Below are 144,179 nucleotides of genomic sequence, written 5' to 3'. Positions count from 1 at the left end.
ATCACATGAATTCACCTTCTTGGCGGCTAGAGTGGATCAATAGCAGTCTCTCCCCACAGACAATTCGTATTTGGATATGTCATCCCTTACACGGCCATGCAAGATAGGACCATAGCCCATTGAGGCTGCTTACTTCAGCTGGTTAAAGGTTAATGTTGAGGCCAGATTGGAGATTTCAGGACCCAGGTGGGTCTGCAAGCCTATCACTTGTTTGATAAGAACAGCAGGGTTCAGGGTAAAGGAATGTGAATGGATCCCAACAACAATTGATTTTTTTGTCATGAAAGACAACATAGCAGAGCAGCACAGAATGTTCCAAAGTTCTGGAATAAGATAATTGTGGGTTCAAGCTGGGTTCAGCTACCTCTTTGTTTAGCAATCTTTAGTAAATTAATCTTTCTGACCCCACTATTCTAATCAATGACAAATGAATAACAATATTCTCTTCTAGCATGGTAGTGGAGAGTAAGTTAACTTACACGTATAAAGCTTATAATAGAGTATCTCACCCATAGGAGAAAACTAATCATATCTATATTTATTTATCTATAATCCATCCATCCATCCATCCATCCATCCATCCATCCATCCATCCACCAATGCATCTATCTATCTCACAGCTATATGTGGTTGGTCAAGTTACAGTCTGCTGCATTTTCCAGATATCCTCAAAGCAGTAAATGAGGCAGTCTCTAATTGACACATTAATGCTATAATTTTTGGTTTTAATTAATTAATTGTTTTAATTTACCTCCAAGTTAGTTAGCATATAGTACAACTATGATCTCAGGAATAGATTCCTTAATGCCCCTTACTCACTTAGCCCATCTCCTCACCCACAACCCCTCCAGCAACCCTCTGTTTCTTCTCTATATTTAAGAGTCTCTTATATTTTGTCCCCCTCTCTGTTTTTATATTATTTTTGCTTCCCTTCCCTTATGTTCATCTGTTTTGTATCTTAAATTTTTCATATGAATGAAGTCATATGATATTTGTCTTTCTTTGACTAATTTTGCTTAGCATAATACCCTCTAGTTCCATCCAAGTAGTTGCAAATGGCAAGATTTCATTCTTTTTCATTTGTATATTTTACATATATATAAAATATATATATATTTTATATATATATATAAAAGTTTCTTCTGTGTTGCTTCATTGTTGCTTCATTATTGGTGTATAGGAATGCAACAATTTTTGTGCATTGATTTTATACCTGCGAATTTGTTGAATTCATGAATCTGTTCCAGCAGTTTTTTGGTGGAATCTTTTGGGTTTTCCATATAGAGTATCATGTGATCTGTGAAGATTGGAAGTTTGAATTCCTCCAAGCCGATTTGGATGCCTTTTATTTCTTTGTGTTTTCTGATTGCTGAGGCTGAGCCTTCCAATACTATGTTGAATAACAGTGGTGAGAATGGACTTCACCATTGTGTTCCTGACCTTAGGGGAAAAGCTCTCAGTTCTTCCCCATCATGGATGATACTAGTGGTAGGTCTTTAATATATGGCTTTTATGATCTTGAAGTATTATCCTTCTATCCCTACTTGCTTGAGGGTTTTTTATCAAGAAAGGATGCTATATTTTGTCAAATGCTTTCTCTCCATCTATTGAGAGGATCATGTGGTACTTGTCCTTTATTTTATTAATGTGATGTATCACATTGATTGTTTTGTGAATATTGAACCAGCCCTGCATTCCAGGTATAAATCCCACTTGGTTGTGGTGAATAATTCTTTTAATGTATTTTTGGATCCAGTTGTCTACTATCTTCCTGAGGATGAACATACATCCGTGTTCATCAGGGAAATTGATGAAAGACTTAGTAGGGTCTTTGTCGGGTTTTGGAATCAAGGTAATGCTGGCATCATAGAATGAGTTTGGAAAATTTCCTTCCATTTCTATTTTTTTGGAAGAGCTTCAAAAGAATAGTATTAACTTTTCTTTAAATGTTTGATAAAATTCCCCTGGAAAGCCATCCAGGCCTGGACTCTTGTTTTCGGGAGATTTTTGATTACTAATTCGATTTCTTTACTGGTTATAGATCTGCTCAAATTTTCTATTTCTTCCTGATTCAGTTTTGGTAGTTTATATGTTTCTAGAAATTTGTCTATTTCTTCCAGATTGCCCATGTTATTGGCAAATAATTGCTCATAATATTCTCTTATTATTGTTTGTATTTCTGCTGTGTTGGTTGTGATCTCTCCTCTTTATTCTTGATTTTATTTATTTGAATCCTTTCCTTTTCTTTTTCATCAGACTGGCTAGGGGTTTATCAATTTTGTTAATTATTTTAAAGAACCAGCTCCTGGTTTTATTGAACTGTTCTACTGTGGGGTTTTGTTTGTTTGTTTCTTTGTTTTTGTTTCCATACCATTGATCTCTGTTCTAATCTTTATTATTTCCTGTATTATGCCGATTTTGGGTTTTATTTGCTATCTTTTTCCACCACTTTCAGGTGTAAGTTTAGGTTGTGTATCTGAGATCTTTCTTCCTTCTTTAGGAAGGCCTGGATTGCTATATGCTTCCCTCTTATGATCGCCTTTGCTGCATTCCAGAGGTTTGGGGCTATGGTGTTACCATTTTCATTGGCTTCCATGTACTTTTTAATTTCCTCTTTAACTTCTTGGTTAGCCCATTCATTCTTTAGTAGGATGTTCTTTAGTCTCCAAGTATTTTTTGTTCCATTTTTTTCTTACAGTTGACTTTGAGTTTCATAGTGTTGTGGTCTGAAAATATGCATGGTATGATCTCAGTCTTTTTGTCCTTGTTGAGGGCCGATTTGTTTCCCAGTATGTGATCTATTCTGGAGTATGTTCCATGAGCACTGGAGAAGCATTTGTATTCCACTGCTTTAGTATGAAATGTTCTGAATATACTTGTTAAGTCTATCTGGTTCAGTGTGTCATTCAAATCCATTGTTTCCTTTAAGATTTTCTGTTTAGATGACCTGTCCATTGCTGTAAGTGGGGTGTTGAAGTCCCCTACTATTATAGTATTATTAACAATGAGTTTCTTTATGTTTGTGATTAATTGATTTATATATTTGTGTGACTTCACGTTTGGAGCATATATGTTTACAATTTTAGGTCTTCCTGGTGGATAGACCTCTTAATTATGATATAATGCCCTTTTTAATCTCTTGTTACAATCTTTGTTTTAAAATCTAGATTGTCTGATATAGGTATGGTTACTCCAGCTTTCTTTTGGCAACCATTAGCATGATAGATGGTTCTCCATCCCCTTACTTTCAATCTGAAAGGGACTTTAGGTCTAAAATGAGTCTCTTGTAAACAACATACAGATGGATCTTGTTTTCTTATCCATTCTGTTACCTTATGTCTTTTTTAAAAAATTTTTAAATGTTCGTTATTTATTTCTGAGAGAGAGATAACGTGAGCAGGGAGGGTCAGAGAGAGAGGGAGACACAGAATCTGAAACAGGCTCCAGGCTCTGAGCTAGCTGTCAGCACAGAGCCCGATGTGAGGCTCGAACCCACGAACTGTGAGATCATGACCTGAGCTGAAGTTGGACACTTAACCGACTGAGCTACCTAGGCGACCCCCCTATGTCTTTTGATTGGAGTGTTTAGTCCATTGATGCTCAGAGTGAGTAGTGAAACATATGAATCTATTGCTATTATGTTGCCTGTAAAGTTGGAGCTTCTGGTGATGTTCTCTGGTCCTTTATGTCTTTGTTGCTTTTGGTCATTTTCTGTTTTTTTGTTTTTTTGTTTTGTTTTGTTTTCATCTTTTCTTCCCTCAGAGTCCCCCTTAAAGTTTCTTACAGGGCTGGTTTAGTGATCATGAACTCCTTTAGTTTTTGTTTTTCTGGGAAACTTTATCTTTCCTTCTATTTTGAATGACAGTCTTGCTGGATAAAACATTCTTGGCTGCATATTTTTTCCAATTCAGCACGTTGAATAATATATCCTGCCACTTCTTTCTGGCGTGCCAAGTTTCTGTGGGTAGGTCTGCTGTGAAGCTGATTTGTTTCCCCTTGTAGTTTACAGACCTTTTTTCCCTTGCTGTCTTCATGACTCTTTCCTTGCCTGAGTATTTTGTGAATTTGACTATGATATTCCTTGTTGATGGTCAGTTTTTGTTGAATCTAATGGGAGTCCTCTGTGCTTCCTGGATTTTGATGTCTGTGTCTTTCCCCAGATTAGGATAGTTTTCCACTATGATTTGCTTATATAAACCTTCTACCCCTTTTTTCTCTTTCTTCATCTTCTAGGGGCTTCTATGATTCTGATGTTATCCTTTTTAACAAGTCACTGAGTTCTCTAATTCTTTTTTTTTTTTTAATTTATTTCTGAGACAGAGAGAGATAGCATGAGCAGGGGAGGGCCAGAGAGAGAGGGAGACACAGAATCTGAACAGCCTCCAGGGTCTGAGCTAGCTGTGAGCACAGAGCCCAATGTGGGGCTCAAACCCATGAACCGTGAGATCATGACTTGAGCCAAAGTAGGAAGTTCAACCCACTGACCCACCCAGATGCCCCATGAGTTCTCTAATTCTTATACTGTGCTCTTTTGCTTTAGTCTCCCTCTTTTCTTCCTGCTTCATTACTCTCCATAAGTTTGTCCTCTGTATTGCTGATTTGCTGCTCTGCTTCATCCATCCTTGCCATCGTGGCATCCATTCAAGATTGCATCTCAGTTATAGCATATTTGATTTCATTCTGACTTACTTTTATTTCTTTTATCTCCACAGAAGGGGATTCTAATCTATTTTTAACCCCAACTAGTATTATTATTATCGTGATTCTAAACTCTGGTTCAGACATTTTGCTGTATCTATGTTGATTAAGTCTCTGCCTGTCATTTCTTCTTGTTCTTTCTTTTTGTGAATTCCTTCATTTTGTCTTTTTGAAGGACAAAATTCCTTTATTAAAAGGAATTAATAAAGTAAAAAAATTAAAATGAAAAATTTGGAAACAACACAAAAAATAAAATAAAGGATGCTAGATTCTAGGTGTGTTTTGGTCTGGTTGTTGAAAAAGCTTGACAGATTAGAGACAGAAGGGAAAGATAAGAAAAGAAAGGAAAGGAAAGGAAAGGAAAGGAAAAGAAAAGAAAAGAAAAAGGAAAGAAAAAGGAAAACATTTGAAAATTTGAAAAAAATTGAAAAAATGAATACAATATATAGAATAAAATGAAATGATGGAAGTAAAATAGAATTTTTAAAATTTACAAAAAATTAAAAAATATGGTGGAATAAAATTAAAGAAAAATCTTTTTAATAAAAATAGAAAATAAAAATGATAATTTTCTCTATCTGTATTCAAGAATAAGAAAAGAAAAAGAAAAAAATTTGAATAGATGGATCAGTGAATAAAGTGAAATATGATTGAACTTACATCTGGTTTCCCCTAAAAGTCACACTATGAAGCACTTTATACTGCATCAACTAAGCAGGCAGAGAGACTTGCGGTGTTTCTCAAGAGCGCGGTCGGCCCATTTGGGCAGGGCGTATTGTAACAGCTCCGTTCTCCACTAGATGGAACTGCTTGGCCTACTGGGGTGGATTGTTGTAGCGCAGGTAGGCATGTATGTACAAGCACCGGAAGGGTGAAAATGGCGTCACCCAGCTGCCCAGTCTCTAGTGTCAGAATTCTTTGCTCTTCCTGACTGGAAATCATGCATCCATCTGGCTTCCGTTCACTATCCACCTCTACACTGTCCATGACCAAGCTCTCAGGATGCCAGGTGGCACCTTCTTCCTGAATTTTATCTCAGATGGGGTTGTGTTTCCTAACCCCTCACTTCTGAGGGACTGTGGCTTTGACCCGTTTGACCCTCTAGAGGAGGTTCTCAATGAGCAATGGCCAGGTGCTGGCCGACCCCCAGAAAGGTCCCTTAACATCCTTGTTTCAACACTTATAAATCTGGTTCTTCTCTGGGCTCTGCTGGGACCTTTGCCTGTGGGGTGGCTGGACAGGCTCTACCAAATGTCCTTCCCGCAGGGGAACTGCCACTACTCACATGATCCATGGACCCCTCGGACTTCACTCCCTGCTCCTGGGGATTCACCCTTCCCACCAGAGAACCCCAGATATCAAGCTGCAGCGTTTCAGACTCTGTGCTCATCCTGTTTATAGAGTCTTAATGGAATTTAAACCCTCTCCTTTCTCTTTTCTCTCTTTTTTGTTCAGTCCCTTGGGGATGTTTCCACTCTTTCTCTTTCTCTTTCTCTGTCTCTTTCTCTCCAGCTGCTTTTGGGGGGGTGCATTCCCGTACTCTCCCCCCATCTCCATTCTCTCTCCACAAGCAAAAACAGCTTCCTGATCTCCGCAGCTTCTCTCTCCCAGTTCACCTCTGTGTCATGTAACTGCCAAGTTCTGTGGTTCAGGTCATGCATATTGTTGTGTTAATCCTCAAATCAGTTTTCTAAGTGTGCAAGATGGTTTCATGTTGACCTAGCTGCATTTCAGGGACAAGAGACACAAAAAATCTTCCATGCTCTTCTGCTATCTTGCTCAACCATGATGCTATATTATTGATCATAAAATTTGACAATGATAGGTGCAAGCAGATAGTGACTTGACAGAACTGTATTTATTTTTGAGGATTTATTTATCTAACATTTTAAAATTAAACATAGAATTTCTATAAAATGTATTATTAAACACATCGCATATTTTAAACTTATCATATATTTTAAACTTCTTACAAAAGAATTTATAAGAATGTATGCACCCTCTAGATTCATTATATTTTTTAAAATCTACTTATAATTTCAAAAATCTTATTAACTTATAAATGGCTATTTATTAGTCTCTCAAGAGTTTGATCATTAATCTCATTAAATGTTGCCTCAGGAAAGAATAATACTATTAATTGATATAAAAATAAAATATATCAAGAGTATTGAGGGGCGTCTGGGTGGCTCAGTCAGTTGAGCATCCAACTTTGGCTCAGGTCATGATCTCACAGTTTGTGGTTTCAAGTCCTGCTGACAGCTCAGAGCCTGGAGCCTGCTCCTGATTCTGTGTGTCCCTCTCTCTCTGCCCCTCCCCTGCTCATGATCTATCTCTCTCTGTCTCTCAAAAATAAATAAATGTTAAAAAATTTTTAAAAAGAGTATTGAAGATAGATTATATTATTGTTAACAATTATTGAGGTTATTTGGAATGCAGTGTGCAAGTGGTTGTTATTGCTTTTCATTGACCAGGCCTTCTTCTGGACTCCTGCTATACTCGTGATCTGTGTTCCATGGTATAATCATCACTCACATTCACACACTTGTTCTTCTCTAGCTGTATCTTTTACTTTTCACCTATCTGTATATTCAGCTTATTCAGCAACATATTGAATACCTATTTTGTTTGTTGGTTCATTCATTCATTCAACCTTTGTTGGGATTTTAATATATTACAGGCATTAAATCAGGTTTTGGGGAATGCAGTGTAAACTAAAACATAATCTTCATCTTTTTAAAAAATTTTAAACTATTTATTTTTGAGAAAGAGAGAGAGACAGAGCACAAGTGGGAGAGAGCAGAGCAAGAGGGAGAGTAGAGAGAGAGAGAGGGAGACATAGACTCTAAATCAGGCTCCAGGCTCCAAGTTGTCCACACAGAGCCCAAAGTGGGGCTCAAGCCCACAAGTCATGAGATCATGACTTGAGCTGAAGTTGGGCGCTCAATTGACTGAGCCACCCAGGTGCCCCAAGACACAATCCACATCTTAAATAAGCTTATGATACAATGTGAACAGATGAGGATTGTATAAACATTCAGGCAATTGTAATATGTTTGGTGCATGCAAGAAATGTGATCCATGGATCATTTTGGAGCGTTGGTTAATCAAGAGTTAACCTAGAGTCTGGGAAGTCTTCCTGGAGGAAATGGCACTTAAGCTGAAATTTTAAGAGAGAATAGACCATCACCAGAGGAAACTGGAGGTTGACATTTTAGGCAGAGGGAATAGCATACGCGACTGTTCAGAAGCAAAAAGCAGCAGAATTTTGAGAAACAAAGGTAGTCCAGAGTGAGGATATTAGAATTAAGGTATAAAGATAAATAAGACAATAATTTTTCTTGAGGATTGTTCTATCTTCTGTAAAGGAGAGAAATGTATCACAGGATCAGAGGAGAATATGTTAAGCTACTATATTAATATGCACAAAGTCTTTAAGAATAAGAAAGTAAGGGAGAGAGTACCTTAGTGTGCCTATCAGGGAAGGCTTCACAGAAGATAGGACTTCTCTCCTCTGCTTGATATTAAGTTCCTTGAAGGCAAGGACTATGTCTTTTAAAAATATTGCATTATCTGTTTTGCCCAGCACAGTAACAGATGCCCAATAAGTTCTGGGTAAATCCCTGGTTTATTGATATTTGTTCCAATGACTCCTGGGAGGTTGAAGCAAAGGCTGGTAGCATAGAATGTGTGTGTAGTGATGACAGCTGAGGTTGACATGAGGGCACTGCTAAGATCCACGACTGTGGCTTCTGCCCTGGGGCTACATAGTTTCCATTAATTCACTTTTACATTCATTCATTGACCAGCTAGGTGTTGGACTTTGGTTCAATGCTGGTAAATGTAAAGATTAATTGATCATGGGCTTGCCCTTGACTAAGTTGAACACAGAACTCAGAGATAGAGATATATATGTATTATTAGATCAATGTGATGTGAGAAATGCTCTGACATAGCAGACAGCATTAAGAACCACAGAAAGAAAAGTGATAATCTTTGGGGGTTGGAATGATGAAGAGTGAGTAGGACTTGTCCTTGGTTTCCTTCTTTTCTCTTTCTAGGCCCTTGCCCTTAGTAGTCCATCTGGTGTCATATCTTCCACTAACCTCGATGCGGCTCACTCCCAAATCTATTTCCCCACCGTGGCCTCTTTCCAAACCTTCATCCATTTATATCTAATTCTTTTGTGACACCTCTACCTAATATCCAGCTGACACCCCTAACTCAATTTGCTCAATGCTGAGCTCATCATTTCCCTATAAAACCTGTTCATTGCCCTGCTCTCTGTTTTGTTAATAGCTCCTCACTAGACCCAGAGATGTGGGCTCAGGGCTAACCCTTTCTTTTCTCTACCTGTGAATCCACCTCTTTGTGGTTGATTCTTCCTCCATATCACTCACACCATCTTCTCTCATTCCTAACATGGTTACCATACTTTTGGCCTCATTTCTTCTCTCATGCAAGTAACAGACTTTCAGCCATGGGAAAACGACATGGATATCTATAAAGCAAAAGCAGACCTCTAAGGTTTATTTCTTGATGGACACTTTCAGGGTGAGAAGGGAGATTCTAGACTTGTGATTCTCAACCTGATTACTATTAGAATTATCAGGAGAACTCTAGGAAACACTGATGCCTAGGTTCTACTCTCAGAGGCTGTAATTTAATTGATCTGGGGTATAGCCTGAGGCTTTAAAGATCCCTCCCTGTGAGATTCTGATGTGGAATCAAGGTTGAAAACTACTAGTCCAAGAGAACTCAGTTTTCTGCTTTTTGATTGGCATTCCACCGCCATAACTAACTGGCAGAGTGGACAAAAGTTGTGCACACAACGCAAGATGGAAATTTCCAAAGACTTTGAAAAAGATTAAACAGAAGGGAAATAAACACAAGCTATATCAAGTACAAAAACATCATTCTGATGCAATGATAGTCAACTTTCTTCAGTCTGACAGATGAACGTGTCAATGCAGCACAATAACCGTAGCAGCTGTATAAAAAGGAATACATAAACATAAAGGCATGAGAGCATCCTTCTATCATACTTGTTTTCTCTGCTTCTAATTTTCCTCACTTCACTCATTCTCAAGCATTACTGCCAAGTTAATTTTCCTGTAAAATAGCTTTGAACATATCAATCCCTTTCCCAAAATATAATACCTCCTTATTACTTATAGGAAAAAAAAAATCAAAAGTTCTTTCCCAATTTGTCCTACAATTCACTGTTCCAATTTTGTTTACTATAATTCTCTTTCATGCATTCTTGCCTTCAGGGCTTTGCTTATGCTGTTCTGTATCATTGGTTCCTTCCAATTCCACATATTAGAGTCTCCTCATCCTTAAAGATTCTATTCTCATACTACCTCCTCCACAAAGCTTTTCATGATCATTTTGGCAGAAAGCAATTTTTCCATCCTTTGAAATAGCATAGTCCTTTTGTAGTCTATAAAACTAATTTATTAATAATGAAAAACTTTACACATTAAAATTTGTTAGTTCATGAGATTAATTATTTAAAACCATTCAGCGTTCATTGAGTATCTGCTGTATGGGCTTTGTGTTAGGGATATACATAGACCATGGCAGACATGGTCCCTGCCTGCAATGAGAGTCTGAGCAGGGTGCAAGGATTTTAATTAGGCAAGTGTCATTATTATTTGTGATTATGTCTGGGTATTTGAGAGGAAAAAGCAAATGGGTGTCGGACTATAAACTTTAACACTCTGATAAGAAAGTGAATCATCCTTCTAACTAATACAAATAGGTGAGCCAATGTTGACTAGACTATTAATTCTAAAAAGTTGGTCTTAGAAGTATGTGAGTGAATGAAAAACAAGCCCTGATTTTCATGAAACAGTCTTAGAGGAGGTGGGTCAGTGAGTATCAGCCTATTGCTTCTGGTAGCCGGAGGTTTGGGGAAACAAGTGAATCTGAGAAGGCTTAGCCTGATCATAGCCAGAAGTTCTGCAGTGCTCATCCAACTAATTTGATGATGTGAGGGGTCTTGCTAAGAATAAGCAGTTGGTGGGGACCCACCAGCAGTCAGGTTTTGGACTTAGTGGGATCAGTAGCATTGCCTCTGTTACCAGCTGTATCCACCATGTAGGAAAATGTCAGGACAATGAGGGGGCCCCTGGCAGTGACCAGAGGTGGGAGGTTGGGGTGTGTGTGTGTGTGGGGGGGGGAAGAAGTACTACTGCTTTCTGCTTTGTCTAATAATGAAATTATAAATTATCCCCTTTTAGTTTTAAGAGCTTTGTATTGAGCCCTCATTGTAATGGCCCCTTGTAGGGGGGTTTGGGAGAATTGATATCCTCTTAATTTCTCTAGCTAATTGCAAGGCACAATAAAACCTTTCACAAGGTATTTATCACTTGCACTTTAGTTAGTCATGTAAATAGTGTTTTTATCACCCCTACCAGGCCCTAAGTCTTTTAGAGGAAAGATCAAATTATCTTTTTTTTTTTTTTTTACAAATAGTTTATTGTCAAATNCGCCATCTTGCCCCCTTCCTCAAGATCAAATTATCTTGCTATTCCTTGAAATGCCTACTGCCATTTTTAGTACAAAGTGTTTAAAAGCCATTGTCAACAAATATATGAACAATGAGGGTAGTAGTTTTCTTTTTTCTAAGTTTTTCTGTTTGTTTGTTTGTTTGCTTGCTTGCTTGCTTGCTTATTGAGAGAGATAGGCAGAGAGAGAGAAGAGAGAGAATCTGTCAGAGCAGAGCCCCATGCAGGTCTCCATCTCATGAAGTGTGGAGTCATGACCTGAGCCAAAACCAAGAGTCAATGCTTAACCGACTGAGCCACCCAGGTGCCCCAGGGGTATTAGTTTTCCAAGTCTGTTGCAACTAAGCACCACAAAACGAAGAAACTTAAACAAAAGAACTTTATTGTCTTGTAGTTCTTGAGGCTAGAAGTCTGACATCAAGATGTCACCAGTGTTGTTTTCCTGAGTATCTTTTCAGACCTCTGTTTGGCTTGTAGACGGTCATCTCCTCTCTGTGGTCCTTCATCTTATCATTCTTTTATGCATGTCTTTGTGTCCAAATTTCCCCTTTTGATAAGGACACCAATCATATTGGGTTAGATGCCATCTAATGCCTTTAACTTAATTATCTCTGTTAAGAACCATCACCTAAAAAGATCACATTCTGAGGTACTGGGGGATTATAAATTCAACATATGAATATTTGAGAGCACACTCTTCAACCCATAACAATGAATAAATTCTCTAAAACTCCATATACTCTTCTTTTTTTCTACTTTCTCCTTTTATCAGAAATACTCTAGAGCAGCAGTGGCCAATAAAACTTTCTATGATGAAGAAAATGTTTTCTTTGTGACCTCTTCAATATGGCAGCTGCTAGCCACATGTGACTATGGAGCACTTGAAATGTGGTTACTGTGGCCGAGGAGTTAAGTTTTAAATTGCATTTGATATAAATTTATTTAAATTAAAAATAAAGTTAAATAGCCACTTTTCACTGGTGGCTACTACATTGAAGAGCATGGTTCTGAGATTGGGAGGTTGGATTAATTACTCATCAAAAGTAAAACTATATATTTCCGTGATTTGAAATACATAGATGCTATGTGAATTTATATTTGCATTTTTTTAAATATCAGAGATAAATTAGGAAGATGTACTCCTCATAGGGATAAGAATGAAGCAAGATGGAAAAAGACTCAAAAGCAAAGCTAGAAGCCTCTAAGCTCCAGGTATTAACAAGCAGGTGTAATGGCTTCAGTGGAACCAGACTGCAGGCTCTGTCAAATGGCAGCTACTAGACTTTAGTCAGCCAAATGCTGGCATGAGGGAAAGTAGTTCCAGTATTCTTGAATCTTCTGGTTTTCCACAAAAAGCTAGGAATCTAGGTTTTTGTGTGGAATCTTCTGGTTTTTTAATGTTGCTAACTGAGTTTTCACATTCTCTAGGCAATCTCAATCTGGTTAGAGTAAACACCAACAAAACATCTGTTGGCTGGATATAACTTTGAGTCTCCCAGTTTGTGACCTCTGTTTCGAAATAGAAAGTTCAGAGATTTTCTTAGAAGGATTTTCTTTGATTTTATTAGCTGAAAATAATGGGACTCTTAGGAAACATCAAGTGTTAGAGAATACTCCTGTACAATGAGTTCTTTTTACACATTCCAATTTAGAAAGAATCAAAATGATGGACATTTAAAATAAATGCATTGTGAATTTGAGGATTGGCTAGCTTCCAGAAGCTTCCAAAACTTGTACTGCGTTAGGATATTCCCAGGACTAACAGATGTGTTCCTGTCTCTGATGTGTTCCCATCAATTCAATTCAGAGAACAAAAAGGAGGAACCAACAGAGGAAGATTGGCAATTCACAGCTTTGCAGATGCTTAGATATCTCTGTGACATATAGGAACCCTTTAAAAAGTCATAGGGTAATAAGGGTAGTAAATTTTTTGTCTCCTATAAAAACACTTGTTTTTACCAGAGAGAGAGAGAGAGAGGGAGAGAGAGAAAGAGAGAGAAACCGAAAAACATATAAAGAACAAACTGATGGTTACCAGAGGGGAAGCGGGAGGAGGTATGGGTGAAACAGTCAATGGGGATTAGGGAGGGCAGTTGTGATGAGCACTGAGTCATGTATGGAATTGTTGAATCACTATACTGGTACACCTGAAATTAATATAACACTATGTGTTAACTATACCAGGCTTAGAATAAACAAAACAAGATAGAATAAAATAAAATAAGATTAAGATAAAAAAAATAAAATAAAAAAGGAAAAAACATACTTGTTTTTATTTAAAAACTTCTTTTTTTTATAAAATTAGTTTTTCAACAATTTAGCATTCACTGAGCACCTGCTTCCTGCCAGGTCATGAGCCACATGCTGGGGATGGGTCACAGGCCAGGCCAGACACGGCCCCTGCCCATAGCAAGATTCTGAGTTGAGCAAGGTGGTTGGACTTTAGCATATATTCTTCAAAGCATTGATTCCAATGATAAGAAGTACTATGAAATCGATGTGTGAGTGCTAGGAGGTCCTGCAACAGGGAGTCCTAATGATCTCTGGGGGGGTGAGTGGAAGAGTGAGCTTAGCTCAGAAAAGGAAGGAGGGAGGAGCAGGGCTGGGATATGAAGTCCGAGGGATGGAGATGAAGTTGGCCGTGTCCAGGAGCTGAAAACATGCCCTGTGGCTGGCAGGTAGGCGAAAGTAAGCAGGAGGGGGTCAAGATGAGGCTGGTCATGTTGCATGGAGACTTGTAGCTCATGATCAAAGACAATGGTCTAAGATGCACTCTATGGCAAAAGCAATAGGTCCAAGGAAGGCATCCTACAGAGGCTGTGAGAGAAGAACTGGGCTCATTGAGCTAAGTAAGATATGCATACTGGCTAGATCTCTGTGAAGTTTAACCTCAGTGCAAAATGCTGTGCACAACCTCAGTGCAAAACTCTCCTTTTTGAGCAGTTTAGATCTTATTGTGCTGCTCTTGCCTGGAGGCAATTTTGCCCCACCCCAGGAAGATTTGGCAATGCCTGTAGGCATATTTTATTGTCATGATTTAGAGGGGAGGTGCTATTAGCCTTCTAGTGGGAAGAGGTCAGGGATGCCGCTAAACATCCTATAATGTAAAGGGCAGCCCTCACGGCAAAGAATTATCAGGTTCAAGACATCATTAACACCAAGGCTGTGAAAACCCAGGTTAAAGTGAACATCAAATAATTAATGGGGTTGGGAGCAGGTAGGGGTGTCATGAAGTGGGGGTAGGGACAATACCTGCAGTTATATGGCTAAGTTTGCAAACTTGAAATTGTATTAGGATACAAAAATTATGTGTTCGCTATTTGCTTCTTTCTTCTCAATCTACCAACTACCAATGGCATCTTTCAACATATCCCAGCTAGGACAATCAGCCTTACTTACAATAATAATCCTGCCTACAATTCTGTCTGCTTTACATCAAAATGAGTGTTTAAAATATTGACTGAATAAATAAATGAACATTGACTTATTCCCAGAAAATAAAATTTTGCATAATTACAGGAACTATTGAGCTACTAATTTGTGCAAGGCACATTCTAAACTTCGATCGGATCCTTACAAAAGCCTGACAAGGGAATTATTAACTATAATTTACAGAGGAAGAAAGAGAGGCTCAGGGATGTTAAGACCCTGGCTGAAGGTCAAACAACAATTGAGTCTATTTGATACCACTGCCTGTCCTCTTTCATTGCTCTGAAAGAGATTTTGTATTGAAAGTGGGATGTAAGCCAAATTATATTTGCCTCATCCATCAGTAGGAATCAGGTATGGCTGCATATGTGAAAAACCCCAAAGAGTAACCTACTTTATAAGGATTTCATTTCAATGCACATAAGTCAAGTCCAAGGTAGATAGAGTGACTCCAAAGGTATCAGAGGTACAGACTCCTTCCACCCTTTCTATCCTTCTGTAGCACCTGGTCTCCATTCTCAAGACTGTGTCATGGTCTGTCATTATCAGCTGGAGCTCCAGACATCCTGCTGGTCAGAATAAAGGAAGAAGGGGTAAAAGAAGAATAGGTTCTACTCCTACTTGATTCAGTTCATTTTTAAGTAGCGCCACTGGAATTTCCACTTAATTGCTTTACCTTACATGTCATTGGCCACTCCTCTGCAAAGGAACCTAAGAAATGCAATTGACTTGTTTTTGGCTGAGAGTGTTGCTGTTATCAGGGAAGAAGGAGAGATACTTCCTTAGGAGGTAAGCAGCCCTCTTTGCCAGACCACAGCAGTGGCGAGCACATTTGAAATAAGCTTAGAGGTCTCTCATGAGGTTGAAAAAAATCCCAGGAGAAAAAGCAGTATGACAATTTAGTTACTGTGAGTTTGGGCCCATGAAGCCGTGTAAGACTCCACTGTGGTGGATGTGAATGAGATAAAGAATGTCTTCAGAGAGGGTCTTCGTAAAGTCAATTCCCTTTTATTTCTCCAACATCTTTCAGGATGAGCTTGGACCCTGGCCCAGCTCCCCATCTTTAGTCCCTGGCTCCAGGTCCTATTATTTTGTCTTGGTTAGAATTCTCATTCTAGCCTACATGTCTCCTACCTTGAACACACCCAAGTAACCCAGAGTGATTGGCATGAAAGAAGCAAATCAGACTGCATGAAAGCTGTATATTCCCACTCAGCTTATTCTGTATATGAGGGACTCAATCGATTCTAGGGGGTCAAAACCGGTTATAACAACTGCTGGGATCTTGCTTCCATAAAGACCATTCTGAATGATAATAATAAAGGACAGGCGATTAGAAGAAGATTCTGGTAACATAAAACGCATTGCCAAGGCAATTTTTTCTCAATTGGAATGAGACTATGTTTGAGTTTTTGGATTCCTTTTACTGCTGGACAACCAAAGGACATTCCATAACCTGATGTTCCTGCATGAAATTATATTCTGTCCATGGAGCAGAAAGAAGGTAAAAAGTTGCAAGGAAGAGAGAAAGGTGTTTCAATTCATAAAAAATGGAGCTCAACTGGACTGCTAGAAAGACCAACTCCTGTGATGGACTGTGCATAGCCAAACTGGGACACATGGAAGTTCACAGAATAGAGTGACTTCTCTGATCTAAAGCATTGCCCAGGGAACTGGGTGAGGCTGGCATAAATGGATGGGTCTGCCCTCTGCATAGGAAAGTAGAAGTTGTTTACCACACAAAGCCTGGATCATATGATGAATAAATGAGATAATTCAAGAATCAAACTTAGATTAAGCTGTGATTGATGATAATTGAAGTTTAGTATAAGGAAAAATTACCAGCCTGTATCTAAGTGTTCATATTTCTATAAATCTTGCTCTAAATTGTGATGTATGATCTATACATGCTAGTAATGAACAGACATATAATTTATATTATTCCTTTCATACAGAGATAGATCTTGTAGGGAATAGTCAGAGATTTGTTTCTGTGCTCATTTAGGCTTGTTTCTCCTGCTCAGTCTTACCTTTGAGCTTGGGAAGTCAGACTAAAAACACCACAATTCATCTGCTGGCAGTTTGCCAACCTGTGTCTTGGGAAAACATAATATGTTTCTTCCAGATAGATCATGTAAACCTAAAACTTATTAACCATCACAGCCAGCCTGAGCAATAGAAAACAGTATGTTAGAGTGGTACTGCTCAAAGTCCAGTCTGTGGACTAGAGCTGATGAGAGGGACTTATACAGTAATTCAATGTTGCCATGATACTGTAAGGACACAAGTCTAAACCAGACTGACTCCATAATAGGCTTTAAGTTTCCCCTGTAAACTAGAAGGCCTAAGTTTCAGTTTCCCTGAAACTATCAGGCAGCTACACACTGCCCAAGGCCGAAGAAACTGCCCACCACTTCACTCCACCACACTACCTTGGCAACGCCCAATCAATAAAGGCCAGCAACTATAGATAAATCTTAGCTACCTAATGTTAAAGTTAACCCATTAGGTGCCGAACAAGACCCTAGGCTTGCTCTGTAATTGGTTGAATTTAAAAGTACTCTAAATGTTGTAATTGGGTCTCGCCAAAAGTAACAAATACTCTAGACAATGTGTATGGTTAAACCCGCTTGTCAATGATATTGTATAATTATGATTGGATCACTGTTTCCATGCCACAACTTCTGTAACTTCCCTGTCACAAACCCCATAAAAACCCTACTCTGCCTTTGTTCGAGGCTCTCAGCATGGATCCACTGCACTGGTGAGGTCCGGGAGCCCGAGCTCGAGCCTGTAATAAAGCCCTTTGCATGCGTGACTCGGTCTCCCCGGTGGTCTCTGGTGGTTGAGGATACTGTGATCTGGGTATAAAAATACTTAATCTCATCACACGAAATGAGACCAAGAATCACCTGCAATGATTTGAAAACTAAAACAAACAAAAACATAAAATAAGTAAGCAAACAAAACAAGCAGTCCTTCATCACAGGGGTATAAGAAGTACCCAGTTAAAGAAACCACCACGAGTCAATATGGTCCAATTTGTACTTTGCTTCTAACACGTAGACTCACCTGACGAGAGCAGTCGCCTACTTGCCTGAGTTGGAGTCATTTGACCTCCACCTGGAAACCTGCTATAGACTCTCGGAACAGTCCTTTTCTCAAGAATGGGGAAAGGAGTAGAAATTTAAGAAGGTCAAGCTCAACACTTACCATTCACACTTACCATTCATATATATATATACACACATATGTTTATTTACTTATTTATTTTGAGAGAGAGAGAGAGAGAGAGAGCCTGAGTGAGGGAGCTGTCAGCGCAGAGCCTGATGTGAGACTTGAACCCATGAACTGTGAGATCATGACCTGAGCCGAAATCATGAGTTGGGCACTTAACTGATGGAGCCACCCAGGCACCCCACCATTCTAATTGTGTTTAATTACTATGCAGCAACTACTGTGGATTCCAAGGCTATAAATATAAAAAAGAAGCTCTCCCTGAATCAAAGAATTTAAAGTCTAGTTGGAAAGACCAACAAACAAATGATTACAATAGAATTTGATTAAGTCAACAAAACTTTTTTCTCTTTTCCTCCCTCCTGCCCTGTCTTCCAGAAATACTTACTGTTCATTATCTTAAACACCATGTGTTTTGCTGAAGATACAGTGTTGAGTAAGGACATTACCTTCTCTCCTACAAAGAGATTACATCTTTGTCAGAAAAAACCATAAACTAGGGAACCACGGAGTTTAACTAATTACTTGTATTAATTGATTAATTTATTAAATGAGCAGCAATTACTGCAAGGTAAAGAGAGCCATGAAACATGTGCTAGAGAGATCTAAACTTGACTCACCTTATGGTGAGGATGATTGGGCCAAGTGGGGAAAGTGTCCATGAGGGTGGAATTTTGGAGCTGAATTCTACAGGGTGAGTGGGAATTATCCCAGCAAAGATAAGAACAAATGGTGTCCTAGGCAGAGAGAGCAGTGTGTTCAAATGTCCTGTGACATGAAAGAAACCAATGTGGCTCAGGTACTATGAGAGAGAGGCTTATCTTGCAAACCTAAGACAGTTGCAATCTACATCTTACTTAGACCTGTTAGTCTGGCTCTCACATTATGTGGTTTTTTTTCTTCCCCATAAATCAAGAAGCCCAAGTAATTGGATTCATGCCTATTCCCTTAATCAGAAGAATGTCTTGCTTTAACAAATAGGAGCCCTTTCTTTCTTCTGGGAACTCCCCTTCTCCAAGTCCATGGCTGGGACCTTCGTGATAAATTTTATTATTCCATTCTTGATCATTGGATTAAATTCACCCATTTAGAAAGACACTCCTCCTCTGCCCTAAACTTGCTTTGCTCTGGCCAAACAACACTCCTGGTCAGTTGTCTCTAATAATAATTAAAGTGGAGCCTCCCATCTCCTATCTTAGCAAATACTGTAAATAGAACACTCAGCTGGCTGAAAGAAGTCTTCCTCTCATTGTTGGAAGTGCAGCCCACTTCCTCAACATTTTCCCCAACTTAGGAATTGTGGCCTTTTCTATCACCTTCAACTATCACTTCTCTATTCAAGTTTTGTTTCAATTTATAGGATGTTCTCATAAAATATGGTACAGAAAAAAGAGAGTATACTTTGGATCCAGATCAATAAGAAATTGAATCCAACTCTGACACTTCCTACCTGTGTGAGCCTAGAAAGCAAATCACCCTCTCTGAAGTTTAAACTTAGGTAGAGGTTTATGAAATGCTTAGCCTCTAGGCTTATTGTAATCTTTAATTGAGGCATTGTATTTAAAGCACCTAATTCTCAGTGAATGATTCTCTTTTCAGCCACCTAGTTTGTGTTTTAAAGCCTATTTGACCACAGTAAAAACTAACTCAGAAAAGACTGCAGCCCTGCATCACACAAATGAATAGAAACTCACAATGTTAATTACAGTCTGAGCCCTCCTGGCTGAGGAGTTGGACGGAGACACATGTTGTGTTTTTATTAATATTTCATTTAGTCAACATACTATCACAGAAGCCAGTCTATCTCCATGAACTTCACTTTAACATTTTTATTAGCTTATTAATGGGATTGGGGAGATGGATATCATTTAATGGGGCATTTCTCCCTCCCTATAAAAAGCATGACATTCATAAATTAAAGAGGTCATACATTTGCATCTGGCTGAGGGGGTCATCTGGCTGGCTCTGATTTGCAATTCTAAATTCTGCACTGCTGTGAAGTCTGGGAAGTGAGAGAGGAAAGAAAAATGAGGGTGGGGCAAGGAGACAGAGGGTTGAAGGTCTGTCGATGAGAAAGCAGAAGCAAAGCTCTTTCTGAAATAAGGAGATTAACTCAATGCAATGTGATAATATGAGCCTGGGTCATGGGGAAGGAGGGCTAGGAGATCAGACAGAGCAACTACCAAGACCCTTTGAATCAAGCACTTCTAGTCTGGCAGGCAGGACAGAAGGTTTAAAGTGAGTTGGAAAGGATGGAGTGCCTTCAGTGTACTTGTCACTGTGTGAGGGTACAGACCTTCAAAAGGCACAGTCCTTGACCCAGAATTGCTGATCTAACTGGAGGAGAGGGACTGTCAGTACATTATCAGAACAATGCACTAAGTGCCTTAATGGAAATATGTTCTACGAGCATTGATGAAGATGTAAAGTCCTTCTGGGGAAGCCAGGATGGCATTACAGAGGAAGTGCCCACCTTAGGTCAGTTCACTAGAAACAGAGCCTGAGATGGGGACTTATTTAGGGTGTACTCTTAGAGGAGTCAGTAGTAAGGGAAGTACGATAAGAAAAGGGAAATGCTCAGGAAAAGATTGCTTTCAAGTTACACCATAGAGGTTGTCCTACCTAAGGTAAGAAGCATAGCTTTTTTTTTTTTTTTAAGTTTATTGGGGAGGGGCAGAGAAAGAGAGAGGGAGAGAGAATCCCAAGCAGGCTCTGCACCATCAGTGCAGAGCCTGATGCAGGGCTCAAAACTCATGAACCATGAGATGATGACCTGAGCCCAAGTCAAGAGTCAGATGCTCGATCAACTGTGCCACCCAAGTGCTCCAGGACCAGACTTTTATTCACTCATCAGTCAATCATTTGCCCTGGGTGGGTTGTTGGTGTGTGTATTCACATTCTGGAAATCTCTAGGGGAGGCAGCCCCTAAAAGCCAAGGGCAGGCTTGGGAAGGGAGCTATGAATGGTTAGCATTAGCAGCCACTATCTGCAGTTGCTAATAGTTGAGTGCACCAGTGCTCTACATGGAAACTTGGTGAGGCACTCAAGCATCTGCTGGAGTAATGGTTCAGGAGGCTCCTTTGCTGAGATGAGTTGGAAGATGCTCCAGCACCCCATGGAGAAGCAAAAGCATGCACAGAGCCCAAAAGGAGTTGGCAGGATCAGTTTTCCTTAGAAGGCATCAGTGGTCAGGTGTGGACAAGATGGGGGTATGGAATATATGAAGGGGATGAGGTGGTTAACCATGTGGGCTGGTGAGTAAGTGAATATGGTTTTGAGTTCTGATTGTTGTTTATTGACTGTGTGACCTTCACAAGACACACTACTTTCCCTAGCCTCAGGGTCCTCATCTGTTGAATGGGTGTGATAAGACTATCTTTCAAGATTGTTGTGAGCATGAAATGAAATAATGAAGGGAAACCGCTGAGCACAATACCTGTGGCATATTAACTTTTAATAAATGGTAGTCATTCCAGTTATTATAAAGTGGGAAATATTGACTGAGTTTTGAAAATCTTGAATTCTGTCCCAAGGACTTTGGATTTTATCCAGAAATAATGATGATGGTGATAACAATAACAACAGCGACAATAAACATTAAGAAGTGAAGTAGTAAACCAATGCAGTTTTGTTAAAAGTTAGGAAATCTGTAGGTCTATGCTTGAGAAAGACACTTTGGTCAACTCTGTGGCAAATGGATGGGTGAAAGGGAGAGAGGATGGGCAGGAGAACCAGTTATGGGACTCTCTCAGTAGTCAGGCAAGAGACAATGAGGGCTTAAACTTGGTCTAAAGCATGGACCAGGAAGGGACTGAGCCATGACCAGAGCAAATGAAATCCCATAGCAACAGGGCTCAAACTGCATCTTGGGGCTCTGTCACTGCTCAGATGAGCCTTTCCTACTACATGCAGTATAAAGGCAGTAGAAAGTGGCATCCTGCTCTGGGTAAGACCTTTTATTAATGGGAAATTGGCTTTGTGGTTGCATGTGACCCTTGGTAAGGACGATTTCAGTGATGCTCTCAAGCCTTCTCTGTCACTTATATTGAATTTCTGTGCACTCTCACTCATTAATAAGGGGACAAAGTAGGAACATGGACATATTTTACTCTTACCATTATCTGGCAGAGTTTTGTGATGAAACTCATTGAGCATAATGAAATCGCTGTTTCTGCCGAAAGCCCATCTCTATATAGATTGACCTTGGTTACAATCCTTGATGAAAATGGGGAAACGTGCTGTATTAAGTTGGTTTTAAAAAGGCCGTCTAGTGTGACCCTGCTGTGGAGAAAAATCAATAGACATATCTCAAAAGATAAATACAAATAAAAAAGTCCTGCTCAACTTTGCTGAATTTCCACCTGTCCTCAGAAGTAAGATGATTGGAAGAAAACTCATTACCTCTAGATGGTACTGAGTTAAATTTAGTGATGTGCCACATCTCTTCTAGCTCTAACATTCTGACTCTATGACTTACCAAATTTTATCTATCATAAGGGAAGTTAATGGTCCTAACATTTATTGAGCCATCACTCTGAGGCAGGCATTGTGCTAACCACTTTATATGTGGTATCTTATTTAAATTTCATGGTATATACAGTGTCTACTATTACAATTACCATTTTACAGATGGGGGATACTAGAGACTGATGAAGTCAGAGAGGAAGAAAGGATGACTGAGGTCAGGAGTCCAATACATCTGGTTCCAAACTCTGTGAACTCTGAGTTCTGTCCCTTGCCCGCCCCTTCCTTTCATTCATTACTAATGATGCTAATCTTTTGACATTCAGAACATATCCCCCACCTGGTCACTTAGATGTTCATTAAAAGCCCTGGATGTCATCTCTCTGGTTGTCAATGAACTATCACAGTTCTTAGTCTTGTCATGAACTTCAGAGACATGATCCCTATCATCTTGTGCTAATTCTGTTCTTGTTCAATGGATGAAATTCATTACCTCAATCATAATAACAGCCTAAATGGTGGGAACTGCTTCCTGCTTCTGTGTTTCCCTCACACCGTCCATCAACAACTTGATGTGACAAAGACTCAAAAATAGATATTTTTCTGTCTAATAAAGTTTTTTTGGAATAATTTGACAATTGCTTGCCAAATCTTATTACTTGTACTTTCTTCACTGTTGAATGTAATAACTCCAAGGATTTATCCTAGAGGAATGCCTAGCCCATTGAGAAATGGCTGCAAACATTGTGAAGGATTGCTCCATTTATCACAGGATATGTGTATATGTAGACTTGTATGTAAGTAAGAAATTTAGATAAGATTCCTTGGTAACTATAGATGGCCACTTATGTTGTAATTCCACCACAGTGTAATGAGTGCCTACATTGAGCTGAGCACTTTACTAAGAGCTGTCATGCAGCAGTAGCTAAATACAGTATTAGACTTACATATCTTATCACTTAGAAGAGAGAATAAACAGATAATTACCTTTATGTATCTTTCTTAGAATTTACATATGGCATATTCGTATATTGGTGTCTGCAGCTTGAAAGATAAATATGAACCTATCTGGATATATGAAATGTATAATGCATATTGATTTATCTATTCATTCAACAAACATTTATTGAGCATCTGCTATAATATAAGACAATCCTTAGAGGTGACATACTCTCCTGTTTCTGGGGCAAGAAGCTCATTTTTATGGACACTATGTCAGGGTAAATTCAGAAAGATGTAGACTGTTTCCCAAGACTTAACTTCGACATACCTTTGCTTGTATGTGAGCTCTCAGCAGTTACTAGGTAAGTGACTTTGCATACATTATTTAATCTCTACTTACTCTCACCTGTAAAATAGAAATGATAAGAGTACACACCTGAGAGGGTGTCTGTAAGGATTGAAAAATATATTGCATGTTAAAAGGCTTATTTCAGGCACAATGGAAACCCTTAGTCCCTGACAGTTATTATTATTTACCACTGGAGAAGCTGAGTCAGGAGGAGAGGAGTAGATGCCTAGCAGTAATTATTATCTGATGGTTCTCTGTTGGAGACCTTCTGAAGACAGCCCCCAGGTTCTTCAAGTCATCCTCTCTCTCCAGGAGACACGCAGAGCCCCAGTGAATGGGATTAGAAGAGATGCTATTTGTTCTGTGCTGCTGTGAAGCTACTATTTGCCTATGAGCATAAAGCTCCAAGTGGGTGAAAAAAAATTCTGTTTTCAAAGAGCTGGAAATGTCCTTTCCCTGAGCACCTTCCATATTAGACTTTCAGACCTGAACAGGTGGCAAGATGCTAAGGGGAGTCTTGAAGGACAGGTAAGGAGAGCCGGAACAACTCCCAGAACATCAGGTAAATGCCTTTACCTGGGTGATTACCTTGCTAGGTTTCTGAGATGTGACCTGAAGAAAAAAGAGCCAGAGATTACTAGTTGAGCCTAGAAACTACCAACTACTTGCTACAACCAGAGAAGTGAATTAAGTTCACTGTAGTGAAAGTTTTAATAGTTGACACTCAGGTGTATGTTTCCTTTCCTGCTGTCCAAAGCTATCTAGCCTCTAAATGGCCATTTGGACTTCTCTTCATGCAATTTAAACTTTATAGATAGTAGTGTATCTGTGTGTGTGTGTGTGTGTGTGTGTGTGTGTGTGTGTGTGTGTGTGTCCCAGTGGGTCCTTAGAAATAAATTTCTTCAGCCTGTCCATCTTTGCAGGCTGTTGTTTGTAGTACAGGGCTAGCATACAATAGGCATTCAATAAAATACCATTATTACTATTTGTTGAATTAATGAAAAAGTGACTTTAACCCACAGTGGCTCCATAGTGCTTATAAGACCAAGTTTAATGATTTCAGTTTGGCAGTTGTGTTTTCTTGCTGATTGAGGAATGGAGAGTCACATCTTGAATATCCAGCTCTTTCTGCCTTTCTGTTCATTCCCACCCCAAATGAGCCTTCTCTTAGGAGACTTCTCCTTTTCCAGATGCAGTTAACTCACATCCTCCTCTGTGTTGTTTTCTTCTTAAACTTATCAGTTTGAGAATGCAGCCTCTAACCTCCCCTGCTCCCAGCCAGCTATCTCTCACATTTGGGGGGAAATGCCACACACTGTATTATGTTCATCATGATTTTTTAGCTCACACTGATCATCTCTCTTCTAAACTTAATTACTAAACATCTGTCTCTATCTCGTGTTGCAGAATTTGTTAATACAGACCACTTTATTCCTTTCTTAATACTTGAAATTATATTTAACCCACCTAGATCATAGGCTTCCTGAGGGCAAAAACCAATACTTCTTTTTCCCTAGAATCTTCCTGGATCTTCCCTGCAGCACCTACCATAATATCAGGCATTAAGAAGTACAGTAATTATAGATTTATCAGAGATTCTTTCCTTGTATAAAAATCTCATGGTGGAGATAGAGATAGAAAGAGAGAGAGAGAGAAACGTTTTCCTGGAAAAGAAGATATCCTATTTCCTGTGCCAAGGAGTTTTCTTGTTAATAGTATTCCACTCTTGAAGCTCTCTGTTCAAGGATGGAGTACCTATTACGATCATCTGCATAAATAATATATGCTAAAATGCTTCTCTGTGCCACAAATATTGACCTTGTTTAATAATTGATGATGGACTCCAGTACTGCCCTGGAACCATGCTGACACAGGTTTGTGCCCTTGCCACAGGCTTATATTTATAGCTTTTGTTTTCTTAAGCCTGAAATTTACCTAAATTTATTCATGGAAGAATATTTTTCCCCTGAGGCTCTAATATGATCCTGGAAACTGAATTTGGTAAGGCAAGTATGATGCAGTTGAAAGGGAAGAATCTCAATCCATCATTATAAAGAAAGCTAAGGTTCCTTCCCTTAAATGATGTTCCTGACATGTTCCTATTTGTATCATAATTTTTTAAAACCTCCAGATTGCCAAAAAATAACACACACATTTAGTGAACACTTACTAAATGCCAGGTTTGCTCCATAGCACTTCACTTGTATCATCTCATTTAATCCTTAAAACAATTCAGTGAGGGAAGAACTATGATTATTTCTATCCTATGGATGAGGAAAACTGAGATATGGGAGGTTCAGTAATGTGTGAAACACACCTATGAAGAGTCAGTGTTATGATTCCAACAGCAACAGGCTGAATCAAAACTTTATGCTCCAAGGGCACCTGGGTGGCTCCGTCAGTTGAGCGTCTGACTCTTGATTTTGGCTCCGTTCATGATCCTAGAGTGGTAGGACTTTGCCCTGTGTCAGGTTCTGTGCTGAGCATGGAGCCTGCTTGAGATTTTCTCTCTCTCTCTTTCCCCTGCCTCCACTTGTGCTCACTTTCTCTCTCTTTCAAACTAAAAAAATAAAAATAAATAAAACAAAACCTAAAACCTAAATCACTATGATAAACTGACTTTCTGTCTGTACATGCATGTAGTGGAAAATGACTGGCTTTTCTTTCTAAGCATCTATTATTATGGAAACAGCACTTCACTTTTCCCTTAGAAGCCATCACTCCTAAGCTTTCTGTTCACACTTTGTTCACAGTGAATAATTTACTGAAGGGCCTTTGACCCAAGTCAAGTATGAGATTGATTGCAAAAATGATCTAAATTTTCCCGCTCCCCTGTATCCACGTCCTTTGCAGTGTGACCAAGCTCTTACCAGTAAGTTCCTCCTGCAATATGCAATGGCTTTGTGACTTAATGTGGATAATAGAATGAAGCAGAAGTGATGTGCTAATCCTAAATCTAGACCTCAAAGTGTCTTGTGAATTTCCACCCTCTCTTAGAACCATGAAAAAAGTATGGGCAAAGTTGCTGGAGAATGAGAGACATGTGTAGGAGAACATGGTTCTAGCTAAGTTACTCTAGCATAGTCAGTCTGCCATGTAGAGCCCATGCAAGATCAGCAAAACCAGTTGTCTCACAGCTGATGTCAGATGCACCAATTAACCCGTTTGAGATTAATAGATTGTGATTAATAGAATCACCAAACTCATCTGCAGTCTCATTCACAAGAATTATCATTGTCATTTAAATAACGTTTTAGGCCGATTTGTTATGAAGCAATAGCTAACTAACATATCTGCCTAGAAGAGACCTTCTGAAATTTTTCCTATAGTTATTGAGAAAGAATGATATCTATTCACTAATATCGCTAAGCTATTAGGATTCAACCTGAACCTTGGTGGTCATTTCTGTCTGAGAAGAGATTGCTTGAAAAAAAATACGAATGCAGAAGAAACAGATTTGAAAGATTAATTAAACACTTTTGTGTTAACATGCTTTGATCCACCAATGCCTGAAGCCAGTGTGTTCCTTTTTTAATTTCTCTTATTTGTTTTTTGAAGTTTTTAATTCTAGTTAGTTAATACCCAGTGTTATATTAGTTTCAGATATACAATATAGTGATTTCACATGAAGCCAGTATATCTTTGAATTTTCTTGTAACATCGCTAACGAATTTCCTTTATTCTCTTATTTTTACTTTTTCCTTAAAGTCATTTGATTTGTCTGTCTGTCTGTCTTTTATTAAACAAGAGTACTGATTAATATGATCACTATAGACTTCATAGTAGCTTTAAAGAACATCATCAAATCCTTTACCTTTCTCTGTCCTTTTGCTCATACACCCTCATCTGAGAATGTCCTCTACTCATATCTTTACCTATACCTTTATCATTTGATCCCCAAGCCTTGCTTCAAAATCTTATGAAAGTAAAGTCAAAGAGTAAAACTGGGGTGAATTAGCAAAAGCTAGCAGGGAAGATAACAAAGAATGGAGTAGGAGGAATACCACAGCTTTGGAGCAGAGAAATGAGCCAAGGTCAAAGTCATTAATTCATACACAGAGCAAGCAGTTGTTGAGTAAACCCTATATAAGGACTGTGCTAGGTCTTGGGGATCTTGAGGAGAAGACAGACAATTTTCCTAGTCCAAGGAAGCTTATTTTTTAGGGAGGAGATAGATGTACACAACAAATGAATGAACAAATGGACAAGATAGTTGCAGACAAGGATATGTGGTTTATTCTCAATACAGCAAGGGACAGAAGGAAAGTGACTCATGTGGAATTCGATTGGATGGGAGCCCCAGAGGCCTCCCTAAAAAGTGATATTGGTCAGAGACAGGAGAATGAGAAGGAGCCCAGCTTAAAATAGTCTGAGGGAGGGACATTTCAGGTGGTGGTAAATCCAGTATAAAGGTTTGACATTAACACAAGTTTTTGTATTTTGAGGATCACGGAAAAAGTGTAGTAAAGTGAAGTGAGTGAGGGCTTGGCAAGAGTTGAGGTTGAGGAAGTGGCCAGAGTCAGCCGTAGTTAATAGGAGTTTGGATTTTATTCTTCATGTGAAGGAAGGCTTTTGCGGGTTTTTAATAGAAGAATGGCAGGATCGATTTTACAGTTTTAAATTATAAAAGTTATATGAAGAGTGGATTGTAGGGTCAAGAGTGATCACAAAGAGATATCTATTAAAAAGCTTTGTTGAAGTTCAAGTGAAAGGTAGTGGTGAAAATTCAGACTACAGATGAAGTGAAACCTACAGATGAAATGAGGAGGATTAGGATCAGTGCAGCCACACAATAGAAGGAAGGGATCAGGAGTGATAAGCACAGCTTTACTACACACATACAAACATACACAAAGACACACATACAGATATAGATACATGGGCACACACACAGACACACACAGACACACACACACACACACACAAGTAAATCTCAATAATACTCATATTGAATTTGAAGTCAAATAAAATCACTTAAGTTTAAAAAACTGAGCAGCTATTTTAAACTTCTATTATGCTTTTGCATTTCTAGATGAAGCAAATTTATGATAAATATCCAAGACATATTCAGAGTCATATACACACATTTAGCATTATAAAATTAGAATTGTCATGCTATGTATTTAATTTTATCTGCTTTTTCACTTGACATTAAATTTATCCATTCAACAAATATTTATTGAATGCCTATTGTATGCCAAGTACTTTTCTAGAGATCGAGGATGAAAGCAGGAGACAAAATAAACAAAACTTGGGGCACCTGGGTGGCTCAGTTGGTTAATGTCTGATCCTTGGTTTTGACTCAGGTTATGATCTCATAGTTTGTGGGATTGAGCCCTATGTTAGGCTCCATGCTGACAGCATGGAGACTGCTTGGGATTCTTTGTCACTCTGTCTGCCCCTCCCCTGCTCACACACACACACTCTCTCTCTCTCTCTCTCTCTCTCTCTTTGTCTCTCTGAAAATAAATAAACTTAAAAAAAGAAACAAAACTTCTTATGGGCTTCCTGGCATATACATACCAGTTTGGAGAAGTAATAAACAGAATATGTAGATTTCAGGTGGTGATAGGAGCTAAGGGAAAATGAAAGTGTTGGGAGGGGTTGACATTCTTAGAGATGAAAGCCATGGCATAGTTCCATTATTTTACATGATTAACCAAACATTTTAATGGTTCCTCAATATCCATTATTCTAACTAAACTTTAAAACTCTAACTTTAATGACAGCATATATTCATTGTATTTAATATTCCTATTGAACTTATACATTTTGATTGCTTTTCATTTCCTCCACTAAATATAATGATATATACTCCTTTATGGACACCTAGGTTTCCCATATTTCCTTAAGCATGAATTTACTTAAGATTCTTGAAACCTTCACCAAACTGCTTTCCACAGAGAAGTTATAATCTGTATTCCAAACATCAGTTTTTGAGAATGACTTACTGCCACACATTCACCTGAGCTCTTGCATCATGACACTAGACACAAGAAAACATGGTCAACTATAATAAGTCTTAGTACATATTTAGTTTTTAGCTAGAAAAACTGATAAGACCCACTGAACTAATTATCAGCATTTTAAAAGAAGGAAAGTTGAGAACCAGGGGAAAGAAATGACTTGACTAGATCATCAGAGAATGATCAAATCATTAGACTATATTCCAGATAATCTACCTCTCAGTTCAAGTCTTCTTGATTTAGTCATTCTTGTAAAGCAAGCAAATCGTAAAGTATTGAAAAGAATTTCCTGTGTGAGCAGCAAAATTGCTTTCTATATAGCACCTCAAGGTCTACGTACAATGGTGCTTCTTACTCTTTTCTATAGGAATCTTACTTATATTGGAATGATCCAGGCAGCTATCCAGTGCTCAGCACCAAGGAGAGCTCCAGCAACCCTGTGGCCCTTGATGTTCTTCAGACTTTGAAACTTCTTTCCTGAATAGCTTAATATTGTCTGTCTTTGTTTCTATCTTTGGAGAAGAACTTTCTAAGCTTTAAGAGAGGTGATGTGTTAGTATTAAGCCTGGTCCCTTAGACTAGTCATAGATTTCATAGAGACTGCTACCTGTTCATTCACATCAGGGTAGGCCATGGAACTGGATTCCTGCTAATGGAAAATGAGCAGAAATGATGTGTACTACCTACAGGCCTGGGGCATAAAAACTCCTTGCACACTTCTAAGCTCTTTTCCTCTGGGGTAGCGGCACTCAGAAGAAACTTGGAAGTCATATGTTGAATGTGAGAGAGACATCACAGACATAGGCCCTGAGTGATTGAGGTGAGAAGAGCCACTGCTAACCTGGATTCCATTCCCTGGAAATGAAAAAGAAATAGACATCTTGTTCTTTAAGACATTGAATTTCTTGGGTCCTTTTTATTAGAGTAGTTTATGATCATTTATGCTACCCTTCCTTAACATGGTTTTGTTTTCATCAATACATTACCTTTCTGCATTTGTTTGAAATTTCCCCCAAACAGCTGCTATTCACACCTGACTCTCTATTCCTCAAAATTTCTCTCCTTCCTTATGCCTTCTTTTCTTCCCACAAATTTATGCCAGCTACTAGTGCCTGGAAAAGAGTAAGGCCACCTAACTTGGCCTCTTTCATCTCTTTTCCTCACACATTCATCATCCTACCTATCTTAAAATGTTCTGTTTTTTTCCTTCCTTCTTCTTCAGAAGAGATACTCTTATACCTGTTGTGTCCAAACCTGTCTACCTGTCTACCACAATGTTTTGTTTCATTTGTTTCATTGTTTTGTTTTTGTTTCCTCCTCATTTTCCTTCTTTCTTTTTTCACTGCTATCTTTATCTGTGTCCTATCTCCATTCACCACCAAACTATGAGAAAGGCCAATCTACACCTTCTGCACTAACTTTCACCAGGGTCTCCTCCTTGCCATTGAGATCTGATGTGCTCCAGGCTTTCTTAGGCTGGAATGGCTTTGCAATATTATCAGTAGCATTTTCTAAGTTCTATTCTTCTTGACTTCTCTCTACCTTTTGACCTCATTTATCACCTTTTCATGTTAATGGTACATTCCAGTTTTCCTACATGCTTTTGTTTCTTCTTAGCTATTCTTCATCCTCTGGCTTTATGCTACATGAATATTTTTTCTAAGGGCCTGACATCAGCACCCATGAGCTGTCTTCTCTTTTCAAAACTATGAATCCTGATGCTCTGGTCACATTGAAGTAATTGCTGGGCTTCAAATTTGGACAACTTCTGTGACATTGTTCTTGTTATTTCTTCTTGCCTTCATTTCCCAAATATTTACTACAATCATACCCCATCTCCCAGTTACCAATTAATTGATATGTCCTCTATGAATCTTTCTCTGGATATCCTAAATTAAAATCCTATCTCTGTCTGAAATTTAAAAAAAAATTTTTAAGTTTACTTATTTTATTTTGAGAGAGACAGAAACAGCATAAGCAGAGGAGGGAAAGAGAGAAAGGGAGAGAGACAGGCGGGGGGGGGGGGAAGAGAGAGAGAGAGAGAGAGAGAGAGAATCCCAAGCAGTCTGTGCTGCCAGCACAGAGCCAGACATGGGGCTTGAACTCACAAAATTGTGAGATCATGACCTGAGCCGAAACCAAGAGTTTGGATGCCCAACCGACTGAGCCACCCAGGTGCCCCTCCGTCCAAAATCCTTTTGTAGCTTATGTATACCTCTACTATGAAATATTTTATAATGTGGCTACTTGAATAGAGCCAGACATATAGTCAGTACTCATGGATTATCTTCTTCTTGAAAGTGATAATGAAAGAATGAAAGAAAGTTCCAAAGGTACTTTTTTCCTGGATAATTTTGTGAAATTGCAACCACATAGCACATGCACAGCCTGTGACCATCAGGATTCTGAGTATAAATTACAGTTTACTTTCACAAGGCCTCATGCATCAAGCTCTGGATGTGTTCTGTGCTATTTTCCCTCTCTCTTTCCTTTTTTTTTTTGAGAATGATGAATCAGACTCATCATGGTATTCAATTAATTCCACACAGCTGACTCCTGAGGGAGTTTGTACCCAATGTCCTCTAACTGATGATCAATCATGCTCTTGTGGTTGGTACTCAAGGCGGCAGGCAACAGGCCTATGACATGCTCCAGGTTGTTGAACAGAATGTGTCCCCATCTAAGCAGGAAAGGTTCCTGTGACCTTTGATGGCATTTGAGAGAAGTCATTTGCTCTGGCTTTTCTGAGGCCATATTGATCTCTGTCCGGGATTCAATTTTAGACAAACAGGCGACATAATTTATGTAAACTGGGCAGGTAATTAAACTCTCCTCCCAGGCAAAAAGGTCAGAACAGAATATTTAAAGTTTCATTTCTAAGTGGAAGCAGTTAGCTAAAAAAAGAGAGAGAAATCTCACTGGGATTGTCATGTTGCCAACTGAGACCCTATAAATTATATGACCCAGATTATCTTCCTAAGAATAGGTCTGAATTCTCTTTGCTGTAAAAGGCAAGAATACTCACTAAGCACCACCTTTGCATATTCAAAATGACTGAGGGGCAGGACACTTAGCGCTCAATTGTGATGAAACAATCAATAACTTTTTCAGAGTGATTTCTAAGTAATCAGATTTAAATAAAAGTTGCAAGTACAGCATGAAGAATTTCCTTGTTCTCCCCCTGAACCATTTGAAAGTAATTTGCTTCCATGATGTCCATCACCCTCAAATAATTTGGCATTCATTTTCTATAACCAAGAGCACACTCCTGTATAATCACAAAACAATTATCAAAATCAGAAGAAGGTCACACTGATACATTACCACCTAACTGTCAGACCCCCTTTAAGTTTCTCCAAGTATCCTACTTATAACAAAAGGAGTTGGGTGCTGTATTTAGATATCGTGTCTCTCTTGTTTCTTTTAGTCTAGAATGGGAACAATTCCCCAGTCTTCCTTTGACTATCATAACCTTGATATTTTTGCAAGACTACAGACTAGTTGTTTTGTAGAGCATCGCTTGATTTGGGTTGTCTGCTATCTCTTCATTGTTAGGTTTATGATATGCACCTTTGGTGGGAATACCACTGATATCATGCTGTGTCCTTCTCATCTTTTTTCTCATCTGTCAGGTCACACATGATTTGCACTTGTTCCGTTACTGGTGATGTTGACTTTGACCACTATGTTAAATGTACTCTGCTAGAATTCCCCACTGTAAAATTATTCCCTTTTCCTGTGTGGTTAATACATTTTTTGAAGGGAGGTACTATGTATGAAACTATGTAAATATCCCACTACTCATCAACCTTTCAATTTATTCATTGATATATTTATATTAGTATAGACACTTGGATTCTTCTTTTACTCAATAGGTCCTAATCCATTACTCTTATTAATTTTTGATGCTCTGATTGTCTGTGATTTGACCAGTGGGAGTCCGTTTAAACTGTCTTAGCAGTCCTCATGATATGTCCCCATCCATCTTTGAGCACTTTTTTACATTCTGGCCAATAAAGATGCTCCAGGCTCATTTTGTACTTTTCTTGTCCCAGCCCCGGGATAGGCCATTTCTCCAAGGATCTCTGACTCCCTTCAGCGGAAAAAGTATTTAGAAAGCAAGGTGTGAGTCCTATGTGTGATTATGGCTATTGGAAGGATGATCCTCTTTGGTCTTTTCTGTGGACAGAACTGGTGAGTATACATATATATCTTATATATGCATATGCACAAATTTACGTCTTGCTCACTGCTGTATGTATCCGTTTATATGAAAGACCATGGGATTACATCCATACCTGCAATTCCAATTCAACACTGCTGGGTTCATTGTGGTTTTCTCCCATTTTCTATATTGAACTCTCTTTTTTAATAGTGAGAATCCTGGCTCCATTTTCCTTAATGCATTTAGTTATTGATCATTCCTGGTGCCTGTAACCTATCTCCTGTGAGATTGCCCCCCCTCACTTTGCAAAGACATCTGTTCACCCTACTTGGGCTCTCATCCCCCACTAGGCCATGCCACTGCCAACCCACGATCCCTCATGGATATCCTCCTCAGCCGGCCCAGACTCTGATACACCTGTCTGCCACCATTGCTCCTCTCTCTGCTTAGATGTCCTCCTCACATTGCTTGGGTTTCAGTACCTGAGACGGGGCTGCTCTTATTGTCCTTCCGATGCATAGATACCTTCTCCCCACAGATTAGGCTATGATACCTGGACCACCCTGGGTCCCCCATGTAAAAAATGTCCCCACCCCTTTCAGGCTCTGACGCTGTGTGGGATAATCCTCTACAGGAATGCTTCCTCGCCCTACTTGAGCTCTGACACCATAAACCCAGTTGCCAACACAGTCATCCCTCCTATGTAAATACTCCTCTTGCCCTGCTCAGGCTCAAAACTCCTGAAGATAATACTCACATGCAAATGCCTTCAAGAACTCACTCATGTTCTGACATCCCATGGCAGGCTGCCCCGCTTACTGGAGCGCCCTCTAACACTTGAGTGGACTCCCGCCCTCTGTGCTGGGCAGCCCTACAAAGCAGGCATCCTCTTTACTCTGCTCAGTTCCCAAATCCAGTGCCAAACCACCTCCCTCCGCCCCTTCCACTCACAGACACCTGCCTTACTCAGCCCCACGTTTGCACTAAATTTTTAGGAAGGGAACAGGAAGAGAAACTGTTTGATATTTTTAGAGCAATTACCTTTTTTTTTAACTTTTAATTTGAAAATGAATTTGACTTTTATTTTTCAGTTAAAAAATTCTGGCATATTTGTCAGAACTTGGTCCTCAAGAAACTAGGATATTCTGGCATGAACTTCTATTTTCCAGAATAATTCTAAGCTCTTTTTTATCTCATGGTCCAATAAAAGCAGCTGGTTTCTATAATCTTCCTAGGTAAGTATGATCTTCCGACATTATGATATTAACATTTATAAAATCAGTGTTCCCAGCAGAAAACAGATGGCACATGGAAATTAGGATAATTTAAGTGGAGTCTAATAATGAGACTACTTGTGAAGCTTTGGGCTAGGCAAAAAAGTCCACAAGGGATCACGTGCACCTCACAGGTAGTAACCACAGAAAGACACCACCATCCCTGGTCCTGGTATCTTTGGATACCTGCTTACAGCCCTGTCACTGGATCCAAGTCTCAGCATGGGTGGGCTGTGCTAGCTCCCTTCTTAGTGAGCCAGGGAGCATCTGGTCTCTTCCATGCTAAATCCTTCCAAGTTACTCCCTGTGATTAAAAGTCTTCTTTTCCTTAGAGAGTGTGGACTCCCTCAATTCTATTCCTTTATTCTCCCCTGCTCAGTGATTTCCTCTGTAGTTAGTCCTCCAAGTTCCAGTTCCTTATATATTAAGAATAAATAAATAAATAGAAAAAAACACAGCAGTGCGACTTCTGAGAAATCCTTTCCTCTTTATTGAATCAATCTGGTCTTCAAGGTGATCATCCCCCTGTAGATGTAAGTAAACAACACTTTATCTTGAAACTCACAGCTTGATAGGGATGTTTTCCTTCTGAGCATCATCATGTAGAGAATGGCTACAAGGCAATCAGGAGCAATCAAGGGTCATTAGGCATCAACAGATGTTTGCTTAAAATTTCCTATAAATTCTCCATTATATGCACAAGCTTTCAAGTTGGTATTATTATCTCTGTCTTACAGGTGAGGAAACTGGGGCTCAAATAAGCTAAGTAATTTGCCTGAAGACACACAGCTTGTCAGTGGCATGTTTGAGATTCAAGCTTAGTTTTGTCTGATTCTAAATACATTCTTTTTCCTCTCTAGCATCTTGTTGCCCCATCTTCTTCAAAATATATGACATAATATAAGAAACTGTAATTTACTCGCACAATAAATGCTTTCATAATTGCTAATACAGATCTCAGAATAATAGCTTACGGTGAAAACCGGAATCATTTTATGTCTGTGCATACAAACTAATGACATTTTATTGTCATAGCCATTTTTTGGCATCCTAACTAATTTCAGTTGTTTAAAATGTGGAGGAGTTCAGGTTGCTTAAACTGCCTTACAAGTTGCTGATAGATCTGGAGTCAAGCTTCCAATTATTGTGAAGCATATCTGTCCATCTGCTAGCTCAGTGGTCACCAGGCAGAAGGCATAGCAGGTGTTTGAGAATTAGCAGCCACTATTGAAGATAGCTCTTCAAGCAAGAGCTTGGTTTTCAGTTGAAAGAAGTGAAGCCAAGGGATGTTCTCCAGCTGCTACACCCAGGAGATTGGCCACAACATTTGAGCGAAATCACACTCTTCTGGGGCATTAGGACAGGCCGCTTTGCTCAGTGGCAGCTGGTGTGTATAGTAAAAGGGCACAACTCTGATAGGCAGTCTTTGCTTTGGGGCTCCCTGCAGAATTGCATGATTCCACAGATTTGCGTTGCAGTCTGGGGTGCTCTCTGCCCACTCCTCCTTCCTCTTTATATCTTTCACAGGCTTGTTCCTTACCACCCACCCTATAAGCTTCTTTCATGTGTAACCCTGCCTGACAGTCATTCCTGGAAGGCACATTTGGTGCAGAGCTACTAAAGAGAATTTTTTAAAGAAAATTCCAGGCTTTAGATAACAATGTATATTGCTTCATTTATTGAGCATATGTTGTGTTTCAGGAACTAAGTCCTAGGAGCATGAAGATGGATGAGACATGGTTCCTGCCCTCAAGGATCCCACATTCTAACAAAGATGATAGGTAATGTACACATGAAACAATTATAATGTGAGAAGCATAGAAATTCAGTAGGGCTCGAGTCATAATGACATAAAGAATGGAGACTTAACTCTCTTTGGGAGGAATGATGAGAAAATTTCACCAAGAACTCACAGATAAAACTTTGAAATTCCATCATTTTGCTACATGTTGCTCCTTTTTACCTATATAATGAAGAATTTCTTGTGCATCTTAAGCTTTTTATTTATTAGAAGTTTGGAAACTAAAGTAAAAACTTGACACAAATTCGCAAATGTATAAAAAAAAAACTCATTCCCTGGAAATGTCCATCTTCAATGCAGTCAGCAAAATCCTTAAATGCAGATAACATAGTTATGGGCTATGGCAGGAATTGGGATTGGGACCCAAATTTTTGAGAAAAATTTACTGATTTTGTCACCTGAGTTCAGTACAAGTGACTCACATCTGTACCCTTATTTTCTCGTAGAAGCAAACATAGCAATGCTAGCTGATCACACTACCTAGTTGTTGAATTATCTGTAAAGTGCTCTGTTCATGAAGAAATAACACCCACATGAAGAACATTAAACCATTGTCAGATGGTGCTTTGACTCTATTTCCCCAATGACACACTGGTTAGGAGAAGTTTAAAAATCACTAATTATATTTATCCTGAAGAAAGTATATATTGATTGATGGGAACACTTGTTTCCCCAAAGGAGAAAAAAATATGAGGCTCTTAAAAATAAGTTTATTTATGACTGTATTTCAATGAAGTAGAAAAGTGGCAAAAACATCTGTGTCTTGAGTGGGTGGTCCACAGGAACACAGGACTTTATTAGTGAAGTCCTAATAAAGAGAGATTTTGCAAAGTGTTTTCACCTAAAAAGAAAAAATAACATTTTACTTGGGATAACTTAAATTTACAGAACAGTTGCAAAAATGATACAGAGAGTTCCATGTACTCCCTTACCTGGTCCCCCTCACGCTAACATTTTACATTATCATGGCGTATGTGTCAAATTGGTAAAAGACTCTTCACTAACCTCAAGGCTCTTCTGGTATCCATCTAATCCAGGTTACCATCCTGTATGTAGTTGCTGTGTCTTCTTAGTCTCCTCTGAGTTGTGACAGCTTTTCAATTTTTCCATGTTTTTCATGACCATGACAATTTTAAGGAGTACTGACGAAGCATTTTGTAGAAAGTACCTCAATTTTTGTTAGACTGGCCTTTTTCTCATTATTAGATTGAGATTATGGGTTTGGGTAAGAATAGTACGGATGTGAAGCGCCCTTCTCATCGCATCATATCAGGACACATGGTACCACTGAGATGTAACCTTGATCATTTGGTTAAAGTGGTGTTTCCCAGATTTTTCCCCCTAAAGTTATTACTTTCTCACTTCCTAGTCTCTGCTCTTCAGATCTGAGTCACTAAGTCCAGTCCACAGTGGGGGGTAGGAATTAAGCTTCATTTCCTGGAGGCGGTAGTATCTTACTTAGTCTTTCACTTTTAAAAATTTCCCATATTTATTATAGAGCCATGAACGGACAAGTCAGGAATATAAAACTAGGGCCCTGGGGCAGCACTGTGTGTCCCCCAAAGGTCCGCCTGTGGCTCAACCTGACCCTGCGTGGACTTGACTATGGGGGTCCATCCAGTGAGCCTGTCTGCAGGGTGGGAATGACAGGCACAGTCACAAAGAGGTCCTTGTCATCTCCTGGCCTCAAGGATCTTGGCCTTCTAGGCCTGCATGAATGGGTCACCTAGGTCCATTGGACTATTCTTCTGGGGCAAGGGGTTCCCTGCACTGCACACCTGATGTGGAGTGGGGAAGATCATTGGAGTCAGACCCCTATGGAGCTGTGCCGGGAGAATACAGGGGCCTCCATGGGAGGCAGGTGTCTTAGGTGTGTCTCATCTGTGGAATTCCCGGCCCTGCCTGCAATGGCCAGGCTAAGGAATTCCTTGGGATCTGGCTTCAGGAGAAAAGGCAAATGTGTTTTGGCGCGGGGTGGACCTTGGCATAGGAGCGCTCCTCAGGCTCACAGTGGGTGGGGGGCGTCCGCCCCAATAAGTCCTGTGGAACTGTCCCAGGAGGCCTGGGTACTGAGGCCCTGCCACTGGCGCATGCGCAGTTTGCTCCTGAGCTTCCCTCCAACCCCAGACCCTCTTGGTCTTTACACACCAGGCCATCTTCCTGGGGCAGCCTGTCCCCTCGCTATGCCACCGAGCAGGGTGTTTGAATGGTGGTTAGCATCACACTCTGTATGGTCCTGTTGTCCTTACGGGCCTAGGAGCCTGTCTGGTCATCACAACAACAAGAACAGAGTACCAAAGTAGAACAAAAGCATGAAGCTAGAAATGCTGCAACACTTGAAGGATTTTAAAATAATAATAACAGTAAGAATAAAGACTTCCACTCATGGGGGAGGGGGCCTATCACATTTCCTGGGTCTGTACCATGTTCTTATATATATTTTTCTTTTTCTTTCTTTCTTTCTTTCTTTCTTCTTCCTTCCTTCCTTCCTTCCTACCTTTTTTCTTTCCTTCCTTCCTTCCTTCCCTTCCTTCCTTCCCTTCCTTCCTTCCTTCTTTCCTTCCTTCCTTCCTTCCTTCCTTCCTTCCTTCCTTCCTTCTTTCTTTCTTTCTTTCTTTCTTTCTTTCTTTCTTTCTTTCTTTCTTTCTTTCTTTCTTTCTCTCTTTCTCTCTTTCTCTCTTTCTCTCTTTCTCTTTCTTTCTTTCTTTCTAGAAAACACAAGCAGGGGAGGGGCAGAGAGAGAGAGAGAAAGAGAGAGAGAGAGAGAGAGAGAGAATCCCAGGCAGGCTCCACACTGTCATCACAGAGCTCAATGTGGGGGATTTCATGGTCCTAAGATCATGACCTGAACCGAAATCAGGTCACTTAACCAACTGAGCCATCCAGGTGCCCCTATTTTCTCTAGTTTTAACCATACCCTAAATGTTTCTAGTTATCTGAGGACATGAAGATTCAGGGAGATTTAACCTTTTGAGCCAAGGCCTGATAAATAGTGACCTAAGCAAGGGTCAAAGCTGTGACTATAAGGTTCAATCCACCATGCCACCTTATGGTATCAGAGGAGGTAGGAAGAGTAAGTATGATAGTAGTGTGTCAGGAATTTAGAGAACCCATTCAGCAAGACCCAGTTGGAAGCAGAGGACTGTATTGAAAGATAGAGTAAGAAAAGGGTTGAGTCTAAGTAGTCCATTTAGGCTAGAAGCAATATTATATCTAGAAGGAAAGTTAAGCAGGCCAAACCTGCTTATTTCCCAGGCAACCAAATCATTCCCATCTTCCTGTCTCTATCCTTCTCTGTTTATCTCTCATGGCACATATCAAATATTTTTATTTCAAACACCATGTCTGTTTCTCTACCATAAGCCCATGGGTACTGGAGCAGCCATAGCTCACCGTGGCATAGCATAGTGCCAGTGCTTTCTAGCTGCTCAAGCAATATTTACTGAACAAATGTATGAACAATTATATATGAAAGTCCCTGATATATCAATTTCCAATTATGTGTCTATCACATCAAATTATTTCTTTAGATTTCACATCAGGTATTATTCTCAATGAATTGACATTACAGTCATGCAAGAGAGGGGCACCTGGGTGGCTCAGTTGGTTGAGTGTCTGACTTTAACTCAGGTCATGATTTCCTGGTCCATGGGTTCAAACCCCGTATCAGGCTCTGTGCTGAAAGCTCAGAACCTGGAGCCTGCTTCAGATTCTGTGTCTCCTTCTGCCTCTGCCCCTTCCCCACTCATGCTCTATCTGTCTCTCTCTCTCTCAAAAATAAATAAACATTAATTTTTTTAAAAAAGTCATGCAAGAGAGAACAATCAACCTTCTCTGTATTAGTTGTAGATAGAGTTTGTCTGCCATCCACAATGCAATGCAATGCAAAGTGACCAGTAGAAGTGAGGTCTCAGCTGGTCTGGAAAAGAGGAAATTTGTCAGAATGAATTCAGCCCTTGGAGAGTTAGCAGTAGCTATGCCATGTTGGTGTTAATTAAAAGAGTATCACCTCAATCCTTGTTTCTAAAAACCAGTTCCTCTTCACTAATGATCCAAATGACCCCTTTTCATGTTCACTTAGCCTTTTTACCAGAAAATATTCTTCAGATATATGGTTATGACATAACTTTGGATGTTCAGATTTAAATCTACATAGATTCACAATCTGTAAAGTTTTGGTAGCATTGGTGTAATTATTGGACATTGTTCCATTCCCAGCACTAGTATTATTATGTGATTTGGATGCATTTAATTAATTTATTTTTTACTTTATCTTAAGCATATTTGTGGAATTTTTTTTTGGTCTGCAGCTGAAAGCATAGAAACAGTAATGATAATCAAATGTATGTATAGAAGAGACTATATTTTATGAGGAACTATCACATACGTTAGCTCCTGGGGGTAGAGACAGTTGTAGTACAATGTCATGCGCAGTAAGAGATTTGAATGAGGTCATTACCAAGGTCCCTGGATCTGTTTAAGTATGGGTAATTATATACTTTTTATATAAATATACTTTGATGATAGTGATTATGAGGCCTTTTAAAACATTCTCAATATGCTAAGTGATGTGAAAAATGTATCCCTAATGAAACCATTCCTGAAAATAATTTCTTTGTACGGTGGTATAGTGTGTGCCCCATCTGTCTGATCATCCCTGGAGGGTGGAAGGTGCAGGGAACTGCTGGCCTGGCAGGCTGTGGACTGGGAGTTCATGGCAGGTACCTTGGGAGCATGCTTCTTATCCTTGGAGATGAAGACTGAAACCAAAGGGCCACTATTAAGTACAATCAGGGGAAATGCCAGAAAACTATAAGACGAGCCCTTCATGCTTTGATGGCCAAGTTAACTGGAGTTATTAGAAGAATGTTGCTATGAGAATGAGTTGATGGAAGTAGAGTGAAGGTGAGAGGCATGTGTAGGTGGGTAAAGAGTCTGGGAATGATTTCAGGATGAGGATACCGGCATTTTGTCCAGTACCTCTGCTTTGGACTTTCCAGAAATATTTAATGCCATCACCCTCAGCCTGACTTCACATTAGAAATGCCTAGGTTGGTTTTGTCAACACACAGATGCCTGAGCTCCACCTCCTGCACTCTGGTCCAAATGGTTTAGGATAGACCCAGGCATGGGTATTCTTGAAAGTTCCACATGAGACTTGATTAGTTGGGAACTAGTGATCAAACAGAAATAATGTTTAACATACAGCACTTAACAATTCTGTCTGTTGTTTCATAAGCACACAGATAGTTTTGGCGGCTTCTTGGTGAAAGTGGGTAATAATAAAGTCCATATACTCTGCTGAATTGTTGATGCACCATGAGGTAGGTAAAATGGCAGTGAAGAACTCTTGCTTTGGTCCATTTAGTACTAATGACTTCTGGTGTGATGAGTTCTTAGTATGTGAGCTTCTCAGGGACAGGGACTGTTTCAGGCAGAATCAGGGTAGGGAACAGATGGTACTCTCAAATTGGGTACTTTGAGGAAAGTTTAAATACATATTTACACACGTGTTAGCAGGCTGTGCAGAAACCCCAAGAATAATAATCACCTTGGGAGGTTTTAGCACTTCTGAGCTGAAGGGGGAAAGGAAAGGAGCAGTTACTGGAAACCAGTCAAGAAAGGGCTATGGCCCTCCATAGAAGGAAACACTTAGCCCTTATCCATCCTGAGGAGATAGACCCAGGGAAACATATCCCCAGACCACATTCTCCTCCCTCTCTCTAGTCTCCTGCTGATGCTCCCCATTGGCCAAGCCCAACCAGAATCCAGGAGGCAAGAAAAGCCATTAATAAAATCCTTGTAGGTCAGGACTCCTGGGTGGTTCAGTTGGTTGAGTGTCCGACTTTGGATCAGATCATGATTTCATGGCTCATTAGTTCGAGCCCCGCATCAGGCTCTGTGCTGACAGCTCAGAGCCTGGAAGCTTACTTCAGATTCTGTGTCTCCCTCTCTCTCTACCCTTCCCCTCCTCACACTATGTCTCTCTCTCAAAAATAAATAAACATTAAAAAAATAGTCCATATAGGTCTACCTCACAGGACAGAGATCAGGGAGCATATGAGGCTGGTGGGGAGAATGAATCTGGAAGAGCAAGTGGAAGATAGCCATAGACAGGGACCAAGAGCTTTTCATCTATGTGATCCCTCTCCCCCCGATACCTACAGCAGCCTGTATATATAATATTCTCAGCAAGAACTGTGAATTATTGCAGTCAATGACAAATGAAGTTATAAGAAAAGGAGAAGTAACATTTATTGGTTACTCTCCATGTGTCAGGTGTCCTGTTTAGTTTTATTGACTCTCACAAAAACTCGGTGAAATGAGTTATTATTATTGGAATTTTACAGTTGAGAAAACAGCAAGTCAGAGACATTGAGTAAGTTAATGTAAGAGCTCGTGACCAGTCAGTGGAGGAGCAGGAATTCCAGCCCAAGCCTGGCTGACTTTGGATCCACGCTCCTTCCCACACTGTGCAGCCCATTTACTCTGAACAGACGTACAGATCACAATCACAGGAAATCTTGAGTGATCTCTCTGTGATGAGGCAGATATAATGACCTATTTATTGAATTCACTTTCTTAGGTTTCAGGGCTCCAGAAGTTTAGGGCTTGTTCCTGTCCTGACAGAGCCAGCAATCTTATATGTATGACAATCGTCTGTGGCAAGGTTACTGCACAGGTGGCTCAACCTTTAAAATAGAAGCCATAATTCATCATTAATTCATCATATTTTGTCCATTTATTCAGTAGTGGTTGGCATTGGTCTAGGCCTGGGCAGTGCAGCTGTACATAATCTAAAATCACTGATTACATAGAACTCACATCTTTGTGACAAAACAACTAAATAAACAAGCAAAGTCAAGGGTAGTGTTATGCAGAGAATTGAAACAGATGATGTAATGAAGAGTGATGATGAGTCTCTAAGTCAGTTTGGGTGGTTAGGAAAAGCTCTCTTGAAGGGCTCATATTTAAGCTGCAAATTTCATGATCTGAAGGAATCAGTTCTGAAGAAAATCAAGGGCCATAGGATTTCCCACAAAGGGAACAGCCAGAGGAGAGTGTTCTAAGGCAAGAAAAGAGTTATGAGATATGAAATTGGAGAAGTGTGCAGGGACTAGATCACACAGGAGTGAGCAACCCATCCAGGGGTGACCGGAAGCCACAGTGAGGCATAGAGCAGAGGAGTGGGGTGACCTGATGCGCAGCTGAAAGCTTTATTAAGCTAGCGGCTCTCTGGGCAGTAGAACACAGAGGAAGGGCGTGGGATGAGAGAGATCCCTTAGAGACCGATTGCAGGAGGTAGTGGAGGAGTGCTCTAGAGTAATAGCAGTGAGGATGGAAAGAAGACGATAGACTCACGCTCTCATCTGCAGGTACATGAGGTCAAGAGGATTGCTGATTGATCAGATGTGAGAGATGAAGGAAACAGTCAAGGCTGAGCTCATTACAATGAGAAGGATGATGCAGGGATGGACTGGGAGGCATGAATGAGGATGGAAATCTGGAATTTTCGTTTTGCCATTTAATTTTGAAATGCCAGTTAGAAGCCTAAGGGGAGGTGACATAGGGTAGTCGGATGCAGATATCTGGAGGGTCAGGGCTGGACGCACTTTGGGGCTTGCTGGCATAGAGACCATATGAGAGCCAGAGGGCTGGAGGAGATCGCCTCAGAAGAGAGCACAAAGAGACAAGAGGCAGAGTTGTGGACAGAACCCTGAGAGGTTCCAACATTTTGAAGGCAAGCGGCTGATAAACCAGCAGAGAATGACAAGAAGTCACTTTTATAATGTGTTTTAAGATCCTGACATTTCAGGACAGAGAAGATATTTTAATTGTAAAAAAGAATGATTGAAATCAAAGTCACAAACATGGAGACACCCTTCTCTGTCCAGCACTGGGTTGGGATCTGTACGGGGTGGGGGTGGGGTATAACCTCAGTCCTTTTTGCATTTTCATAACTTTTCGTTTTCATAACCTCAGCTGATGCTCGTAAGTATGTGATAGTTTACACGGCATTCTAGAATGTATCAGTTTCTTTTAACAGCCTCCAGTGTGTGGGAGTTAGGTGTCATTATCCTTTATTTCACATGTGAGAGTGGTTACATGACTCTCCTCACTTCTCACTGGATCTGGGAAGGGCAGCAGGAATTTGGATAAAGCATCGGATGCCAGTTTCCTTCCACCTCACTGTCTTTTCCACCAACACAAATTCTTTGGTTCTCCCTTTGAGTTAGCTTTACGAATGGCATACAGTGTAGGTTAACTGCATGCCAAGAGGCATTGCTTTCTAGCTCTCTCTGTCCCAAAGAAAGTGGACATCTGGGATCTGCCTTTCTAAGGCTCAATTAGATATGCTGCTTCCTGTGCAGGCTACCATTTTGCTGTGTCACAGAAGACAGTGAACATTAGCTTTGAGACACAGGTACTTTGTCTTGAATTCTGGTCCTGCCATTCATTAGATGTATGATATCACAGAAGTCATGTAACTGCTCTAAGCCTCTGTTTCCTCATGGATAAAATAAAGATAATGCCAATTGGTAATGGATATTTGTTGATATTGCCTCCCTGCATCCATTCCCTGCCCCCCATCCAATCCCCATTCCACTCTTTTTTTTTTTTTACAAATAGTTTATTGTCAAGTTGGTTTCCATATAACACCCAGTGCTCATCCCCACAAGTGCCTTCCTCCATGCCCATCTCCCCCCTCGCCTCCCTACACCCATCAGTCCTCAGTTTGTTCTCAGTATTCAAGAGTCTTTCAAAGTTTGCCTCCCTCCCTCTCCCCCACTATTTCCCCTCTTTTTCCCATTCCGCTCTTACAACCACAAATCACAGTTTTGTTTTGATGGTCCCAGCCCACTCTATCCTCAGTTCTGGTGCTTTGGATACAGTGTCTCTAACCCTCTCCTCCAGGGTGCAACAGATGGCCTGGGTGAAGGCTAAGTGTTACAGTACAGACCAATGCATTCCATCCCTCAGGCTTTCATAATTTGCTTGAAGTTGGTCAAGTGATTGAAGTCAAGCCAATTAGAACCAAAGAACTTTAATGCTGGTGTGTTTTTTCTGAGCTAACGGAAAAATAAAAGAAATCTTCTCTGCTGGAATGGGTGCTATATTTGTGAGTTTGAGCTACTGAGAGTTACCGTAGAAAATCTGAATCTATCTAAAAGATGCAGGTTGAGAAAAAGATTTGAGGGTTGTCATCTGAGCCCTTGGTTGGGCCATGTTTGAAGACCCTGTACTCTGCCTTGGACTTTCATGCAAGTTAACAAATCCTCTTGTTTGAGTGAATCTGAGTTGGGTTTTCTGGCCTTTGCAAGTATAAGAGTTTAAATTGATAAAATTATCTCAAAGAGTTGTATGAAGGGTAAAATTAATAATTATGAGAAGCACTAATCCAGAGGACACTCTTGATAAATAGAAGCAATTACGGTGATTTCATCTTCAGTTTCCTTTAAATGCTTCCCTCTTTCCATGATTTCATGGAAAGAGTGGTCTCAAAACTTGAAAGCTATAAAGGTATCTAAGAAGAACCAGGTGCTGCAGGTTTGCGTATATTTTTAAAAGTTCAAAGCATTGAGCCAAAATGCCAGTTTCTCTGATGTAGACTGAATATCCATCATCAGAAGTACACACACAGAGAACATATGCACACAGAAATGTACAAGACTCTATAAACATTTATCCTCATATCCAATGATATGTAAGTCTCACTGAGGAGAGAAAGAAAAGAATAAAATGTGGCATATCCTATCAGATTAATTCACTGAAGTGTCCAAAGTAGATTATGTTAATTCCAGGGGTAATTTTTAATATTTGTAATGTAATATATTGCTTGATAAGATTGTGAAGCCTTCTGACAGCTTATTAGCTGGTGCCATTAAAACCAAATGTCAACTTTATCAACTGCTGTCAGTGAAATTAGCAATGAAACAGTCTCCAAGGAATGGAGGTTCAATTTGTGTTGGCTAATGGGATGAATAATCACTTGGATTTATATAGCACCTTTTCTCCAAAGGGTTTAAAGAGTTTACATACATCTATCCTCACAATACCCCTGAATAGAAAGAAGGGACCGAATTTATTGCCCCTATGTGGTTTGTGGTCACTTTACAGCTTTGAGTTCGTGAAGCTAGTGCTTACAATAAGGTTTACTTCCTCCCAGTTACTGTGGTTGCAGTTAGGATATAATTCCATTAGGTGTGGAGAGAAGCCCACATAGAAGAGAATGATAATGGAAAAAAGAGAACAAAATGGTTTTCCACTTTTTTATACCCAAAGATTCAACTGTAACTACTGTTTTTTTTAAAATAGTTTATTGTCAAGTTGGTTTTCATATAACACTGTTAAGAGTAGTTGGCCACAAAGAAGAGTAACTGAATACCATGTTTGTAGAAATAAATGCACAATTAGACCACATTTTGGAGAAATGGAAAGCAGAGCCAGAGACTATTAGGTCTGGATGAAGCCTTAGAAAAAGTGGAATTCAGTGCTCTAATAAAAGCATTTTGAGTTTGGTGACCCCCCCCTTTTATTTTTTTCATTTTCTCCTAAGTGTTCACTCATCTTCCTGGTTATGACATTTCAGTTTTCCTTTGGGAGTCATGTTTTCCCACCCACTGTCTGTCTCTGTGGGGGATAAAACTAATCCTGATCCTGAAAGTGGGACATGACCCAGGCGTGGCTGACGGAAGAGCTGCACCCCCTACCTGTCCCTGCTTTAGAGATAAGCATGTGAACCCAACAGGGCAGTGAGAGCAATATATGCAACTTTTCACAAACTGTCAGGGAAGAGACTTTCTTTTTAAATGGAGGTTGCTAATCTCTTAACTATAAGCCTTAAGCCATCATGCCTCCACACTTGCAGATTTGCCTGGGAAAGAAGCCAGTATAGGTAAAAGAAAAGCTATAAAGGGAAAAAGAAAGAGTATGATTCTTAGGGACCCCATTTTAGCTCCTGGGTCCAGCTCTGTGTGGACCATTATCCCTTTTATAGGAGTCAGATTGAATGAGCTTTCAATATTTGCTAATCAAAGATAACTTCTGCATGTGGAGCTTACCCAAGCTCCCATGGCAACCTAAAGCTGTCCTTCTTTGGGAGAGCTGAGTAGTCAGGATAGGTTAGGGTTGGCTGTAGTAACAACACATCTTGAACTCTCAGTGCTTCAAAACTACAAGTTTCTTTTTCTTTTTCTCTAGCTTACATACATGTCTATAGTGGATGGGCTAGAGGCTCTGTTGTGTATATTCCCATTCAAGAGTTTCAGGCTGATGGAGTAGTCATCATCCAAAGTATATGTGATTCCTATGGAAAATGGAAAGAGAGACAGAGAGACAGAAACAGAGATAGACAGGCAGGTACATGCACATGCACACACACACACACATACACACACACACACACATACACACAGATAGCACAAACAATTAGAGCTACCAGTGGAAAGGAGAATAAATTACTTGTAATAAATAGCTTCCTGAATCTGTGGGTACTCATGCTTAAAACCCTAGAATTTCAGGAATCTATACAATTTTGCGTACAGCCATGGAACAGTCCCTGGACACAAACTGTACGTAAGGAGTGTTGTTGACCTGTGATTTTTAGCTGTTAACATCACTAATAAGAGATTTTGCTCTGGCTACTGAGCCAATCATTTTCCCAGCTGTCCTTTGCATCTTTCTTATCTAACTAACAATTTTTTCTTAGGGGCTAAGGAAGCAAAGAGATGTCTTTGTACTCCCACATCTCAGTAAAAATAAGAACTGAAGAAGTTCGATAGCAGCATTTCATAGTGTACTCAGCATGGAATCCTCAATTACCTTTTCCCAAATCAGAAAGTCATAATTTTCCTTTTTGCAACAAAAGAATGTCTCTACTTCCCTCAGGTATTTGCTGAAAGCATGATGCAGTGCTGATATATGCTCACACACCAAGAGGCAATTTCCTTCCAATTCCATATCCTGGATCCTATGTTGGATGGGAAATTTTTCTTTTGTAGTTACAAATCCCAAGCTAATTGCAGCATACGTTTAAAAGGCATTTAAACACTGGATCAGATGGGAAATAAGTATCATATGTAGAATTTATAAATTCTGTAGGCAACATTTGGCTCTTTCCTAAAGAGAGGGGACAGAGACAAAGAATTAGCAGGACACAGTTTTTCATCAAATTGACTGTGCTTTGTGGAATTTGCATTTGGAAACTAGCCAGAAATTATCATGATCTACAAATAAAAACTTAGTTGAAGGTGGAAACTAAAGGAAAGGAATATGGACCCCTTTTTATTCCAAGTCAATTTTGGCAGAAACTGGCTAGATGCTCACTTTTCCTGCTTTCATCTAAAAACAAAACACAGGAAGATTATATTCCCATCTTCACTTGCAATTCAATTGCAGCCACATGACTGCTTTTCAAACAATAGAATGTGAACAAAAGTGATGTATACTATTCTGGGGCCTGACCATAAAACTTCCCTACTAACCATTCCTTATGTCCTCCAATTCACATTTTCAAAAATGGTGGCATCATGAGTTGCAAGGAGCTGGGATCATCAAATCATTATTCAGAGGAAAGATACCCAGGAAAGCTATCCAGAAAGAAGTAAGCCTATGTGCTAAGCCACTGAGTTTTTATTTTTATTTTTTTATAGCTAGTTTGGCCTTTTCCTCTAAATACATCAGAATGTATAAAACAATATCAACCATTTTATAGCAATTATAACCTTGGATTGTAAGGACGGAGGAGTACCAAAGAGGGCACTTAAATCTGAGTAAGTAGTCAGAAAAGTCTTCCTAGATAAGGTGACATTGAGCATTTATGTAGAAAGAGAAGACACATAGAAAAGGCCTGCCGTGCAGAGGAAATGGCTTGTGGGACATGCGGGCAAGGGTTAGCTGAAGGGAATTTGGGAGTTGTTAGATGACCCATGTGAAGAGAGAATATATTGTCTCTTTTCCCAAATAGAGATGTAATGATGCTGGTGAGGAAACGAATCTCCTTGCAGATGAGGAAACAGAGATAACCAGTCATAAAAATAAAAACCCAGCAGGCTGGGACCTGAACTCATACCTGGAAAATCTGAGATGAAGTTGGTGTTCATGACATCACAAACAGGAAGGCTCCTGGAGATTTTTCCACTGATACACAGTATTTTCTGTTAATCCCTATTTCAAGGATAGGCAGTTTCTTCTTTTCAAACTGTTCTCTTGATATTACAGTCTAGGAATAATAAACTTCTCTCTTACATCCAGAGTAGAGTACAGATTAGTTTCTTGTTGCTGCTATAACAAATTACCACAAGTCAGTGGCGTAAAACAACACAAATTTATTATTGTTTAGTTACAGAGGTTATGAGTTCTACCCAAAGTCTTTCTAGGCTAAAATCAAGGTATTAGTAGGCAATTTTGGTTCTTTCTTTGAGGCTCTAGTTAATTTGTTTCCCTGCCTTTAAAGTCATTCATATCCTTTGATTTATTTTCCCCTTCATTCAGGTTCAAAACCAGCAATGTTGTATCTCCCTGACCCATCCTCTGTAATCACATCTCTCTTTGACCACAGCTGGGGAAGATTCTCTATTTTTAGGGTTCCATGTGACTAGATTGGGTTTACCCAGATAATTCAAGATAAACTATCTCAAGGTTCTGGGGCATCTTTTGGGGCAGTGGACATTATTCTGTCTCTCACAGAGTTTAAAGTCAGTGTTTTCAATGAATTTGTGTATAATCAAAATATCTAAGGGGACCCTCCAGCCTCCCACACTGACTCAGATTGTGACACTGTTCTCATAATTCACCTTCCACAGCTACTGTACTCATCTCCTAGAAAACAGTTCTTTCCTGAGCACTCAAATGCTTTGTATAAGTTCCAAGGACTTACTTAGGGACCAGTTTTACAAATTGCACCCTTGAACCAGAATGAGTTCACCTACAATTTTCCCTATTTTCTAAAGACAAATCCTCCACATTTCTTCATTCTAATCTTCATGATTCATATTCAATTTAAAAATATTCTTTTTTCATCAACACTAAATATCAGAAGACCAATTCACAGGAAGGGGTTGAGATTGCCTGAAGAATTTTATATTTATGTTAAATGCAATTTTTGGAGGTGTCTGTATGAATATGTGCCACTGTTTCAAAACACAGTAATTAATCCATTTAGGTGTAAGTGCAGTGTCTTTGGCTATCTTGGGGCATCAGAAACAACTGAAGGATGAATGTAAAGTTGCAAGGCACAAGTTAGAAACTATAATAGTGGGAATAGGACAGACTTAAATTTGGGATATCTTTAATTAGACTTAATCTCATTCAATGGTAGTCTTTGAGTATAGGACCTTTTTTTGAGCTGGAGACTTTATTCCAAGAAAAATGCACCTGTTCACATAATCATGACACATTGCCCTATGATCCTAAGGAAATTACAATTTTTTAATCCACACATGGGTTCCTATGAGTTAAGAACTTTTTATCATATCTACCTTAACACCTGGGCTGAAATTCACTTGAAAAATTCTATGTTGCAAACCATAAAAATATTCTCCCAATACTCTAAGATTTATGAATATTAAATTCGGAGAACATATGATCAGTTACATGATAATTCAACCAAAAATGCAGCCCATATACCTTTTCACTGAGATAATGCTTGGAAAAAATTCTAATAAATTTTCTTCTGATATCCCCAGGGATGAAGTTTTGACAAGTGCCACCTAGGATGACATTATTGGCAGATGAATTGTGGAATCAGTTGAGTGGCCATACTTAAAGAATATTAACAATGGCTCAGTGTCACAGAGAAAAAGTGTCTGGAATGGAGACTGAGGACTAAGGACTATTTAATAGTTTTGTCTGTTACTTAGGAGATGCCATAAAGGGATGCACATGGAATATAAATATTATATAATTCAAAATGACTTTAACAAATTAAAATGCTGGAAGAAACCAATGAAGTGAATTAGAAAATTGAAGTCTAACAGTTAGGATGATGATATGAATTACATTAATGGAAACACACTGAATAGATGCCCATCTTCCTGCATTGGCCAGACCATTTCTGAAGATATTGTCTGTTCATCAATTTCTGCCCAAAAGACATTGATGAATTGGAGCATGTGCTAATGTGAGCATCTAGGATGGTGGGTGGTGTGGGCTTAGAGTGGAGTTGGTGTGAAATCACGATGATTGGATTTAGGAAACAGAGGACTTTTTCCAAGAGTAAAGAAAACTAAGGAGAGTTACAAATTTGCTCTTAATATTTGCAGTGAATCTATATTTTGAGTGACTTATAATGGTGAACCTCCAGCTTGTACAAAAGTAATAAGGAGATACTTTTCATCTGTTCTGAGGAAATAAAAGTCTACATAAGATTCCTTATTATGCGGTAACATGTCTGGGTGTCTGGTGGGCTCTCATTGTGGTTTGCATGTAATTACAGGATAGACATTGACCAGGCTTGCTAGAGAATAATGTTAGCGTTCTGTGGGTGGCCACATGAAGGGCTTTTAATGTCCTTAGGTTCTGGACTCTAACACTCTGTATCTGTGATTTATTATAAGCCCTTATCACCTTATTTGAATAATGGAAACATGTATTAATAGTTAGCAATGGCAACGAAATGATAAGTAAATGATTCACACATTTTAGTATTTATTGTTCTGTGGTCTTCGTGTAGGATATATTAGCTTTATTTAGAGACAGATATTTGATAAATACTTCTAATAAAATAACTATTACTTGTTGAATGCTTGTATATGCCGCATGTTTACATAACACCTATGAGGTAGACAAGCAACTATTTCAAATGTAAAATTTACGTAAAAGAGCCAACAATGTATAAGTACCTGGCAAGGCTATGATTCAAAACCCAGATGTTTAACCAATCTGCCATATTAATATCTCTTAGTTTTTCTGGGACCCAAATTTCCTGGGGCTATAACACTTGGGCATGACATCTATAGTCTTTAGGAGTCTCTATTTCTGTCCACTTATTGTGGGTTATTTTCACTGTTTGAGTCTTTTAAATTTTAATAGGGCCAATACAAATGCCTGAACTTGACAAACATTTGAAAAGCAAACATCAATGAGAAACATATAAAATCCTTTAGTGGGCTCTCAGGAGTGTTCCTAAGTGAATCACAGGAAGCTGAGAGAGGGACATCTAGCTGACCATTAGCACACACTTTGAAAAGAGTCACAGATGTGATGCTTTATAAAGTAGATTTGCATTCGTTAAAGGTCACTCTCCACTGAGTATTTGCCCTTATGTCTAAGACAGAAGAAGGCCACTCTACCTCATTCCTCCAATTTGTCTGTTCTATGATCAATATCAGAGTCTAGACTAGGCTGGCTACAGAATCTTACTGCTGCTTAATTTCCCATAAGATTAACTGGACTTCCTGAAACATCTGGGGTAGACAGTAGAGGGAAGTGCATCGGAGTGACAAATGTCCTTATGCCACATTAAGATGCACAATTAACAGAGCTGAGTGCTTCCTGTTATTTTTACACTCGATTCTACTGGGATCTCTCAGCAAAATGTTTATGTCTTATTTACCAAATAAAGGAAATGTTACAAGAGTGAGTCACAAAGCCCTGCATTTGAAGAAAAATCAAAGATACTCTGTCTAGCAATGGCCTAAAAGTGTCCCACTCCTTACCAGCCTTCCTACTTCCAGTGAGGCCTCTTGTCTTCCATCTGAAGGCTCTGTTCAGTGTTATCCTGGAGCACCAAAGTCATCTTAATTCAAGGGGATTTAAAAAGCCCCAGGTTAGTCCTGCAGGGACACAGCACTAAGTTCGTCTTGATGCTGGTCCTATCCTACCTTTTGTCTTCAGTCCCAATGACTTGCTTGAGATCATGCTCTAATTTATACCTAAGTTTTAGGTACTTAGATTTCTTTCTCCTTTGCATCTGAATCCCTGTGTCTTTGAAGACCAGATCCTTGGGGCTCCTGGTCCAGGTATATGTGGGTATTTCTTGCATTTTACAAAAACACATCTCTAACGAGCTGGAAATACAGTGATGGAAAAGATAGACACATATTCTGGTTGCGTGAAGTTTACAATGTAGTGGATGGAGACAAAGATATACATATAAATACAATAAACAAGATTAAGAAGATGGTTAAGAGAAATCTCTTTGAAGAGGTGGCAATTGAACAGACACTCAATGAGCTAAGGGAACAAGTGTGCAAAGAAATGAAAGAAAGTATTCAAGGTGAAAGACAGTGAAAACAAAGTGAATGAGGAAGCCTATGATTGGTGTGTTTGAGAAAAACTCAAAAGGCAATATGATTTAAAAGGGGCAGTGTAGGAGTGGGTGAAGCAGGATGTGTATCCCAGGGGTCTGAACTGCATCAGTAAGTCTTGGGTGGAACCCAAGGATTCTTTCTTCAAAGGCTCCCAAGTGGATTTGAGGACAACTGATGGAGAACCTCCAGTCAGCTCCTGTAAAGTCCAGAGAGATCGCTGGAGCCTTGCAAGGACCAGTTGGTCTATCTGCATTTAGATCTTTTGCTTGACTTTCACTACCTTTAGAATGAACAAATGTTTAGCTCCATTTGCAAGGCCTGATACAATTTATCTCCTCAGCTTCATTTCTTTCCACTTTCCCTCTTGAGGGTCCCACTTTATTCTTCTGGAATTTCTGAAAATTACAAATACGCTTTTATGTATGTTCTTTCCACCTCTCTCCCATTTTTTCTCTCCCATTTCACCTGGTAACTCCTACTCTTGCTGCAGATCTTAGATTAAATGTCACTTCCTCCAGATGTCTTTCCTGACTTTGTTCAGACCAAGTCCGTCCCCCCATCTTTTCTCTCCCATAACCCTCAGCATGACTTCTTTCTGACGATCATCATATTTGTAATCACAAATAACCTTGATTATAAGATTAGCCTGTTCTGTGTCTGGCATCTACTGGATTCCTCCAGCCCTCCCATTTGCAGTAAGGCATCTATATAATTTTTTAAAAACTGAGTTGATCAAACTCTCTGGGTCTTGTCCACACTGGGAAACAGGAAAGGCCACTTTCAAATGCAACTTAATTTGTGTTTCAATTCCAGCTCCATCATGTTCCAACAGTGCTACCTAGATAACTGCTTTGCCTTTGTGAGTATGAATGGAAGTCCATCACTGGTAGCTGTGAAGAGTAAGTAAGTCAACATAGGCTGAATAACTGTAACAGGTCCCTGCACATAGATGGTACTTGAATGCTTACAGTAATTATTAACAAAATCCCAGACTTACTTATTGGTTCAACTGCTTATCTGACATCTCCACTTGACATTTTAAATTCAATTTACTACCTTCTTTCTCCTCTTATATCTGCTCTTTATTCAGTGTCTTATATCTCAATAAATAGCACCATCATCCAATCAATTATCCAGCGTGAGTCAATCCTCTTCCTCAATTCCCATTCCTGGTCAGTCACTAAGCTCATACATGTCTATTTAGGGTAACCAGTTCACCCTGTTTTGCCCAGAACTGTCCTAGCTTTAATACTGAAAATTCCCTGCTCTGGGTAAACTGGGAAGGTCCATTGTTGTATGTGTAACTTCTAAACATTTTTTAAGTAACTTTGCTTCTCTCTATTCCTAGTCTAACCTACCATTTTCTCTCACCTACTGTGTCTGAAAGACACTTCTACTTTTAGCCTCTCTGGTTGATAATCTACTACGGTAAGCTTATTCCTTTAAATGACAAAAATTTGATCATATCATTCACTTCACTTAAAATGCTTCAATGGTTTCCCATAAGTCCTATAACAAAACCCTAGATCTTTAGCTGATTTGTAGTTCTGTGCATGAAGTGGCTTATGTCTCCCTTTCAAAACGAATTCCTCACTGCCATTATGTCTTTTTGCCTTCATCCTACTTACTACACTCTAGACATCCTAGGGTCCTTTCCTTCCTTTGAGTGTGCTGAAAGTTACTTTTCTCTTTCCATGTTACTTTTCTCTTTCTGATGGATCCCTTATCTTTTCTGGTTCAGGTCTTCTGTTCACCTACTGAGTTTTAAGTCCCAACGTAAACATCTTTTTTCTTGGATGGAAGATTTCCAGAATCTTTGGGCTAGATTCATTAAGTTATTTCATTCCATCATCTTAAAGCAGTCTATATCTTTCAACAACACTTTTTCAGTTACATTTTTTAATATCTTTTTCCCTAGCTAGATTTTAGAACTCATGAGATCACAGATTACTACTGCCTTGTCCTCAAATGTATCTTCAGCTCCTGGCTGTGCCTGATGAATGATAAACACTCAATTAATAGTTCCTGAGTGAATAAGATGTGTGCCTGAAGATGTTACTCAGTAAAAGTGCTGACAGGGCTATTGGTTATGGTTTGCCAGTTGTGTATTACTCAATTTCAGGAGCTACCCTACATCTTGACATTGTCGAATTTTATGGGTTTTATGATGATTATTCACTAGATAACAAGTAAAGCACCATGAGGAAGGAATCCCGACCTATAAGAATAAGGTAAATTAGGCTGTAATAACAAACCTACATTTTAGTGGCCTAACCAAAAGTTTGTTTCTTGCTCAAATGTAATATATTGTAGGTCCAGGGTGACTCTCCTGAGCATCAATCCTCCATTTTTTTGTGATTCCAGGGTGCTTTGATTTTTGCTGCTGCCATTTGGTACCTCCATAATTGCTGAGTCAGAGGAAGAATATACTGGAAGGTTGTGTATTAAACTTTCATTAGGGTGATCTGAAAAAGCAAAGAATATTTGTCTCCAGGACCATGGAACAGAGTAGTCACACTGCCCTGTCCAACCGTAAGTGGCATAGGAAAGTATAATTCTTCCATGTTCATAGAAAGAGGGGAAAGCTGGAAATGAGTGAGCATTAAATATCTCAACCATAAAGGGGCGCCTGAGTGGCTTAGTCGGTTAAGTGTCCGACTTTCGCCTAGGTCATGATCTCGCGGTTCGTGGGTTCGGGCCCCGCATCGGGGTCTGTGCTGACTGCCAGCTCAGAGCCTGGAGCCAATTTCAGAGTCTGTATCTCCCTCTCTCTCTGACCCTCCCCTGCTCACACTGTCTCTCTCTCTCTCCTAGAAATAAATAAAAAATATTTTTAAAAAATATCTCAACCATAAGGGCTTTAACCTAGTTTGACAAATTTACCTTTTGCACTAATGGGATAGAGTGTTAAAGACCTAAACCATTTCTGTGTCTACACCATAGTTTTTTGGGGATTGGGAAAGGCACCTGGTACACTGAACCTAGAATGGGCATGTTGGAACATGGCTTTCTAGGCAATTGGTATTCAGGATGATACCAAAGTTGAAGGAAGGCCCTAAAAGGAATAAACAACATTTCACCAGCAACTTTCTGAGAGCATTTTTCAGGAGGCTGGTCTGGGGTTTTTCTATATTAAGGCATGCTATATTTGGTCAAATATCATTGAACTTGCTATCACTTGAATTGGGATCAAGTGTTCAACTCCACTGACTTGACTGTGGGGACCTCATCGCTTAATATTCCTGAGCCTGATTCTACATCTGAATAAAGGGGAAGATTATACCTGCCTTCTCTCACAGGCTTATTTGGAGAATCAAATGAGACAAAATATTTTTTGTAAAGAGTGGCTTTTTGAAAAATATATATTAGCTTGACTAGGTAGGGAAGCACTGTGTAAACTCTAAAGACAATACAAATATGTAGCATGGCATTATTATTACAATAATTATTAGGGAAAGTGAAAGTGAATCCAGAGTAGAAAGAAGGATCATGGTGATTTCTTTTTGAGTATTCAACTGAGGGTATCTCCCTTGATTTGTATTCCTAGAGGGAAGAATGTGAAGGCCTATGTGTTTAAGACATATTGACTCCATACCACATTTGCATATTATGGATTGCTACTAGCATGCATTGAGTGAAAATCTTTATGAAAAAAAAAATAGTGCTGTTGCAGCAGGCTGTACATGGTAGCTTTTATTCACCCTTTTCTGAGTATTTCAGCCTTTTAGCCTTGAGATAGGGGAAAAAAGTAAATATTTCAAATAAAGAGCTTTAGGCTGCCATAGTAAGGTGACAACCAAAAAATGCAATGTGCAGATCTTGCTCAGTCCTGAAGTTCATAAACCAACTGAAAAAGACATCTTCTGGATTATCAGAGAAAGTTGAATATGAGCTGTAGATAAGATGGAATTAAGTGATCACTGTTACTTCTATTAGGTACATTACTGTCCCAGTGTTAGGGAAACCGTATAAACAAAACATGACCTTATCATTCAAAAATTCATACCAAAGCATTTACACATGAAATGACATGGCATCTGGGATTTGCTTAGACTAATCTGGCAAGCAAAGAAACAAACAAACAAAATTAGGGGAGGTGCTAATAAATGACAGGTGATATTGGCAAAATAATGATTACTGTTGAAGCTTAGTGACTGATACAAGGGGATTCATTGGAGTTTTCTTTTTCATGTTAGAAAATTTCTATTATAAAAGAACTTCAAAAATTTGTATGTGAGAGGATGAAGTCATTCTGGGGATGTGGAAGAGCTTCTAGAAAGCCTTTGTGAACAATCAGTACTTTTGGAAATGTATCATAAGCAACTCATGCCAAAAGAGGGATTGTTGTCCTTCACCCTGGAACCCATTTCTTTTGTGAGTGTAACTGAAAGATAAAATCCAAATGTGCGATTGCAGCAGAAGTGGTGTATTAGAAAAATACAGTCTGTTCTAATTCATAGAAGGGGAAGACGAAAAAAGTGATGAGAAACAGACAGCTGGCCCTCAATCACGAAAAATAATTTGAAAGTTAAGCTTTTCTCTGGTCAACCCTCTTTCTTTCTTTTGCTGGCCCCCCCCCCAAAGGTTCTTGAATGGCCTGACATCCTGTGGACCTATTTACTCAAATATCTATAAATATAATCATATGGCTACTCGACCCACAAATATTCCTTTGTTAGAGGAATGCAGACAAATTGTTCATCCAAAGCTGTGGGAAAATCTGAAGTTTCTAGAAATAGCAAACAGAGCTGAAAAAGATATTCGTGATAATGAATTGATTCATTCATGTATGCATTCATTCATTCAACCAAATTTGAGTGCCTACATGTGCCAGGCATTGTTATAAATGAAGAAGTGGAGGACCAAAGAAGTAAAATGATGACTCTGTGTGTGTGTGTGTGTGTGTGTGTAGGTAGTTGGGTATCTGTGTTAAATCACATACCAGGGAAAAACAGCTTTTCATATCACAACACAACCACAAAAACAAAACAAAACAAATCATGATCCACACATGCAACAACTGGACTAAGCTAATTTTCTATTCCCTAAATGTGTCACCCACTTGATATCTTTGCATCTATTTCCCTGCCTGATTTGAACTCCCTCCTTCCTATTCAAGAAGGCGAACTCTTCTTCATTCTTCAAAACCTGGAGTGCATGTCACAGTCTCTCAATCTTGCTGTGATGCTCTGTTTCCTGTTACCCAGATGGAGTATATCTTCCCTCATCTGTATTCCCATAACACCCTATTCAGGCATGTGTTGTAGTACTTACGACCTTTGCTGTCATTTTTTTGTTTGTTTGTTTCTATGTCTGGCTTTCTTGCTGAACTCTGAATCTCTCAAAGGCAGAGTCTATATCTCATGCATCTCTGTAAAGTCAATGCCTAAGACAGTGACTAACTCATAGTAGGTGATCAATAGGTGTGCATTAAATAAATGAATGGGTGAATTAATAAATTATATCAAATGAGTCTTTCTGATATAAAAGTTTACTCTCCCAAGAGCAATATTCAACTTTCCTTCAGCCAAAGGTGTAAGATTTCAAAGTTGGAGGAGATCTTACAGATCATCTATCCCAAACCCATAATTTAACTTTGCAGCACATATTACGATGGACTGGGCTTTCCTGGTTGGCACAGAATGAATCGCTTTGTTATGCTTTGATTATCATAATGATTCCGTGTTAACAGATTCAGAGAAAAAAATAGGAACCTGGACATGTGAGAAGGAGGGGCAGGGAGAAGCCAAGGCAAAGTTAAACATTTACCAAGGGGTTTATCTGCCTCAGGAAAATCATCACATACTGTCCTAATGACCTCCCAGTTTAATACTGCGGGCCCCTCCTCCAACTCCTGATTCCCTTAACCTGCTTAACTCATAAGTTTTCCATGCACTTATTAACTTTTAACAGACAATAGCACTTACTTATTGATCATGCCCACTTTTTAAATATCTTCTGGCTCCTGATTTGGTGTTCCTTTCTCTGCATGCATTTATACCTCACAGGCTTATTATATTCATAGCAAGAAGTGAGTGTTTGGAAGTCATATAGCTTCATGCTTTAGAGCAGTGCTTACCAAACCATCTTTGGTAAAGGACTTGTCTTTAAATTTCCAACTGCTAAGAGATTCATGTGTGGTCCTATTGTGCATGACTAGCTTGTAGCCCACTCCACATGTACCTTTCCATGTGGGCTCAACAATATCAGAAATGCTCTATACCCTGTTCACTGAGTGGGGTCTGCTGATCACACTCTTGAAGACCAGGCTGATAGCAAATCATTGTAAAATTTCCTAGTGCTTACACTCAATTTCTCTACTTATCTCATCACACAACTTTTAACAGGCATGGAGAGGCACCGGATTCCAGATCACACTTTGAAGAGCAATGGACTCCACAGTACCTTGGCCTAGGTTTGAATTCTAGCTCTACCCTTTCCCAGTGGCATGGCTTTAGACAAGTTTTCTTAGTCTTTCTGGATCTCAGCATCCTCCTCTGCAAAATGGAGATAATTATAGGGGTCCCTATAGAAGACTGTTGTAAAAATGCTGTGAGTGTATGCATGAAAACAGTGCCTGGCAGAGTCAGCCTTCAATAAATATCAGCTCTATTATAACCACTTGACCTTTTCTTAATCAGGAACACTCCCTTCATCTCATGGTTACTGAATTTTATAGCCAAGAGTCGTCCTGGGAGTGTAAGAGAAGGCGGCAGTCAGGGGGAGTTGGGGGAGGGAAACAGGACACATGTCAGGTGCTTCAGAGGGAGATGATCCCTTTCTTCCTCTTTCCCTTTAAGCATAGTAGAGGGCATTTTGTGCTTCAAGCGGGGGAAGGAAAGAGGACATATGTCCTAGATTTGAATGGCTGAAGATGAAAGGAAATATTTCTCTTGACCTGGAGATTCCTAGAGATTCTCTCCATTTTCAATTTTTTAAGTGTTTATTTATCTTTGAGAGAGAGAGCGAGAGAGAGAATGTGTGGGGGAGGGGCAGAGACAGAGAGAGAGACACAGAATCCAAAGCAGGTTCCAAGCTCTGAGCTGTCAGCACAGAGCCCAACATGGGGCTTGAACTCACAAGCCACGAGATCATAACCTGAGCTGAAGTCAGATGCTTAACCAACTGAGACATCCAGGCGCCCCTCTCCATTTTCAATGAAGTTTTTACTTCTAGGTGAAGTTTAGCTTTTGTCCCAGGGGCACCTGGGTGGTTCAGTCAGTTAAGCATCTGACTTCAGTTCAGGTCATGATCTCACAGTTCGTGAGTTTGAGCCCTGCATCGGGCTCTGTGCTGACAACTCAGAGCCTGGAGCCTGTTTCAGATTCTGTGTCTCCCTCTATCTCTCTTCTCCTTCTCCCATCTCTCTCTCTCTCTCAAAAATAAATAAACATTAACATTTTTTGAAACAAAAAAAAAAAAAAAAAAAAAGAAAGAGAAATTCAGCTTGTCCCAGCAGAGGTGAAAATGAGTTAGGTGAAAGCCAGAGAGTTTTTCCAGAGTGTTCAGAACCCCAGCTTTTATCTCAACCTCATGGGCATTGCTTTGAGTTAGCACCTCTTTGGGGAGACACTATTTAGAGTTGTTAGTAATCTCCTGAGAGGTGATAATGCAGAAGTGTCCCTGGGTATGGGGGGAGGGTGGCAGTTCTCCAACTCTGATAAACATCTATTTGTTGAATGGATTTGTGTATGTAAGCCCAGCCCACTTCCTAAAGAATATTTAATAAACACACCACTTTGACATAGTGAACATTTAGAACAGATCAAAAAGAACAGTCAAGTAATAAATGAGGAAGAAATAAAATCTGTTTACTAAGCTGCTTTGTGTTTGAAGGATGACTCAACCAAAATTATACACACATACATATTCATATCATAAACTTCAGCATTACACTTACTATATTCTAAGGCACTATCCTAGGATTTTATAGAACTTAACTAATTTAACTCTCTTAAAAGCCACAGATATCAATATCATCTCTATTTAAAGATGGAGAAACTGAGATACAAATAGGTTAAGGGATTTTCCAAGTTCACATAGGTAGTAACTGGTAGAATGGGGATTTGAACTCAGACAGTCTGACAGTAACACCCTTGCTCTTAACCACCAGGCACACAGGATGGTTAGAGTTCCATTTAAAGCAAATCACATGGAAAGAAGTAGAACTATGTCATTGTCAGGCCAAAAGAATTTGATGAACATGTTGCATATCATAACTTTGAGTGAGTTACTTCCTGACTCTGAACCTTAGTTTACCAATCTTATAAATGGATGATGGGTTAAGACAATTCTTAGAGGCCCTTATAGTCCCTGGAAACTAGGCTTTTCTATCTCTAACCATCACCACCATTTTCTTCTCAGCACCTCTGCTTTGTTTTGCCATCTCACTTTTTCCTAGCACTTCTTACCATTCCTATTTGCTCCTGTTTATTACCCTACTTCTGCTGCCACAGGCTGAACTTTCCAAGTAGTTTCTGCACAAAAGGCAATAAATGTACTGGGCACCATCCTGGCAGATGAGCAAGTGTAAGGATTCACTAATGGGGCAAAATTAAAGACCTCCCACCTCTTCATTATGCCAATCCCCCAGGGATGGTATAGATGCTCCACTCCCACCTCTCCCCAACCCCTGTACAGATATCATAGAAAAGTCCAGGATCAGAGAATAATGGAAATACGACTTAAAGAAGACCCTAAATTATAGTATCCTCCAAAAAGCCAAGACAGTGTTTATTTTATTCACTGTTACATCCCCAACACTCAGCATAGTACTTGCTACATCCTCAACACTCAATAAGTATTTGTGCTATAAAGAAGGTCACTTAGCTCCACTCCTACCCATGCATAATCCCACCTTTACAATCACTGTAAATATCTATATAGCTCTGTAGAGTTTAAAAGCTCTTTCATACCCATTATCTCATATAGTTGCAACTATCTTACTCAATTCCTCCTTGGCGCTAGTACATCAAGGTAAACTCACTCACCTTGCTTCTCATTTTAAGAGGACTTCCCTCTGCAACAGTGAAAACCTCCCCCCGCCACTCCATTCCTCCTTTTCTCTCTCCTGACGCAGGTCAGGGATTCAATTCAAGAACATTTTTTTCTAAGATCCTAGAGGGTCTTAGGCATTCTACCTATGTGCTAAAAGGGCAAGGAGACCAGAACGGCCAATAATTTCAGAAGGTAGCAGGACTCAAAGAGCAGGGCAAAGGAGATGACATAGATTTCCTTCTTTTCTTTCATCCACACAATCTGCAGAGTGTTTGCAGAAATAGATATGATTCCCATGGGGATTGACCACACAACTGAGTGGAATCCACTAGATAGTCTGTCTCATTACTGATGGTAGGAAAGAAGGACCTTTGGATACTTCCTGTGGGACGAATCAGAAACTAACAGTTCAGTTTATTTAGGAATATATTAGTTGCGTCCTCCATTCCATGGCTGACAGTGGATACTGATGGATGCTGAAGGTGAGTACAGAGATGTTTATTTAATTATTTCATGTAATTAGTAATGAGGACATACGCATTAAAAGCCTTGCTTTAGAGTCTCTTGCCTGTCCTTCTGTGGTTGAAGCTCTGGCTTATTAGAAATAGAAGTTGTCTCTTAGAATTATAAGCTCTCCTTTTTAAGCCAGAAATGTGGATTCATGGCTTTTGTAGATAGCTATGGGCTTAATTCAGTTGGTGCCTCCTTGGAAAATGGTATTATGTGGTGACATCAAGTCATGTAGACACTCACTTGTGGTGAATTAAGACTCTGAAAAGACAGACGGCTGGGGTGGGAATTATTTTTTCAAGAATCATCCTAGTTCTCTATGACTTAGCCCAGATGATGGAGGGTAGGTCTTTTTTTCCCCAAGTAAATTGTTCTTCCATAATGGAAATTCAACTTTGAAAACGTAATTTCTTAAGTTTGAGAATTTTTTAGGTTTGGGCCCAGTTTAACAAGGGGTATTCCCTTGCGAGGTGTTCATAAGTAAAAGAGAAATAAACATTTTCTGATTCCTATGAATCAGGGGCTGTGTGCGTATAAGCTTACTTAATGCTTAAAATTTTTTTGCAAATGATGAAACAGATGTTCCAAGTGCTTATGTAACTTACCCCAGGGTCCAGAACTAATAATATGTGATGGAGTCAGCATTTGAACCCTAAGATTATTGGTAGTTTCATCATACAAAACCATCCCCAATATATCCTGTGCTGAGTTGGTATCTCTTTTTATCTTGTAAAGATACTCAGCTAAAAGGGTGCCCAGGTGGCTAAGCTGCTTAAACATCTGACTTCAGCCCAGGTCATGATATCATGGTTCACGGGTTCGAACATCATGTTGGGCTCTGCTCTGGTGTTCTGACTCCTTCTCTCTCTGCCCTTTCCCCACTTTCACTCTTTCTGTCTCTAAAATAAATAAATTAATTTAAAAAAAAGATACTTGGCTCAATAAAGGCATTGGATACCTAGTGAGAGTGGATGAAAAGAAGGGAAGTAGAAGATATTTCATTCTTCTGCCTTCCCACCCAGCCAAGTACCAACCTCAAAGCCAGTTATATTTCTTCTCAGTTGGGAAAATGAGCACCACCAACCGAAACTCTATGAACCTCCATACTTTTGATCAGTCCTTTTACCAGCTCTCTCTTGCTCCCCTATTGACTCCTGCACTTCATCAGTCTCTAAGAACCTTATTCACTATTCTCAGCAAATCATCTCACCACTGAGACAAAGAGAAATGAAAACTTTGAAATTCTTCCATGAAGAACTACATTGCTATCTTCATCCACTTCCCTTCTTTCTTCCTTTTCTCCAGCCTTAGAATATGAGGCTTCCATCCTTATGTTCAAAACTAATTTTTCCTTACATGCCCTTGACTCTCCCTCTTCTACTTTTAGCTCTGGAAACCTATTAAGCTCTGCTCTATAGATTATTTTCTCTTTTTCTTAGATTCCCAACTTTTCCTTCTGATTCCTTCATTCCATCATCTGCCTTTCTCAGTACCTGAGCATCATGAGAATATAGTCCCTCCATATTGTGCCTTTCATCACTTTCCAGACTCTCTTATATCTTTCACTCTCTACGTAACTTCTAAATCACTCACTTCTCTACTGACTACAATATGCATTTGCCTCCATCATTTCTTTTGTTGGAAGTGATATCAGTAAAATATTAATAATTTTCTTTCTACTTTTTCTTTGTTGTTAAACCCAAAGGGCATTTTTCAGTCTTTAGCCTGCCACATTTATTTTCTGCATATGAACTACTGGTCATTCTTTGCAAAAGTTGTTGTTCTCCAATATCTTCATATATGTCCTAGACCTTCTTCTTTTTGGACTCTCACTGCCTCCCTGGTTCAACTGTTAGTTGCTGGTGTTTTGCAATATTCCATCTTGTCTTAATAGTTTTAATGGTGACCTATAGGTAGGTCATGCATAGACTGTTGGACATCTAGATTCCACTGGGTGAGGGACATCTCCATCTAGATGTCCATTGGCCATTCAAACTCAATGCATCCCAACCAGAACATAGCATCTTGGCTCCTGGTATTTTCTTTCTCAGTTAGCAACACCATTATCACAGAAATCCCCAAGTTATTACTCTGATAATTAATAAAGAATTTCTTGTCTTCTTCCCCTCAATTACCCACCCAAATCTAATCATCAAATCCAAAATTTTACTCTCTAAACCTTTCTCATATCTCTCCTTCCTCTCTATCCCACTACTTTTGCCCCAACTATGCAATTCTTACTCTTCAGCTGCAACTATTTTGGCAGCTTCTTGACTGGTCTCTCAGTTTTCAAATCTTCCTCTTCTTATTCTTGCCATAGACACCAGCATCATAGACACCAGATTCGCCTAAAATTAGAAGCTGGCCTTTCTATTCTACTGAATTTTTCAAAGACTTCCTATTTTATTATTATAAGGTAAATTTTCAGTTTCTTTGTATGACACATAACAGCCTACATGATCTATTTTACATGACTTGAAACTTGCAAAGTGGTTAGAACAGTTTTTGGCACATAGTAAGTTTTCAGGCATGTTAGTTCCTTTCTTTGATAAAAATGGTCATGAAGACGGTCTCATACTTCTGCCTACTGCCTGGGCTTTTTTCTGCCATTCATTCTCCAGCAAATCCAAATAGTTGATGCTTTTCTCAAAACAGCATGCTGACATTTTGCTTCTCTTCTTTTTATTCATGTAGTCACTAGGATCAGATGCACCCATTAGATAGTGGGCTTGAGGGAGGAGATGCCTTTGTTCAGCGATTTACCCCGGGCTCTGGCATAGTGTCTGGCACAGGATAGGTGCCCAGTGTATGTCAGTAAAACAGATGAAAGAACAGCAGAATGTAAAATCGAGGGATGAGTATATAGACTGGAAAAGTGACAGGACTCTGATAAGAAGAGTCAGGGCTCTGCCTCAGCATCCCTGCAGGTATAAAAAAAAAACCAAAAAACAGAAAAACTTTGGCTTTATGATGTGCAACTATTTCACGGCCTTCCAGTTTGTGTCCTTAGTGTCTGTTTCAAGGACATGCTTAAATGAAGCCTGCTTTATTTAAGCTTCATTCTTTAGTTTGGATTTTCCATTTATTAGGAATCAAATATCTTTCAGGGGATACATTCAAAACTAACTTTAGTCTCAAATGCCTGAATAGAAATAAGAATTAAAGGAGTTGAAAGTGAGTTTAGATGGGTGTAAGGACAGACACTATGGGACTTGTAACCACATGGGGAAGGGTGTGGGTGAAGGGAATATAGCCAAGGGAGTAAATTACTTCCTTCCACCCCATGGCCAATGTGAAACTATTTTCCTCATAATTTTGCTGAGGATTGGCCTTGACACTGCCTATGTCTTAAATTACCCTCAAATTGAAGGGAGATAGCAAATCTTTAGGTGTGATTAAGAACCTTTTAAAGGGGCAAAGTTCAGAGGGAACAAAAACGTTCTACACAAAACCATAAACAGTTATGGTCCTTCGGCCTTTTTTATTCATGATTGTTAATCAGCTCCTTGCCTGAGGATGGAAGGTGTAATATTTGTGCACATGCTAATCAAACTGTGCCAAAAGTTAGGCTCACACGAGACTTAGCCTTCTGCAAAGTAAACACAGGCCGTTACTGGTTATCACCTCAACTACAAAGAGTTCTAAGCCAAGTACTATTGATCCAAGTAAAAGAGATAAAACCTGAAGGACTTAGTGTGCATGTTCCTTGGCTTGGAGCAACTTCCGTCTCTCCAATTTCACATTTCACAGCATCATAAAATGAACTATGCAATGGCCCACGTGAACATAGCTGCCACTGACATTGCCAATAACAACAGCTGCTGAGAAGCTGAAGGTGAGAAGCAGGTACAATATTGGCATTGTAAGAGGAACATGGGCTGTGCAGCCAGACAGGTCTATTTCTGCAAATATTATTATAGTGCTCTTTTCCACTCGGGTGCCTGTCCACTGCCCTGATCTTTGTATATCCTGAGCTATCTTTTTAAGGAGTATCCAGCTCTAGGATTCTTATGCCTTCTTGTTGAACTGAATCTTTTCCCATTATAAGATCTCTTTGTTAAAAAACAAAACAAAACCTCTAATGATATTTCTTGCCTTAAAGTCAATCCTGGCGCTGTCTGAAACTAATATAACTATATCAGCTGTACCCTGGTGTTTTTGTGGTGTAACATTTCCTATATTTCACTTCCAACTTCTAACTTTCTTTTGATTTTAACATTGTTTCATAAACAACATGTCATTGCATCTTTTTTTTCTTAAATCTAAGCTGATAGTTTTTGTCACTGAATTGGAATGAGTCATCCCTTTACATTTAATGTCACCATGAGCTTGTGTTTACATCTTGATATTTGTTTTGTATTTCTTATATCTCTTTGTCCATTATTCCTCTTGTTCTATCTTCTTCTGGATTAATAGTATATTTTTAAAACTTATTCCATTTTATACCCACTACTTTTTAAGAAGATTATCGCTGTCCCTCAGAAGTTTATCTCTTTAGACCCCTAGCAAGACAACATCTAAATAGAGCCAACGTCTTAAGAGGGAAACCCACTGGATGCTTGAGGCAGGCTCCTTTGTCTATTGGGACTTTGTTTGATAAGCATGCCAAGACTACGGTCTCAGCCTCTGGCCTCCCCAGCACTCAGTTCAGCCTCCTCCATCTCCTCTAGATTCTGATATATTCTATCAGCTCCTGAGGCTGCCAAACTTCTATAGGCTTCCCTTTCCCCCTCTGGAGGTTACCATCCTAGGCCAAACACAATCCTGCTTCATGACAAGAATTAGCAAATACCTAGAGGGAAGGAAATAATAGGCAATTTCTGCTCATCCAAGTAGGGCTATTTTCTCTGTAATTCTAATACCTCATCCAGTCTTCTCTGCTCCCCCGGATGGCCAATGTGCTTAAATTCGTGATTTTTCAGATAATTTATCATTTTTATCTTTTTTAGACGTTTTAGTAGGAGAAGTAGCTATCCTCTCCAGAAATGGAAGTCATTATTAAAGTTACACCTCTGAGGGGCGCCTGGGTGGCTTAGTCAGTTAAGCGTCCGACTTTCGCTTAGGTCATGATCTTGCGGTTCGTGGGTTCGAGCCCCGCGTCGGGCTCTGTGCTGACTGCCAGCTCAGAGCCTGGAGCCTGTTTCAGTCTGTGACTCCCTCTTTCTCTGACCCTCCCCTGCTCACGCTGTCTCTCTCTCTCTCTCTCTCCTAGAAATAAATAAAACATTAAAAAAAATTTTTTTTAAAAATAAAGTTACACCTCTGAGTTGCACAGGCATATAATAGAGGTTAAGTGGTAAGGACTGGATTCAGATTGTTTAGTTTGAATTCCTGTTCTGCCATGCGGGATTCATTGCATCCTGGGCAAGTGATTTAACCACTGGGCCTCTATTTCTTCTCCTGTAATAGAAATAACAATGAAATTTGTCTCATAGGGCTACTGTGAGGGTCTAATAACATAATGAATGTCAAATATTTCACACGATGCCTTGTACATAATAAATGTCCAAAATGTTAGCTATTGTTAGAAAGTATTGATCATGTTAATTCAGAGCCCAGAAATCCCTGGTTTTGAATTAGACCCTACTTGAGAATGGTGTGGCTTTGGGTGACTTGTGTAATCTTTCTGTGGCTCCATTGCCTCATTGTGAAACACTGGATTAGTAACAATATCTCATAAGGGTTTAATTTCTCATTTTGTTGAGGCTCAGGGTTGAGTCATGGGGATTGTGAGCCAGGAACATCTATCAGCCTCACAGTGGTTCTCAAACGCTGGTCTGCAAAGCGCTGCTCTTCATGATCAAGACACACGTCATGGGTCTAAAGCTGAGCTAAGGTCTCAGATAAATTTTTAACTTAATTGAATGAATAGTGCTCAGGGCATTATTTCCATCCTCCAACATACGAAAATAGATTTCTAACAATGCGGTTCTGCCATTGCATCTTCTAGTTCTATTTTATGTGAAAATGTTGAAATAGAGGCACAGTTTTCCAACAAACATCAAAAAAAATTACACATTTTTTACTATGATCATCGATCAATGCATATCAGGATTCTTTGTATCTTCATACATCTGTGTTCATTTATGAACTGCATTTCCTTTGGAAAGACTGTATTTTATTCTGAGATTATGTCCTTTCAACATTTTTTAATTAAAAAGATTATTCCTTTATGAAATGATGCTAGATAGTGGTTATGAGTGTTTGATTTTAAATGATTTTATGTAGCTAAAATAAAACCCTGAAAAACTTAGCATGGCCTCTCATTCACTTCACTCATCCATGAAATCTGAAAGTCTGAAAACCATCCACTTGGGCATATCATAATTCAGACTCCTCTCAAACTTTGTTCCTCTGTTCTCAACTTCAGATATGTTGTAACACTTACCAAATATCTACAGGTCATGGATTTCAATCTTTCATTCATACTTAACCATATTTTATGAAACAAATTACATATGAGTAGTATTCAACGTTTCAGGAATTGTCAATAATCACAGAGGTGTTAACTTTGAGTTCCAAGGACTTACTATTAACCATGTATATATCAGATATTACATTGTTGATTTGTAAGTCCCCTTGTTACAAATGGATGAAACTGAGGCCCAGACAACTTGAATGATTTGTTTGAAATCTCACAATCAGTGTTGGAGTCTGAAAAAAAAAAAAAAAACACCACCAATTCTATGAATTCCTAATGATTTTCAGGCAAATACATGGGCTCCTTTCTGTTCTCCAGGAAAAGTAAAAGAAGGTAATAAATCTCTTCCCTTCCCCAGCACAGTTCTCCCCTACCCCAGAAGCTGTATCACAAAATTGCCCTGTTCCTTATTGACTTCTGAACCTAAATCATATCTTGGCCTGGAGGAGACCAGCCACTCTCCCACCTCTCTGGAGGTAGCCAATTAAAGGTCTGGATGCTAGCACCTGGTTCTTACCAATGGTGCCAGAAGCACAGAGACATTCTGTCAGGCTTGCCGTGCACCTCAATGGCCTTCTATTTTTTCCATCATCAGCACAGACCGTTCATCTGGTTTGCACATACTTTGTGGTTTTTCTCCTGTAGAACCTGGAGCCATGGTAATAAAGTCAGTTTTCAAGGAAGCAGTGGATTGAATGTGACTCTTTCAATGAAGCTCAGAATCATAGCACTTGCTTGTCTCTTGATGTTGACAGCTGAATTTTTCTGGAAGGACTCCCTGGCTTCCATGTGTTTTATTTTTGTGGGCCTCACACGATGACATAGTTCTGATCACTGAAAGTCAACCATCACACACTGGGTCCTAGAATGCACCCCTTCTCAGCGCTGTATGAACTTAGAATTGTTGATTTTCAAACAGGAGTGTCAACATTTATTTGGTTCAATTCCTTGTCTTTGAGGCGGTAAGCTATTATCCTTCTTTGGTTGATGAGCCACGTGAGGTTGACCAAAATGAAGTTTTTCCTAAAGCTCCAATGAAGTGGTGGTGGGAGTGGGGGGGAGGAAGTGAAAATCCTTGGTTGTAAATATTTTAGCAACAAACACTTTTCTCAAAGAAAATTTTACATGGAAACCCAAGTTTTTTATACCCATTAAATCACCATGCCTTTATTTCAGAAGTTCTAATTTATTACATTTATTTTACTGCCAACAAATAAAAAAAATCCTGAGACTGTTTTGATGAAATAAATATGTGGCTTTGCAGATCTGCTATGATAATTGTTCATACTAGCATCAGCACTCAATTTGCTTTTGGTTTTTGTTTCTTACTTTGGTTTCTCAGTATCAAGTGAGCCTCTGTTCACATAGGAACATACATGTAAAAGTTATAGTAAGAGAAGGAGTTGCCTTGCGAACACTGTACATTCTTTACTGAAATTGACTAAGAAGCTTCAAAGGGCATTGGGTCTTTTTTAAGTTGAGTCACTAACAATATGCAGCTACTACCTATATTCCTTATGATAGACACAACAGTTAGAAGATCCAAAACCTACAAATAAAAATTAAAAATGCTAAAATTAAAATGTGACGTTCCAGTGTTTCTTGTAATGCATACACTTTTTATTGGACCACCTATACCATACTGTGTTCAGATGATGGTCTGAGACCATAGAGCCCTACCTGGAATCTAATTGAGTGCAGTGTATTTGTGCCACTTTAGCCAAGCAGATGTGCAGGCCTGAATTCCAAATAGAAGGAATTCTAAGTAAAATACTTTCTAATGTGTAATTTCATGAAGTTCAGCCATACATCAGAGATGGGGAGAGAAACTCCCAGTTCCACACAAAAACTGGTTAACTTCGTTGAAGATGACACATCAGAAGGTCTCCGAGATTTTAACATTTAAGTAACATGTTTGAATGTGCTAGTTGGTATAGTTTTTAAAAAATAGCATATATGTTACAGATATTTGGGTCAAATATTGCAAAACTTCTGAGACATTCCAGAGAATTCTGTCGTATGGTCTATGTAGCTGTACATGTTCTGGGTCTTGCCTGATACCCCATTGACCCCCTTCTGCAATACTTTCTTCCTTGAATCTGCAGCAGAGTGAGTGAGCTCTGTCCCACCGGAAGGTCTTTGCATCAGCTGTTGCTTTTTACACTTGAAATACTCCTTGACATCTGTGACCGCTTCCTTCTGAATCTTTAGTTCTCCACAAAAATATCCCTTCTTTTATGAGGGAAGCATTCCCACTAAAGAGTTATTCCTTCCATAGTTATCCTCTCCATCAGCCATTCCCCATTACATTCACCTTGTTATATTCTAAGACTCACTGGAAACTTCTTTTTACTTAGTTTGTGCTCGCCTTCATGAACTTATACCTCAATTTATCTGGACAGTCCTGATACATGCCTCATGTTCTGAGTGATTTGTATTATTGTCTATTTTATTCTCGTGAGTGTGTCACTTCAGACAATAAATTATATGGCCACTTTAACCATGACTGTCTTATTGAAAACCTCACTCCTTAATTGCGACATGTACTTGGTACATGATACATACTTAATAAGCCTTTGCTGAAATGAATGTGTCCTGGATTGGAAATCATGTGTCCTGAGTTCCAGTCCCAGCTGCAATCACTAGTGAGCCTAATACTCCTAAGTGATGAGCAGCACAGTAAGTGCAAGCTTATCAGGAAATGCCCCCAAATAAGTCCCATCAACCTGTCTTCTGTCATCTCAGGCAGATAACAGAGTACTCTCGGGCAAAATAGTCCTGTCTCTAGAGATTTACACAGAAGTTAAAAGTTAATTAATGGCCCAGAGCTTACATTGACACAGGGGCAGAGTTTGACTTACAGTAAAGAAGAACTATCAGAGTCAGCAGACAAACCTCATGAGGCAATGAGTGCCTGCTGCTGGAGACACTCACTCAGCTCTCCTGGGCAGTGTATTCCCATGGAAAGAAGACTAGGTTATACATTCTACTCCTGGCCAATCAGTTAATAGCTGTGACAGTTAATCTCTCTGAAACCAAGACTGCCCACATATAAAATATAGAATGTGATCCTTCCTATCAGATCCTCACGTTTTCTAAGTTTGCTATTAATTACGCAAGAGTTGATGAAGTATTTTACCGGAATGTGTAAGTGACAAAGCCGTCTGCTGACATATCGGTAAAAAGCCAAGCAGACAAAATATAATTCAACCAGGATGGCTGGCTTCATTTCAGGTTGAGGGATTGAGGGGTTGGATGAACCATGCAAGGAACTGAGATGAAACCTTTAAGAATCCCTTAGACAGAGACAAGTCTGTTCCCATTTCTTATGTTCCAATTTAGGACTTGGTAAAATGGGTACAATAATAGCTGTTTTGCTTCTGGCCCAAGATCAAAAAAGGATTCTATATGTGAATGTTGCCTGTGGCTGAGGAAGCACTATATGAATATGAGAGGCTTGACGGGTGGCACAACCCAGGCAGGGGCTCTTACGTGTTCAGGCAGGAGCCCTGTAGAAAAATGCAGAGGTATGGGGCGCCTGGGTGGCTCAGTTGGTTAAGCGTCCGACTTTCGCTTGGGTCATGATCTCGCGGTTCGTGGGTTCGAGCCCCGCGTCGGGTTCTGTGCTGACTGCCAGCTCAGAGCCTGGAGCCTGTTTCAGAGTCTGTGTCTCCCTCTCTCTCTGACCCTCCCCTGTTCACGCTGTCTCTCTCTATCCTAGAAATAAATAAAAATATTAAAAAAAAAGAAAAGAAAAATGCAGAGGTGAATGAATTTCCCCTTTTTCCAATGTGATAACGTTGGAGACACAATTCATCAAACCTAGGATCCTTGAAAGGTGAAAGTGTAAGAATGAGCACATATGTAGATGGTGGGAATAAGGCAGAGTTGAAAGGCAAGTGATTTTTTTTTAACATGTACTCTACCAGGTTGCTTTACATTGGCTATCTCATTTAACTTAACTTGCCTACAAAGCCAATGAGAGAGGCATTATTATCCTTCTGCTAGAGATAAAGAAACAAAGGCTCAGAGAGCTTAGGTAACTTGCTCTAGATATTGCAGGTCATGATAAGGCCTGTTCAAGTGACCAGAATACAGAGGGATAATTAGAAATCAGAATTATGTGAATTATGGCATCACGAGAATTTGCTTTGTTTGTTGGATCAACTTTAAGGTTAATATGCCCCTCCTCCCAACTGAATGATAAATACAGCAAGCCTTCTCTTCTTACTCCTCTGATATTAGGGCTTGCTCACCTCTCATGGGACTATTCAACTCCAGGCCTATTTGGGAGAAAACAAGGGAAGCACAAGGAATTGTGTCCACTCATCTGTATCTTTGTATTGTGTACCATTCAAAAGTTTGTTTCCTTGTTTAGTGGTGAGAGTAAACTTAACTTGGTCCCAGTCAACATTCATAGCAATCTTGGGACAGAAACCAGTGTTCCGTGGTTTTGTTTAGGCAAAAAGGCACACAGGCACACATTCTGGAAGAGGCAGAACCAGAATGCTCCCTCATTTCTACCTAATTTCCCTCACCCACACTGTAGGTATGCCACCATTCATCCCCCTCAGAGATCTGTGAAAGGTTAGACTCTATTCTATATAATAAATCTTTCTTGAATCATAAAAGAGTAGTTATGGAGGTTTCATTTCTTTACAGTTTCTTCAAAATTACATTAGTTTGTAGAATCAATAGGTAGAGAGTATTTGCAGATCTGGTTCCAAAGAAGAACTGAGACAGAATTAAATATAAATAATTGTTGTTCTTTAAATATTGTAGGGTTTATTGTTGTTGGCAAAGGGGATGGAATTGATGACTAACTAGTTCTTTTATCGTCAAGGTCTATCATTTTTTTCATGATGACCTCAGAGTAGCCATGGCATTTACGATCTTATTCATATGGGCTTTCAGCCCAGAAACACAGGGGAATGAATCTTTCCTTAAAATGAATAATTCTGATTACTTTCAAGCAATTCGCTACCTCCTAAATCATGTAAACTTTTTTTATTGTTATAATAAAGATTCTTTTTATGTACATCCATGTTTCATGTTTTCCTTCTCTGCCACCAAACAATCTAAGAGTTTTCTCCCGTGGCACATCCAAGAATGGGAAAGTTGGTTTTCAAGGTGCTTTTGGAATTATCAGAGGTGGAGGTGGAAAGAACAAGCATCTGAGGATGAGATGGACCTGGGGTTAGAGCTCAGACACAGCTCAGAAGCTGCGTGTCCTTGGAAATATTCCTTAACTGTTCAGGACTTCCATGTCCATAAAATGCATATCATCCCTACCTCTCTGGGTGAAGAAAGCAGTATCAGGAGGCTAGCTTTTGTTCATGTTCAGTACACCTTATCTTTATTCCCTCATATCCTCATGGGTCACTAAGTGATCTGTGGTGCATTTTCCTATATTGGTAGTCTTCATTGCACCTGGGTCAAACAGCGATTTAATTTATAATTAAGTAAATAACATTTATTTATTTAAAATTCAATTCTTTAAGTAAAATGTTATTTTTATTGTGCAATAATACATCATCTTTAAGAATATTCAAATTGCACAGACATGCATATACTAAAAAGTAAATCCCTTCTCACCTGCCCTGAACACCTAAGTGCCACTTCTTAAAAGTAACCACAGGTAACAGTTTCATATAGAACTTTCAAGAAAATTCCAATGTATATATGTGTATATATGGATATAATATTATTTTTAAATGAATATAATCATTTACTATAGCTCTTCTCCAATATTTTCACTTAATTCATGTACCAGAGTTATTTCCCAAGTTGGCATAAATTTACTTCATTCTTTTTAATAGACTCACAATATTTCATCATATAACCACCTCTTTGCTGAATAATGTGTACTTTATTTTTTATGTAAATTAAATTAACAATAATGTTTAATATTGATTTTTGAAGTAAGTCTGTTGGTTTTGGAAACAACTTTGGGTTCAAAACCTGGATTCTTTTCCAGCATAGTGAACTTAGTCTTTCTGAGCTTTGATTTTCTTTTCTTTTTTTTTAAATTTTTAATGCTTAGTTATATTTTGAGAAAGAGAGAGAGACAGAGTGCGAGTGAGGGAGGGGCAGGGAGGGAGGGAGACACAGAATCCGAAGTAGGCTCCAGGCTCCGAGCTGTCAGGACGGAGCCGGATGCGGAGCTCGAACTCACCAGCCATGAGATCATGTCCTGAGCTGAAGTCAGACACTCAACTGACTGAGCTGAAGTCAGACACTCAACTGACTGAGCCACCCAGGTGCCCCATGAGCTTTGATTTTCTAATCTGTGTAATTGGGATAAGACCAGCTGCCTCAAAGAATCTTAAGGGTTGCATTAGGTGATCTAGCATACAACCAACTTAAAGTAAGTTTCCAATACATACCAATCAGAGTAATGGTAACATCGTTACTCTAGTTTAAGGACAGTCTTCATGGATTGAGGACTCTGAGAAAGGACAGGTAGCAATGACTTCTGCAGGATGTTGTGGCTGTCATTGTTGTACTTTCTGGTGGTCAGCAGAAGGCTGTCACAGGTCTTCACCAATCCAAGGAATTCCAGACAAATACATTTTGAGACCACATATCACACTGTATTATTTATTTACTCCCCTGCCTGCCTGTGAGCTCCTGAGGGAAGAAAGAAAAATGTTTCTTTTCATATCCCTGGCCCCATGTGAAGTAAGAAATATTGCAGTTGAGCCGTGGTCTTGGTGGTGGCCACAGTTGAGGAAGAAGAAATCTTTGTAGGAAAAGGTAATATGTACCGAAAACTTACTCTGTGTTTAGGGATTTACCTTAATTAGCTGAGTTTCAGCACATTACCTAACTTTTCGGTGTCTCTTTTACTGTGCACATAAAATGAGGAAAATTGCAGAACTACCTCAGAGTTTGGTTAAGGTTTTAATGAAATAATACATGCAAAGGGTTTAGAATGAGGGTGAATACATGGGGAACCCCCAAGATGCACACCGGAGTCTGAGTTCAGAGTCCCCCACTTCACCACGGAGGCTTTAATGAAAGGTTTTAATGAAATAATATATGCAAAGGGTTTAGAACGGGGCTGAATACATAGGGAACCCCCAAGATGCACACCGGAGTCTGAATTCAGAGTCTCCCACTTCACCACGGAGGCTTATTCCTTCTCTCAACATGTAGTGGATATGAATTGAATGAGTCACTGACAAACCCTGCCTTTGTACAGAAAAGAAATTAGAATTAGGAGAGATGAATGACTCAATTGTATCTGATATGGGGAAATTCCAGTATCCTCCCAAGTTCAAGGTTTTGGGGCACTCTTCACTACTGCAAACAGGGCAGTTCTCGGGTTCTGACTTGGGGAACTTGGAGACTGGAGAGCGTAGGAATCTGGAGCACAAGTTGCAGTGTTCCACCTGTGTTACTCTACACCAGTCAGTTATCTTTTCTGTGCCTCCCTTTCCTTATCCATACTGTTAAGGATTCACTTTATAATCTGTAAATTCCTTACCAGATTTACTGTGCTTTGTTTCATGAATCACATGTATCTGACCTTCTATCCAGAGAGACTGGCACACCCACAAACCCCATCTTCTCTCACTGCTCATTTGCCGGTTGTCTTTAGCAGTCTATGAGATGATGATTTGTGTGTTGAGGTGAACCTGAACAGAGATATACTGGTTAAATGCAATTTCTTCTCCCCATGGACCTGGGTTTGGAAAAACGCCTTTGAACTCTTGCCCGAGTCCTGATCCCTTGTCTCTGGACCTGAGGAAGGGGTCAAGCCCTCCTGCAATGAATAGGCTCTGAGTAGCCTGTGTCAGTGACATCAACCCTAGTGTTTTGGTACTATGATACAGCCGTCTCTAAATGGTTCACACCTGTTGTTACTATATGTGTGGCTAAGGCTTGGATGCTTTGACATCAAAACAAGAATGGTTGCTGGGAGACAGGACAAAGTGGTAGCATTCGTGGACATTTGTATCAGTATTGCAGAATGCTCAGCAACTTGTCAATTCAGACAGCCTAGAGACACATTAGGGAGACAACAAAATGAAACACAGAATCAAAGTGCATCTAAAGAGAAAGGCTTAGACTCCACTGTCAAAGAGGGCTGACATAATGATCACCCGCTTGAACTACTATTTGCAATGCTTGAATCCCATCTACCATATTCTAGCCAGGAATGTGTCAGCTCCCATTGAACTATCCCTTGGGATGGGAACTTCACTTCATCATGAGATTCTTGTAAAATCTAGACAATTTTATTAGCTTGAACATGTGAGCCTATAATGATCTGAAGTCTTTTGACCTCTGTACAATTCCAGATACATCCCCATTCATATAGAGACTAATTCCACTCATTCTTCCACATGGCAGCTCACCTCTCAGTTCTTCCCAACTGTTTTATTCACCCTAAGACTTTTCCCCCCAATCTAAACATATCTTTCCATCATTTCCCATGGGACATGATTTCAAATCCTATCCCAGTTGTGGCAGAGACCATAGTCAATTACGAATACAAAATCGTTATACTTTGTCATTAATTCAGACAGTCATTAAACATTAATTCTTACACGTGTGCAGTAAGCAATGCACTCTGAAGGATATAGTTGTGAATTGTATTTCATCCCTTTCTGTAAGTTGTCTAAACTTTGTCAACTTATACTCTCTGTGTTTCTTTGCATGACTCACTTAACCTTTCTGAATCTCAAAGTTGTCTCATCTCTAAAATGTGTATCAACTGGGGCACCTGGGTGGCTCAGACGGTTAAGTGTCCAACTTCGGCTCAGGTCATGATCTCATGGTTCGTGGGTTCGAGCCCTGTGTCAGGCTCTGTGCTGACAGCTCAGAGCCTGGAGCCTACTTCGGATTCTGTGTCTCTCTCTCTCTCCGGCCCTCCCCTGCTCACACTGTCTCCCCCCACCTCTCAGAAATAAGTAAAAAATTTTTAAATAAAATAAAATAAAATAAAATAAAATGTGTATCAACTGAGCAACTTCTCAGGGTGGTTGTAAGGATCAAGTACAATAATGTACATGACGCTCTCAGCACACCGTGAAGCACCGTCAGCACGTGAAGCAGCCTGATTAGAGGTGAGAAGAAGATGACAAAACTAACTGTCCTGGTAGATAGAAAAGGATCAGTATCCTAAAAGAATGATCATCGATATGGTAAGATTGATGTACCGAAGGATAATCCAAGGAAGGGAAGCCCTTCTAAACCAAGTCCAAATTAGGAATCTGTCATGTGCACCTACATGTAGACAAAATTAACCCATCACAGAAGGAGAAATGATGGCTCTAGGGGAGAAAGGCAGAAAAATTTCTTGCACTAGAATCCAAGGATAGAAATGACTGTATTCAAAATACTTTCCACAAGGCAAATGGAAGCAAGATACTTTGGATGGTGGCTTAAAAATAAATGCCCATGTGTATGCCTATCTCTGCCTACACGAACCTATGCGTGTGCCCTTCTAGTGACATTCAGGTTACTACATGCTCTCCCACCCGCTACATGTATAATGTAACAGCCAGCGGCCTGGCAAGAATTCCACAGATTGTTTTGAAAGGCAATTGGTGACCTTATTGTTGGAATGCCCCCTGGCTGGCTCTGGGGCAAAATCTTAGCCAAGGCCCCCGACTGAATTTATAACCATGGCAGGATCCAGAGCTATCTCCAGAGAGTGAGGAGGTTATAGACATATGATTAGATAATGTCTTTTTTAAAATGAGACACTTTTGAGAGTACAAAGGATGACTTTAATAATTGTGCCAGGACAGTGGGGTGGATGCTGGGACTGTCTCAGGCAAACTGAGATGTGTGTTTTAGGGAATGAGCTTTAGAATTAATATGGACCGGGGCTTCTCCTTCATCTCTGTGCTTAATTAGCTGTGTCACCATCAACAAGTCACAACACTTCTCTAAGACTTTTTCCTCACTTGTGAAATGGAGTCAGCAATACCCATTTTAAAGCCGTGTCCTAAGTATTGAATAACATACGATGTAGAGAGGTGTCTGGCTCGGCCATGATAAATTGCAGGCTTTCACAATCTGTTGGCGCTCCTTCTTTCTCCTCTCTCTTCTCTTCCTCTCTTCCTGCCAGTCTACCCTCCTCAGTCTTCATGTGGTGCAGCCAAGGCCAAGGGTTAGCAGCCCCATGCTGAATCCATCCATTATAGTGATTCTGACTTGCAGGCTCAAGGTAGACTGATGGCAGAAGGGAAGGGAGATTCCATGGGAAGGTCAGCTACAGGGCAGGACATTTCATTCACTGGAATGCAGACATTTAGGTAGGTACAACGCAGATCACGAAGAAGAAAAAAGATATATAAACATGAAGAGCTGGGATTATTTCAACCATCCACCCCCATTCACAACTCTTGAGTGAAAATTAGATCTCCAACCTTGTGCTAGACATGGGAGGTATGGTGGTAGGTGCAGATGGCAGATGTGCATTGTGTCCCATGAAATTAATAATCTAGAGTTTCAAGAATCCTAAGTAACCCTGAAGTGCTCCATGAATCTAATCAAGGAGGAAAACCAATGATATTTAAGCAAGCATGATGAAAGCATTTTCTTCTAGCCGACATCTTTGCATTTAGGGGTAAAATCACAATGCGTATATGGCAGCATTTTACTCTGTTTTGGGGGGCAGGGATTCTATGACAAAAATTCAGCTAAAGTCACAGCCTCTAATCCAGCAGTTGAGAAAAGGTACTGTTTTTATAAATAAAATTTTACTGGAACTCAGTCACACCAATTTGTATATTTATGCTCTATGGCTGCTTTCACGCAGGAGAGCTGAATAGTTGGGACAGAGACTATCTGACCCCCACATCTAAAATGTTCACAATTAGACATTCTGAGAGTTTCCTGATCCCTGCTCAAATAACTGTTGGGAGAAGTGCCCAAACACATTTGTACCATAAAAAGCTCTGAGACATTTTGTGCTCAAGAAATCTTTTAATGTTGTTTAACTCAGCACTTTTGGGCTAAGCAGTTCCTAAAATGGTCCTCACTCATTCCCACCCCAGCATTCATGCCCTTGTACAATCCTCTCCTCTGAGTATATTCTGGACTTTGATTTGCTTTTAACAAATGTAATATGACGGGAGTAAATGTCTCTTTGGAGATTAGGTTATAAGAGGACCTTGGCGGTTTTGTTGTTGTTTGTTGTTGTTGCGGTTGTTGTTGTTTGGTTTTTGTTTTGTTTTATATTTTTTTTGGTCTGGGGTGTTCTCTGGTTTTCTCCTCACTCTAGGACCACTGCCTGCGGCATCATGAATACACTCAGGAAGCCTCTGGTGAAACCACGTGGTGACTTACAAACAACACGTGTGTACACTTGGAAGTGGATCTTTTAGTGTTGCAAGCAACCATAGCTGAGGTGGGAAATGAACCCTCCAGCTCCAGTGAAGCCTTGAGGGGATCGTAGCCATCACTGACAGCCCTACGACTACCTCATGAGAGACCCTGAACCAAAGGCATCTTGCTAAGCAGAGACCTGACTCCTGACCCCCAAAAGCTGTGAGGCAATAAGTGTGTGCGGTCTTAACTTACTAATCACTGGAGTCATATGTGGGACAGTAATAGATCATTGTGCAACTTCCTGAACTGTTTTGCCATGGGAAACATTCTATACTTTTCCTTTCCAACTCTATCCCATGTATCACTCTATTGCCTTCTCTCAGGATGTCCGCTGTCTGGAGAATATAGTTCAAGAAATCGTAGTGTAAAATGATCAATAATTGAACCTTCCAAATATTCTAAACTTGGAAGAAAGGTAAATTTTGTTTCCATCCTTGACTTGGATTAAAACCCAAAAGAGTTTGGTTTACTGTCGTTAATTTAATATAGTATTAAAAGGTTATCTTCAGACAAAGAATTTATTTAGATCCAAGGTCCCACACCACTATAAAAAGAAATACAATTTTGAAAGTGCATCAGAAATGACAACTGCTTCAGAAAAGAATCTACCATCTCCTGCTGTCTGAGCTCTGTGTTTCCCGGGATAGAGAAAATGCTGTATGATAGAGACATACGTTAGTAAGTATGAACATCTTCCCTGCATCCTCACCCAGACATCAAACTATGCATCATTATTGTTTATTTGCTCCAGGAAATGTCTTGGTTGTCCTGGAAGTTGCTTTGGCTTCTGGTTTAGCCCACAGCTGACTCAGTTTCTTGACGTTGATTTTGCTGACTCTTTTTTTTTCTGACTCATTAATCACATGGGTTAGTGATCAGTTTTTCCTCCTATATGACCATAAAAACTTTATAATTGATCTGTCAACAATAGAAGAGACAAGGGCTCAGAATAAGTGATTCTGGAGAGTTTAAATATTCAGCTCTATCTTTCGTTGTCAGTAGAAGCTGAAGAAAATAATCATCTATTCAATGATATATTCATAATCAATTTGTCTGTAGTATCCATTCTGTGCTCAGGGCTGGGGCTATGGAAGAGCCTGAATTCCTCTTAGTGAGGGGTGTCAGCTCATTCCTAAGTGGGCCTTACACCAATGCAAAAGAATGTACAGTTTGGAATTAAACAAGAGTGGGTTTGAATTCCAATCTCATCACTTGCAAATTGTCTGAATTTGGACAAGATGCTCAGTGACCCAAAGCTCTGTTTCTCCATCTATGAAGGGTATAAAATAGTGGCTTTGATAATTATAAATGTAGAAAATGTCTTGCACAGTGGTTGACTCATAATAAACACTTAAAAATGACAATTCCTGTCCTTGATTTGCTCTCTTATATCTTTACATCATCGTAAAGCACTTATAAGCCCCTTTTTCTACACTGTGCCCTGGGTCAGCTGAGCTAACTGTTTTGCTTGTGGATACTTAGTACTCACCTTGTCATCCTTTGGACCCTCATAGTGTAACATTTTTTTTCGTCTGTAAGTGACATGTGCTTTCTTGGACAGGAAGGGTAGAAATCTTAGCCTTTTCCATAAATGACTAGAAAACTGAACAGTTAATAAAAATCTTAACTTTGAGAATTGTTCCTAGTTAAGAGATTATTATCTGGGGCACCTGGGTGGCTCAGTCGGCTGAGCGTCTGACTGCAGTTCAGGTCATGATTTCATGGTTTATGGGTTCGAGCCCCTGCGTCGGGCTCTGCTTGAACAGCTCAGAGAGTAGAGCCTGCTTTGGTTTCTGTGTCTCCTTCTCTCTCTGCCCCTCCCTGGCTCACAGTCTCTCTTACAATAAATAAAAACTTTAAAAAAAAGAGAGAGAGAGAGATTACCAGAAAGCAATATAGATCTAAAGCAAAGGGGAGAGCCAAGTATAGCCTTTGCACCAAAACTGGCCCATTGCCAGTTTTTGTAAGTACAGTTTTATTGGAACTCAGCCATACATTTGTTTATGGATTGTTTGTAGCTGCTTGCCCAATACAATGGCAGAGTTGAGTAATTATAACAGAGACTACATGGCCCACAAAGCCTAATGTATTTGCTATCTGGCCTTTTACAGGACATATTAGATGGCCCCTGATCTCAAGAGTTGATCTCTGGAAACAACTTTAGGGGCTAGACTCTTGAAGGTCTGAACTGATAAATAGTTTTGTAGCAGTAAGTTAGACTAAAAAAACGATAAACATCAGAATGTGGAAAAGAACTGCCTGGAATTTCTAGAACTAAGATATCCAATTCTACTGAATGTAGTGAGGGCAGGAGAGAGTGGGTTCACATGAATTTGGGGATTTGGAATCAAAAGACGCAAATTCCTTTCACAGTGCCATAACTTGCTGGTGATGTGACCTTTTGACCATATGACCTTGAACAAATGACCTTGTTCTTGAAGAATTGGTTTCTTTGTCTATAAAATAAGGATGGCAGTGATTTCTCTTTCAGAGAATTTTTGTAAGAGTTGATGAGATAAAATACCCTAGAGACTTTAAAGCTTTTTACAAATGTTATTTTTATATAGTTATGACCAATAATAGGCACTTAAAATATATTTGCTGAATGCATTTAAGTTTGTTGGTAAATTGTTGGTAAATTTCTGGGATTGTACATCACATATGTTGTTTTAACGTGAAGAATGAGTTAAATTCATCCTTGCTCAAAGTCCCAATTATATCTATTTTTTAACTCAAATGGTATTTTTGGCTTTTAAATTTCAGACGAACTTCCAGTGTAGATACTCAATAATCCCTGTAGACGATGTTCTGTGTATAACATCTTGAACATCCTGAAATGACATTATGCTAACTCCATACTGATCAATGGCAGAGGGATTAAAGCTCTTTTACTCTCTTGCAGAGACTATTCCATTACTGGGCTTGGAACAACCAGTCTATCTCGGAACCTTTGGGGCCATATTGATTTAAAAACGATTTCATTCTTCCTTAGGCCTTGGGGCCTGTAGACACCCTGGAAGCTCAGGTAAGGCTCTCCAAGTTCTTGCCCCCATGACTCTTCTGGCCTTGAAGCAGGTGCACAATGCTCACCATGTTTGCAGCTGTCCACATATAGTATTTCCAGGAAGGTCCAGGAAGCGTCCATTTGCTTCCTCCACAAGGATGGGAGGAGAGGAGCAGTTCAGCAGTTCAGATGATGATAGAGCAGAAGGTCTGCCTTGAAGGGGGTGAAATGGGGTGAATTTAAATGAAAAATTACTATTCTGGGAAGATGCTGGCAGGATTCCCAGATTTCCCTTTGTGTGAATGGCATTCAGTTCAATTAGGTTTCTAGCCTGTGATGTGCTCCAGCTGCGATTTGTGTCTGCCATGTCAGTGATTTACTCTCTGCCACTTTTAATCCACACATTTTCAGGGCTGGTGACAACACATACAGGCACCTAATTTGCGGTGACTGGTATCATTCTGACATCAGAATGTCATAAAATAGGACGTGCCAGTGGGGATAATTCCCTGTGAGTGTGGAACATGGAGGAGATGGGGTGCCCAGGGAAAGACACCTTAGGAAGACTTCTCAGGTTCCAAGGCAAGCATATTCTCCCCCCAAACCTCTATGTCTCACATGCACGTATCTCAAATACTCTGTATATGTAAATATCTAACCATTTTACAGATGAGGAAACTGAGACTCAGGTATATGACTTGTGCACAGTCATTCAGGTAATAAATACTAAAATTAGGTTGAAAACCCAGGTTTGTTCACATTCTTTACACTCTCTACAGGGCTGTTCTGATGAGCCCTGGATTGACTCTTTTAGTGTCAGGGGTGTCTACTACTACATTCTCTTCCCATTTCCCCCCTCCCTCCTTTCCTCTCTTCCTTTATAGATTGTTTGAGTTCCACCAAACAATTAGCCCATGCCAACAAAAGCTTTTTCTCTGGTGGTGTCAGAATTTGGAGTGGTTATGAAAAAAAGCATGGTGGCCCACTTGCCACCAAATCGAGCCAAGCACTCTATCAGAGAGTCAACTAACTTACACATCTGAGTTAGTTTACAAAAGAGAGTTGGATTCACTTTTTCTGTAAAAGGTGATATAGTAACTATAGTGGACTTTGTACATTAGTCCGCTGTCACAACTACTCAACTGTGTAGGTAGAATGAAACAGCAGCCATGGACAATCTGTAAACAAATGAGCAGGACTGTATTCCAATAAAATCCTATTTACAAATATAAGCAGTAGGCCAGATTTGGCCTATGGAACACAATTTGCTCACTTTGGCACCATAATGCCTTCAGTTCTACATAGCTGAACTGAGATTTCTCGGTAGTCTATGGCAGATAGGCAGAAAAAAAGCAATAAAAATGTCTGGAGAAACATCTGACTGGTAACTTCAGAGAGTCCCACCTTCCCTGATCTTTGTGTTATGAGGTAGAAGGGATGCTCATTGATGACCACAACAACCAAAGCCAAGACCAACTGTCCTCATGAGGGTAAATATGCATGAGTCAACGGATGGGCCTCAGTGATCAGAACCAGACTTGGAGTCAAACCCAAGGACTTGAAGAAATGTCAAAGAGACGATAAAATAAACAAGAGGCTATCCATGGTGGTGATGGTGCAGTATTTTAGGGATCAGTGTAGAAATAGAAGTCAAGCCACTTGAACCATCTGCTTTGACGCCAAAGTCAAACTTACTTCGAAAGACAGCATACACTTCTTTGCTCTGTCTTCTAGGTAACCAAGACACATGCATCCATCTGTCCAATCACCCGCCCACTGACTCATTGATTTATAGATTCACAAACTACTTACCATGTGTCAAAGGCTTGTATTGCAAATCTCAAGGGCAGAGTGTCTAATGGCATGGGTCTGATGAATAACTCACAAATATAGTAACATATTGTGGGTACCATGATAGAACTTTATATGTAGTACATAAAGGAGGCACAGAGGAGTCAGGGAGTATGTGCCTAAGGTTGGAATACAGAGTTGATACATATCCAATAAATGGGGAGGAGGAGGAGGACCCTGATTCAGCTTAAGTTGGTTTCGGTAGAAGTTTACTCTTGAACCAGAAAATAGGTAAAGGGAATGCTGCTTTGGTTCCCATGAAGATGTGGGGAAGTTCAAGGATTACTCCCTTCTGCAAAGAATAAACTTTCCTCCTGGTTGGAAAAAAACAACAACCAAAAAACAAAACAAAAAAAAAAACACAAAACCCGAGGGCTTGCTTGCTGCCTTTTAACCTTCAGACTACAAGAGGTGACCATGCCATTCAGACTTCGATGTGTTCCGTTTCTGTGGAACCACAGAGCCATCATCAAACATGATCACACTCTCTCACACGATTCCATGAGCTTGTCATGAGAAATAAATAAAGCACTTTCATTTTGGTGCTTTTGCTATCTGTAGCTCAATCATTATTATTAATGTTGATGCCTCACAGCTAAGGTGTGTACAGGGCTTTAGAATTTTCAAAACATTTTTACATATGTCATCTATTTTTTTCTGATTCTCACAGAAATCTTATGAAACTGGATGAAGAAACTGAGGTTCAGAGTCATTAAGTGACTTAGCTAAGGTCACATAGGCTATTAGTGTCTGGAGTTGCATCTTACACCTGGTTCCCCAATTTCAACTTCTGAAACCCATCATGCCAATTTCAGCTCTGTTGTCTCTCTCACTTACAGCTATTAAATGAGCATAAGGAAGTCTTATTTTTCCAAGATAACACACAAGGGTGGGGAAGATAGAGCACTGTGAACTTAAAGTTGGGAGGGAAGTCAATTGCTAGGGATTTGCTCTATCAACCTCAGCCCTCCAAGTGGGCAGGGTGCATTAGTGATCATAAATGTGAGCTAATCCTCTCTCAGACCCTGGGAAGTTGTAAAAGGTGGCCTGAAGTGGTGGGGAGATTTTTAAACCCCTAAGGAGACAGAATGGATCCAGCAATGTCACTATATTGGGTTGGAGACAGCATTAAAATTATGAAGAAAGAATGTCAATCAAGGGTTTCTAAGTATGCACAATTAGTATTGTGCTCTGTGCTAAGGATCATGAGAAGGAGGGAGTACGTATAATCAAACAGGATTTTCAGACTTCCTTATAGTCTAACAGGTATTTCCCGTAATTACCTCATTGAGCCCTCCCAAACACTTTTGGAAGTATTGTTATATTTTTAAGTAATGCTATCACCACCTTTATGGAGGAAGTAAGACAGCAGGCTTAGTGAGGGGCAAACATGTTGACATTCACCCGTAAGTGGTGGAGCTGAGATTTGCCTCATTCTCAGTTCTATGCAAGGCCCATTCTCTCCTTCACTTATTTCTTTCTCCACTAAAAAAATGTATTTATATTTTATCCAAATGGAAAGAGGTCTCTATCCTTTCTGATTCCCAGCTATTCTCATGACCATAGGATAGGAAAACACGCGAGATCACCAGTGTCTGTACACGGTTTGTCTCACTGAGTGGCCTCGGGATGTCTCTGATGCCTGACACATGCTCAGAGGAGGTGCTCAGTACATATTGTCATGGGAGTGTGAGTGAGAAACTGATTAATGGATTAATGGATAGAAGCCCCGGGTATGTCATTGACCCAGACCACAGTATCTAATTTGCTATGGGCATGGCTTTTGTTCTCCCCTGAGGACCATTTTTAAAATCTTTATTTGTCAGAGCTGGAAGAGGTCTGAGGGAACCTAATCCAACCTCATGATATTGCAGACTAGAAAAATGAAGCCACATTGGGGAACCATCTTTACCTAAAACCACACAAGTTTGCTCAGCTTGGTAGCCATCAGTCATCACTTTGTAAATGTGTTCAAAGGTGCAAATGGTCATGAGGTTGACTAATTCCGAGGGATCAAATATTCATGGTGCCTGAAAGGTGCATTAGGTCTAATAATGCATGGAATGGTTGAATGAAGAAGTAGGTTCATTCCTATTCCTGATAAATGATTCCAAGTCCATGCTTTACTAGGAGAAAATCATCTTATAATTGGCAGGAAAAGAAAGATGTATCTGGTTGTCCATCTAGAAAGGGATAGTCTTAGAGCCTGCCAGTGTCTAACATTTGAGGATTCACCAACCTCTGGGTCCAGTAAGCCCTGGCTGACAGATACCAATCTCTCCTACATGGATTTTAAAACCTTCTCAGAGCTACCTCATTTGGCAAGATGTTAAAATCCTTCCGTCTCCTTATTTGTCTATTTATTTTTAATTTAGTGACCTATTCTGCTTTTTGGTCCCTGCAGAATTCTTGAAGACCCAGCTTCCCTATTCAGAAAATTATCTGCCTTCTCACACATAAATGCAATCACAATGGCCAGTCACATTTCTGAGGGACTTATCTGGAACAAAGGTACCTCTGTCTAAGCTAAGTAAATAAGGAAAACCCCCTTTTTTCTGATTATTTTTCTGGGCATTTCAATGCTGCAGGGATACAATTTAGTTCCAATGACCCTGAAACTGCAGCATGAGCCGTCAACAGAAATATGGGCTCAAGATAAGGCAGAAACTCCCTTCCCTGAAAGGTTTTTGAAGAACACCCTTGCACAAGTGAACACTCTGTGTGTCCTTTCCAACTGAGAATGTCTGTTCTAGAAATCAGACAATCAAACTTTTACAAAGAGTGGGTCATTGGTGTCCATATAATATAGTCGAACAGGAGATAGGCTCAGAGGCTGGCAGAGTGAGTTCTGCTTCATCACTATCATTTCCTATTTCTGTGACCTTGGGAAGAAGAGTCCCTTATGACCTCTCTAAGACTCGTGTTCTTTATTTTTTTTTTTATTTTTTTTTTCGTGTTCTTTATTTGTAAAGTAGAGATGATAGTACTGATCCTTGAAGGTTACCTGTGAACAGAACTAGAATAGTCTGAGATACCTATGAGATCTTTGGTTTGATTTCAACTTGGATATGAAATTTTGGGGAACTGGATGTCAACACAACGAACAGTAGGCAAGTATGATATTGGGCAAGTGGCTACACCTCTGGACCTAAATTCTCACACCTGTGTCCTGAAGAGTTTATATAAGATGATTTCTGAAAGTCTTTAAGATATTAACAATCATGTGCCAACTATATTATATGGAAAGCCGTTTATATATATAAATATATATAGGTATGTGTGCGTGTTCATGTGCAGATATTTGTATACATTGATTATATATGCACATATTGGCTCATTTCATACTCAGCAAGCTCTGAGATTTAGGTCACATTGTCTCCACTGCTCAGAGAAAGGAGGTAAAGTTGGGAGAGAACAAACAGACATCCAAGGTCACAACACTGAAAAGTAGAACTATGGGGATGTAAACCAAATCTGGAAAACTAGCAGGACCCTACACAGATCCTCCTTATGATACTCAGACATAGCACCAGAGTGGAGTATGTGGCAATGTTGGGGCCATTCCCTAGGAACCTTGATTCCCATGCCAGCCTCTCATCGATTCCAACACTGTCCTCTTTAAAAAAAATCCAAAACCCCCAAATGGATTCATTTACTCCCCAAGACAGCAAACTAATCTACCTCAGGAATGTGACCTTTTAATAGTCAATTGGACATTTTCTAATCTGCACCCCTTGAGGACATCTTGCATGATGAAAAGCCGACTATTCCCTTCCTCTCAAAATAAGAGGTAACAATTATTTCTTTCCTTTTGCTAATAACTTCTTGCCCCACCCTCCTTCCTATGAAAATCTTCCATTTTGTACAACTCCTCAGAGCATCTCTCTACTTGCTCAATGGGATGCTCCCCAATTCCAGAAATGCTTAATAAATCCAAATTAGATCTTCAAATTTACTCAATTGAGTTTTGTTTCTTACCAATACTTAGGTCAAGTCTAATGGCACCTAGACAAAATTATACAAAAACAAAATAGTCTACAAACTTTTCCTTCTTATTAATTTAAACCAGTAACTAGTGAGTTGGCTTGAACCCCTCTGGAATGGGTGATGTCGCTCACCTATGTACTCACAGCACCCATCAGACCTGGACACAGGGTGGAGGTTCAATGCCTGCTGCCTTGAATCGAGCTTACCTGTGTTTTGTCCGTCTGTTTCCCACTCTTCTTTAACTGATGACTGGTTTACTTTTTGAAATTTACCAGAATCTGAGAGTAGCTAAAGGGTTATTTATTTTAATACTTTCTTGTTATAGGAGAAAGTCTGGATTCATGAGGTGGCAGAGGAAGTCCTTTCTTAAAGTGCAGGGTTCTTCATACCCCAGCACCTTTCCTCTGTGAGACCCTCAGTGAGACCCCTCACTCCCACCACCTTGAACCACATTGTAGTACCTGTTACCAACAACTGAGAAGCAGCAAGTTGCAAAAAAAAATGTGTTGTTCTCACAATGTTAGAGTTGATTGGACTATTTTTGCTGTATCAGGTGGGTAGTAAGCTGTGGGGCCAGGTATGGATGACTGTTACTTATAAGCATACAGGACTCTGATTTTATTTTCAAAGCGTACTGTGATGTAATTACGTAAGAAGTATATATTTGGTCTTGTACCTGTTTCCGGCATAGAGGTCCTAAAACCCTTGGAATTTCCTAAGTGATGAGAGAGTGATTAAGGGGTCTTTTGTTGTGCTAAGAAGGTGATTTTTAGTGGCTTTTAAGTTACTGAAGCTGGGGACTAAGGAAATTCTAGCCCCTACCCCATCCCTAATGTCCACTTGGGGCAGGGGGAAGAGGCTGGAGGTTGAGTCCATCACCAATGGCCAATGATTTAATTATCTGTGTCTATGTGGGAGAACCTCCATAAAAACCCAAAGGACAGGGTTCAGATAATTGTCAGATTGGTGAACACGTGGAAAGGGGGGAAAGTGATGCACCTGGAGAGGGTATGGAAGCTCTGAGTCCTTTCCTTGCACCTTGCCCTGGGCTTCTTTTCCATCTGGCTCTTCATGAGTTCTACCCTGCTCTAATAAATGGATAACCTAGTAAACATAAGGTTTCTGAGTTTCGTGAGCTGGTCTAGCAAATTAACTGAACCAAGAGCAAGGGTTTTTTGGAATCTCTGACTTATAGCCAGTGGTTTAGACGCATAGGTGATAACCTGAAATTGCACTTGACATCTGATTTGGATGCTGGGGAGGGGTAGTTTTGTAGGACTGAACCCTTAACCTGTGGAATCTATGTTATCTCCAGGTAGATAGTGTCAATTGGGTTAAAACTGTAGGACACCCAGCTGGTGTCAGAGCATAGCTTGGGTGTGTGCAGAACCCCTTCCACAGCCAACACTGGAATTGGGTGTAGAACTCTTCCCTCCCCAGCCAAATGGAGTAATCACAAAAATCAACCAAATAATAAGACATGTTACCCACAGCATAGGAAAGCCTTGGAGGACAGGCACAGGAAGAATCAAGTGAGAGGGAAAGCATGGAGGCTAATATTTTATTCATTTATCTCTAGTGGAAATCCTCAGTGGGTTAAGTTACAGAAAGATGAATTTGGCCCTGAGATATGTGTCACTAAAAAAAAAAAAAATTTGTCCTCAGTCTCGTCAAGATTGGGTTATGGCCAATGAAGTTTGTGTATCTGGGGTCCCTTGAGAGAGATGTGGGGACCAAATTGAATTGCAGCTTTCTGAGGAGTTAGCCAAAGACCCTGGACATGGAACCACACTGAGAGGAAGAAAGGAATGGGACATAGATTGAGTACTTACCCTGCTCTTAGCCTGGACAGTGCAGATGCTAAACTCACAAGTCTACATACACAGATCTTTGACTGTCCAGTTATATAACCTAGTGATTTATTTAATCTTCCAGGGCATCATCAAGTTTTTATGAGGATTCAATGAGAAGAATCAAATAAACTTCTTAGAACACTACTAGCTTGTAGTAGCGCATGTTAAGTTTTATCTCTTATTACAATGGGATTTTTTGCCTTGTATGTGTGGTGTGGGGGGCTTTTGCAGCTGTCTCTGTAACGGGGGTGCTATTGCCATTCAGGCTTCAGCTTCCAGAGATATTTATTGTCTTACAGACCTGCACAGAAGGGGATTTTCCCCACCCCAAATGTCAACAGTACCATAGTTGGGAAACACAGAGCTAGGTCCCCTAACATGGGTTGCATCACTTTTAATCATTACCAAATATTGTAAGGTCAGTTCTTTTTACCCTTAATTCACAGATGAGGTAAGTGAAATTTTCAAGAACTTGCCCAAGGGCAAGAAGCTATTAATTAGCATTGTTCATTTTGAGTTCATGGATTTCTGTCTCTAAAATTAATGTTCTTTCTGCTGCACCTTGCTTTCTTGATTACAGGCATCCAGATATTAGTGTTCAAGTCCTTCTGGAAAAGGGCAAATTGGAGGTGAGTCAGTTTTCCTATCATAATTCGGATAGGAATATCCTAATTGGGTGGAAAAAGTAGCTAATTTACGGGACAGTTGTTGAAGTTCTGCAGCTTCAGCTGTATGAGAAGCTGCTCATTAGCAAGGAGGGAGCTTGTCTCACTAATAACGGAGTGTCTCCTGTACCAGGAGCTTTTTCTATCACAGCTGGCGTGCACACACAGTGAAGATGTCTCTAGGCATCCACAGTGGCCACCAGAGAACACGGTGAGCTTCCCATATAGATATTCTGGAAACTGAATGAATATGTGGAGATATCTGGTAATTAAATCAAGGGCCAAACGCATTAGCCTGGTGGTGCTGGAAGCAATAGAGGAGGTCACATCTGAGGAATCTATGATTCCTCAGATTTTACAAGAAGTCTGGAACATAGCCTCCAAAGTAAAGCCACCAACTTCCCAGTGCCAGAAAGATCTCTTGGACAGAGTGGAATGCATACCTGGCATCTGATTTGGTCTGTGTCCACATTTATTCATTTAACGAATACTTCCTGACTATATTCAAAGGCAAGACATTGTGCCAAGAGCTGTGGGCACAAGGGTGAATCTAACATGGTCTTGTCTTGGGGGAGTTTATGATTTCACAAGGGGCACACAGGGGCACCTGAGTGGCCGTCGGTTAAGCGTCGGACTTCAGCTCAGGTCATGATCTCACAGTTCATGGGTTCAAGTCCCACATCAGGCTCCGTGCTGAAAGCTCAGAGCCTGGAACCTCCTTCAGATTCTGTGTCTCCCTCTCTTTCTGCCCCTCCCCTGCTTGCAGTCTGCCTCTCCTTCTCTCTATCTCTCTCTCTCGAAAATAAATAAGCATTAAAAGGGGGGGCACACATAAGAAATGATGGTAAACCACCATGAGAAGAATGGTGGCAGAGGGCTTACAAGGTGCAACGGGGGCATAAAAGCAAGGGAGGCTGAGCTCCCCGGGGAGGCCAAGTAAGTTTCCCTCTGTCAAGTGGCCACTGGGGAGGGACTTTGCAGGAAGAGAGGAGAGCAAGTGCAAGAGGAAGAAACAGAGGGAAGGGGCTCAGCTCCAACTCTTTTGGCAAGGTGTGAGCAAGGATGTGAAGTGAAATGGAGAGGAAAATATAAGACTAGAGAGCAGACAGGGGCAAGGTGAGGAGGGACTTGGCTGAAGAGTTTGCCTTTCATTTGGCAGTTAATAGGGAACCCATGACATTGTAGGACTATGATAAATGAAATAAAATTTGAATAAACTGTAGCATTTGATACAGAAAAAAAGTATCAAGATCTGCCTTTCTCTCCATTGATGTCCTTATCAGAATCTACTGAGTCACCAACTCTGTATGACTGTTCTTTCTGGCTGAGTCTCGTTTTTCCTTCTTGGCATCCCCTGTGTGGTTCCCTAATCTAAACTCCCTATTGTTTTGGATCTGCAGCACCACAAAGCTCGCACAATTTCTCTCCTTCCTTTAATCCATCCCGTACTTACAAAGCTTTCTAAATCAGAAACACCAGGAAATATGTGCTAAGTACATGACAGGAAATCAATGTATATTTCCTGATGGAATACTAGTAAATGGTAATTAATAGGGATTTATAATTTTCCTAATAAATAAGAATTCATAATTTACAAGTAATATTCATACCCTTTACATTTTATAACAGTCCCATGTGGTGTTGTGTTCAAGGACTGAAGACTGTGAGAAGAACAATGAAGGGAACAGAACAAAGGAAAGAGTTAAAGATTCCAGAGAGCAGTACCAGGAGGTAAGAAATTAAATGTGGGTATGGATATGGGTGACTGAACTGGGGATTAATATATTTTTGAAATATTGTTAGAGGTGGAATTGTGTCTCCTCAAGATTCATATGTTGAAGTTATAACTCTTAGTACTTCAGAATGTGACCTTATTTGGACATAAGATAGTTTGTAGATGCAGTTAGTCAAGCTTAGATCACATTGGAGTAGGGTGAGCCCCTAGTCCAGTCTGACTGTGTCCTCATACAAAGGGGAAACTTAGACAAAGAGATTTGCATAGAGAGAAGATGGTGGGGGGTGACACAGAGAGAAGATGGTCATCTACAAGCCAAGAGGAAAACCCTGGAACAGATCCGTCCTTCACACCCCTCAGAAGCCAAGCCTACCAACACTTTGATTCTGAATTTCTGGCCTCCAGGATTGTGAGACAATAAGTTTCTGTTGTTTAAGTCAAGCAGTTGGCAGTACATTGTTATGGCAGCCCTAGCAAACCAATACAGGTATCAAGGAATTATGATGTTAGACTTTTGGATGGTTTCTCCATGTGGCTGCCTCTAGTGGATACTGTTGGTACTTCACTCTTGACGTTTCTTCCAGCATTGCCCCACTTCATTGAGCTTTACCTTCCTTGCGGAGCATAGCCCTTAGGCTACTGGTGGGTGCGGCTTCGCAGTCCTGGGAAGACAGTCCCTGGGTGTCAGTAACCTCCCTCCTTACATCCAGTGGCCCTTCACCAATAACTGATGGGTTTGGGAATAGGAACAGCCGGCTTTCTGGGCTCTGAGGTAGAATCTATACTCTAGAGATTCCCTGCAGGATAAGGATGAATCTCCCTTCCCCAGGACTTCATCTGAGCTCTCTTTGCCACTCTGTTTCCCTTATTCCTTTCCCAGATTCTCCAGGAAGTACCACCTTCATAAATCACTTCTGAATCCTCATCTCAGGATCAGCTTCTGGGATCCTCAGCCTGAGAAAATATTGACTTTCTCTCCAGCACCTAAAATGACAAACAGGGATAATAGCAAGGCTACGATTTCTCCATGGGTAGAGGAATGAGGTTGGTAAATGCCAGCCAAGGTGATAGTTGAAAGGCAGCATGGCCAGATGGTGTGTCCCATAGAAGACAGAGCTTTTGCAGAAGACTATGAAGTAGGGAATAAATGGGGATGGTGAAAGATACCTAGAAGACTGTCAACACAACCTCTATATCCTTGGTACACGGGAAGTCATCTTTTATTAAGAGTTACATGAGCAGAGCTGTAAGCGTGATGCAACATGAGTCATAGCAGGTAGGTTTCATAGCTCACACACCTTGATCCCTAACATGTTGCTTTCACGTCTTCTCATTGTGCTCCAAAAGAGTTAAGGCAACGTGTGCAGCTTGTAGCAAACAAGTGACATTTTCACCTGTGGATTTTGGCTTAGTGTTAGAGAAATGCTTTGGAATGTAGAGTGATTTTCTTTCGTTCTTTAAAATGTCTAAACACCGTGTTGATAAATGTCACCGAGAATAACGAATGTGATGGAATGTGCCGAGGATAATGGGAGTTACCTTCCAGTTCACTTGAACCATGACTTGTCTACATTTAGCAAGAATAATGAATGTCATTGAGTACAGCACCTTTGCAGAGAAGTGACTCAAAACACTTTTCAAGGCAAATATTAAAATGCTGAATTATGCAATAAAGGCATAGATTTAAGTAGATAATAATAGATCACACATTTACAAAAGCACACAATGCAGCCGAAGGTACATTTATTTAAGCATTATATTGTTATTTGGTAGAACGATGAACATAGGAAGAGAGATCGACGTGGAATAAGGAAAACAAAGGTCACATAGAGATTAAATAGCAATTTTAATGAATAGAGTTGGCATAGAAGACTGTGCACAGGGCATGAGAGCCAAAGTGTGATTCACCATGGATGACCAAGGTGGCTTTAAACAAATCAGGTAACCTATTTGAGCTTTACTCTCCCGACATATGTAATATGAGCTAGTATTCCCTGCTTTATGGGATTTTCATGGGGGGAATTAATAAGATAATATATATTTTAGCAGCTGCTCAATAAAAGATAGCTTTTAAAAGTATTATCCTTATTATCAATGAGATGTAATAACCACAGCTACCTCCTACTCACTCATAAGTGACACATCACTCTAAAATACTTAATAATCTCTCTCTTTCTACTCCAGGGAATACAGTCATAACTCATGTATAGAGCTTGAGGGGGGGAAAAAACCCTTGAATTTATCTAATCCAACCACCTTATTTTATACATAAGGAAACTAAGGCCCAATGAAGTGAAATGATTCATTCACGATCACACAGTTGTAGCTGCTATTTTGTTCCCCGGACTCTGCCCCACACTTTAGGTCCATTACTATGCTTGATTCTTAAAATGAGTTCATGAGGGAGATGTTCTTATTTGTCCCTGAAGAAAGTGAGACACAGAGAGAGGAAATCATTTGCCTAAAATCACACAGCTGTCAGGTGGTACAGCTGGGGTTTCAACCTAGATCCTGCTGATTCCTCAGCAGGTACCTTCAGAGCCCCATCTCCCCTCCCACTTTCGCCCTTTGGTACTTCTGCTGAAATTCCAGAGAGGCCAGAAGGCAGCTCAGGTCTTCCTTTACTGGTATGCATGCAAGCAGGTTGCTGGTTACTTCTGTCATTTCTCCTTTCCTAGAGATTTTCCGAGTCCCTCAGGGGGCGAGAAAGTTGGGAAGGTGCTGTAAATAGCACTGTCTCATGTTTTGCTAGACCTAGGAACATCAGCCAAGGGCCTTTTCCCATCACCTTCATTCTCCTTCAACTCTCAGCCAAGGGATTTGAGTCAGAAAATCCAGGCTTTAATCTGTGTCTTTAGGCAAGTCTTAAAGACATTCTGAGACTCAGCTTCCACATATGAATAATGGGGTTGTAATAATATCTGTGATAATACAGATTCCATGTAGCTTTCATGAGGATCAAGTTATATATGTGAGAATGATTCGACAACCAAAAAGCGCTATGCACTGTTCATTTTGTAAAATGTCAAATGGAAAGTGAGGCTTCTGAGTTTTCAGATAATCCATATTTTGTGAGTGAGATGTGTTTGCTAGTCTACCAACCATAGGACACAAATTCACAAAACAATCACTCTGTTGAATTCTTAGAAGTCATTACAGTTATTCAGTCTTTTTGGTTTGTTTTTTGTTTGTTTGTTTGTTTTTGTTTTTTAATATGGGACAAAGATAAAACATCAGCTGCTTTGAAATGGTGACTCTTGGAATGATGGTTAAGGACACAGAACTTACACATCAGGTCACCAGTATGACTTTCTAAGCCAGCAAAATCTTTGGCAGCAGCCTTTTCCAATAAATCAGCATGTCAAAAGGAACAATGGCTCTTCTCATGGAATAGAAACAAAACCACTGAACTCTAAGGTGGACTTGGAACACAAGTCTCCAAGACAACCTCGATATATCTCATTCCTTCCTCATTCATTGAGTGCAAGGACAAGGGGTGATGGAATTCCTCAAACCCAGTTAAGAGGCTCACCAATCCAGAACGACCCTCAGAGACCCAGATAAGAGAGTGAATTAATTGCCCATTGTAAATATTAGTATCCTTTGGCCAAGCTACCAACTGATATTCTCTGGTGTGAGTAGTATGAAGAATTTTTGTTTGGACTAGAACACAGGAAGCAAATAAATGACATAATAGATCATTTCGGATTCCCAACAACAAACTGAGGGTGGTTTGCTATTGAAAACCCAAGAGGAAACAAGATCAACTGTGGGATGTTTTCAATTTCATGGATTTCAGAAATGGAAGGAACTTATACCTCATCCTGTCCAAACTTCTCATTTACTCAGGAGAAAATGTGGGCCCAAAAGTGACTTGTTCAAGAGCACAAGACTAGTTATATGGTATAGTTGGACCAATTGCTGTTCTCTTTATTCTTTTCTCATTATTTTTTCCATAACACAGCATAGCCTAATTATTAATTATGACCCAGCATTCCATTACCCATCATATATTTATGGAGTGCTTACTACATGCTTAGTTATGTTTTCAGAACCAGTTCTAGGAAAAAATGAATTAAGTAAACAATAAAAAGCCATTTATTAATACACACTATTTCATTTAACCCTCACAACAGCACTGTGAGTCTGAGGTAATTATCCCTATTACAATTGAGGAAACCAAAACTTGCTTGTGGTCACACAGCTAATTATCAGCAAAGCTGTGATTCAAATTGAAGCTGACTCTATATTGGTTTATCACCTTACACCATGTTTTCTTTCCCAATCCAGATCCTTCCCTCTTCAGTTCTTAGACCCCCTTACCTACTTATTTCCACAAGGCCTTTGTTTTCTAATCTGGTTGTCAGGAAAGGACCATGACCTGAAAGCTTACAAAGTTTCTGATCTCAAGGAGCTGACATTCTGGAAAGTGAAAACCGTGAACAAATATATGTGTAATATTTCTCAGTGTGGGATAAGAGCTAAGAGAAAATAAAGCTGCAAGAAGGAGAAGCAGACTGGCTGGAAGGGGCGCTACTTTAGATGGGACAGTCAGAGAAGGTTCCTTTGCGGGGACTACACTTGAGCAGAGGCTGAGAGTGGCAAAGTCCAGGGGTAGAGATGGAAGATGGGGGTAATAGGTCCAGTGGTCACAAAGGGAGATTTTTGAGAGGAGCCAGCCTAGTATAGTGGTTAAGAGCACACACTCTAACACCAATGTTCCTGGGATTAAATATCTGCTGGGCTATTTATTGGCTGACTGGAGCACATTTAATCAAATTCTCTGGACCTTAGTCCCTCTTCTCTATAATGGAGCTTATACTAGTACTCACTTCTAGGGTCATGTAAGGATTAATTGAAAACAATGTCTGATACACAATAAACAGTAAATATCAACTGTTTTCTTTTTTCTCTCTTTAGCTGTAAATAACAGGTCCAATCATCCCTTTACTTTCAGATTTTTTTAAAGAAAAAAGCAGAACTTTTTTTTTTTAAACATTTTTATCTTTTCAGTAAAATGTTATGAGGAAAGCCAATAAAATAGATAAAAGAGGAGCTGTTCTGGGTGATTCGAGGGAAGTGGCAGCCAGACACAGCCTGCTCAGCTCCACCCTTGCCCCCATGGTGATTCTGAGGAGGCCCCCAGCTTCAGAGGATACAGGTAATAACATTCCCATTTGATACAATGACTGCATGAAATAGAGGCTGAACATGCAGCTGTTAAAAGAATGTTGGAAACGGCAAAATACAGCCCTTGGGTCTTTCACTTCTTGAGAAAAGAGATTACTAGGCCATACCACACATGGCCATCCTTGAGGTGGATGTGGAGGGTTGTTTATTCAGTGCAGGCTTAGTCATGAGTTCAGAACATTCTGTGGGTTTTATTGGAACTCGATATCATGGCTCATCCCTACTCAGATCACTCTGGCTAAGGCTGCCAGTGGCCTCCCCTGGGGCTATGGCTGGATTCTCAGGCTCCACCAGACAAGAGGGCCTCCTGTGTCTCCTTCAGCCTTAGGGGTGGGCCCTGTGGTCTCCTCATCCCAAAGAGCCCAGTGCTTCAGGCTTGGAAGGGGTCTTGGCAGGTGTGTTCAATGTCCCCTGAGGGATACCTTGCCATTTTGTAGAGGCTAGAAAGCCTGCTGCTTTGGATGTATAGAAATCTCTCCATCAACAGAGGTCAAGTTATGTTCCTATTCCTTCTGTATGTATTACTTGTATGAGGTTGTGAGTTTGGGTGTGGTCAGACCAAATATGGGTCTGTTGTTGAGGGTTTGTTGGTCTCTTGCTTGTTTACTTCAATTCACCTCACTGCGTGCTCATTAAATCTTCTTTTCATCAGACTTCCTGAACCGCGCTGTGTTCAGGGAAAGACAATCATATTTATAGAAGATGCGACTATGTGCCAGTCAGAAGATAGGCACTTTTAACTACAGAAAGTTGTTTAGTTTCCTCAACAGTCTCATGAGGAGGAGATTACCATCCGTTTTTAGAAAAAGAAAATGGGGGGCACCAGGGTGGCTCAGTCAGTTGGGCGTCCGACTTCAGCTCAGGTCATGATCTCACTGTTCATTAGTTCGAGCCCCGTGTTAGGCTCTGTGCTGACAGATCAGACCCTGGAGTCTGCTTTGGATTCTGTGTCTCTTCCCTCTCCCCCTCCCCCATCTCTCTCTCAAAAATCAACATTAAAAAAATTTAAAAAAAGGAAAATGAAACCCAAAGACATTAAATAAGTCACTCAAGGTTACAGAAAGAATGAGAGTCATTTCAAACCCAAGACAGAAGTAGACTCAAAAGTCTCTTTTCTTTCCACTGTACTGTGCTCTAATGAGAAAATCCATCCAATTTAAAAAACAAAACAAAACTCCGGTGTGCAGGTGATCCTCCATGCCAAAGTCACATTTTTAAGACCTGAGGTTTACTTATCCAAATGAATTTTTAGAGGGAATAATTTCAGGGACAGCATGTGTATGCATGTGTGTGGGGAGGAGGCACAGAAAAAGGCAAACAAAATTAGTAGGACATTAAGTGAGGAACACAGACAAGTGCGTTCCTCTCTTTAGTCCTCAGTTTCCCCAACTGTAACATTTCCAGTGAGTCTCCCCTGTGTGAAGGAAGGCACTCCATTTTCTCCTTTCTATCATTCCCTTCTGTTTAGAAACCTTTGTTTCTCTAGAAGTCAAATCAAGTCTGACAGAAAAATTATATTACAGGTGGGACACTTATATGTAGCTTCTTACATTACAGGACCTTATAATGTAGCTTCTAGGTGTACACACTATTAGGGAAGCTGCTGGACCGGAAAGGAAAGTATTTCGTGGTGAGCAGATTTTCCTAGGCTGGATTTCTTGAGTGACGGTGGGGGTTGGAATGACTCTATATCTTTGGTAATTACCCCTCCTACTCTAGTGATACAGGCAGAGATGAGGGATGAGAGGTTGCCTGGGAGGGTAAAAAAAATGTGAGTATCTGAGTGAATGAGACCAAGCTGACCATGCCTCAGGGATGAGTTTTTGAAAGATGCTGTGGCCGAGGCCAGTGTCGACCTCTAGCTGAGGAGAAATTAAGCATCAAGTGTTGAGCATAGTGGAAGTTTCTAAAAAGCAATGTTAACAATGTGGGCAGAGATTAATGATGAGTTGGTAAACGAAATGAGAAGGTGGTCCAAACAAATCCAAAGAGTAAAGTCTAAGGAATAAGATCTGAGAGAGGACCAAACGGTCTTCTTTATTGAGCACAAGTATGTGCTTGTTATGGTTGGTGTGGGAAACCCTGGTTTACAGCTCGTACTGGGGTCAAATTAGGCCAACACATACTTATTTCGTACTTACTGGTTTGTGAAATCTTAAATTTTTTTTTTACATTTTTTAATGTTTATTTAATTTTAAGAGAGAGAGAGGCAGAGCGTGAGCAGAGAAGGGAGCAGAGAGAAAGAGAGAGGGAGATACAGAATCTGAAGCAGGCTCCAGGCTCTGAGCTGTCAACACAGAGCCCGATGTGGGGCTCGAACTCACAAACCGTGAGATCATGACCGGAGGTAAAGTCGAGCACTTAACCAACTGAGCCACCCAAGTGCCCCTGGAAAATCTTTAGAGAAACAGTATTTAGAGTTGGAAGGAACTGTAGAAACTACCTCCTCTAACCCCTGTTATGATACATGAACTACTTCAAAACCAACATTCTTCAAAACTGCTAAAAATGGTGAACATTTCCACTATTTTTTAGCCTTTCCTAATCCTTCGAAGGACAGTGGGTAAGAACACAGGATGTAGGGTAAGTCAAATGGACTTGGGATACCAACCTTGACCCTCCATAGTATGGCCTTGGGCAAAAGCTAATCTCTATGAGCCTTAGGTTTTTGGTTTTTTTTTTAATATTTATTCAATTTTGTGAGACAGAGTGCAAGCGGGGGTGGGGCAGAGAGAGAGATAGAGAGAGACCCAGAATCTGAAGCAGTGTCCAGGCTCTGAGCTGTCAGCACAGAGCCCAACGTGGGGGTCGAACTCACAAACCGTGAGATCATGACCTGAGTGGAGGTCAGACGTTTAACTGACTGAGCCACCCAGGTGCCCCTGTTTGTTCAATTTATTTATTTGTTGTTTATTTATTTAAAAGGAAATTTTTTCAATGTTTTATTTATTTCTGAGAGACAGAGAGACAGTGTGAGCAGGGGAGGAGCAGAGAGAGAGGGAGACACAGAATCTGAAGCAGGCTCTAGGCTCTGAGCTGGCTGTCCGCACAAAGCCCGATGCAGGGCTCAAACCCACGAACCATGACATCATGACTTGAGCTGAAGTCAGATGCTCAACCGACTGAGGCACCCAGGCCCCCCTGTTTATTTATTTATTTTTTTAAAGGAAGAGCAGTTCTCCCAATTTAGAGGGGATGTTGTGAGATTAAATAAGATGTTTATAAATTGTCTAGCACATGACTCGCACAAAAAAGTGCCCAATAAACATTAACATTTGATATTACGTGAACACAGCTCATTTTGATTCTATGAGTGTCCTACAAGATAGTTATTATTAGCCCATTTTATGTGTGAACAGATTGAGTCTAAGAGAATTTGAATTAAGTTGATCATGGTAACAGTGCTAGTAAGTGGAAAAGTTGGGAAATAAACCCAGGTTTCTCTAATTACAAAGTCTGCTTGTTTTCAATTAAATCATAGCGCCTTCCATATTGAGTGCAATTCTGCTTTCCAGCAACTGGGAAGCAACATAATACAGCCCTTAAGGACATGAGATAACACAAGCCTTGCAGTACTGTGAACATTAAGTGAGATAATAAACATAAAACGCCTTGCACACTGGGCATATGCTGTTCACTTTTACTAAATTTCTGTGAGTATTTCCATCACCAGCACAGAGACTGGTACAGAGCAGGTGGTCAGCAAGTGATGGCTTAATAAGCGATGGGATGGCATACACTTTGAGTTTTTGGAGGATCCCAGATAAAGCCTACTTTCGCTCAAGCACTATGCGTTCAGATATGAGAGGCCATGTATCACATCATTTCCAAGTCTCTTCTTAAGGCTAGGTGCTGCTAGTCCGTCACCTTCCTTCCAGCTATTTCTCATGTCTTCACAGCCAGGGTCACCGTGGGAGAAACCCAAAGGAAAAAGTCACAGGCTTGTTCTGAGCCCTGATCCCCCCACCCCCTGGTCACCTAGCCTCATTTCCGTTTCCCAAACAAGACATACTTTGTGAAGCACAGTTCTGATTTCCCCCTTTACTCTGAAGAGCAGGAAACTTTAAAGAAGAGTTGAATTCAATCTGGGTGAGGCCCACAGAGTGGAAACATTTGATGAGCTGGTTACACTTCGAGTGCAGCCTGAACACCACGCATTTGCAATGGGAAGTGGTTTTTTAGATTCCTCTCTGAAGAGCTGCCTCATTCAAATCTTCTGTCTTAATAAGGTATTAACCCCTTCACTTTTAGCTGTTACCCTGACATCTCTTAACACAAGTTGTTCTTTCTCTTCCAATATCAAAAAATAGAACATTGCGACCATGTAAAAGTGGTATGGCAAATAACACGGGGGTATCATTATTCCCAAAGGAGATGGACAGTTACTGCCCCTGAAATTCTAGTACATCTGATACACAGGAGGGTCAGAGAGTTTTACTTTATAAAGATGTGGAGGGAATCTAGGAATCACTGCCTGCATCCTGTGGTCAATCAACTCTACTTGGAAGTTCTCTAAGGCGTGGATACCAGAGGAGGCCCATATGCCTTCCTTCATAGAATGAAATACCATTGTTTCCCTGTTGAGAGAATTCTGCCTTCCAGAATCTGAGATGCATAGCCCTTAATATTTTAATAGCTAAGTTTCTTTCATTTATTTGCATACTCTTGGCAAACTTCCTGATGGTACTAATCAGCATTTATTGAGGTTATTTTTCCTTTGCTTCTGTTTGTTGTTTTGTTTTTATTACACATTGTGCTGAGCTTTTTTGGACTACGAATTATTTTATTTCATCTGCATTATACTTACAAGAGATAGGTAGGTATTGTTATGACCAGTTGAGGTGAGAAAACTGGAACTTAGACTATTTATTACTCACTAGTACTCCTGATTGCGACTGTTCAAACTTTCCAATATTTGTATTCACTGCAAAATTTAAAAGCTTAAATTGAAAAGCCAAATTAAAAAAGCTAAAATCCAGAGACATAAGGAACTCAGCCTCCTGGGTGATATAACTAGCTGGCTAGCTAAATAAAGGAAGTATACTCTGAAATTTAACTTTTAATAACATGAAAAACAAAGTTAGGTAGTGCAGCCTGACACCAAATACATATAAATGTGCTTAAGACAAGCATTTTGTAAAGGTAGGTAGGTAGGCAAAAGCTCAAAAGAGAGATAAATCTATAAATACCCCAAATTAAGAAGAAACTCATAATGGCCATGGTGGAAAATATGTGAGCTGATATTGTGGCAATGCATAAATGCCCAAGTACAGTGCAGAGTGAAACTTTTATATTTCAGACAAGGGATCCTGTAAGGGGGACCACTTATATTTACAGCATCCTGGGTGGGTAAAAAAAATGTCTCCCATGAGAAATCAAAACTTGCAGCTATATTACTTGAGGTTCTGGGTTCTGGGTTTATAGTTCCCCTATAGAATAGGAATGCTAAGCAGAGTTCCTGATATTAAGATTTAGTTATAGACCCATGAACAAACTGCATGTCATTATGGAAGAAATTATAAAATATTCCCAACTTGGCCTGTGTGATTCCAACAGAGAAAGAAATAACCTCCATGAAGATGAGCTCACAATCACCAATTATAAACCATTTGAGGAAAGGTACACCATGAGGCAAGCTCAGAAAACACATCCAGTAGGGAGATATATTCAATAATATATTCAAGATATATTCAAGAATTCAATACAATAGAATAATCTGAGAGAGGCTATAAAATAAAAAATTGAATATATTAAAGAGAAGTAAAAAGGAATTATAACCAATATGAAAGAAGAGTGTACTATTAAAAAAGTGATAGGTGCATTTTATAAAACACAGATGCACAAATACACAGTTTCTCAAGATGATAAATAGGTAGCTGTGAGGGAGAACTACTAAAGGAAAGGTTACACAGAAAGTTAGATAAAGAAGGAAAAAGAATTAGTGAATATAGATCTGAAAAAATTGCATAACACATGGTTCAGCAAAAATAAAGACATAGAAAATAGGAAGGAGAGATGAAAAGATATGGAAGGTAGAATAAGTTTTTCCAACATGTATCTAGTAGGTTATCCAAAAAAGAGAAAATAGAGGGAGGTGAGTAATATTTTAAAAGATCATGGCTTAGAAGTATCCCAATTAACAGGGACACATCAACTTTCAGAATAAAGAAGCACACTGAATTCTGACAGCAATAGAAACCACAGACTTCTGTTAGAAACATAATAAAGAAATACAAACACCAAACACAGATAATTTTGAAACACAAGTGGAGAGAAAAGACAGATATCTATGAAGATACAACAATTAGATTGGCAGGAGCAGTGGATGCAGGAAGTCAGTGAAATAATATTTGCAATGCTACGGAGATGAATAAGAGAAATGCCAAGAGCAATAATGAACAAATAGAAAATCATGTACATGCATCTAAATATGACTTGACTATAGAAAACAAGATGATGACTAATTGAGATGTTGCAAGCACTGAGGAATTAAATAGTAATTATCAATACATGGGAGATAAGAGGAGGTGAAGGGTGCTAAAAACTTTGGGGAGAGACAGGATAATGTATTGTAAACGCTGACATTGCTAAATCAACCTTGAGTGGAATGGTATTAAAGATAATTTCTAAAGAATAGCACAGAAGTAAGAATTTTTAAATTAGCGGAGCATGAAGAAGATTGTGTTAATCTGAAAGAAGGCAGGGAATGGAGAAAAGAAGAAAAGAAAGAAAGGAAGTTAGAAATAGTATCAATGGGTAGAATGTAGAGGCCAGGATAAGACTTAGTTATACATGGAGACTGCTACATAAAACATCATCAGAAATAAATGGACGACCCACTAAGTAGTACTAGAAAAACAGACCACCCAAACTGCAATAAGTAAGTACATAAAGAAATAAGGTCCTTACCTCATAACATTCACAAAAACAAATTCAGGTGAATTAAGGATCCAAAGGTGAAAAACAAAACTTTAAAACTTGTATAAGACAATATAGGCAATTGCGTATAATTTTTGGCTAAAAAAGTAGTTATGTTTATTGTTGTTGTTGTTTTAAATAAGGCACACAAAGCCCAAACCATAAAGGAAAAGATGGATTCACTTCGGACACCTTGAATTTCAAACATTGCGTAACGAGTGGACCAACATCAAAACGAAAAGACCCAGACTGGTACAAATTTTAGCAAAGCACGTCCTTGAGAAAAAGTTGGCATAAAAAATACAGGTAAAACAACCTCATTACAGAATAGGCAGATCTTTTAAAAAGAGGGAGAGACATCTTTATATCTTATTAAAAGTATCTTATGAAAAAAAGAGACAAAAATGGGCCATAAACAATAAAATTTCATTTCACAACTTTTAGTGTTAGTAGAAGTAAGTTTAAAAAAAATACCAAGTGTTGGTGAGGATGTGGAGAAATAGCAACTGTCATTTGCTGTTGGCAGGAGTTTAGGTTGGAGTCCAATTGGCACAGCAATTTGACAACCATATATCTGAAGAGAACACACCATGTCTATTACGTGACTCCTCACTCAGGCAGATCATATATTTTAGGAAAGTTGACTTCACCTCTGGGCCTAGGAATGGCTCAGTACTAAATTCTGTGTATTAGAAAGAGATGGGTGGAAATTCTTCTGCCTGCCCATAAAGCAGCTACGGGACTTAAGGGGATACAAGTAGATAAGAGTCAGTCCTTTTCTTTGATTCATTCCTCCTTGCTTAGGAAGCACACAGCCTCAACAGCCAATGCCAGTCATTTTGGGACCACGAGAGGGGGACCTGACCAGTGAAGGAACCCATGCTGAGTAGCTGGAGCTCAGAAATGGAGAGAAAGCAATCTTGGTCATATTTTGAGTCACCCCATAAATCCTCTCCTAAAATTAGTGATCTCTGGACTTTTCAGTCATATGAACAAAAAAACTGTTCCTGCTCTATGTAAAGTCATTTTGAGGGTTTCCCCCCTTGTAATTACAACCAATAGCATCCTGAAATGAGTAGGATTTAACTAGATTCAAGGAAAAGAGATCAATCCAGACAAGTGGGATCAAACGGATATTGTGTTGTGCATATATTTTGTTTTGCTTTGAGTATGTTCTCTCATACCACCCTGTACTCCCCAAGCTTATCTTTTTTCACGCTTCATAAGATACCTGCTTCCTTCCTACATGAAGTGTAGGTACCATATCTATTTTGCTCACCATTGTNGGGGGGCAGGGTGGAGGACACAGAATCCAAAGCAAGCTCCAGACTCTGATCTGTCAGCACAGAGCCCAATGTGGGGCTCGAAGTCACTCACCAACCGTGAGATCATGACCTGCACCAAAGTTGGCTGCTTAAGCGAATGAGCCACTCAGAAGTAAGTTTTAAAAAAACTTGTTCATCATTGTATACACAGCACACAGCTAAGTTCCAGGCACATGGTAGGTGCTTAATAAATACTTATGGAATCGATGTTGAATGAAAAACATAACATGAAATTGGTAGGCAAGATGAAAACCAATAGTTGGCAAAATCCATACAGGGCAGGCCCGACTGGGCATCCTACTGAGCCCATGGGCCAAGAAGCAGATAATGCAAAATAGCCAGTGGAGTGCTAGGAGGAAAGACACAGCTTCACAATGCCACAGGAAGACTAAGCTTGCAAATTCATTCATACATGTATTTACTGAGGCAGAAATGGGGATCGATACTTATATACATATGACTGACTTACTCTGTGACAAGAGCTATGTTACAAACTTGACTTTTACCTCATTTACTTCTCATGGCATCCCTCCAGGTGGTTAATGCAATAGAACCTAGCCCCTAGTAAGTACTCAATGTATGTAGTGGTAGTCGCTGGATAAATGAATAGATCCAAATCTTGTGGGGGGAGGTTGGTTTTGTTTTTTGTTTTTTGTTTTGCCTATCTTGTTACTTTCCATGAAGGTCACTTGGGTGCCTCTCATGAGGCAGCATAATGGAAGGCAATTGCTGAAGCAATGAGAGTAATCCTGGTAAATGGTGCTCCATTGATCTGGTACATCTTTTTCGGAACTTGATGCTCTCTGAAAAGTCCTGCCTGATACTCCTAACAAAGTTTAATTCATGGGGAAAATGACGAATCCAACCTGTGTGGGACTTCTGCCTTGATTAATAGAGAGAGAGTAGGGGTTTTAAAAGATGATATTGACAGACAAGGTGAGGACAGATAATGGAGCCAGTTAAAATATTAAATATTTAGCTAATAGTGGTTAATAAAATTAATTTTAAAGGGGTGGACCAGTGACAGCCTAGGAAGGAGGCTGTTTCTATAATCAGATGCTTGAAAATCTGTCCCAGGGATTGTCAACAGGAACAAAGAAGGACAAAGACAGCCTTATGAGACTATGGAAGGAATGTACTAGAGTTAATGGCATTGCCACAGGCCAGAGAGCTTACTGGGTAGGAAGGTAGGTGGTAGACCTCAACTTTCAGGTTATTACCCTCTCTCCTCCGTTTAACCTTTAAACTTAAATTTCTAATCTATAAATGGAGATAATAATAAGATTCACCTTGTAGGGATAGAGTGCCAAAGGCATTGCCTGGACCATAACAAATGCTTGATAACTATTATTTGATATTATTGTTTAGGGGGTCTAAGAAAAAGGATATGTCAACAAAGATGGAACAATTTGAATATAAATAGGGAAAGAATCCTATATAGAGAAAGAATTGGGAGATAGTAGGATTTTGGCAAAAGAGGATCTTCTGTTTTTTATTTTATTTTATTATTTTATTTTATTTATTTTTAAATAGTTTATTGTCAAAAAATAAATAGTTTATTGTCAAGTTGGTTTCCATATAACACCCAGTACTCATTCCCACAAGTGCCCCCTCCATCCCCAACTCCCCTCTTCCCCTCCCTCCCCACCCCATCAGCCCTCAGTTTGTTCTCGGCATTCAAGAGTCTCTCATGGTTTGCCTCCCTCCCTCTCCCCCAGTATTTTCCCCCTAGTTCTCTCCCATGGTTCTTTTGGACGTGTGGATTCAAATTTAGCATATGTTGGCAGCAACTGTGTGCTTAGCTCTGTACCAGCCTCAGGGATGCGTGGGGGGAACTTATAGGGCATAGATAGCAGAGACACGTAGCTCACAGAGACACTTGTACACAAGGACTCACAGCTTTGGCTTCAAAGTCAGACTGTCTAGTTTTGAATTCCTGTTGTGTCATCTAATAGCATTTTATTTTTCTCTCCACACTCGTCTGAAAAAAAGGGGATGAAACCAACCCTAGGTTCTTGAGAAACCTAATTTAAGCAAAATGCTTACAGTAATGCCTGGCAAATACTAAGAAGTCTGTAGCGGTAATAATAATAGAAGTATGAATATAAGTAAGAGCAGCCATAGTAACAATATGAACACTTGAATTCTACCTGATGGTCAGGTGAGAGGCTCAGAGCAACAGATACATTTTGCAGAAGGTAACACTGAGGTCCGTATGGAACCACGGTTGTAAATAGTCTTTTCCATGGGGAGAGAAGAGACAGGACTGGGATTTGAAAGAAGGAGAAAAAGAGCCAATGCTGAGAGCAACAGTAAGGGTGGAAAAGAACGCAGGAAAGAACACATGTCTGAGAGCCGAGGAAAACTGTTTCTACCACAAGGAGCCAACAGAATCTAATGTCACTGAAAGGTCAAAGAACTTGAGACTTGATGCAGGATCCGGGGCAAGTTTCAGGGCAGTTTAGGGACCATTATAGGGGCAGGGATTAGCTTATCAGTGGTGAGAGCAGGGAACACTGATTGGAAAGTTGAATGAGTTGGTAGCTTCAAGTGTCGCACAGGTAGAAGCATCATCAGAGGCATGCTGTCTCTTGCATGCACGCAGACCTAGCTGGCATGGCAAGTCAGCTGGGCCACTTTCTCAGTGACCACGGGAGGAGGCTACCTTTCCTTCCTTAGCACACCATTGGCTCCCTTGCAGTTAGGTAGAGCCAGGTGACAGAGTCGTAGCCGATGGGTGAGAGCTGAGTCATATGCACCACTCGGGCCTGGCCCATGATAATTTCCCTTAGACAATCCTCCTCTTCTTTCTTTGTCCCCAGCTGAAGGGGAGAACTCCAAGGACACAGATGAGGTTGGATTCACTGGCAGAGGGTACCTTGGTCCTTGAATGTCCTGAATTGTCTTGTCCCCTCCCCACATGGTCTCCAGATGATGACATGAGTGAGAAATAAAAATATTATTATATTAGGCCACTGATACTTTAAAGTCCTGTGTCACACTGGTTAATCTACCCTGACTAAAATCGGGCTAGCAATGGCTACTTACCTGACAGCTTTTCTCTTTTTCCTTGCTCATGCCACCCTAAGCATAATAGGTTAATTTGTATTCTTTTGCTTTAAGGGAGTCTGGGTCCCTCCTCGGCTCTAGCCAGGGAATGGGGTGTGATTGTGTGTATGTGTGTGTGCGTGTGTATGTGTGTGTGTACACGTGCATGCGTGCAGTCAGGGCAATCGCCCCATCCCCCACCATCTTGCCTGTGAATGACTCAGTAATGGGCATAGAGCAGTGAGACATGAAGAAAAACCCTCTAGGGAGGTTCTGGGAAATATTCTTCATTCTTAAAAAGAGAGCTCAGAACATGTCCTTTATTTTCCTTTTCTAATTGGGCACATTATCAGGTGAGGGTGTGATGCCTGGAGCTGTCACAGCCACCTTGTGCTCATTAAGAGAAAAATCTGAAAGCAAAAGTTGACAGGCTAAAGATGGCAGAATCCCAAGGCTGTGGGGCCAATCCTGGAAGCATCCTACTACCATAAATGCTTCAGGTGAGTAGTGATATTTTCTTTTATTTATGCCATTCCGAGTTGGTTTTTTCATTACCTATATCAAAAACATACTACCTAGTAGTTCAGCTAGCATTGAATCAGTGAAGACATGAGAATTGCAAGCCATGTTGTAGGTGATCAAGAGTGTTAGCATCATAATAACCACTATGATGATCACCATCGAAGCGTGGATCTCCTGACCCCAGCCCAACACTTCAGACCTCATTGCCTCCTGGATCTCAACAAATTAAAATAAAATATAAAATAAAATAAAATAAAATAAAATAAAATAAAATAAAATAAAATAAAATAAAATAAAATAAAATAAAATAAAATAAAATAAAAAATAAAATCTCCTTTTGGACTGTGACACAATGTATTCCAAGGGATGGGAAATTGGCCCAACAAAGACAACCAGAGCCTTGCTTCTTTTGGAAACTGAGGCTGTGGAGTAGATTTAGTTATTGATGACCATCAGATGTGTCTCTTAGATAATGAGACCTTTAAAGGGTACAGTGAAACCTTCAGAAAACAGGTGTCCTATGCAAATAATGGTATTATTAGCTGGATAATATTTAACAAGCACTCCTTCCTTATCACAAGTAATTCAAAGCAATAGAATAGAATATTACAGTCCATGACAAGCAGCAGTTGGGGAGAGTGTGGAATCCTTGTTATTTCTAGTAATTGATAAATAAAGATAGATATAGAGCCTCTCCCAGTCCTGCTTCCCACCTTCATTCAGGTTGTTCAGGAAGATTAATGCTACTTTAAGAAAGATAATGCCTGTATAAAGACTGTCTTCATCCTCCGAGAACCCAATAAAGGAAATCAAATCAGATATGTGGGATGAGGAGCTAGATGAAATGAGAGGCTATTTTCTTACCATTGAATGGCAATAAGAATGATAAGAATAACAATAACAGTATCAGGAAGAAGACTGAGAAAAGGAGAAAGGGGACTTTTCTTTGCCATTTTCTTCTTTATCTGTGTCTTTCATATATAATCTTTTTAAATTTGATGCTCAAAACAGTGAAGCAGCCTCCATTATCCACATTTAACAGATGAGGAAATTGATGCCAGGCGACACTGAGATCACAATCAAAAAGTACAGATGAAAACCTTAAAATCACATCCCTGAGTCCAAACACCATGTTGCTTTTGCTTAATCACATCGCCTTTCATTTCTTTCTCTCAGAAACAAGACTCTTGGTGGCCAGAGCCGACGACCTAGAAATGAAACTTCCTCTCCTCTGAGGTGCTGTCTGAGACACAGGAAGGTGCGTCCAGAAGAAGCCGAGTTTATAAGGTCAGAGAAGAACGAAGACTGGGCTACCAGTTCTGACTGAACACTGTAAAAGCTCTGTAATCTGGGGAAAGTGACTCTCTCACCTTCTGTTTCTTGAGTTTTAAAAGCAAAGAAATTGTTTCAGAAATATGGTGTCATAATTTTTTCTTCTGCTTTGTTTCGTAACAGTTGACCTTGTTAAAGAAGAAGAAGAGGGGGAAGGGAAAGGAAGGAAGGAAGGAAGGGAGGGAGGAAGGAAGGCAGGCTCCTGACTGATCAATTGTGTTAGTTAGGCTTGTCCGATATAGGTGTTCTCCTAATCTGCATAAATACATAAAGGTACTTGTGAATGTCACTATCCATATATATTATATGCCACAAACTCTAATTGTACAGAACTGAACGTGTTGGCCATGAGGACTTCTCTGCATCACAAAGCTAGCATCAATACACATAAGCCTAGAAACACTCTCACAAATCAAACTCATTTCAGAAGCAAGTCATTGCATGATGGGACGCATATCTGCACATCTGCACATCCAAACTCTCCTGGCTCTGTCGTTTTTTATGGACAATGGACCTCTCAGGATCCCTCCTCATGCCTCAGGCTGGAGACCCAACTAGACTTCTGATATTTTTCATTAAAAAGAATTGGATTTCTTTCCGTGCCCCCTGCCCCCACCCTTCTTCCAGAAACCTTTAGCCCCAACATTGTAGGTTAATGCAGAACTTCTTCTTCCTCCTTAAGTGTCACTTCTGCTGCGCTCTGGCCAGTAGCCACTCGTGTTACAAACCATATTTGCTCTATAGGTGCACATGTTCCTCATTTCTTCCGTAGAACAATCATGCCAGATAGGGATTGACAGTCCCATTTCACGGGGAGGGAAAACAGACTCGGAGAGATTTGACCCTTCATCCAAACTAATGGCGCTCCAGAGAAGTCAACCTAATTTCCCTGCCTGCACATCTTTTTTTTTTTTTTTTAATTTTTTAATGTTTTATTTATTTTTGAGAGAGAGAGATAGAGGCAGTGTGAGCAGGGGAGGGTCAGAGAGAGAGGGAGACACAGGATCTGAAACAGGCTCCAGGCTCTGAGCTAGCTGTCAGCACAGAGCACGGCACGGGGCTCGAACCCACGAACTGTGAGATCATGACCTGAGCCGAAGTTGGTCACCCAACCGACTGAGCCACCCAGGCGCCCCTGCTTGCACATCTTTCTGCTCTCACATCTCTCTACATATCGATGCAATGAGCTCTTCTCCTGGATGAGAGTCTGATTTCTACGAAGCTTCGGATAAACTTATTTCTTTTCTTGATCCATTCCATGTTTTCTGTCTCCATTTCCTCATCTATTAAAAAGACAAAAAACTAACAAGGCTAAGTTACCTATGTTTGGTCTGTTGAAGTAGTTTGAATTCTTCTGGACTGAGCTGAATACAAATCGTCTTGCTATTTCACTAATTAATAATATCTGCTTGGAAACGCAACTATTACTGCACAATAAATGATATGGCTTATAATTATTGATGACAGTAATTGCTTCTTTTTTTGGCCCTTACCTTCATCCTAGTTTATCTTCGCAAGATATAGCTACCTCTCTGGGGGCTAGGAAAATATTTTTTAAGAATCTAAACAATAGGTTCTTTCCCAGGGGTTTGGAAATTGATGAATCATCTCACTCTGCTAGGCAGCATTCAAACTAACTGTGTGTTTGACACACAGGCGGAAAAGTGGGCTCTTTGAAATTTGAGCTGAGTACAGATCATGTCACCTGGCTGGCGCATGACCTGTTCCACTCGCCACCTGACCCCCTGTGCCCAACGTCACCTGGAGCCTGAAATCTGGAAGCAGAGAGTCCTTGACTGGAGTCAGCGGAGAGAAAATCATCACCTGCTTGGGCACAAACATGCCTGGTGACTGCGTCACTGTTTGTTAAGTTGGATCAGCTAATAGTTGCACAGCGGGCCTTCAAAGTGCTGTGGCGGCGCTGATGGAGTTTCTGTAAATGCACTGCCTGTGCAAAGGCCTTGGACTTTGAATCTCAAGCGCTGGGAGCATTTTGAGCTTGCAACAGGCTCTTTGGTGAGCTCTATTTGGTTAAACTGCAGAGGAAAAGAATCCACTTCAGTTTCCATTGCCTTCGCCTGGGTCACTCTACTGCAGCCACACTTCTGCCTCAGGGTTTTTGCATGTGCTATTCCTGTCCCCTGGACAACTTTCCCCCTGGATAACAGCCTGGCTTGCTCTTATGTTTTACTTAGTTACCTACTTACAAATCACTTCTTTAGAAACCTTCCAGACTGTTCTCTTTCTCCTCGTCCTGCCTTAGATTTCTTCATAGCACATGAGTCTACTTTACTTATGTATTTGATTAGTAGTCTCTGGTTTGTTTGCTCTACCAGAACATCAGTTCCCCAAGAGGAGAAGTCACATTGCTTTGGTCCACTGCTCTGTCCCAGTGCCTACAGTAGTATCTGATCCATAGTAGACCCTCAGGAAATATTTTTTGAATAAATGAATGAGTGAAGGAATGATTTTTCCCTCATATTACAAGTAAAAAACTGAAAAATAACAGGAAATAATCTAGTCAACAGCTATGGAAAATTGATGGCAGGGTTAGTATTAACACTTTGATTTCCTAATTCACAAAGCTGTTTTTTCCCTCCCATATAACTCTGTTCTCCAAATATTTGGCAACTAAGTCATCCCTTGACTGACCACTTGTTCACCAACCGGTAGCCACTTAATGTCTATGGTGACAACTTGAACTTCATGAGGGTAAGTGCTTATTAACCAAGTTCTTAAGGAGTTTATCTTTCTCCCACAACTCTATCAAAAGCAAAGGAGATTGAAAATTACTTAAGCTGTCTATTACATTTATAAAACATTTTTTTAAAAGTTTATTTATTTTGAAGGGCACATGGATGGCTCAGTCGGTTGGGCATCTGACTTTAGCTCAGGTCATGATCTCACAGTTCATGGTTTCGAGCCCCACGTCGGGCTCTGTGCTGACCACTCAGAGCCTGGGGCCTGCTTCAGATTCTGTGTCTCCCTCCATCTCTCTCTGGCCCTCCCTCTCTTGTGCTCTCTCTCTCTCTCATAAATAAATAAACATTAAAAAGTTTACTTATTTATGAGAGAGAGAGAGAGAGAGTGGGAGAGCGGCAGAGGGAGAGAGAGAGGGAGAGGATACCAAGCAGGCTTCACATTGTTCGAGCCCAATGGGGGCTCGAATCCACAAACAAGATCATGACCTGAGCTGAAGTCAAGAGTCAGACATTGATCCGACTGAGCCATCCAGGTCCCCCAATTTTTAAAACATTTTTAATATAAATGGTAATAAACATTTACCGTATAAATGTAGATATACCTGAAGTATAAGTGAAAGTAAGTCTTGCACTATCATACAAAAGTAGCTTTCTTGGTATATTTAATATATATTTAATTATGGCAATTGTGCTATATGCAAAGCTTTCTAATCTGTGTTTTCACACAGTATATTTTAGACATGTTTCCATGTCACTAAAACTAACACTTTAGTGTATGTAAATACCAATATCTGAGTGTGCCATAATTTTACTTAACCATCTTCTTCTTATTGATAATTACGGCTATTTCCATTTTTTAAATTTATTAGATTTCTAGGTTTGGATTCTTTTCTATTTCTGGGTTCAGTTATTGTATTAACATTTCCATGTTTGTTACAACTATAAAGAGAATAGTTATTGTCCAAGTTCTTACTAAAAATGCTACAAATAGTCTAAAACAAATCCTGGGCTGCAAGCTCAAAGTTTCTCTTTGAATCAATAAACATTGAACAGGGGCACCTGGGTGGCTCAGTCAGTTAAGCATCTGATTTTGGCTCAGGTCATGATTTCATGGTTCATGAGTTCAAGCCCCATGTGGGGCCCTGTGCTGTCAACCCGCTTCAGATCCTCTGTCTCCCTCTCTCTCTGCCCCTCCCCTGCTCATGCTCCCTCTAAAAAATAATTAAACATTAGAAAAATATATAAACACTGAAGTTTCCACTCATCTGCACTTCTAGTCTTTGAGTTTTGGTTTGGAAACTGGGAGCATGGGGACCACGGGGCTGGACATGGTGACAATCTGAGAGCAAATAGTTGCTTGGATTGTGTTTACCTTTCTGTCCTGTGTGTGTGATTCTGGCCTTTGTATCAAGGGGGATAAAAAGCCAGCCTCAAGTTTGTGGCGCCTGCAGACCTTTGCGCTTTAATGACGCTGGCATGAACTGTACTGGGTTCTAGTCAGCGTGACTCAGCCCCAGAGTAAAGTTTAGCAGCTCTGCAGGGCCAGGGATTGGTCCTACCTGGCATGACAGTGAGGAAGGGGACTCTTTCCTTCCTGAGAAAGGGTCCGAGAAAGAACCCTGTGTTCAGAGTGTAGCCTGATCTGGCAGGATAGTCCAGCCACAATTCTAGTTAGTGATGGCCTTGTTACATGCCTAGCATGCTTGTAACGTTTCAGTTGATGCTACCTCTCCCTGGAGCCTTGCACCAGTAACAGTCACTGCCATTGGCTGAGCACCTCCTATGTGCCAGTATGCTATGCTGGGCTGAGTATGCTGTCACCAGATGGGGATAGGCTGTCTTCTTTTACCTCCAGGAAACAAGAATTGTTGCTATGTTATCCAGATAAAGATGTTGAGAGAGGTTAAAGCTACTCAAAGTCACAAAGAGCTGGGATTCAAAACTGGATTATCTGACTTCAAAGCCGATGTATTACTGCATACCTCTGTGTCTGCAGAGTAGACATCTTTCCTTCTGCTCACTTTCCATAATTTTTGAGACAGATGTCATGAGATATACTGGATTCGATTTATCCATTCAACACGATCCCATTAATTGCCCACTTAATGAGTACTTTGTGCCAGACTCTCAGTCTCCACTGAGAATAAACTGCTCTCCTGATCTTAAAAGAGGAAGGGGATTGTGGGCTATTTAAACAGTCATCCTTAGGACCTAGAACACTATACTCACCACAGAAACTAGCTCATCAGGGAAACTCAATAGATATTTGTGGAAGAAAGGAAGGAATAAAGGATGGGTGGTACATTATAAAGGATTTAGATCCCAGTCTGAAGGTGTGGAATCTACTCTCAGCTTTAGCTTGTATTTGCTCTGCAGCCTTTGACTCTATGCTTAATTAGACTCTCTCTGGCCTGCCTCCTTATTTGTAAAGATTATCCTTGCCTGATTCCACTCATAGGATTAGTGTGGATCTAGTGGCTCAGAGGATCAACTATGGGCATTGGTGCTACTAAAAAATGTAAACGTCATATTTCAAAGTCTCAGGAATTATTATATCTGTTAGTCAATGCAACTGACTAATATTTACTATGTACCACATGTCAGGTGTTGGATGAAGGGTTTTATAAATGCTATACAATTGTCCTCTCAATGACAGCACTGGATTGATATTAACAGTCCAGGTGGACTGTTGTTAAAGACCCAGCACATAAGGGCAGAAGCAGGAGTCAGATCCCCATCTGCCGGAAGGTGCTGTCCCAGCGTTTCTGGCTGCTCAGCCATGGGCCCCAGTGGCTTCACTTGAAAATCATCCCACCAGAAATATTTCTCTAGGAACAGAAATTAAACACTGGTTCTGATACCCACCTACTGAGTTAGAATTGGCCACAGGAAGGGTGACTGGGTGGCTCAGTCAGTTAAGCAACCGACTTTGGCTCAGGTCATGATCTCACGGTTCATGAGTTCCAACCTTGCATCGGGCTCTGTCTCTCTGTCTGACAGCTCAGATCCTGGAGGCTGGTTCGAATTCTGTGTCTCCCTCTCTCTCTGCTCCTCACCCGCACATGCTCTGCCTCTCTCTGTCTCTCAAATATAAATAAACATTAAAAAAAAGAAGAATTTGCCACAGGAAATCAATCCACCTGCTAGAAGTCAACCCAAGCTGCACAACTTTGCAAACCCAGAAGACCTTGTTACCTTCAAGTCTTCACCTTCCAAATCCTTTTAGTTCTGAATCCAAGGCCATCTTGTTTCAGTTCTGTCTTCTCTGTCCCTGTGTCTTATTTGCTGGAGGTGAGGGCGGAGTTAGGGAGAGAAATAACTATGAATGCTGTGTATGAAATTCCACCCAGGTGTCCAGAGCATGTGGGGGCAGGGAGTAGCCTTGATATTTTTGTATTAACGGCTTCCTGCTGCTACTACATGTGAAGCTCTTCCAAGGCTCAAATTCTTTCTTCTTAAACCTTTGCTATCCTCCCCTGACTGAATCCACTGCTCCTATCTCCCTTCACTAGCTTACTCTCTACATTGCTGCCCAAGTAGTCTTTGTTGGACACAGTCGAGCCTCTTACCTCCCTTGTGGGAGAGTCATGGCCCCCATTAATTTTGTCTCACTCTCCCACATCCACCCTCATCCCAGCCAACTCGTACATGCCCAAGGCTCTTGCTGGTTCTTGCATTTTCCATCACCTTTTCCAGATCTCTCTGTGCATCCTATTATCTGGATCGGGACTCCATTTCCCTTTTGCATTTTATTTGGTCATCTGTTATTCCTTAAAGGTCAAGACCAGGCATCAGCTTTTTGTGTGTTGTAATCCAGGTGGCATACCTTGCATTTTGTTCTGTGCTTTTGTGGTACACGCTCCTTAAGTCAATTCTCAATCACATCCTACTTTACTGTCACATTTCTATATGTGCCTATCCTTCCTGCTGGGCCAGGAGCTCTGTACAGGTGGGGACAGTGTCATGTTCATTTCCATATGCTTGTTGCCTAGCACAGCACCTTGTACATAGTAGGTGCTCAATGCATGCCTGCTGAGTTTAACTGAATCAAGAGCCCCACAGATGACAAACAGCCAACAATCATTGTGTAAAACTTGGGTACAAATCTGAGCAGTCGCCAACAATTATCAAAGAAGGACAATTATTTTTTACAATGGTCTTTATAATGGCTTTTAAAATATAAGTTTGGGGGTATTAGAATACGGGAAGCAGAACAAACAACCAAAAAATGCAAATAAAAATTTTTTTAGTCCCCTCCCCCACCGCAAGATTTTCCAAGAAGTCGTATTCTAATTACGTATTTAATTAACCTCTATTCCCTGTAGTTTCTTTTGATGATTTTCTGTTTGAAGAGCTTACAACACCAAATAGTCCTGACATGGTGACCGGCTTCTGGATTCTCTAGGATTGCCATTAAGATTTGTTTCTTCATTAGGTTTCCTGCTGCCACCTCAGTCCTTTCACCTCCAGGTCCTGTCACCACCAGGGAAAGGAAAGAAAATAGGAAGTAGAAAAGGAAGACACAGAGAAAGAGGATGAATTGTGATACTTCTGAATACTTTTTAACGATTCACGACAAACCCACATTTGTGGTTTATGTCCCTTGTTTTTCAAGTGTCTCGTTACTTACTGCCGAATTGCTTTTAACGACACTGTGCACAAATGGATGAAAATAGCTATGTGCCCAGACTTCTGCCAACACTAGATATTCTCATTTTATTAAAAAAATAAGCATAAATCCTATTTAATTACTTTATCATTATATTTATTTGAATACTCTTGAAAATAAGGATTTTTCCATATCTTTCTTAGCCAATTGTATTTCCAATTTTATGAGTTGTCAGTTCACAGAATGAAAGAAGTTTTAGTAAGAAGACCATCATCCTCAGAGATTTACAGCTGAAGGATTTCTTAAAACACACCACAGTTTCAATGTACTTGTATAAAACTATTATTCTCAGCTGTAAAACAGGATGATTCTCTCTAATAATATCTGTGCTTTCAGAATGAGGACATGGTCATTGTGCTCATAGTAGGTGCCAACGCAATATGTTGGTGATCTAAAGTTACTCAAGACATGGTCCCTCAACTCTAAGAGCTCATGATTGCGTAGAAAGAAATGTGAAAATAATCCACTGCCATTTATTATGATTATGATCTTATCTATGACAAGATAGAGCAGCCACGCCACGGTATGGAGTCCAGAGAACAATCATCTAAATAAGATGCACAGTGTAAGGAAGGGCAAGGCCCCAATAAGACAGTGCTTTAAGTAATGTAGGGAAAGAGGAGGCGGTGGAGAAACTAAGACAGAGTCTTCAAGACTTGGAAGTGGAAGCTGAAGTTGTGAGTTGATTCCCAGGTGTGTGCACCCTTCTTCCCCCTAAGTCCCTGTAGCTCTCCCTTCCCCACAGGTGTGACAGGCAGGAATTAGTTGTTTGAGATAGGCATTGTTTTTCTCTGGTACATAACCTTTAGAAGTAAGGGTTTCTTTTGGCATGGAAACACATCAAAGTTATCTATGACAGGTGATCATCATCAACAAAAATATGTTAAAAAAGGGGCGCCTGGGTGGCTTAGTCGGTTAAGCATCCGACTTTCGCTTAGGTCATGATCTCGCGGTTCTGGGTTCGAGCCCTGCGTCGGGCTCTGTGCTGACTGCCAGCTCGGAGCCTGGAGCCTGTTTCAGAGTCTGTGACTCCCTCTTTCTGACCCTTCCCCTGCTCACGCTCGCTCGCTCTCTGTCTCTCTTTCCTAGAAATAAATAAAACATTGAAAAAAAAATTTTTTTTTAAATGTTAAAAAAGAGTTTGTGGGCCATGTCACTGCTCTACCCTAAAAAACATGAGGTCCAAGGAAAGCCTGAAATTGACAACTTGGGATTTGAATTTAAGGAACATCCACATAAGAGTGAAATGGATTAAGCAAAAGGGACAGTCCGGATGAGTCTAGACTCTTTGGGAAAAAAGGAGTATGAGAAAGGTACAATGGGGAATCCATCAAAATGGGACTTGGCATTGAGTAAGGGAAATAAAAATATTTGCACTATTCTCTGTAATTTGAGTGTTTCCTTATTCAATTATCAGTAAGATAAGTTTCTTTCAGTATGTCCTTCCTTCTAGCTGTTCCTTTGACTGGGGTACACACACAATTAAACAGAAAAATGAGTTGATTGCAATTGGCATAGTTGCTACAAAGTAGAAAGACCAGGTGACATGAGCTGTCTAATCTAGTTAGAGACATCAAGGAAGACTTCCCAGAAGTGACCAGTAAGTGTAAATATAAAAGATGGACAATTGGAGATTATCTAGAACAGAGTTTCTCTCTTGTGGAACTATTGACATTTGGTGCTGGATGACACTTTTGTGGGGAGCTGTCCTGTGCATTGCAAGGCGTTCGATGGCATCCCTGGTCTCTACCCACTAGATATAAGTAGCGTGTTTACCCAGTGGTGACAATCAAAAATGTTCCCAGACATCTTCTCAGATGTCTTCTGGGAAGAAAATGATCCAGAGGGAAATGGGGGGCAGGGAGGCGGGGGTGACACTCTCAGTGGCAGGCACCGCTTGTGCCATTGTAAGGCCAGAAACATGACTGATGAGCTGTGCAAGACTATTGTATCCAGATCATGGAGGTCCGGTGGCTTTAGCAGCACTAAGAAACGTAAACAAGGTAGGGGTAGACAGACTGTGCAAAGTTTAAGCAGGTGGAGACTTGAAGAGAGAGGAGATGAATAATCTCACATGATGCAAGATCCATGCTTAACAATGTACCCATTTCCCCCTCTAAAGTCCATTTACCTGGTTGTGGTCATGGACCACACTACTGGCAAACCTTCAGCATAATTTCCGTCTTGGGTCACACAGCTCCTATAGAATTTGTAGACTTTATTGGCTCTTTTATATTATTGCCAATGACATTTTACTTTCAAGCTTCACTCAAGAGCTTTAAAAGAAAAAAAAAAAACTCCATTTGCAATCTGTTAACCTTTCCAGCTGCAATCATTTTTTATATTTTACCTTTTCTTCTGTACTTCTCACACACATATTAAGTCTGACATGGTGGCCTGACCCTTACCCACTCTGGCAGTCAATGTACCATCGCAAAGTCTCTCTAGATTCATGTCTTATCTTCTTGGCTGCCTTCTTTTCCCCATAGACTTGCTGGTCATATCCCGCAAAAGAGAGATGGACATTTTACACACTTTACTGTCTGTCATTCATTTCCTTGCATCCTCTTATCATGAAGTTACTGAGTGATGGCCAACATGGCATCTTATAGAGGTGACCTGTTATAGAAAAGCTGAGGCTTCTTCATGATTGACTAAAATCTATCTTGATAGATGTGCTAATTAGATAATCTTCTAGCATTATAGTCCTTTTTTCTTTAAATAGTTTATTGTCAAATTAGTTTCCACATAACACTCAGTGCTCATCCCCACAAGTGTCCTCCTCCATGCCCATCCCCCCTCCCCCCCACATCCATCAGTCCTCAGTTTTTGTCAGCATTCAAGAGTCTCTCATGGTTTGCCTCTCTCCATTTCTGCCCTTCTTCTCCCCCTTGTTCCTCCATCAAGTTCCTCCTAATCCTCCTATACGTGCAAACATATGATATTTGTCCTTCTCTGCCTGACTTATTTCGCTCAGCATAACACCCTCAAGGTCCATCCATGTTGCTACACATGGCCAGATGTCATTCTTTCTCATTGCCATATAGTATTCCATGGTATAGTCCATTTTTTTAAAGTTTGTTTTCTTTCTACGTCTCCACTTACTCCACCTCTTGCCTCTTCTTGGTCATTTCATAATTTTCTAAAAACTCACTCTGAGCCTCATTAGGGGAAGGTTTCCCTCTCATTCATCTCTACCGACAGCTCAGAGATTGCTTCCCATTAATTGAATTTGCTATTGTCAAGTCTCTCCTCTCCTATGTCACAGGGACCATAAATATTGTGCCACATTTAGGTTAAAGTGGGTACTTCAGGGCTGGCAGGGATCAGATTTTGGCCTCAAAGTAAGACTTATGCAATAGGTTCCTTGTTTCGAGGCAAATTATTTGTAAGGAGTGAGGGATACTTAGAGATACTTTCCCCCAAGTTCTATAAAATTACATATGATTAGGTGTAGATAAATATGGTAATGTGATCAGGTGGGCATAAGACCCCAGAATATAGGCACAATCAGATCTAAGGTGAGTATAAGCATAGGGTGATATAGGAGATAAAATAAAGAAAGAGAGAGAGAGAGAGAGCTCTTTATTATGGAAAACTGAGACAACTTTCACAAGTGACCCCAAAACATGTGTATTTTATCATCTAATCATCCATCCATCCATCTCATTCATTCTTTCATACATCTACCCATTTAATATTTATTGGAAGCCTGCGATAAGCCATCAGTGAAGCTGTGTGCTGTAACTATCAAACTCAGTGAGTTTTTAATTTACTCAGGAGTGAGAAAATATATACAAGTTCAACAGGTCTCAATTCCAAAACACTCCTCTGAATGTTACCCACTAATATACAAGTCAGTACATTTGGATAGTCATTAACATTGGTTAAGTTCCTCCAATTTTGTTTCTTTGTAAATCTGCTAGGTTCTTCTAATTTTCATCAATTTTTTAAAGTAAGTTCTGTACCCAGTGTAGGGCTTGATCTCACAACCCTGAGATCAAGAGTCACATGCTTTACCAACAGAGCCAGCCAGGTACCCAATAGCTTCCTTTGATTTTTAGCAAAGAAAAAACCAAAAGGTCCAGGGTTTAACAGCCCTAATAAATAGACTCAAAACCACTAGAAACTTTCATTAATCTAGAATTTGAGGAAGAAACCCTCAATGTTTCATTTTTCCCTTTCCCCAAAGGACATTCATGCTTGTCACAATCATAAGGAGTGTTACAAACCAAAGTGTTACAAAGTTGTGTTGCCTATAAGAACATATAATAAACAGATTTGAAAACTGAAAGATAATTGGAATTGACTAGATGAGGACAGAAAGAATGAAGCCCAGGCGACAGAAATAGCATGTGTAAGAGTCTTGAGGTTGGAGGGAATTTGGCATATTCTATTATAGGAAAGGCCACTGTGATGGGAAGGATGAAAATAAGAGAAAGATAATGCTGAAAATGTAAGCTTTGACTTTATTATAAACTCACTGGGAAACGCTTTACATATTTTAAGCTTGAGAAGGGCAGCCTCCTGTTTTGAAGTTGAAGAAAGCCATTTTAACAGAGTAGAGGGAATGGAAAGAACAGATTAAACACTGAATCAAGGGTACAGAATTTAGTTGGAGAGATAAGACAAAGCTAGGAAGAACATATCAACAGCACTTTGTGGAAAAGTTTCCTTTAGACTTGACCTATGACTGGAAGAACCCATAAATTATAGACGAAGAGGTAAGAGGGTGCTTTCACAGCTGCCTTAGTTCTTTTCATCTATAGTGGTCAAGGAGGGAAGTAACATTATTCAAGCTGTTGTATGTACATCTCCTATACGTCCCATTTAATCCTTGGAAGAGGAGAAGGCTCAGAGAAATGATTTACACAAGCTATAGGGACAGTCAATGGTTGAGTTGAGATTCCCATGGAAACCCCTTTAATGGGTACTATCTTGAATCTTGAGTGGGGAAGAAAGGAAAGAGAATGGAGTAGATCATTTTCAAAGTCCATGTATGTCTTTTTGAAAGATGCAAACTCCCCAGAGATAGGTCTGAGGGCGAATATTCCATTGGTCCTCATTTTTATTATTCACCAAATGTCTATCATCTTTTTTTCATTATGCTGACTTTTCAACAGAGAAATTTCAAGACATTGTTTTTCTCTTCAGCAGGCTTTTTAAATCCACAGTGTAATATGCATGATCAAAATCAAGAACTCGGCCCACTTTGTTGCATTTTTATATGTCTATTCATTTTCTCTTGTCTGTGACCTCTTATTTTAATTCATTTCCAGATTGCATTAGCAGAAAATGTCTTCCCACCTTATCATTTGCTTACTACTGCTTAGATTTTAGAAGCTGACTCACTGGATGATCCCAGCTAGTCAGCAACAGGCTGAAGTACAGCTGCTGCTCCAGCAAGTGGACAGTAGGGTAAGAAGGTGTGGGGTTAGCTTTGTCTGTCTCCATTGGTAACCAGCATGTCAAGGCTGTTTCATGTGTCTGAGCAAAAAGATGGCAAAATGACATTTTTGAGCAATTTCCTCCTTTCTTTCTGAGCCTGGGCACGTGAGTGTAATTCGCTGATTAGCTTTCACAGAATGATTAAGAGCAATGATTAGTTTTCCAGAGAAGTTTTAATTATAGTTTTCTTTTTTAATAACTTGCTCTGTGTTGGATATGGCTAAAAGTAGTTTCCTTAGAAACATTAGTCAATTTTTCCAGCTTTCTTTAGTAGCCCTTATCTGTGATAAAACTAGTACATATACTTGTTTGTACAGTGTAACAGTTAAATCACAGATTTTAGAATTTAAGTACCTTGGTTTAATTCCTCACTGCACCACTTAATTATTATTGTAAATTAAACTAATTAAACTCTCTGAGCCTCAGTTTCCTCATCTGTAAAATGTAAATAATGATAATTGATATCTCATAGAGTTTTGGTAATATTTGAATAAAATAAGTAATAGAGTTTCCCTAATAATGCTAGCTATTGTTGCTTTTTGGTTTATTTATTTACTTAAAGATTTTATTTTTTTAATTTTTACTTTTTTAAATTTTTTGACGTTTTTATTTATTTTTGAGAGAAAGAGAGACAGTGTGAGCAGGGGAGGGTCAGAGAGAGAGGGAGACACAGAATCTGAAATCAGGCTTCAGGCTCTGAGCTAGCTGTCAGCACAGAGCCTGATGCGGGCTCGAAGCCACGAACTGTGAGATCATGACCTGAGACGAAGCCAGACACTCAACCGACTGAGCCACCCAGGCGCCCCTTAAAGATTTTATTTTTAAGGAATCTCTGCAATCAACATGGAGCTCAAACTTACAGCCTCAAGATCAAGAGTCATACGCTCTACCAAGTGAGCCAGCCAGAGCCCCTGTTGTTGCTCTTTGTAACACACACACACACACACACACACACACACACACACACACAGAGAAATGAGTAAGCACAAAGGAATAGTATCTGGAGGCTATTTACGAGGCAATGCACTATCCAGATCACATCTAAGAAAGCGGAAGTGGGATGTCTTGGTGGCTGAGTTGGTTGAGCATTTGACTCTTGGTTTCGGATCAGGTCATGATCTCACAGTTCAGGGGTTTGAGCCTGGTGTTGAGCTCTGCGCTGGCAGCACAGATCCCTGCTTGGGATCCTCTCCCTCCCTTTCTCTCAGTCCCTCCCTGACTTGTGCTGTCTCTGTCTCTCTCAGAATAAATAAATAAACTTAAGAGAGCGAGAGTAGAAGACAGCCAAATAAAAGTTCTGTGTTGCAGAAATTGAAAGTTTAATGAAGACCCACCCTGTGATAGTATATGGTCTGACTAGTTGAATAAGTTCTAAGGCTTACCTTCAAAAAGTTTATTTTTATCTTTTATTAAAAATTTTTAAACATTTATTCATTTTTGAAAGACAGATGGTGAGAGATGCTGAGCAGGGGAGGGACAGAGAGAGAGGGAGACACAGAATCTGAAGCAGGCTCCAGGCTCTGAGCTGTCAGCAACAGAGTCCAATGCGGGGCTCGAACTCACAAACTGCAAGATCTGGACCTGAGCCAAAGATGGATGCTTAACCAACTGAGTCACCCAGGCGCCCCTTACCCATAAGGAGTTTAAATTCTAGCAGAAAAAGACAATCTAGGAAACTGCAACAAGAAGTAGAGAAGGAGAAAAAGAAGAAGAGTAGGGGATGGGAAGAAGACAGGGAGGGTAGCTGAGGAGAGCAAGGGAAGGGAAAAGAAATCAGCCTCCGGCGTTGGCTTTGCCTTAGAAGAAAACATATTTTCTACTGGTATGAAAAGTCATGATTCCACACCAGAAATCTGACCTGAGGGTAACTGAAGAAGCCATGATTTTAAACTTCTCCCTGTTAATAATGTGGATAGTAGCAACACAAGCAACAACCTACACTTATAGAGCTTCCCTCAGCACCAGACCCTGTGTTAACTGCTTTGTAAGAAATAACCCACTTAACCTTCATTGCAACCCAGAGAAAGGTCCCAGCATTTTCCCTTTGGCAGATGAGAAAACTGAGTCTTAACGACATGAAGCGTCTTGTAAAGGAAAGAAAGTAGGTCAGTGAGGACAGTATATGTCTAAGGTTATATGATATTTGGGATTTGGGACTTGTGAATCCAAAGGAGAAGTGCAGAGTGAGCTAGGAGAAGGGAATAAAACACCCTCCCGCACCTTCCCCAAATTCTTGGAAATATCGAGCAGGTCCTGGAGTTTCCCCAGAACTTGGAATTCATGGCATTTTAATTCTATATGAATGGAGTCATTCCAGTTGCACAAACCAGCATAGCACAAAGTAGCACATGTTATAACAGTGGCATGCCCAGCAGGCTGGGTAGACATAAATGAGGAAGGCTTAGCCAGGCTTGAACAGTTAGAAGAGACATCTTTGGAGAAGAGCTTGGTTGTGATTTCAAGGATGAGCAGGGACTTTTCAGGCAGAGATCTGGTGATGGTAGACAGGGCATTACAGGTGCAGCAGATAACACCAGCAAAGGTGTGATGTGAAGTAGGCTGGTGTGATGGAAGCCATAATTAGGCAGGCAAAATGAATGCTACCAAACTAATGGTTTACAGTTGAACTCTACATCCATGGAAGAACCCAGAAAGCCTCATTCATATTCTAATGACCTATTTTCTAGAAAATTCAGGCAACAGAATTCTCTGCTTTCCTAAACTTCAGCGTCTCACTGGATAGAATCATAATGATGTGCTCAGCCCAATGTTATGGATGAATGTTTAGGTTTGGATTGGTTCATGAGGGTGGGGTCGCCATGACGGGATTAGTGTCCTTATAAGAAGAAGAGACCAGAGGGCACTCTCTCTGGACCATGTGAGGATACACCAGGAAGGGAGACATCTGCAAAACAAGAAGGCCCTCTGTCACCAAGAACCCAACAATGCTGTCCCCTGCTCTTGGACTCCCCAGCCTTCAGAACTGTGAGAAATAAAAGTCTGCTGTCTGAGCAGCTCAGTCAATGGTATTGGTTGCATGCAGCAGCTGGGGCTGACTAAGACACCCAATCACCTCTCCAATGCAAGAATAGTTTCTGAAATAGTGCCAGAGCATGGTGGACCATTCATATAATGCAAGCCAGTGATGAATAACACCACTGCAGCTGGTTTGGGAGCTGAGGAAGGAGATGCTAAGATACCTCTCAGGTTTTTTTATTTGGGAGCAGGTAGGTGCTATAAATGGCAACACGCTGGCTTAAGTTTAAGTACCTTATGAGGCAGAGATACCCAGTGCCCACTGGAACATCTGAAGCTCAGAGAGAGATCCTGCAGACCAATCTGGATTTAGGAAAGCAGTGGCTGATAGCACGTCATGGAAACAATGAGAGGGGACAAGTCTGGCCTGAGAAGCTAATGATTATCCAATGATAGGGGACGTCAGCTGGACTCTGAGTTCTAAAGAATGCCAACATCAGGCAAGCAATGAGCCTTTCCCTCTTTGCAGAAGAGGGAAATGATACCTTGCAGCTTTGGTATGTACCTCTTTAATGCTGGTGCCCTAAAACAGATATTTTAGGTCCAGAGAAGAAAGGAACTTTCACCTTATTCTAGCATCTACAGTTCTATTAATGTAACTTATGTCTATATTAATGTCCCAGCAGCCATAGTCTACTGTTGACTCATTTTGAATTTTTACTCAAATGAAAACCCTTGAGTTATGCTTTCAATAACTGTTATAAAGCCGAGTTTCTACAATTTGTGCTAGTGTAGTTGGTTTTTGACCTTACATATAAGTCTTGTCTGAATTAAGCCTTTGTGTAAGCCTTTGTTCCTTGGTTACCTAGGTCATCAAGAAAAAAATGTTTTATCTCTTCAGTGTAAGAAGTCAAGTAGATGATTAACACGAATTATCATCCAAAATATTTCAATGAAAAGCTGTGGTTTAAAGAGCCAGGCTTCAATTATCTGGGTGATTATAGAAAATATTTATCATTCTGTACTTAGTTCATTCTATAAATATGTGCTAAACGTTGGCTATTTAGCAAGTCCTGTACTAGGGTCTGAGTATTCAGGAATATAAGGAGTCCAGTCTCTTCTCTCGCAGGACTTATTCTTATGTGGGAAAGATAAACAGGAAACAAATAAATAGAGACATAAAATCATTATGAGTGCCATGAAGGAAAAGTACAGGCTTCTAAGAGAAAGAATGACAGGCGATCTCCAGTAGTTGGATGAGTCAGGGCAATCTTCTGAGGAAGTGGTATAAGCTAGACCTGAAGTATGGGTAGATCTCAGCTAAATAAAGATGGAGGAGAGAAGCAAGGCTTTAAGATAAGCTGGGACAAGTACAAGATCAAAGGCAAGAGAGTGCTGCTGTGTCTGATGTCCCAAAGGAAGGTTAAAACAACCACCTGGCAGTAAGGAGGTCAGCCCTGATGAGACCAGCATGTGAGAGGGCAGCCAGGTCATCTAGCCTGGTAAATCATGTTAAAGAATGGTTTTGTTGTTATTATTTTTGCTGTTTCTTTTTCTGTGTTTGTTTTTTTTTGGGGGGGGGGGTTGTCCAATGCAGTGAGAAGCCCTAGAAGGGCTTTCAGCCAGAAAATACAATTTTTTCTTTGAGAAAGATGACACTGGGGGATCAGAAAGAAGGTCATTGCCAAGGCTCAGGTGAGTGATGCCAGTGGATATACTCAGATGGTGGCAGCAGAGGTGGGGATATTTGTGATAGGATTTGGCAAGGTGTGTTGGGGAAGGTATAACTAATGGTGGCCAAGCTGGGGGACTGTTCAGCGAGGTGAATGGAGGTAACATTTACTAAGATAAAAAAAAGCAAGGATAGTAACAGATTTATAAAGGCAGGTCAAGATTTCCAACATGGACATGTCTAGTGTGAAAGCCTGTTAGTTGTACTATTGTCTTAAAGGTAAGAAATCACACTTATGGCTAGAGATCTACATTTTAGAAGTCTTGACACAGAGATGAAATTTAAAGCCAATAGGTAAGGTTGTGTAGGAGATAATATAGATCAAGACTTGGCTTGAGAACAATGCGTTAGGAACATCAACATTGAGAAATGGTGTAACAGGACTTGGCTGGCCAAAGCAATAGAGAAAAAAGAAAGGGAAAGAGAGAAGGAACACTTGGATTGCAGTTTCATAGAACACAAGAGAAATGAGTTTCGAGAAAGAGGATGTGATTACATGCTAAGAGGTCAAGTGAGTTTTGTGGCATGAAGTAATTCTATCAGAGATAGGAAGTCCTTGAGGGTGGACATGACTTTATTTGGGGGGAAGGGGACCCTAGGCCTTGCCTAGTGTTCTCACATAGAAGATTCACAATACATTTTTGCTTAATCAATGAGTTAGTAAGATAGCAAAATCATATCACCTGTCACAATCTGCAGAATGGTTTTCAATGTGTAATCAAAACTCACAATCACACTGTGAGAGTCTTGTCTTCCAAACGAAGGATTCGCTTCCTGGAGAAATTAAGTTTCTTGCCAAAAGTCAGATGTTAATTCTGTTGTTCTGTACCAAAATCCCAATTCACTAGAGGTGACAAATAAATGAAATCACATAACTTGAAATTGACATAGATTAGTATGTACTATATTGGCACATGTTAAGATATATAACTTGGAATGCATTGGATGTATGTGTATATGGCTGTGTGTGTGTCTATAGTCCCCCAAACTTGAAACTTCAATCAAAGATGAAAACCATGGGGTTGGCAGTCAGCTCACAGAGATGGCAGCCACATTCCCTAGTATAAAGGGGGACAAGATCCTAAATAGTATCTTCTGGGTGTCAAGACATTTGATGGAAGAGAAGAGGCTGAGAGTATGAAGCAACAGTTGCAGAGGGTTGATGCTAAGTAGGGTTGGAGAGCAGCAGCCATTATGATGAAGAATTTCCCATCGCTCCCACAGACATGGTATAGAAGACAGACTCAACATGCCCTAGGGGTGGGGGGAGCTGGAGCTGCACCCTGAGGATTCTAGGCACACTCACACATGGGAAACAAGAGCAGCTGCAGTGACTTCAGAGAGTGAGTACAACCACCTGGGGTGAGGGAATTAGTCATTCTTCACCTTCTTTGTCTCACATTGTTCATTTGCTGTTAACAACGGTTAACGGAAGGAAGGATTGTTCCTCGCACCATGATTTCCAGTTCCCATCACATCTGCAAACCCACATTAACTGGCCCCAAATGAGGGATGTGGGACATGCAAGACACCTAAAATTCAGGGAGTTTTGCTTCGGCTCAATGGATTTTATCATGACTTTTGCAATCTCCTCTCTCCCGATTCCCTCTGAGCTGATTTGGGAGTGAATGGGTTCATCAAGAATTTCTTCTCCTCAGACACGTGCTTAAAAAGAGAAGAGCTTCATGATCTCTTGTCCTTCTGAGGACAAGAGTTTATTATTTCCCAGAATTTTGATTCCTATAAAGTTTTACTGGAGAATCACAAAATGGAACATAGAAAGTCCCTTCATGGCTCTTGGAATCTGTGTTCTTAGAAGATGTAGTCTGTAGCTCACTACATTAGGTGTTTTGAAATTCATGATTTTAAATAACGTACTTAAAATAGCTCAGCAAGATCTATACCTTGTGAGCTCTTAATGGCATCATGGGTATGGACCACATTTTCCCAACTACATCTTTAATGACTTGAACGGGGGGGCTTGTGCTATGAAACAAATGGAGCAGCCCCGTCATTCTTTGAGATATTATAAGAAATTTGGAAAATAGCACACAACGATGGGCTGGAATGCAGACAACATTTTCCAACAAGTGTTGAGTCCCGTGTCCTTACAGAAGGGATTCCACTGGTAATGTGTTTGGGATATAATCCAAACCTATTCTCATCTTGTCTAAGATGAAATCTCATCCTAAGGTTTAAGAAACCAGTTAACTTCCCTCTATTCTCTGCTTTTCAAATTTCTTTACTCATAGGACTTTTGGGGTGTTTTTGATTGCTTTCTTCAATAGGAGTGTATTTTATTGAATACAGATTTGGCAAGTGTAACTAGTGCCCTCCTTGGGAAGACTTGGGTTCAAATCCCGGTTCCATCATATTTTTAGGTTGATGTCCTAGCCACTTAGAGTTGAGTGGGTTTGGGCAAATCATTTTAACCTCCAAAGTTGATGGCGATGGTAATACAAGCCTCAGCAATCATTTCAAGGATTATATGAGGTCATATAAGTGAAATCCAATGTTAATATTTGGCACACAGTAAGGGGCCAAAACTAACTTAGCTAAATCTGAATCTGAATCACGGTAACAGAAGGAATCAAGATAAAAACAAACGAACAAAATAATGAAGACTCCTTATGGCAGGCTGTGTGAAACATCAATGGTATGCACACCACTACCACATACCCCTGTTTACTGCCTAATTCTTTGTAGCAAGTGCATACAGTAGAAATGTTTAAGTAACTCAGCACGTGTCCTTGAACATGTCAAGCTAGCTTAGTAAGGCAGACTGAAAGCCAGACCTTTGCACTAAACTTCCTTGAGGAAAAGCATCCGGAACAGGAGCACTGGAAAAGCTGTTTAAGTACTTTCCTGGGAGATGCAAATCATTTTCTGAATGCTGACTACAAACCTCATGACGCTCCATTACAACAGTGATGTCAGGTAACAGAAAAAAAAGAAAAAAAACATTTGCTAAGGAAGCTCTTGTGGCCTGACAGGTTCAAGTTTAAGAGGAAGTTTGACTTCCGCCTCTCTTTCACTTTTATTTATTTACGTATTTATTTTTTAAATGTTTATTTATTTATTTTGAGGAGGGAGGGGCAGAAAGAGAGGGAAAAAGAGAATCCGAAGCAGGCTCCACTGTCAGTGCAGAGCCCAATGTGGAGCTCGAACTCATGAACCGTGAGATCATGACCTGAGCTGAAATCAAGAGGCAGACACTTAACTGACTGAACCACCCAAGTGCCCTTCTTACACTTTTAAAATAAGTGAACACATTATTTTTTAACCAGCAAGGAATTGATTTTCCATCTACTTCTAAACAGAATCTCCTTACACTAGGGAAGTCCAAGTCAACCCTGTATTTGAAAATTAGCATATGTTTACCAGACTTCTGACCAGAATGGAAATCCCTAACTGATCTTTTAACTGCACAGCATAGTATTGTCTTTGAGAGAAAAAAAAAAATGAAAGAAAGAGAGAAAGAAAAAAAGAACCAGCTTTCTGGGAAGGGTTATCTTGTCCCAGCCTTAAATTGGAACACATTAGTCACCTTCATGCCTTATTAAAATCTAGCAAAACAGTGGGTAAAATAAAATGTCTTGGTCCACTTAATTTGACTAGAAATTGTCAAGCTTCCTGAGAACGGCCTAAACCAAGAGGAAGAGAGACTGATTCCAGAAAAAGGGGGTGATGTTTTCTCCAGACAGGTCTGGAGTCTGGAGGATATGACTCAGATTCATAAACTATCTCAGACATTTTATTTCAAGGCCACGAACGTGAAATACAACATACAGCAAGTTGTTCCAACCAAGTCGCATGTCAGATACATGAAACACACCTGAGCAGAAAGCTGAAGCCAGTCTGAAACAGTTTCCTCTACCGCTGCAGTGTGAAGCCACTTGGCGATGAAAATGTGTCCAATCTGTGCAAATATCGAAGCCCTTTAAAATAGGGGCTCACGAACTGGTTTTAGGGATAAATGGCCTTGACCTAAAACCACTGAGAATGTCGTTGCTCACATCCATTTTAGATGAATGATAAACTATGACATCAGAGTCTAGGGAAGGGATAAGAGGACTAGGAGAGTAGTATTTATTTAGCAGCTTCTTTGCTGCCTAGAGGCACCGTGTTCATTAATTTGCATGCTTGCTCTCATCAGTCTCTATTACCACAGTATGAGGTAGGCATCGTCACTGACATTTCAAAGAGACAGAAAGAACGAGCAACTTGCTTGAGATCACACAGGAAAAAATTCAAGTGTAAGCCTTCTGATTGTAACAACAGGAGCTCTTCTCTTCTCTCCATTACCTCCGACATGTGTTTTAGAAACCAGAGCTCATAGGGCACCTGGGTGGCTCAGTCGGTTGAGCGTCTGGCTTCAGCGTGGCTCAGGTCATGATCTCGCAGTTTGTAGGTTCAAGCCCCGCATTGGGCTCTGTGCTGACAGCTAGTTCAGAGCCTGGAGCCTGTTTCAGATTCTGTGTTTCCCTCTCTCTCTGACCCTCCCCTGCTCACACATACACTCTCTCTCTCTCAAAATAAATAAAACACTGGGGCGCCTGGGTGGCTTAGTTGGTTGAGCGTCCGACTTTCGCCTAGGTCGTGATCTCGCGGTTCGTGGGTTCGGGCCCCGCGTCGGGCTCTGTGCTGACTGCCAGCTCAGAGCCTGGCGCCTGTTTCAGTCTGTGACTCTCTCTCTCTCTGACCCTCCCCTGCTCACGCTGTCTCTCTCCTAGAAAAAAATAAAACATTAAAAAAAAAAAAGAAAAGAAATAAAACATTAAAAAAAAAGAAAGAAATCAGAGCTCTGGGTGTTATTCAGTAGAAGAGCATTCTTGCCAATTTTCTTGAGTTACCTCAACAGGTCTTCATTCTTCTAAGTTAAAGGAAAGTATACTAGCTAACATTATTGAATGACGGGAACTTTGCAGAGATCATTTAATCTCTGTAAAAAACCTACGACAAGTTCTAGATGGGAAAAACAGAAGCTCAGAACATACTTTGCCCAACGTTACACAGTTCAGGAGTGGCGAGACCAGGATTTGAGGCCAGGTAGTCTGATTCCAGAGTTGCTCTCTCAGTCATGATGCTGAAGTTCAATAGGTATGCATACTATACAGTTGTTGTTTTTTTTTTAATAGCTCTGTATTTGTTTCTTCTCTTCAGAAGTACAGCCATATAATCAATGGAATCAATAAAGCACCTCATTCCGTGTCCACACATATGCCTATGGCTATCTCCTTCCCAAGTGATAACGTTTGATCCCGAGAATGTTGTTGCTTTGCCTTTGAGCAGCTCATTTTGGTTGATGGACTGTCATTAAGATGATACACTTACAAGACAAAGCTAAGTGGCCTGTATTTTTATGCATGTATGTATATTGGCAGTCCAACTATCAAAAAATCTCAAATATTGCTTGACAGATGGCTTGCCGTGAAAGTGAAAGGTCAATGGACTGGGGCGGGTAGCTTGGATACACATTCCGATATAATAAGCCTTCATCTGAAATGTGATTACCTATCATAGGGATGAGGAGCGTGCCTTCTTTAGAACTCTACAACATAAAGCTTTATCCAACCTAATGTACATGAAGCACAGAAACTTCAAATTCAACTTTGCATAAATCAATCTCTCACTTGGATTACATTTATCATCATTCTACAATATTATCAGCATCAGCTAAAGTGTTACTATAATCCTACGAAAATATGTCAACTCAAATCATTTGGAGACACCGCACAGAACTTAGTTGCCCCTAGAGTTTGTATAAGAGCAAGGAAGACCTACTGTTTTTTTCTTGAAGAGATGCTGCCATTCTTTCTCACCAGAGGCCAAAGAGAAAACACAGCTGTACATTTCTGTCTTCATGCTGACAGTAAAACCCATGTCTTAGTCATACAAAGAATGATTTTCAGTACTTTAACAGAAAATATCCTTTCCAAAATGACTCTAGCTAATAGAAGCTCGGTTAGGTGTTTCTTACAGTTTAATTTAAAATGGTTTATTTTTAATATATGGGTTTGCCTCCAGAAGGAACCTGTAACCTTTCTAACTCTTTTTCTGTTTTTCAAAGGTTTTCAGTGTTTTTTCTCAAAATGGCCACACTGATTTCATCCAAATTTCCCTCAGGGATAGCTGAGATCCCACAGCCTTGGCCCAGGCAGGGCACCTTGGAGGCTGGGATGAACGCACCAGGGAAGGGCTGGTCTCTGGTTCTGAGGAGGAGAACCGAGGAGAAGCCCAAATCTGGGTTTGGAGTGTAAGTATGCCCAGGAAGCATGGAGAGTTCCTCAACGTCTGTCCAAAGAGACAGTCCTGACGGAAGAGGTAAGTGCACATTGGGGGATGGGCAGCAAAGCCCAGGCAAGCCTGGGGTCCCAGGAGACTGGACAGAGGCCTGAGCCACGGGTCGTGGCAGAACTGGGGCCTTTCCAGTTAAGCCAACATATTTTAACAAGACTTCTAGGTTGGCCACCCGCTTGTTCGGACAGTCTCCACCATGAACACTCCCAAATGTAATTGAACAGAAATTAGACAAGATTCTATGCTGATGTAAGAAGCCACTTCTGCCATAAGTTGAATCTTCACCTAGCAACCACGTGTTTCACCAGAATGCTTCCCTCCCATTTTTAGTGCTGAGACACACCATCCTGATGGTCAGGCTGTGCACTTGGGTGTTCAACTGTGTGTTTCTCTGGTCCTTCCCCCAATGCCAATACAAAGAACCCAGAAATGAAAAAGGTTATTACTCAATGTTTACGTGGCATTATAAACATAATGCAGTGTGGGGGAGTTTTGTTTCTTCAATATAACAGTTTATTTTGGTGAAATTATTATAACTTTTACATCTCTTTCATTGTGTTCCAAAATCTGAGCAATTCTTTTAATTAACGTAATTGTTTTTGTTTTTCAATTACACGTATACGTTTCATAAGCAACATAGTCATTTTCTCTGCATTAAGTAACATGGTCATTTTCTCTGCACTTGGACAGGTCTGGGCCCCAAATAGGCAAGAATAAATGTGCAGTTGATTTCAGCCAGGTCCCCACGTGCCATATTACTCACCGTGTGGGAACAACTAAGTGGTTCAAGCTCAGAACACAAAGATTCCTTGGAAAAATGAAATCCATAGATTATCGCAGAATACCTTTGCAGTTCCGAAATCTTTATACTTTTAACCCTTGTCCATCAGGTTTAAGGACTCGGAGGGAAAAAATGATCAGTCTTACATTTCTCTAATGAAATAAGAGGGGGAAATAGTGGTATGTGGCATTAAACGTTCTCAGATCAAAATTCATTTTCCCCAGTTAATGACTGCGTCAACAGGGAAAGATCACATTACCTCTCTGAATCTTCACTACCTAACCAATCAGATAAGGGCACCAACCCTTTCTTTTTTGTCACAGTCCTATCAGATTGCTCCTTACATCAAGTGAAATACCATTAGTTCAGGATATTGGAAAGCACAAAGCAAATATAAGTACTATTTATTATGTTTTCTTCTCTTATTGTTTTGTCAAAAAAGGCTAAAATGTAGTTGGTAGGTCAGGATCAGGGCTGCCACATAAAGTTGTGCAGGCTGTACATTGTACAAGGGCCATCAAGATAGAGTTGACAGGGGAGGCTCTAACCTGAGGTCTACGGATACAGCCATGTACCCTGACATGGGACTGCTTTCCTTCTTTCCTACTTTCTTTTCTTTTCGTTCTTTCTTTCTTTCTTTTTCTTTTTTTCTTTTTAATTTTTTAAATGTTTTTATTTACTTCTGAGACAGAGAGAGAGAGAGTCAGCATGAGCAGGGAAGGGTCAGAGAGAGAGAGGGAGACACAGAATCTGAAACAGGCTCCAGGCTCTGAGCTGTCAGCACAGAGCCCAACGCGGGGCTCCAACCCACTAACCATGAGATCATGACCTGAGCCAAAGTCAGATGCTTAACCGACTGAGCCACCCAGGCACCCCTATTTATTTTTGATAATTAACCTAAAAGGATGATTTATATTAACAGCAGCCTGTATGGTACAAGAGAAATCAGGGCTCTATAGATTAAATATATTTATGACTCAGTATATTTATAATATTATTCAATTATGCACATCTCAAAGTAAGAAATTAGAATTAGGAAATGTGGATTCTAACCCTGGCTTTGCTGGAAATCCACATTTGTAAGCAACTTCCCTAGCTACTTCGGGATTCTGCTTGCTCATTTGTAGAATGAAGTTACCTTCTATCTAACCTGGATAGTTAAATCAAATTCAAGGATGTTTCTTTAGCCTTCTGAAAATGTAGGCACATTCATCATTCAATGGGAAGTATACTTGCATCTTATTCAGTTACTTGCCTTACTTAAAAATTCCTGACAATCTGTAACTGGTTCCCAAGAACAAAAGGTTCAATATTTAAAATGCAGAAAACTCCCATAGTCAGTCACCACCTGGTGCAGATGAGGGCTGGAGTTCTGTACCCATGGCAAAAAACGCACATCCGCCTTCTATCTTCTTTTTCCATCATGTTTCGTCTCCAAATTCCCTTACTCATCTCACTAAAAAATTGCTCCCTGGTTATTGTGTAAAACATAATTGATTTAATTATTTTAGCCTAAACAAACAAAGCTAAACATCACACGGTGGGATTAGCCGCCGGCATCTCCAAGGTCTGAAGTTCTAAGGCACCCACTTTAAATTGCATGTTAAACAGTAGGTTCACAAAATTGCAGAGGGGGTGGGGGAAGGGACCTTATGGATCAAGTTCAACATTCTTGTCTTACAGAGAAGGTGTAGGTGTTGTAAGCGGAGCCGGGGCCACACTTGAATCACTCTGTCCTGAGTGGCAAGATCTGAATCAGAAAGCAGGACATCTGACTTTAGGCGCTTTGCTTTTCCAATGACATCACAGTTTGGCTTTGCCAGTTACACCTCCTGCCATTCCCTCTCTTGTTCCCGAAGCTCCTGGACCTCCCATGCCTGCATCTAGTGTCTTTGGGCAACATCGGAACAGCAACCTTCCTCTAAGAGACCATATATATACCTGGACACACAGCTCTGTGAACAGACCATGAACTGGCTTTCCAGAATTTCCTCACTTATACCAAAGTTGTTTCCACCTCAGGGCCTTTGTGCTGACTGTTTCCTTTTCTTTGGAGTCCACTTCTCTCCACAGATTTTCTAGAAGGTTCTTTCTCTTCTTTCGAACTGTTCCCCAGATGTCACCTCTTCCGAGGGGCCAGCATCTCCCACTCCATTTGAAATGCTTGACCCTGCCACTATTTTCTATGTCCCGACCACGCTTTAATTTTTTTTTCAAAGTGCTTGTCAATCCTCGATATTATACTCATATTAATTTTTGTATTCGATCATTATTTCATTTTCTCCTCTTTCTTGAATTTCAAGAAATTAAGAACTTTTCTTGTATTTACCCCTTTGCCTGAATGGTTCCTAGAAGAGTGTGTGACACAAAGTAGATGGATGCTCGCTGCATATTGCTAAGTGAATGAGTTTGGGAGTGAGATAATCTTCGTAGTTTCCGGAAGGGTTTTCTCTCACTCTCTTTTAGTAATTAAGCTGGTTGGTTTGGGTACTTCTAAGAAATTAGATTAGCATAATTCAACCTCAGTTGACACTCTTTAAATGTCAACTCCCTCTTTTTCTCTTAACCATAAGTCGTCCTTACTCTCTTTACTTTTATTTAGCAAGGCAGTACAATTTACGTAGTACAGACTAATGCCAGCTTCTTGGAACATAACAATAGATTCAGAGCTTAACACGCTGCTGGTGCATCGTGTCTGTTTCAAATTGGTTAGCTTTGAAAAGAAACCTCAAAGAAACTTCACCTTGTCTTTATTAAGTATTTCTGCCTGTTGATATTTGCTTTATCTTATTCTGCTGATGGGGATGTTCTGAAGCCAGAACTGTGCTTTTTTATGTCCACTGAGTTCCCTGCAAATGGTGTCATGCTAATTACATTGTCTACTTTGAGCCCCAAATATTGATGGATAGTCGGCTGAGGGTCCCGGTGGAAAAGTGCTGGCAGGACTTCTTACTTATTATGACATGTTTATTTAGCTCAGTCTTTATTTTCCGATCTACTTTCTTTAGGGCCACTTCATTTAAGGGGTTATTATTCACAGTAAGGACAATTTTTTTCCCATGGCAGAGAGAACAGTCTAGAGATTGCATCTGATAGAAGGGCAAATTCAGAAGCACTCCAAGCCAGACTCTGGCCTCTGTGCAGAGCCAATTCCATCAAACAGAGATGATGAGACAGAAAGTATACTCGGTAGTTCCTACCCACAAAGAGTGGTTTTCAAGGCAGAAGGGATACTTGGGTCCTCCATGCAAGTGTCTTCTTGTCCCTCCAGGATTTCCTGTAGCCTTGAGGGGAAATTTGCTTACAGATTTAGGCTCTCCTTATTTTAATTTGGTGGAAGTTTTATGGTATATGATTTTTTTTTTTTAAGGACCGAGTTTATTTTGCCATTTACTAAGGGCTGGACTGCAAAGTCCTCAAAATACCTCAAAGGGCAAGGTCCTCAAAGCGCACTTAATCAATAGAGTTTATACAGGACCTCGAGTAGTTTCTAGCACATAGTAGGAGCTCTCTAAGTGTGAATGAATCAATGAATGAGCAAATCAAGTAGATCAGTGAACTCATTCTTCCTACCTGGTTACTTATAGTCAGGACTTAATAAAAGAATGCTATTTCTATAGTTACTTGGATCTATCCTATCTCCTTGTCTCAATTGGGAATAAAATCAGTTGAATCAGTTGAGAACTCTATTGTACCTGCATCAACTTCTGCCCAGTTCTGCTCCCATCTTTTCCTTCCCAGGTGTGTTTCCCATCTGGATCCCCCAGTAAAACTCCCGCATTCAAATCTCTCCCGCTGAGTCTGTTTCCAGTAAACCCAACCTAAGGCACCATTCGGAGACTAAATTGTCTCAGTTTTTAAAATAAAATATTCTACTTACCCTACAGGCTTGTTGAAAAGATCACAAGGAAAGTATAGAAAAGAAATACCATAGTTGGCCCCCAATGGATGTTAATTTCTTTTCCTTTTGTTCTTGGCAGACTGGACCACATTTTAAGTCTTTTGTTGCCACAAAGAAGTGGCAGACACAGAGTTGCAGTGTGAATAAAACATGTAAATGTAAATAAAACATGTGTCCTTTTACTTAGCCTGCAGAATGATGGTATAGGCCAAGGCCAAGATGCTCAAATACCAGGCCATCTCGTGTGCGCTCTGTAAGTGAAACCCCCAGGTTCAACTTCCACAGAGTTGGCTTGCAGTAAATTTGAGTTTCTCTTGTTGTCAAAAGTAAAGAAAAATCCAACTATCACATCAGAATTTTTCTGTCTCTTCGAGAGGGCTGCAAGAATTTTCTCTTCTTTTCTGGGGCTCAGAACAGCTTCCATCAAAAGAGAAACTGGGTCAGTTACCTGCCTCAGTAGTAGTTGTGAGATTCTCCTAAGAATCATTTGGTCCTTCTTTTTACCTGTTGTCTCAGGTATGACATCATGTCTGCCTCTATAGAAAAGCCACTTGGCAGGAGTGACAAGCCAAACTTCCCAGCTCCCCAGGACTGATTCTCCTTTGAGGGAGAGCGAAAATGTTCTTCAAGCTACCCTACTGTGTGTTAGGAAACAGTTTTCACAAATGACACTTGATCCTGTTTGTCTTACATATTACATCTAATAATTAATGGCTTTTAGGCACCATGAATTGTTTTTAAATTATTTTTAACATGTGTTTATTATTGAGAGACAGAAAGAGACAGAGCGTGAGCAGGGGAGAGGCAGAGACAGAGAGGGAGATACAGAATCTGAAGAAGGTTCCAGGCTCTGAGCTGTCAGCACAGAGCCCGACGCAGGGCTCGAACTCGCAAACCATGAGATCATGACCTGAACCGAGCTGGGATGCTTAACCGACTGAGCCACCTGGGCACTCCAGGCACCATGAATTTTTATGCTTTAATTTCTCTTTCTGTAATGTGGAGCTAGGTACTCTCTGGTGGTGAAACTGTAGAATATTTTGTTTAAAAATGGTACAGACACAGATTCACTTAAAGGTATATTCCATTTTCAATAGATTGGTGATGTTAGGAGATAAAGGATAAGAACAGTCACATCTACTGGTTAGTGAACATCTTTCAGATGCCAGGGCCCTATATTTGGTATTAGTTGACTATTATTGTAATAACGTTATATAAAAGAAAAACAAGTGACACAAAAGGGTTACGAACAACGAGCTTTTGATTTCACGGTCTGTCATGGGATTTGACTACCACTTGGCTGATCTAGGCTGGGCTTTGGCAAGGTGGCTCTGCTGGGCTTGCCTCCAAAAGGTAGATTCAGAGTGTATTTGCTTTCTGAGCATTTGTTCTGAAGCCTGAGATGATGAGGGCATGCTACCTAAAGCCCCTCACTGCTGACAGGATAATACAACCCCATCTTGTAATTCTTTAGGGCTCCATCACTATCCATTTGTAATCATGTAGCAGTTGCCTTTTATCTGCCGCTTTCAGGGGCAATAGGTCTTCTTCTTCTTGGGATCCACTATATCTTGAAAACTGTTTGTCATACAAAAGGCGCTCAATAAGTGTTTTTGAGTTAGCAGGTGCATAAGTGAGTAAAATCTACATCAATCTATAACAATACATTCTAAAAGGATTCTGCTAAAATGATGAATGGTTAAGTTACAATTTGTAATTAAGACAAGCTTGACCTGCTTGGGCAGTTGCTGAATCCTTTGAAGTTGACATGATGAAGCATAGATGACAAACGGCCCTTCGTGTCAGCATTTGTGTCATCCATGAGGTGGAATGGACCACTGACTTGACCTGTTTTTTGTTTTTTATTTTTGTATTCATTCATGGGAAGCTGATGAAATAATTGAGAGTTCAGTAAGCGTCCACACATGGCTTGGAGTCTTTAAAACATTGTATTTGGAATTATTAGGAGAAAATTATTTATTATCTACAAAGTATTAAGCAAGAAACTATTCCAGTAGTTCATTCCATGACCCCCTGGAGAACAGTTCAAAGACAATTCCATATAGGCAAACAGAAGGCGGCCACAGATAGCCTTCACATCAGAGCACCACGAGCTGGCTTCTAGAACCCCAGCTTTAGTGAGAGGTAATTTGAAATGGCCACAGGAGTGTGAAGGCACTCTCTCCTTCGACTTTCAGAAGTGAATGATGCTGGACATGTCATTAAACTCCTTTGAGTCTCAATTTTGTCATTTGTAAGAGGAAGATAATAACATCTACATATTAGGTTAATTGTGCGGATTAAATGGGACAGTGTATGTGTAGTGCCTGGTGGGGTCTTCCTCTATTTTTTTTTCTGACTCAAAGCCATTTTCTTTTTAAAGTTTGAATTTAGCTTTTCTTTGTGGAATATTGAAGAAACTGCTATTCCTTTCATTTCACTTTTCTTTTGCCATTATCTTGGTTTGCTGTAGAAGTACACAATTATTTCAGTATTTGTCCATCCAAGTCCATCTATTATCTGTACGTTGTAAGTGTCATTAAATTGTTTATAAAGTGGCCTGGCTAGTTTCTGTGGCTCAGTTCTTTAGTCTTTCTGAGCCTCAATTTCCCCATATGATTTTACTATGCAGGGTCTACTGAAGGTGTAAGAGTCTGCAAATTCCACATCTCATCTATCCACGAAGAATCCACTATTTTCTTATTGGTGCATCCATCCATCCATCCATAATTCCATCAAAAACACATCCATGCCATTCACAAATAATCTTTTAGAGTAAATGGATCGTTTATATTAACTTGAGGCTATAGGTAAACAACTAAAATTAACCAGAACATTGCTGGAATTGAGGCAATGTGGATAAACATTACTGTA

The 144,179-nt window shown here is 40.1% G+C and overlaps 1 long non-coding RNA gene across 1 annotated transcript; it reads left to right on the top strand.

Annotated features, from left to right (window-relative positions):
* Positions 1 to 111,245: 111,245 nt before the first annotated feature.
* On the top strand, positions 111,246 to 112,878 carry LOC144231905 (uncharacterized). Its single transcript, XR_013335234.1, has 2 exons — positions 111,246 to 111,442; positions 112,641 to 112,878. It is a non-coding gene; the product is annotated as an uncharacterized LOC144231905 (long non-coding RNA).
* Positions 112,879 to 144,179: the final 31,301 nt, after the last annotated feature.

This window comes from Crocuta crocuta, unplaced genomic scaffold, assembly GCF_008692635.1.
Source record: "Crocuta crocuta isolate KB4526 unplaced genomic scaffold, BGI_CrCroc_1.0 scaffold260, whole genome shotgun sequence".
NCBI classification, from domain to species: Eukaryota; Metazoa; Chordata; class Mammalia; order Carnivora; family Hyaenidae; genus Crocuta; species Crocuta crocuta.
Note: the sequence above shows the minus strand (reverse complement) of the source record. Positions and strands in the feature narration are given on the sequence as shown.